Raw genomic sequence first — 120,718 nt, forward strand, 5'->3', positions numbered from 1 at the left:
AGAACATGACCACATATTAGCCGCACCGCTGTATAAGCCGCAGGGTTCATAGTTTGAGAAAAAAGTAGAGATCCAATATTGTTACTATCCTCGTTATCAATACTATTGATATTTGGAGCGATCCCCCCACCCCTGATATTCACTAGAGATAAGCGACATGCAGTGAGGTTCATGACTTTTATTTATATTCATGCAGGTTGCTCATTCAGAGGAGAACCAGAAAAAGAAGAGAATAATTCACTTTGGTTAAAAATGTCTTCAGATTGTTTTCAAATACATCTTTGTCCCATTTATTTATTTTTTTATTAACTGAAAAACATTTATGTTGTTACCTTTTATCTGAAGTACATGCGGCCCTTCCTTCTCCAGAACAAGTTCTGGGCTGTATTCACAAAGCATGCTCAGGCTAAAAATATCTCTTAGTGACGTCACTCTTAGAAAAATCTCAGAAAATCCACCTGATGAAACAAAAACTGCAACAGTCCCTAGCTGACTGTTGGAAGTGTGGAGTCCTTCTGGTCTGGATATACTTCAGCATTTAGGTATGTTGTCTCGTTTCACTCCAACGTTTTTTTTCCTCATTGATTGTATGGTTACATTGTAGATTCCTGTTTATTTTTACTTTATGCTGGGGCCTCTTCTGGGGCCAGGTCATCATTGTAAATGAGAAACTGTTGTCAATTGATCTTACTTGGGAAAATAAATGTGAAAGATTTTTTTTTTAACGAATTCCTTGGACTGTAAGATTTTTCTTAGAATTTTTACTTGCTAATGTAAAAGTTTGTTGATGTAAAAGCGCCTTAGGCCTTAACAGAGCTCCTAACACAGCAAAATGTTAGGAGTGGGGAGGAGGACGTTTAAGAAGCCTAAGAGTCAGCAGTCACAGGAATGGCTGACAGCTGAGTCTGCATCCACCATTAATATCAAATACATTAAGTAGTAAATTTACCATCATGGACATTAAACATAACAATAAGCATATTAATATAATGGCCATGTGAATGAGGGAGGTTGAAACATTTTGAAGCTGAATCATAATTAATTTAATTTTGCTGACTTTCATCATCATGACATAACATTTATTTCACGATTAGACATTTGTTAATACAGTCCAGTTTATATGATCAGTTGTTTTACTCTCCAATCATTACGACGAGTGCGGAGCGCATTTTTTATTTACTTTTTTGGTCTTTCCTTTTTGTAACAACCAATCACAGCTCTTAGAATATGCAGCATACCTAGCAACGGTTTCAACCGCACCTCCTCACTAAAAAGTTTCTGTCGCCTCTTTGCTCAGTGTTGCTCTCAGGAACTTAAGCTGCGATTCCTTGCTAGGAATTTTTAGGCTAAAGTCAAATTCATTCATCAGAGCATAAAAATATTTTGAATTTGACATTCTGCTCCCTAGCTGTAGAAAAAAAAACCACTGGCTTTTCTTGTCTATGGAAGGAAGGCAATGACAAGCACCTTCCAGCTCATGCACACTCCCACCCCTCAGGATGAAGTGAGGATGAAGAAAGTCATGGTGTATAATAAATCTAATCTGCAACATTAGAGTATTGGCAACATGCAGCACGGTGGCCTAGTGGTTTGCATGTTGGCCACACAGTCAGGAGATCGGGAAGATCTGGGTTCCAGTCTCATTTTTGGCATCTCTGTGTGGAGTTTGCATGTCCTGGCCGCGTGTGTGGCTTTTGTCCTCCCACATTCCAAAAACATGCATGTTAGGTTAATTGGAGACTCTAAATTGTCCATAGGTATGAATGTGAGTGTGAATGGTTGTTTGTCTATATGTGCCCTGCCATTGGCTGGCGACCAGTCCAGGGTGTACCCCGCCTCTTGCCCAAAGCTAGCTGGGATAAGCTCCAGCATCCCCTTGTGACCCTAATGAGGACAAGCGGCACAGAAAAACATATCTGACAAACAGAAACTGGGCGCCATGATCCAACTGGGTGCACTCACCAAGTGCACTCAAATGGCAGGCGAGAAGAGACACTCAGGGCAACCTCATCTTAGGTTTCTGCCCTGTATTTGATCAGGAAATGTGCAGATTCAGCGTTTTTTACTTAAGAAAACATTCCAAAAATGATTAGAATCATGCATTTATAATGCAGTTCTATAGACAAATATAAATATTTGATGTTATCATTATTCGCTCTGCCTGAGTGTCACTGCAGGCGCTGCATTTAAATACATTTATACATTTGAAATACATTTAAAAGTGAACACCAAACAATCTGTCCCATCATACTGTATTTTACTGTGTTATTTGTAGTCATCATTTCCTAATGTGGCATCTGTTATTGGCTGATTTAGGCCAATATGTTGTCATTCATGCATGCCATAGCAACTGACGCCCACCTACTTAAATACTTGTATAATATTCAATGATGGGAGTCCTTCCAAGGGCGGGTCCTGCATGTGCCATGACATCAACAATGTCCAAAGATTTCGTCTAGTACTCCTTCCTCGGCTTAGTCAAACCACTAGCATATTTCAGAGGTGAGGCTAGATGACAGAAAATTGAATATTCAAACGGCCCGTCTTGCTTGGCCGCTCACAGGCTTATTATAACCAAACGTGTGCCAACCTCCCTGGCTGTAATATGATCGGCCGTAATTGGACGAGAGTTTCTTTGAGAAGCTGAGTAACCCTGTGTGTGGTGGTGCTTTTTGCCTGGTCTTTGTTTAACCCCGTGACCTGGCCTTCAAGTGTATCTACTCTTAACCTGACCTCCCAGAAGGTTGTGTCCATGCCTCCACTTTATGGATGTTGTTGAGGCTGTTGTCTTGTGTTCTATGAATATATATAATTTGCTCTCAGTGGAAAACATGAAAGCAAAAGTGGTCCAAGGCTGCAGATGTGACGAGTTTGTCTGAAACCCTCCAGCATATGGTCGCAATCAAAGCCAAACATCTCTAACACACCCAATTTTTGTTTCATTTGTCATTTCCATCCTCCCATTCTTTGTCAAATTCAAGAGATATTGTACACTGCCTCACATTTATTTTTAAGGGTGTAGTGCGTGGCGTCTTGCCAACACGTGCTGGTTGTGAGCTTATTCCCTCTCTTGACAGTGTGGCCAGGTCCCACACCGCATGAGAACATTGTGTTTGAGTGACGAGATGAGGACCTCCCTCTTATTGCAACCAAAAGACGTAGAGAACCTCCTATGGAATCCCAAAAGCCTATTTGAACATGTGTATGTCTGTCGCACTGAATCAATATATTTGATCCCAGCACTCCACTGTAGTACCAGAGCCCATCTGCTAGCAGTTACGAGTGTGAGATGAGAGACCACCATCTGAACTTTCTCTGCCTGCCTGTTTGAACTCTCCCTGTGACCTCCAAAATGTGACCTGACCTTCCCTCAGGCCATCGCCTGCTGTCGTCAGCAGAGTGGATGCACGGCCTCCCCCTACTTAGGAAACATAGATCATTTCAGTGACTGCACGTCAGTAAAGCACTCGAGCCAAGTATGCGTCTTAGTGGATGACCCTCAGCTGATCTTCCAAACAAGTGGAATATCCCACTGGACCATGTTATGCATGTGTCCGTCTGTCGTAGAAAACCCCTTGACACTGTGTGTGTATGTGTTGTCCTTGGATGAATGAAAGTTAAGCACTAAATTATTTGTAGGTTGGCTTTTTTCACATGAGCATCACTGCTAACTCAAATGTACTCCTGTACTTTGTACACTCTACAGTCACGGAATGCTGGTAGAGACCTGACTTGTTCTAATTTTTAACCTAAACAGTTGAAGTGTCACAGCAAAAAACTGTTACGATAATAAATAAATCAATTAATCATGCAGTAATGAAAATTTTACCTGCCTCCATATATTGCCATGTGTACACGTGTTTGTTTTCCTTGTCTCTACCCTCCAAACAGGCAGGAAGAGAGTTCACTCTGTGCATTGGTTCAGCACCTACACACTTCATAGACCAACGGCGAACAGAGTGAGGCCTCTTTTCGGTCAGACAGTGTCTTTGTGATGGGGCGTGTCAGAGCTGCTAGCATGCACACACACAGCAAAAGAGTGGAGCTTTGTGAGGAGCAATGCAAGGTAACGTAGTAGAAGTTAGGAGGGAAAAAGATGTTTGCAAAGCCAAATGCCACAGCGTGTGGAAATATTAATAATATATCAAGGTGAGCCCCGCAACACGAACGAGCCAGTATGCCAAATTTATTTGAAAGTGGCAGCAACATAAAAGGCAACAAAACAAACTTTCCCACCTCAAACATATCCACCCAACCCAGTTTTCGCATCTGGGAAAAAAACTACTCATCGAGATGCAGAGCCTTCATCCCGACAGTCAACATTCACTGAGACGTTTGGTCGGCAAAGTAAACGCAAACGGAACAGCACAGAATGGTGTGTGCTCAAAGAAGTTCACCACATAAGAAAGGCTGCTCTTTAATACAGTTGAAAAACCAGCATTTCAAGAAATGCTGCAAATGTTTGTATGAAGTGCCTGGAAAAAAATACATTCTCACTAACGGCAATTCCACAGCTTTACCGAGTGAAAGATGACATATTAAAAGAACACATTATTATGATATATTAATATTATTTATTATTTATATTATTATTAAAGTGTTTATTTTGGACTCAAAAAATGTTGACAAGATAATCGTTTATCGTCAATTTGTGGGACAATAAAGATTTCAAAATGCACATGCATTGTTTTGTGATGTGGTTAAATAAAAAGGTTTTTCCAGTCATATTTTTTATTGTATTTTTCTTAATGTTAAAATCTCATCTCGTCCCCCTTCTCTTGTGGGCCCAATCTCGTGCAATGTCTCGTCTCGTGACACACCTACCAAACAGCAATGGAAATTGGTGCGCTCTGCATGACAGGTTGGATGCTTGCTTTGTTTTTTCTCTGGTCTGCCAGTATTTTTACTACTATTACTACTATTACTTTTACTCTTGTCAGTAGGACCTGGGAGTGTTTCTGATGTTGTAATTAGAGTGCTATTTAGTTCAGCTGGGGCTTCTGCATGGTTTTTGCTTGTAGTCGATGCACCTCGTTTTTGCTTTACTTTTCTGGGTCTCCCTGGTATTACTCTACTGCTTGGGCGCATTCCTGTTTCCACCTCCCATGGTGAGTTTATCTTAGCCCTAGCTGTGCCTCCTAGCCTACTTTGCTAGGCGCAACAAAATCCAAACACTTTGGTTTTTGCTCCCATTTTTCATGAGCTGAATTCATGAAAGATGTCAAACCTTTTCAGCGTATTTCTCTCAAATATCTGCGTTAGTGAGCATTCATGATTCATAATCTATCCACCGCACAGGTGTGACATATCAAGATGTTGATGAGACAGCATGACTATTGCACAGGTGTGCTTTAGGTTGGCCACAATAAAAGGCCACTCCAAAATGTGCAGTTTAACTGTACTGGTGGTGGTCCGGGGGGTCCGAAAAGCAGTCAGCTGCTGTGACCACCATTTGCCTCATCCAGAGCATCCCAAAATGCCATCAATAAAATGCACCTGTGTTTGCTGTCCATAACATAATGCACCCGCCCATACCATAACCCCACTTCCACCGTGGACAGAAATACTGTGACGACAGCCTGAGACCCATTGTTGTGTCATTCATCCACAAGCATCACTTCATGTTGCAGCCTGATAATGCACGGCCCCACGTTGCAAGGACCCGAACACAACTCCATGGGAGCTGGAAACATCCCAGTACTTGCATACCCACCCGACACGTCACCCATTGAGCATGTTTGTTTTGTTGAGTGTAACAAAGTAGGCTAGGAGGCACAGCTCGGGCTAAGATAAACTCACCATGGGAGGTGGAAACAGGTCATTCAGCAAAAACGACAGTATTTTCGTTGAGTGTATTTTGGTACTTTGCTCATTTTGTGTGCCGTTTCGCTCTGCGTGAGTTGATCCTATGTGAATAAAAGACTTTATTGATTACACCACGCAAACTTAGAAGAACATGACAAGAAATAGTCGGATCCAGGGTGAACCCATAAACCTTTATTAAGTGGACAGGCATTTTATCCATCCATCCATCCATTTTCTATACCACTTCTCCTCTTTAGGGTCACGGGGGCATGCTGGAGCCTATCCCAGCTGACTTCGGACGACAGGCGGGGTACACCCCACCAATTAACCTAACATGCATGTTTTTGGAATGTGGGAGGAAACCGGAGTACCTGGAGAAAACCCACACACGCACGGGGAGAACATGCAAACTCCACACAGAAATGCCCAAGGGAGAATCAAACCCAGGTCTTCCCGATCTCCAGGCTGTTACTGTGTTGGCCAACATGCCACGAGACCACCACTAGACCACCACTAGACCCTGGCATTTTATTAAAAGTACAAATATGACTGTCATACAAGTGTAAATGCAAGTTAACTTCTGTAAAACATTACAACAAGAAAAAGCTGCTTTAACATGTTACAATGGATATAGTGCAACTGGAGTCTTTTTGCTTTTTCTGTTTTCTTGTTCTCCTACATTTTTTTTTAACCAGCCCTTGCTGAGGTTGGGTCTTTTTCTGTGCTACGACACACTTGTGAAGTCTCGGGCAATGAGCTGACATCGTGTATCTGGTTTGAACTCTTTGATTCATGTGACTGAGGAATAAATGATATTATTTCCATAACATTCAGAAACATTTTCAAGGCACTCCCAAAAATGATTTGGTGCATTTTGTATAAAATGCGACTATAGTTCTTAACAAGAGGCTGAATAAGGACAATTTGGACGAGGACATTAAAACAAGACCTTTCACTAATTTAAAGGTGCTCTCTGCTTTGTTAGGTACTACATAGGGGGCGCTAACTTTCAAATGTGCTTTTTGCATTATTAACCCTCTCTCTTCCTGCTCTGCCATTGCCCATGTAACACACACGTGCAATCGTTATGTTTGTTGTCAGCTCACGATAGTGATTTGTCAAAGTTTAGCAACTAATGTTAGCTGTCATTGAATGTATAGTCAATGACAAGCCCGTGCAAAAATGGAAAAATCTGCAGTAATTTTAAAGTCAATAAAGCCAGTTACTAAGAGAAAAAAAGTTGTATTCTAACATGAAAAAGTTACTTTTACTAGAATTGTAAGTTAAATTTAATTTAATTTTACAAGAATAACATAATATTGGAAAAATATGTGGAAAAATTTCAGTCATTTTAGTAGCATGAAGTACAAATAATTAAGAAAAAAGAAAAAACATAATATTATGAGAAACAAACAAAAAAAACAACGAAAAAAGTTGTCGTTGTTTTTTTGTTTTTTTGTTGTTTTTCTTTAATTAGGTTGCGGAAAAAATTAAAATGAACAAAGGCAAACTATTATGGCAATAAAGTCACAATTACAAGAAGAAATTTACAAGAAGAAAGTTGAAATATTTGGGCAGAAAAAACAGCAAAAATGGACAAAACGGAGAATAAAGTCAAAATATTAAGAGAAAAAAGTCTAAAATATTGTAACGATTTTTTAAAACCAGAATAAACTCGTAATATGAGAAAAAAATAATGTCATTTTAGTAGCACAGAGTTGAAATATTCAAGAAAATTATGTTATATTTTTTTTAATTCATAATATTATAAGAAACAAACAAAACAAAATAAAGTTCCCATTTTTGAAAAATTTTGTTGGTGAAAAAGTTCTAATGTTATAGAAATAAAGTCAAAATATTACAAAAAGGAGATTTTGAAGATTTTTTTTTTTTTAAAAACGGCAAAACAACAAAGACGGAAGTTCATCCAAATAATATGCTTTTTCTGCTGTATCACAAAGACGTTTTTCTGTAAAAACGTCTTAGCATATCTATTTTACAAAACATCAAAGCGGCAAAGTTGCATCTTTTCATTTTTCACTATGTGACCCTTGCTGGAAAAAGTTTGGACACCCCTGACCTATCATAACCACACAATGACTGCAATTGTCACTCCGGATATGTATGTTTATGAAGCCATAAACGCGAGTCATGTTATTTGGCTGTGGCGGCAGCTTCGGAAGCATGAATGGCCCACGTACTGACTGCTTTTTGCCAGATGGCAAAGGGTGATCCCTTTCTAAGATTTGGTTTTAAGTGAGTCTCGGAACATAAAGTTGGAAACAAAGCCTGCTAGCAGGGGAGGACGGCAAGATTACATGTAGACAAAATGTCAATACAAGTCTAAAAAATCCATTAAGTGTGCTGTCCTTTGAGTGTTAGCTGAACTGAACATTGCTTCCGCCCACTGGTGTCATTAAGGAGACACTCAAAGTAACCATCCTTAAGATTACACACATTCCAAAGATGTACTTTTTGTTTCCACGCATGCAGCAAGCGTTAAAAGGTTGGTTCCAATCGTTTGTTTTCCGTAATCATTTTTGTGCTCCCCTTCCTAGCTTTCCAAAATGTCCAAAATGGGATGTTATTTTATTTGATCCACATCTTGTACAATGGTGAGCAGCATTTAAAATGTTGTGTAAGACAACATAATAATCGTAGGTGCGTGAGGGGGTTGGAATTGGCTGTTCTATCAGTTGCTGTCTGCAAATGCACACACAGATTTTGTTCTAGTGGCACCTTTAGTGTTTCACCACATTTCTGCTCAACCTGGCAGAAGATAATCATCAGGTAATCATGATTACAGGAGAGCGCGCCGTGATCTATTTTGTGTCCATATGGTGCGTGAGAGTCGAGTGGAACAAGCACTGCCCCCGAGATGGAAAGTGCCAGACTGAAATTGCGAATTAAACGATTGCACAATTATGCAACCAGCAGTGCCCATGCCAATGATGGAGGGAACAGAAGGCAGAGACAAGAACAACGGAACAAAGATGGACAATAAGATTGATGGCACAAAGAGAAAACCATTATATAAAGGCATTATTTAATGGCTAGTAAGTTACTTGGAAACTCTGGGATTCAATTTGCAAGTGAGGATGTTCTCTGTGCTATACTTAGAAAGGGTCAAGCAATGTGTGTTTGCATTTGGAGAATGCTAAAGTATCCATGACATACATTCATGCACTTTGCCCCCTGCACCTGTAACCTTAGCAAGTGTATGTGTGTGTGTGTTCATGTGTGTGGCCTCGTGCACTATTAACGCGTTTAGCAGTGAGGTTTTAATGTCTTGGCTCTTCCATGTGTTGATCCTTTGGGGCTATCCATAGAAACTGTTAGTATAGCTTACATGTTCTTACATGTTTGTGGGTTGTTACCCTGATGCAGTCGCTGATGAATTAATTTTGCAATACGACATGGCCCGGTAACGTCCACGCACCTTGCACTGTTGGGATTTGCTTTAGCCATGGAGGCAACTTCTGAGGTCAGGTGTTGATTTATTTTGCGACGACGTCTGGAGTCCAGTTTGTGTTCCACCTCATTCCAAAGGATCCTTGGCAAGGTGGAGGTCAGGGATCCTGGTCAAATGCTTCCATGCCAAACTGGGAGGCAACATTTCTGGCCTTGTGCATAAGGCCCTTATCGTGTTTAGACACATCCCAAAATTTATACAAACTCTGCAGCATTTGCTTAGCGGCTTGGTCAGCGTCATTAATTTGTTGCAGAATGTCCGATTCGAACCAAAATGAATACATTTTTCCCATCCATAAGAAATACTGTAATGTAAATCCAATTAACGCGTTCCCGAAAGCCCAATAATGTTAACACACAACACATTTTTATAATTTTACAATTACAGTCGTCCCTTTTTTATAGCGGTTGATTGGTTCCAAGCCCAACCGCGATAAATGAATTTCTGCGACATAGGATTTTCAATGTTAATGGAATGGAATTTTCCTAGTTAAAGCATAGAAAACCTGTTTAGGACTTTCTAAATACGGTTTTAAACATTGTTAGAGCCCTGTAGACATGAAATAACACACCTATAGTCACCTTTACATGCCTATTATTCATTGTTTACATCACATTGCGCAACTCTCATGCTGCAGGGACTCCAGCTAGCTAGCAAGCTAGAAAGCGAGAGGGCTAACAAGCTAACAAGCTAGCGAGCTAACCCGTGAGCCTCAAATATATTTCTTCTAAACTTAAGAAACCAAAAACTTCCATGCGGATTGGGAAGAGAACTTTTTTTCACTCTCTCATGTCGGACATGCCATAATGTACTGTCTCAGTGTTTTGTGGCATTACTGCCGCCTAGTGACCAGATTATTTATTCATTTAATAATTCATTACTATGAAAAGTCATGATGTAGCGAGGGAGGGATAATGGAACCACAATATTGCGAGGGACGACTGTATGGTTTTACATGCGGTTAATTCCAAATGCATATAACTACTTGGGATGTAAATCTCTTTGCGATAGACAATTCGGTTTGAATCTAGATGCACGGCTTACGATATGATTCAAAAACGATATATTTTTAAAAATTAACGATTCGATACGATTCGATGCAGTGTACAAACGATACCATTTGATTCAATTTGACGTTACTGTTTGTTGATGTAGACATTAATCTTACATTATAAAATACAGATGCCAAATATATGGTGCAAAGCCGTCAAATAATGACACATTTCTTCCAAGCACAGATAAGTTAATACAAGTATTTGTCACATGAGTGCAATAAAAATGCTGTTTTAGCTTGGGAAAGTAAACAATCCCATGGTCAAAATGTCATAACGATGGTAATCGTACAACATTTCAGACGGAGCATAGTGCTGTCAACACATTGCCAAATAATCAAGTTACTCACCTGTGTTGGTCTGGCTGGTCAAGTTTTGCACCCTTATTGAAATTAAACTTCCAAACTTCGACGTTCAAACACCAGCTAACTAGCCAAGGCTAACGAACTAGCCGGCACGTTAGCATTCTCGTCTTTAGTCACGGCAAGTTACGGAGCACGCGCGACAGTCCTTTCGCCGGCATGTTGTTTATGAGATACTGTCAACCGATTGCTTCTCTCGCGGGACCCGGAGCATATTTGAACACAAAACATGTTTTCTAGTTTTGCAATTATAGTTTGACATCCAGAAAACAATTGGAAATGCATAGAATTACATATACATGATGAATGAAAGGGTTAAATTAACATTTAATGTTCAGACTCTTGATGTGATGGTCCCCAAAGACACGATGTGGCAGCAGTGGGTATGCTGGAGCCTATCCGTCGCTCCTATCCTTGGTTAAAATGGATGAACACAAACGCTTCCTGACGCTTCTTCTTCGTCTGTGTTTACTGGCTTCTTCTTCAATGGTCCTATGCGGCCATTTTTTCCCGTCGGCGGGCTTGTCGATCACCGAAAGTAGGAACGAAAATGAACGATGCTAGTCGATGCTCGATGCCCAAACCTACTCATTATTGGGACGTCCTCCTCCCAATAAGTCTGTCTCTCCCTCCCTTGCAACGCCCCTTTCCAGTGCGAAGGACAACCACAGGGATAAAAGTAAGGAGTTGTTGGTCGCAGTAAGGAGTTCTGCTTCTTTTCTTATACGGCCTTCATGTGTTCTATGTACAGTGAGGGACTTGTGCTAAAACTCGCATTACATCACAGTCCTAGGAACTGAAGTCACACGTAGACTGAGGACCTCCTGCATGATATTATTGTTCAAATTTGTCTCTCTTGCAGTCAGTCGATTCGACTAAGACTGTCCTGTGACTTCGGCATCTATGTGACGGCGATTCTCCACAGGGCTCTGTTCTCAGCTGCTGATTTTGATTGATTGAGATGCATTTTTGGTCTCATTTGGTTTTCTAATGAACGTGTCACCGCGCGGGAGCTATTTTGACACGCTTTGTTAGAAAATGCAAAACATATGACTCACAAATCTACAGCAGTTGTGTTTCATGCCAGAGTCGGGGCTTCACAGACAGACGGTATATCCCAGGCAACATATGCGCACATACAGTAGCCATATCCACACGCATGAACAGCCCACGCACACTCGTGTAGGCATGCTAGCATTCCGCCCCCATCGAGTTCATGTCAGTCCATCTGGTATCATTAGCACTATGATAATGAATATAGGGCTGAGGCCAGGAGCGGAGGGAACAAGAATGAGACAAAGAGGACAAGGGAAAAGAAGGATGGGGGAGCATAATGGATTTTCCCCTGACAAGTGCACTGCCTCAGGTAGCTAGAAGAAGAAAGAAACGATGGCATAGGAAAGAACAAAAAAAAACGACCAGTGAGAGATGTACTTGGTATGTTGTGTCCGCTGAGCGAACAGATGAACAGGGAAGGAAGGAACGACAGCAGAGACAACAGATGAGCCGAGAGAACAGGCAGGAGGGCAGACGAGGAAATACAGTCAAACAAATGATGGGGCTGAGCGGCGCGGTTAAATATTTCACCGGGATTGTGTTTGTGCTTTTGTGCGCTTGAAGTGTGTGTGCGTGTGTGTGTGTGTGTGTGTGCGTGTGTGTGTGTGTGTGTGTGTATGCATGAGCATGAGTCCCCAGGAGACAGAAAGGAGGACAGGAGGGAGCAAACGAGCGAAGTGTGTCTGTTGACTATCCGAGTTAATGATTCTTTTGGTCTGAATAGTAAGACAGTGTTGGCCCATGTGGAAGGGGTGGGCTCATTTACCCACCCGGCGGCACACACACGCAACATTTTTCAACTTTTATCTATATGTGACTCAATGTGTTGCACATTTGGAAACATCTTGCCCCCCGCCCTCGAAGGCTAAATGGGGACACTGTTATTATGGCGCTATTAAGCAGAAGTGTGCCGCCCTGCGCGTGAATGGAGGACCACCTGTATGCAAATGAATGGGGGACGGGGTGGGGGGACAGAAGATGTGCCTTTGTGGTACAAGAAAGGCAGCAGCTTGTCAGAGTGTGCCGCTATGAGCCAGAGGGGATAAGGCCTGCAGGGGGTGTAAGGGATAAAGGGGCAGAGGGCAGCGGGGTGACAAGCTGTCCATGTGTGGTGAAACAATGCCATGTGTTAACAAGCCCAAGCTGGCTGTAATGGTGGAGATTGGCTGGACAAAAGGCCACTATTTGAAATGCAATCTGTGATCCACAAGAGTCAATAGGAGTGTATCACAGCTTCTTTCATCCCCCGTTCATTGTGTCATAATGTTCATCATCTGTATGACCTTTCACCCCCCTCTAAAGGTTATTGACAGGTGATGTTGGGGAGGAGAGGCAGACATCAGCAGCTGGAAGGCAACAAGTGCACCGATGTGAGAAAACAAGTGGCAGACACGTCATCGACAGGTTAGCATGTCATCTTGTGTAAAAGCTGAGAACACTCCCTTCATTTAACCTTGCAAGCATGAGCCTGCGTGTGCCGAAACGACTACAAAACATGTTTCTCTGCTCTGCTTGCTTTGTCTCCGAAGCTTCAGGGTAGCTGACACTCAGCGTTTCCACATGTATTTTTAGCACCAACACCCTTTGGCCGCTCTTGGTGTTTTTAACCTTTTACCGCACCTCAGTTTCATTTGACGCCATGCCCTCTTGCGTCATACTTTGTTTTTTTTCTTTTTATATCTCATCGCTGTGGCTACCTCCTTCATTGCAACTCAACAAGACTTCGAAGAGCTATGTCCCCATGTAAATAGGTATTTTTCTTGGTGTTTTTAGGTGTTTACAACAATCTCAGTGTCAATAAAACACATTTTGCCTGTCAAGTGCATGCCAAAGCAACAGGTGGCAGATGTCACCGCTATCTGTGAGGCCTTCTTAGACAATGAGTATCATCAAGGCAACATAAGAACAATAGCGACTTGAATAAACTGAGAGTCAAACTTGTTGAGTGACGCAAAAAAAAATAAACATTTCTAAAAAAATAAGAAAAAAATGCTTATACACTCCTGATCAAAATTTTAAGACCAGTTGAAAAATTGCAAACATTTGCATTTTGCACTGTTGGATCTTAAGGAGGTTCTAAGTAGAGCTTCAAAATGCAAAAAGAAGAAATGGGAGTGAGACAAAAATATTTTTGAGTAAGCATCAGTGATCTTCCAGTGTTTCTAATCTACAGTGAACATTATAATAAAAGACAGGTGGTGGCTAAAAAGACTTTTTTCAAAGACTGCGCACAGAGGATAGCGTCAGCGCTTTAAGGAAAGATCTAGAAGAACAAAGATGGGAGAGGGTCTACAGTGCAACAGATGTGGATGAAGCATATGACAGCTTCCTTGGTACTTATATGGAGCTCTACGATAAGTACTGTCCCTTAAGAACAAAAATAACATGAGAGCAACTTGGGGCATCTTAAATAGTATTATAAAGAACAACTTTAAGAAAGCAGACTACCCGAACTATTTCATGGTTGGAAACACTAATAAGGATGATATGAATGACGTAGTTGAAATGTTCAACAATTATTTTGTAAATATTGGACCAAAACTGGAAGAAGAAATTCCAAAACTCCAGACAATGGACAAATGGAATGATACCATAGATAGGAATCTCAATTCCATGTTTCTCACTGTAGTAACTAAAAAGGAAATCACTGACATTTTTTAAGGCAAAAACATCAACTGATTGTAATGGAATCGAAATGGAAACAATTAAAAGGGTCATCAATGAGATTGTACAATCGCTAACATAGATTAGTAACTTATCATTTCAGACTGGAACATTACACTGATTATTATATGGAATAATATTACATGGAAAGCAGGAAGTGAATAACATGTACTGTACTAGATGTAGAATGGAAGGGGGGTAGGATTAAATAAGCTTTGCTTCTTCCTACTCCTTTTGGACATGTGGAACTGTGAAATGATTCATGAGATGTATTCCATTGGAACCTGCATGCATGTTCAAATACAATTAAACCAAACCAAACCAGACCAATTTATCGCAAACAAGCATTAAGGGAAATAGGCTGTTCATCAGCTGACCAAAAGTTTAAAAACCAGAGCCTTTGAAAGGCAAAATCTTGTCAAAAATGTGTATTGAATGTCATTTTCTCTCAGGTATTCACACTGTCACGCTCTCTTGATGGCAAAGGCAAAAAAGCTTTCTCTCTTTGAACACGGTGGGATTGTTGAGCTGCATAAGCGAGGCCTTTCGCAACGCGCCATTGCTGCTGAGGTTGGACGCAGTAAGACAGTCATTTGAAACTTCCTAATATTGCCTATTTGGCAGGGGCCCTTGGAATTGTCTAATGGAGGCCCTGGCCAATCACACTCATCATAAATAAATTTTAAAATGTACAGTTAATTCATGTGATTGGTATTGGCCGATCTCACTCATTGCCAATTGGTATCGGAACTGGCAGCATAAAACCCTGATCGGATCATCCCTACTTGTTCTATATGATGATATGATGAGGTACTGTAGGTGCGTTATTAAGTTATCCCTGGTTTACTTGTTAAGCCACTGCTAAATCTCCTGAACGGCCAGGTACGAAACAAAATCTTTTCCTAAAAATGGAAGGCAGAAAGTTTTTTTGGATGTACTGTATAAATTGTGGATCTAAAGAGTTTATCTAAAGGCCTACCTCATGGTCACTGCTCCTTTACGGGCAACTGTTTCCTGAACAAAGCACAGTTCAACACCGGATTCGGCAATATTCATCCGATTATGTCCAATATCCAGTTCTTTGCTGTTTACTAACACCCATTATCACATAACGTAAGCTCGAGCTGACCCGCAACCCCTGGCTCACCACAATAGAGTTGTCGCGGTTGGGGAGGAGCCTTCAGAATCCAAGAATGTCGGCCAACAGGAGAAGACTGCAGATTTACCTTGTACACAAGTTTAGATATATGGAGAATTTTATTAAAATAAACTTACTATAGTGCCTCACTGGGATCCAATATCATTTAAAATCCTCGAAATTAAAAAGAGTTGCAACACACACTAAAATGAGCTATTTTGTTAGCTTTATTCAATCATCAACCAGAAGTGTATTTAAATAAATATTTACGATATTACCGAATTGTGATGACGACTTTCAAGCACCTGTAAAATTGTGCTGGAACAGACTGTAAGTACACGTTGGTTATGTTTGTACAACTACTTCCTAATAAGGAATAAGTTATGCTAACCGTCACAGCTGAGAGAACTTTGCTGAGAAAGGGGCCTTGCCGAACTGACACAACACGATCAGGTGACTCACCGTCAGAGTGCTTGCATGATAGAGAACCAGGTATTCAGTGTGCAGGTCAGCAGCTATCAGCTTCATCGCTCAGCACAACCCGGAGGTGCAGGTTTGACGAGTCGTGTGGAGAAGAATGTGAAATATTGACGTAGTAGAAAAAAGGGTTCAAGTGCTCATGACACCAAAACACGTTAATCTTGTTATTTTTGCTGTGAAAAATAACATTAAAAGGCTTATTTCCTGTATTAGATGTGTGCTCGAATGTTGAAATATTTATTTATTTATTTTTTTTACAGTTTTTGTCACTGAAAGCAGTCTTCAGAAGAATACTGGAGAAAAAGAGGAAGTGACATCACTTTGAGAACTTTCCCACCTGGAAGTTCTCATTGACTATAATGGTTTCTGCATTGTTGTGGTGCAGTTTTGGATGAATTTCTGTTGTTTGTTCAATTTTTTTATATTATGTCCGCTGGTTGTGTGGAAGGCTTTTGCTGGAACAGTCAAGCAGACTGAGGGGCTATCCGCATGTAAACGTTTTCATGTCAAAATGGCAAAGTATTGTATCATTTCAGCCTCTCATCCACACAGAATCGGCGTTCTGGGTTACCAGAAAAGGTATTTTTTTAAACGGCTTCCAGAGTGGGAAAATCTGAAAACGGCAGGTTGTTGTTGTCGTGTAGACGGGCAACAGGAGAACAATGACTGAATGTGTATTTACCAGAGAATTCCTACCACCGGCTGTCCCGATGATCTTTCCCTGACTGAGACCGTGGAAAACACAAGCACTGAAAAAGATGGAAATAAAAAATTCAAAAACTCAGAAGGTGTTCGACCGTAGAAAAGCATGGCAAAGTGGCAATTAGTCAATCCACATTTTTTCTAATAATATTAAAATCTTTTAATATTAAATTCAATTCATCAAATTAAATAATTATATGGGTTTTCATGCGAAATTGCTAGCTTGTGTTCATAGTGTTCACAATGTTTTTATCGAGTTATTGTTGTGAATATGTCACTTTTTTTGCTTTGCTGTGCGTTCATGAAAGTGTTCTCGACGTGAATTGCTAACCATGCTAACCATGGATCGCCGTCACGCGGTTCTTGCAGTCGATTTGTCTGTTTCAGTAAGTAAATCGATATTTTAGATCTAAAAGTAGCTCTATTCTACGAACCTTACAATAAGTTTCATGCCAGGGCTGGATAAGCAGTGATCACTGCTTACTGGTCTAGTAGTTTGTATTTTTTGTGCGTTATACGGTACTTATCACAACACAATATCAGTGAACGTTATTGGTGTCAATATGTCAATTGCTTCGCTTTGCAGTACGTTCATGGCTTTGTTTGGTTGAATCTGGTTCCCAGAAATCAGCGACGTCACAGTCAAGATGGTGTCAGTTTACAAAACTCGCTGGCAAAATCACAACTTCATTTACCTCGTAATTTTACTCGTAGTTTACTGGAGGATGACAGCACTAAGACAAAAATGTTTTATAAAGTGGGTACTTTCATTTTGTTTGTTTTTTTTAAACTTTTTTTGGTGTCATGAGCGCTTTTAAAACAGCTGAGTGATGCTGGGACTTACAAATACCCTTGTGATAAAAAAAACACTTATTCTATCTCAGCTCTTAGCGTGAATTACCCACAGGCAGAAAGCTACACGGAAAAGCAGCGTGCACTTTGTTTTCATTTTGTGTAATGACATGTTATGTAATTACGGAATTCCCATAGCATGTTCGACAACACCTGCCGCAGACTCCACCGCCTGGAGACAAATCCCCGGGAAATAAACAAGACAGTTTTCCGGAAAGTTTTGCACATTTAAGGCGGTCAAGTCTTCCCTCAAATTCCTGGAATCTGGCAGACTTTTTGTCATCTCAAACACTTTTTTTTCTGCATGTTTTTTTAGTATTGTAGTTACTCAGCAACCTTTTGGCTTTGGACCCACAGACAAATTGCTCATCTTTGTGTGTGTGTGTGTGTGTGTGTGTGTGTGCGTATGAAGGGAGTCCCCATTGTCAGATGCTTGGCGGCCTCAGCAGAGACGAGGCGTATTGGTGGGTTGTAAATGTGTATATGACTCTGCTATGATCAGGAAGAGGTTTTCCAGTCACTGTAGTGTTATGTGTGTGTGTGTGTGTGTGTATCGTGACGGAGGACTGGGAGATCCTGTTGCTGGTAGTCTGAACCCTGTGAGTCACTGGCTGGGTTCTGGAGCTTTTGGAACTCGATGTGCATATCATACAGAAGATTCTCTAGGAAATCAAGATGCAGTGCCTTGTTGGTTTGCAGCAGCTTGTAGATGATTCTCCTAGTTTTCATAACTAATGCCATCCATCACAAGACTTGTATGAAAACTCTTCCATTATAAAGATAATAATACCCACTTTTGATTGGCAATGACAGAGTGGTATTGCCGAAATGGAACAGTGTGACGATGAACATAAAACTGAAAAGTCAGCTGTGTTTAGTGTGAATGTGACGAGGCTTACTTCCCAGGCGCACGCAGTAAATCTCCCTGTGCACATTCGATACCGTGTGTCCTCCAGACGCCATCCCAGCTCTGGTGAGTACAGTTTGTCACTTTTGAGCATACCTGTCAACATTTGGATTTGAAATTGAGGGACATTTTGTGTGAAATAAGGGAAAATGAGGGAAAATATAGGAAATTCTGTTTTCACCAAACCCATCAAAGGACACAACATCTTCCATGAAGAAGTGTGCGGGGTACGACTGGAATATCCGGAGAGAGACCAGAATTTCCTTTACTTTCCCTCATTTTCCCTTATTTTCCAGAAGAAAAAAAATTACATTTGAAATGCAGATGTTGAAAGGTAAAGCAGGGGTCTTTAATTAAAATTGAGTAAGGTCTGTTTACGCATTTTTTTTCACAGCCTTTTTTGCCTTACATTGCATCAGACTAGCTTATATGAATATGGAATGTAATGAAACCCTGCACATCACCCTATTGTTCTAATACAACACAATTATCTTGGCACCTAAATTAGATGTAAAAGAAAACGGGACCAAATTTGACATGAATGATAAAAGGTTTGACTGTACAAACAATGAATGAACACAAGAGGCTTATTTTTAAGTTAAATAAAATTGCACCGCTTTCTCTGAAAAAGTAATGTTAAATCATAAAAATTGAATAAGCCTCTTTTAAACAGAAAAGCTGCAACAGTACATCCTCTTGAAGTTTCACATTTTCTTGTTTTTGTAGCTGACATTGGGGATTGCCTGAATTTGTCACACAATTCGTCTTTTTGTGTACCTTTGAGCAAGGTCTCTGCAGCAGAAGCACTCCTTCACAACTCTCCCATTTTTCACATTGGGCTCTAAGCTACGTTATTTTCCGCGCTCACACACCAGACTTCGGTGGAAACTTCCCCTGGAATGATATGTGTTTTGTCAGGTAATGTCGTGTCACATTTTCACTTTTGACCAGCGCTACATGCTTTCAGAGCATTGGAGACACAGTGGTTTGGCACTGGATTCAGGAAGAATGAACATACAGACCTGATCGAAATCTTAAGACCAGTTGAAAAATTGCTAGAATTTGCATTTTGCATTTTTGGATCTTAATGAGGTTTTAAGTAGAGCTACAATATGCAAAAACAAGAAGGGGGAGTGAGACAAAAAGCATTTTGAAAAAGTCATTTATTGAAAACAACAATGAAACTGAAATAGGCTGTTTATCAGCTGATCAAAAGTTTAAGACCATCGCTCAAAAATAACAAACAACTCCAAACCAGAACAAAATATGTTCTCAGTAGGACTCAGTAATGAGTAGCTCCACCGTTCTTGTTAATCACTTCAAAAATGGGTTTGTGCATGCTTGATGCGAGTGTTTCCAGGAGGCTAGTGGGAACATTGCTCCAAGTGGTGAAGATGGCTTCACCAAGGGCATCAACTGTCTGGAACTGATGGCCATTTTTATAAACTTCCCTTGCCATCCATCCCCAAATGTTCTCTATGGGATTTAAATGAGGGGAACATGCAGGATGGTCCAAAAGAGTGATGTTATTCTCCCTGAAGAAGTCCTTGGTCAAGAGAGCATTGTGAACTGCAGCGTTGTCCTGTTGAAAAACCAGCTGTTACCACACAGACGAGGGCCCTCAGTCATGAGGGATGCCCGCTGCAACATCTGCACGTAAGCATCTGCCGTTTGACGACCCTGCACCACCTGCAGCTCCAGTGTTCCACTGAATGAAAAAGCACCCCAGATCATGATGGACCCCCCCTCCAATGTGTCGGGTAGAAAACATCTCAGGTGGGATCTCCTTGTCATGCCAGTAACGTTGGAAGCCATCTGGACCGTCAAGGTTACATTTTTTCTCATCAGAGAATAAAACATTTTTCCACCTTTCAATGTCCCATGTTTGATGCTCCCTGGCAAAGTCTAAACAGGCAGTTTGGTGGCGTTGAAGGAGACGAGGTCTTTGAATTAGTTTTTTGTTATTCAAACCCTTTTCCCGCAGATGCCGTGTGATGGAAGACCGCCCTGTGTCTTGATGGACAGCCAATCAGATCCTCCGGCTCTGCGCAGGTGTAATTTTTTTGGGTCTACCACTTGACTGTTTTGTTCCATAATGCTCAGGATCTTTCAAAAAATGTAGAATGACTGTCTTACTGCTCCCAACCTCAGCAGCAATGGCACGCTGCGAGAGGCCTTGCTTATGCAGCTCCACAATCCGACCACGTTCAAAAAGAGAAAGCTTCTTAGCTTTAGCCATCAGGAGGGCATGACAGTGTGAATGCCTGACAGAAAATGAACATTTTGAGCAGATTTTGGCTTTTATATCCTGTGGTCTTAAACTTTTGTTCAGCTGATAAACAACCTATTATCCTATTCCTATTTTTTTTGTTTAAATTACAAGTTCCAAATGTTTTTTGTCTCACCCCCCCTTCTTGCTTTTGCATATTGTAGCTCTCCTTAAAACCTCATTAAGATCCAAATGTGCAAAATGCTCATTTTTAGCAATTTTTCAACTGGTTTTAAGATTTTGATCAGGAGTGCATATTGGTCCTCCTATTCACTTTTAAATGTTTGGTTTTCTATTTCAACTTTTCTTAATTTTGAGCAAGCCAAGGTTCTCGTTCGCTCGGCAAGTAAGCAAACTATTTCACTGGCTCATTTTGAGTGACGTCACCGTGTTTGCTGTCACGTAACCGTAATAACAAGAAATGACGCCGGCAAACTGCTGCTGCGATCGGCCCATGAGCATGATTAGAAATTATTATAATATTTCCCATTTTCTGTAATGCGATGGCTGCTTTAAACTTTTCAATGACAAGCGAGGCAAATGGCAGAGATTTTTCTACTCATATCTAATATTTCATTAAAAGACTGTGCAGTTTGAATTGAGGATATGCAAAATAACATTGTGTGCCAAGTTTAATTAACATTTTCATTGTTTTTTAATTCACAAACTCAAAATTATTTGAACAAAACGTGTCTGTAAAGGTTTTTAGTACATGGTATATCTGAGGCGTCCAGTTGCTCTTTAGGTAAACAAAAAGTGCAATTCAAAAAGATTTAAATACACAAATGAAACTATACTTTTGATTCACAGAACTGCAAATTGAATATAATAATAACATGATATGGGGTCTCTCCCTGGACACAACTGAAGTTAGAACCACCGCTGATATAAACACAGATATTGTAACCGTGGGTCCCGCATGTCCCCCAAGGTAACACGTTCGCTACTGGAGCTTAATAGCCGAGTTTGGGATGTCGACGTTAAGCTATGTTTCCGAGAGCACAAAAACACAACATTCTCTCACAGTCCGTTGATTGTCCGGGGAGCTAACATTGGCCAGGATGATCGATGGACGGGTTAGCCATTACCCTAGCCCGGATCCCTCTGCTTCCTCTCACATCGCCTGCGGCGCTTTATCTGCGGTCGCAGCGCAGTAGTGGAGGTCGAGACTGAGGTGGCCTAGATTCTGTAGTTCCTTGGCGTCACCATGGCTTGGTGAACGGAAAATATGTAAACACATAGGGTGAGAGAGGAGGCGCTGCGTCCAGTCGAGTGACCATATCACCACTTCAAAATAAAAGCGCAAGATTACTTCCGTATGATTTCTTTGGCAGAGACCCATCAGTTGAGAATCACTGCTCTAAAATGATAAACTGTGCACTCACCACAAATGTGATGGCCCAACCACCTATTACGGCACAACTATATTATTTTACTGACATGATTCATTTATTTTGAAGGCCTGACGAAATATGTGGAAAATACTGGAAACTATTGAAATGGGAGTTTCTCTGTGAAAGTGGGAGGGTTGACAGATATGCTTCTGAGTTTCAAATGCATGCCATACAGTACATCACACACAACCGCGTAACATGAAGGGACAGAAGGACACAAACGTTAGCAGCACTAGCATAGCTATGTGAGCTACAATGCTAACATTACACTCACATTTGAACAGCAACATCATGCTAGGTTAGCCTAGCTAAAGAAAAACAAAATGGTCAAACTTACAGCACTCACGACTTACAGTATAGCTGACTGACAAATACTGTAGTTGGCAGACCTCCACAATTTATTTAAAGATGTGTAGTGAAGCCTTTTTTTTCCACAATGCTGTCCTCGTTGAAGTCAGAGATGCTGTCATGTCCACGAGGAAGCGGGTTTTTGCTTTCATGACGTCATGAAAAGCCACAACTTCAAAAGCAAAAGTTTGATCGCCTTGTCTCTCAAAAGTGAAGCAAACAAGTTAGGGAGACGATGGATTTGTCTCATGCTTTGTGCTCATAAATACTGTAGGCTCTAGGGACACATATTACTGTTGGAATATCATTAAAAATGAACATTTGCAAAATAGGGCACCTTTATTACGGTTTGGTACTTGTAGACAAGCTATAGGAAGGTTTTATCAGTGGCAGGAGTTGCATTTCATACCTGAGCCTTCAGTGGGGACTTAAGCAACCCACTTCATCTCTTAATACCACCACTATCACGCCACAATAATATAAAGTATCAATAATATGCAAAAACCTAATATAAAACAACAAAAACACCTCTCTGAGCTACCACCTCATCGTGGTGGAGGAGTTTGCGTGTCCCGATGATCCAAGGAGCTACATTGTCAGAGGCTTTTATGCCCCTGGTAGGCTCACTGGAGACAAACAGCTCCTAGGTGAGGACCAGACCAAAGGTAGCTCAAATAGGCCTCTACGACCATCAACATATATGGACCAAGTTTTCCCTCGCCTGGATGTGGGTCACCGGTACCCCTCTCTGGAGCCAGGCCCGGTGGCCAGGCCTGCATCCATGGAGCCCGGCCGGGCACAGCCCGAAGAGGCAACATGGGTCCTTCCTCCAGTGAGTTCACCACTCATAGAAGGGACCAAAAGGGTCGGGTGCAGAGTGAGTTAGGTGGCAGCTGAAGGCAGACACCTTGGAGAGACTATGTCTTTCAATTGGCCTGGGAACGCCTCGGGATCCAACGAGAGAAGTTGGATAAAGTAGCCGGGGCGAGGCAAGTCCCTGCGAACCAACCTTGGATAAGCGGAAGAAGATTGATTGATGGATGATGGATGATGGACAGTATAACAATGTGGGCAGATTAAATTGACATGGCAACACATACAGGCCGAAATCTGATTGGACAAAAAAATCATAAATACAAACTGGAAGCCATGCAGTCAAGAGACACGCTACAAAATGAAGATACACTTTTTGGAATAAAGTAATAATATTTCATGGAACAAATACTAGCATTAACGTTGTAAATGTAGGATGGTGCTTCTGATAGTGTTTAGGCCAGCAGAGAGGACTTTGCTGGCCCTCACTGCGCACCGCTGGGTTTTATGATGGTGACAGTTTGACACTGGAACAGATTATTCCAGTTGTTTTCCACTGTACTGTATGTTTGCTGATGTGGTTGGAATGTTGTAAACACCTCCCACTATGGTGCAGTGGAATTGACCGCACAACAACCACATTGATAAACATATTGATAAACTACTACCGCTCTCATTTTGTGTCATTTTTCCCGTCACAAGAATGAAATATCTCCCTCGGCTACACATAATACCCCCTCACTGTGTGTGTGCGTGGGTGGGGGGACCCTGTGTCAGAATAGTAGAGCGTGTGTGTGCTTGCCCAGCCGAGCCTAAGGACAGTCAGACAACCCTTCTCGCATACACACACACACATACAGTATGCACACCAACACACTGCTCCATGTAAATACATGCACAGACAATGCCCCCTCCTGTTTCCCCCTGCAGCTTTGCAACTCTGAGCCAGCTGACCCAGGCTGGAGCACCATCCCTGCCCGAGGGAAGGCTTCTCCTGCTGGGGCCCACAATCCCACTCGACACGCCACGGTCTGGACTTTATCCACTCCATCTGTGACCATGTTTGCCATAGTCCTTCGTCTGGGGACGTGGCCGAGCTGAGACCACGAGATCAGACCGGCTGATAAGAGCGTAATAATTCTTTACTACCTGACAAAATGTAATCAGTGCACCAACGTGCCTCGACGGCTGCAGTCTGGAGGAAAATACACACTTCTCATGCAAATGGTTCCCACACTGCGTCTGTATGTTGTAGAGTGTTGTTTATAGATTATAGAGTAGTTTGTGCAGTGACACAATAGGAGAAACGCACACGCCAGCAATGTGGCAATATCACATGACACAACTAAATGTGTGGAAAGCAAATCCCATGAGTTACTCACGTGTGGAAATGAACAGATTTACATTCAGCTCTTGGTATTAGGCTATAGATAGTTGAATCCAAAGCAACATGACACAAAATCTCTCCAGTTTTGAGTCATTTTGAAGCTTTTTTTTGTAGGGTAACCAGAAACTTAGGAAGACATTTGATGCGGTGTAAAATTACCACCGTTACACTCTTGACTTTGAAGACTGGGAGATGATTCACTGAGTATTTACTTGCTTTTTGCTGCCCATGCCTGGCTATGTTTAACAGTGCAAAACATTTTTTTTCCATTGATTGTTATTTTCCAACATATTCCTCATAGAAAATCCTATATATCAGAGGTGTCAAAAGCCATTTGCAGCTCGCTGTTTGTTTTTTATTAGCCCGCGAAATAAAATTCAATAAAAAAATAAACAAACGAATCGAACAAAAAGGCCCAATATAGAGACAATTTGTTTTTAGCCTGGACAGCCCTGCTATTTGTAGTCATTTTTGCCTGTATTTCCATTGTATTTTTTAGACAATTGATTGAATTCGGAGGAGTCTGATTCAACTATCAATCTCGCAGTTCAATCATAAAAATGTCATGTGATCAAGACTGTACCTTTCTGACTACAAGGGGGTGCCCACGGTTGCTGCTGAGCATACATTTTTACATAGAATGTCTTTGTTTTTGTTATAAATCACCTATTTTTGTACAAAAACAGCCTAACTTGTGTTAATGAAGAATTGAAAATGACAGGTGTGTTTAACAGAAGACCTATACTTACTACACTTTAATAAAATGACCAGCGTCAGTGGCATAATCCCAAGGAGCTGAGGTGAGTTCTAGCTTTGGATGTTAGGAAGATCGTCAAAAATAATCCTGACTGTGGACGTATTTTGAAAATGTTAAAGATGACTCCAGTAAGTGAAGTGCAACTTGTGTCAGCAGCTTCTTACATATCACTCGACAACAACCAACATACCGCATGATTGCAAACGGGTCAGGCTGTTACGCCAACTTCATGTTATATCCCAAAAGTGAATTTTAGGGCAAGAAATGAGGCTGCTAACTGAGAGTTATGGCGAGTTGCTGTTTTTCAAGCCATGTTGTTCCTATTCTATGTGCACTTTTCTGATGTGTGCCGACAGCGACTGTGTTTCCTGTCTGTGTTGCTTTCTGTGTAAATAAATAAATGAAGGTACTGTTGCTGTTCACCTACACGCTCATTGTATGTTATCTGACTGTTTTAGCCTGTTTCTTTAAGGTGGAAAAAGTCACCAAATAAGCACACTTAACAACATAAGAACCCAAAGACTTGCACCAGGGGAGGGGGAAAGGGGGGTGGAGGAGTTCCAGCGCGGTCCGGCAGCCAGCCACAGATTTGTTTATTTGTCAGGATTGCCATTAGCTCTGCTCTTAAAAAAGCAAAAAAACAACATTTGACTATAAGTTAACAACAGACAAATCAGATTCGACTATGAAAATCCTTTGTTGAAGACAGCCCTAGTACTTTGAAGACTTGGCAAGGATTCACTCAGTATTTGCCTACTTTTTACTGGCTATGTCTTACAGTATAGTGGAGAAACCTTTTTGTTTTTACGTTGGTTGTTATTCTACAACTCTGAATAGAAAATCCTACACTTACCTACACCTACCTGTTTTTCTATTGTGTTTACTTTCCATTTGTACTTGGTCAACGTTGAAAGGGTTCACTGAGTATTTACTTACTTTTTGCTGGCTATGTTATTCCGTGCAGAGCCCTTTATTTTACATTGGTTGGTATTATACAACGTATTCCGAATAGAAAATCCTACATTTCGTCATTTTTCACTGTTTTTCTTTTGTGTTTAGTTTTCATTCGTACTTTAAAGACTACACTGTGAAGCCATGCCCTTAACTATTTTTAAACATTACGTCTCGTTGACTCTTTTAACCAGGCTTTAATTCTACAACTCCTCGTGGTTGTTTTTGTGTTTTTTCTCGACGTGTGAGCAGCTGGAGGGCGCGTCTACACTTGCTGCTGCTGTTGGGCGGGGCACTCCTGTCAACCTCATTCTCATTGGTCAGCCTCCTAGAAGGGGTGGAGTCGTGAGTGGACAAAATACAGCGTAGTGGCGCTCTCGCGAATCAGTGGAGTTTTGGCTACAGTCGTAGAAAGACTTCCAGACGTCGGAAGCCAGCAGGACTTTTAGTGTGCTTTAAAGCATTACTTGGCGAGACTTTCAAGCATGGATTTGGCGTGTGTGCTGTGTCTGGTGTTGAGCATCTGCGCTTGGTTCGCCTCGGCGGAGAGACACAGCGTCTTTTGGAACAGCTCCAATCCAAAGTAAGTGCGCGTCCACGATGTGTTCGTTTGTGTCCTTTAACCCAATATCTATTCATCTAAAAACGACTGTTTATGCATGGGACTTTTGAATGTAAGCAGCCCACAGTCCAGACAGGTTGAGAGCTATATTTAACCGCCGTGCACATCGACAGACATGCTGTAATAGTAATAAATATACTTTGCTTTGCACCTGCGAAGTGTTGCATCTTCTGCAGAATGCTGATTGCACTCTTCTGCTGTGTGTGAGAAATGCACCGGTAACTCTATATGTACACTCAGTGGGATCGATGCAACTTGACTGATTTATTGAGCTTTCACTGCAAGCAGTCCACAAGAAAGATTATTTGGATTTGCCTTAAGTAGGACTGTACTGTAAAACATTCTGTCTTCTGTCTTCTCCCCTGCCCTTGTTCGATTAACGGAGACTAAAAAAAAAAACACAAGGCCAAAGCCATTAAGGCCCTCTTGATTACATTAGTGGCTCTCATTGACCTTTAACATAACAAAGAGAGACAACTATTGATGAGGGGGAGGGCTGGTGGAAAGTTCTGCTGTTGTGAGTTCTGTTCCTGTCATGAGTGACTCAACAGACTTGACCCACCTGAGTCACTACACCTGCTCAGGTGAAGCAGAGTTGGGGGGGAAAAAGAAGCGCAAAGATGAGTGCAAATCTGGTATTTGTGTTGTATCAAATGGAAGTTGTGTAATCACTGGAAGTTTTCAATAAAATCATACACATAATCCCATTTGTGCATTGTCTATAAATAGAGCACACTTTTTTATGGTCCTAATCCTCTTCATCAGAAACCTGCACCGTCTGGACCGCCTGTGATCAATCGGTCACCTGTTGGAGGGATTGAGTAAATCCATCAGCAGCCCTTTGACTGCACCATGACTGTGGATAATGGATGCTACTAATTGATTCCCAGTCTGATTGTAAGCGATTTGTCTTGAGGATGAGGACAGTGAGCAGATGGCAGCAGTCTGCCCATTCATGGAGGAGACGGTGTGTGTGAAGCACGGCAGCAAGTGTGTGTTCTGTGCCTTTAGAGAAGTGTCCAGTAATGATTTAGTGTGTGTGCTTCATGACAGGTGGTGAGGCATGTTTTTCACAGTCTAGTCTAGTCTTGTTTTCACATTACGTGCCTCTGCTTGAGTGAGTGAGGTGTGTGTGTGTGTGTGTGTGTGTGTGTGTGTGTGTGTGTGTGTGCGCGCGCGTGCTGTGTAAAGTCAGAGTGAAATATGTCTATGACTTAATAGAACATTGGTTGTGCTTTGCAAGCTACAGTATAACAGGAACTTTTCTTGTGAACAAATGGGATTGTGCACGTCAGAGTAAAGCAGGGAGCGGCCATCACTTCTGGCCTCCTCACGTAGACATGATAAATGTGTGACTCACACTTACACACGCACACACACACACACCGCGGTGGTGGTGGTGGGTAGGTGAGAGGGAGAGCGGACTTTAAATGTTAATATTAGCACCGGGCCGGCATTCCAGCGCTGTGTTACTGCGCTCCACGCCGTCAGCTGTGTGTTTATGAACGTTTTTGTCTGCGTAACTTCCCCCCCCCCACACACACTCACATACACAGACACACAAAACCTACGTCTTTTACCGTTTTCCTGTCTTATTTGTGTAATCCAGGACTCCGTCTGCAGACAAGTTTCAGCGTGCACAAGTCAGCCCCGCAGCTTGACAACCCCCGCCACAATCTCCAACTCGCACATCTCCTCTTCTTGTACTCAGTCATCCACCCCTCCCCTTTGTCCTCATAACCAATGCCCCGTCTGCTTGCCGGGCCTATAATCCCACCAGAATGAGAACATACACTAACATAGATTACAGGCAGTTTGTAATCTGACCATCTGACCCATAGACGCAAAACTATCATCTCTCTGGCTTGGCTGTGTATTATTTTTATCCTCCCGTGCCATCCACTGATGTAACATTACCCTTGTTTCATTGTGTTATGTCCTCTAGCATCTATGAGCGTGTAGATCAAGATTATGCAATGATAATCTACAATATATGGTGCAGCCTCACAATAGACGTAGAGTGGTGCTTTGGTTCGACTTAACCCAAAATGAAACCAACATGGACTCTAACCAAAGCAAATTTTCCCATAGAAAATAATGTAAATCAAATTAATCCGTTCCAGACACAAAACACATTTTATAGACAATAATTATAGTTTTACATGCAGGAAATAATGCAAAAATAATTACAAATGAATGGACAACTGAACATTTAACATCACTTTTACCTAGTTTTGTTGGGAAAACCCCTCACAAAACCATCAATTAACAAAATAACACAAAATAAACACATTATTCTGCTGCAACCACAATTTGAAAAATTTAAAACAATATAAAAACCTTAAATATCAACGTTCCAGAACCAATAAAATATACCTTGCTGATTTAATATAAAAAAAACAATCGTTACAGAAGTGCACCGGTGAGGATGCCTTGTAAGGTGACGTGTTCTGTGTTTGACTGTGGATGCCGTGAACATGCTACGGTAAGTTTGAATGCTTATTTTTTGTTGTTGGAAGCAGAAATTAGTGTTGCGGATGTAAAATCAGACAGAAACACAGAGTGTCACTCTCGATGAGCCGCCGGGTTGATAGACTGTCAAATGTGTGCACCGCAGCCAATGACTGAGCCATTCCCGTCACATTTACATACCTCTGAAATGCCAACGGTCTTCTCTTTAAGCCCTAAAATTTGGAGGTCTTGCACCCTTGTCTCGGTACGGTCTCTTTTGTGTGGTCCATGTGTTTGTTACGTCGTGTATCTCTCTACAACTCTGATGTAAACAAACGCTGCTGTCATTAAAAGGTGCGAGATTGCGTGCAAGTATCGCAACATTTCGTCTTGGCCGCGTGATCAAAGGTGGCGGCGTTCACAAACCGGACGGTCTTTTGGCTGCTAAACAAGCCAAGGCAAAATTATAGCAAAAAGTTTGGATGTTAACCAAAAAATGCACCTTAACTGATGTACTTTACCTGATGGGGCGATAACCTCAGATATTTTTTCTTCACATCGAAATATTTCCCCCACTTTTCCCTGCAGAAGTGATCCAAATGTGACGGCATCTCTTGTGCGCAGTCCCACAGATTTTCAGAAGGATTTAGGTCTGGGTTCCAGCAAAATGAACTGAAAATCTTGAGCCAAAATGGACGGAACATAATTAAATCAGAATATGCTAGGGTGTTTACACTGATACAACCATTTTTTTTATATTTCCCCCTTGAAAAACGTGTTTATTTTTTTATATCCATCGTACTTTACCTTTTTGGCCTCGGGTAAAAGGCACAATCGGTTAGCTCAGAGTCCAATAATTAGCCCTGTGGGGTACATTAGTGTGGAGTGTGCACTAAGGATAGAAATGGACTCGTATGTCACCCTTGCTTCTGAGAGTACACATTAAAAAAAATCAATAACAAGCACTATACAATGCATCTCCGCTTAGTGTGTTCTCATTCCTCACTAAAGCCTTTTCACCTACAACACACTTGTCTGTGGATGTGCTTCAGGTTCCTGATTGTCCTCTCCCTCATTCTGCTCTTCCTCACGCTCTTCCTTATCTGTGTTCCAGACTTCCTCCTTCCCCCCTCTACCCGCTTTCTCTCCCCTCCACCTTTTCTCACAGACCCTCCTCTGTTTTGGCCCTGGTAGTTTTCCACTGGAGGTGGACAGGGCACCTCTCATCCCCCCCTGGCGCTGCTAGTGTTGGAGAGGCCTGACATTGTAGTATGAGTGGGCAAGCATGCGTATGTGTGTGTATGTGTACACTGCTCATTCATTGCATTTCAGACATACTTTTGCATTGATAGCGGCCCAAAGCCCATCGTCGCCCCCTAAAGGCCACTTTTAGCAACACTGGATTGTTTTGTTTCGCCTTCATGCAGTCACAACTTGGTGATTTTTAATGCAAAAGCACACAAAATATTCACCCGCCATGATACCATTTATCCTTTTGCTGTTCATCACTGACAAAATGAGAGGATGTGAATAAAATGGGTGTGGGTGAAAGGATTTAGGGGGCAACGAGGAGGAGTAGAGAGGTCTGAGCGCAGGGTTGAAAGAAGGGTGAACCGTGTGTTGAGACATCAGCTTGGATGAAAAGCTCTGGTTTATTAAGTCAGCATTAAGAGACAGGACAAGCCAGAGGTGAGGGGAGGGGGCCGAGGTTCATTTTGTAAGGAATAATGGAGGCAGACGGAGGGAGGAGAGAGTGGACAGTGATGGATGGAAGGGAGGGGAGACGTTTTGGGAGTTGAATGAATGTAAAAATGGCAGTGGCGACAATTTTAAACCCTCTCATTATGCAAGTGCCAAAGAGATTCACTGTTAACTTTTGTCATGCATGCACATAAAGGCACTCTGAAGCACAAACAGTGAATAGAATTGGGCTGGGTTAAGGAAATATCCTGGGGAAAGCAGTATGGAAGTGCACAAGAGATGGCTTTGATTACATTTCCTTGATTGACTATGGATGAACTATGAACTATTTGTTATCAATGAACCCGTACACACCTTGGAGATGTGCATTATATGTTGCTCAGTTTAAGGCTAAAACCTTTTAAGGATTTTTAAAAATTCCACAATTGGATATTTACATTTCACTGTTTTTTCCCCATTGACTCAAAGCTGTAATAACCTCATCCCAAGCCTGTGGATATTCTCATTTATCCAGGTCATTGTATTCTCAGGGCACTGAATCATATCACAACTGGACTGTTCAGGTTTGCCTCTCATCCGAGCAGGCTTCAGTCGTTCAAGCACAATGATAAGCTAGGACAGCTTTAGTCTTTGAGCATGAACTGGACAGCTCTAGACTCTCCTATCTATAGTCTTTGAGCATGAACTGATTATGAATGGTGAAAAGGCATACAAAAACTGATTAGAGGGACCAAAGGGTCAAAAGTGTCATCTGATTTTAAAGGGGCTTGTTTGTTGTTATTTTATATTATTTGTAAAAAGATGGGAGAATCATTTGCTGAGTGTTCTGAGCTCCTGTTTCCCCTCCAGCGTTGTAGAGCGGATATACAGTATCTTAGCTTCCCATAGCTGACGTCATGCTGTCCTTCTTTAAACAGCAGTATGAACAACACCAAATGGAATGCGTCTAATAAGGCGCGATTACTCAAAAATGAACTGAACACAGTTGTCAGAATCCGTCCATCATTGATTACGTCTACACACCATCCCCTAGGAAGCTAATAAGAGAAATGTACAGTTCAGTCCAATCAGATTTAATAGAGTTAGAGCCACTAGAACCACTGACAGCTCCTTGGCCGGTGCTAAAGGAGGCGTGAATCCGACACGCCACAGTGCATTAATAGGGTATTAAATGTGCACCTCCGAGTAAAGGGACGCAAGACTGGAAATTTGACGCGTCTGCCGCAGTAAACTGTCCAAACCGCAAACCTCCTCGTCGTAACATTCCAGTGCGTGCACACTTACTCCTGATCACCTGAGTAGCAAATGTTGGCGGGAGGGTGTCATAGTAGGTTCATCTGTTTAGTGTTTCAGTGTTGCTGACTGAAACAGATATGCGTGCCGCTGACTCGGGAGTGGTAGTCGTGTGTGTGTGTGTGTGTGTTTGAAGCATAGCAAGGGTGAACTCTCACCTCTTCACCCCAAGACGTTCCCCAGTGAAAGAGCGCGTCAGTTGTTTGACCCAAACCAACCAGCACTCCAGGGACAAATGGAGGCACTGCAGGACGGTCAGGGTGAAAGTTGAAGGGGGGGAAAGGGCGAGTGATGGCTTTGGGGAGGGGGTTGACATTAAAAAAAAGCCTCACCCAGCAGGGTCACGTCCTACATATTTGCTGTTGTATTCCCACCAAGACACTCAAACAATGCCTGATGGTCGTGCTCATTAGTACACAGTAGGTCTTAATAAACAGATGTGCTCGGGAGCCTACGGCATGAGTCGCCCTCAACAGCCGCTTTTCAACAAGACGATGCAGTTTGTCCCATTCTAAGTCGTACAGAAGTGACAATTCTCAGTCTTCCCAATCTGAGTCCAGCTGTACCACAATGCAGTACAGTTCACTACGGTACGCGTTTATCAATGTCACCTAAATATACAACTTTTTCTTTTCTGTGATTGATCAACACAGAATTGTTACTTTTGTGTCACAATGGGATGAACAAAATCGGTGATGGTTAATTTAACGATAATATCCGTCTCATTTGTGGGGCGGAGCTAAACACACTGCCGTCTGCCACCATTTTAACTAATTTATGCCATATGTCCCAAATACAAGGATAATGTCCACACGTTTATGTAATTTAATTTATGATAATAATGGATTCAATTTTACATATTGCTTTTCAAGGCACCCAAAGCGCTTCACATAATTCATTCACTTTTCGGTCACACACTTGTGGTGGTAAACTACATGTGTAGCCACAGCTGCCCCGGGGTAGACTACGGCCTCGCCGACCACCACCAAACATTCATTCACATTCATACCCGGTGTGGGCAGCACTGGAAGCAAGATGGGTGACGTGTTTTGCCCAGGGACACAACAGTGACTGGGTGGAGGGAGCCAGGATCGAACCGCCAACCTTTCGGTCACTGCCGCCACAGTTATTGGCCAGTCACTGGACGTCTTGGGCTATTTCACCCGACCAACGCAGCTATAAACATCCATCAAAAGCATGTTCTCGTGTGTAGGGCGGAGCTAAAGATGCTGCTGTTTGTTGAGTGGACAGCAGAGAACTGTCACTTCGGAGGAAAACAGGAAGAAAACCAAACACTCATTTAAAAAAAATATGTTTGCAAATGCAAACTTCGGACAATTGTTGCTTGTTTTTAAAAAGTGTTGACACCCAACACGTCTGCGTGTTGGGGCTTTATAAAAGAAAAACAAAACATTTGCTAACAACATGGTTATGCTGACAAAGGTTGGTCATCTTGTCCGATAAATTCAATTCTTTTTTGGGTTATTTGCTTCAGACTTCTGACTGTCACACACATAACGGGCGAGCGTTGTCCAGTGTTGCCTACGTTAGCTGCCGTTTGACTGAAACTCACCAAACTCCATCAAGTGTTTGTGCTTCCAATGCCGTATTAAATGAAAGCTTTTTAACCTGCTACCCCGGCGAGATATTTTCCAAGGCATGTTTTGCAGAGTGCTAAGTTTATTTCACTCTCACAAACGACAGGTAAGTCCCACACGGCAGTCGTGATTGTTTTGGGTTTGGCTCGCCTGCGCAGTGAGAAGGAAGGGAAAGTGGGCGGGAGAACGCTCGCTATAGAGCCACAGGTGATCGGCTTTTGTGCTTGCCGTTGAAAGGCATTTATTGGCATATTGCCGATCACGTGCTTTTTTTCACGGAAATTGGACGATTTTGATCGGTCGCCGATTGATCGGGGCATCCGTAATACCAACAGTCGGATTGGGTATGATTTACATGTTATTTGATACCGGTGCCAAATAAGTACTTTTGAAATGGTGCCGATGCTTAAATTGTGCCTAACCCGGTATTTTTTTGGCCATGTTGGGTTAATTGGAGACTCTAAATGTTAACATAGGTGTTAATGTGCAGAAGCTGATCACCGATATACAATTGGGGTGATGTTAGACGACCATTAAAACAGTATCTGCTCGTAAATCCCACATGCATGAGTGTATAGCGACCTGCTTGTGATAATGAGGAAGTGTTGTGTTGCTGGTGTGAACAGCGACAGAGAAGTGTGTGAGCGAGTTAGCATACAAATGAATAGTATCTAATAGAATAGCACCAAAATGAGCCACAGTTTTTTTGGTCCAGTTACGACTGTTTACATCGGCATCAATGAGTTGCTGAAAAATAGCGTTTTGGTCATCTTGTGCAAACTTGTTTGTACCGTGCTGTAGTGTACTGCGCACTATAAACGAGGCTAATCACGGTCTCGTGTGTGCACTTTCCCATGAGAACCTGTGAGCAAATTAGGTTTTGCAACACTGTGACCACACACACACACCTGGCCTCACATAGGACGCCGCTTCGGTATCACATTAACGCGACTCACACCCTCGCGAGAAATGTCAGTCAGCAGCCACGAGAGACGCAGGAGCTTTGATGGGCCAGATGTAAAGATGGAATCTACACAACAACAACACCAATGCAACTCCTAATGGAAACAAGTCAGGTTTGATTGTGAGAAACGGCGCAAATACACCGAATGAGCTCATAAGTTCCACACATCCGCTCCAATCAGGCTAAAGTGAAGGCTCCACAGGGGGTAAGGTACAGAGGTTGGAGGGGCGCTGCAGCCTTCAGGCGTTCTGTCTGTGGGGAGGGGAAGGGTATAATTACACCCTATTCATTTCTTTTCCAGCAAACACATTGGCCCCCCGCCTCGTAACAGCTTTTAATTAGCCCGGCCAATGGAGGCGCAGAAGAGGAGGTGAATAGATGACTTTTTAGACTGTTTTTTTTTTATTTATTCACAGTAACCATTTTGTCTGCTTTTATTATAACCCACAGTCGGGGGTGGTGCAGCGGCCTGAGAAAAATAAAGTAAAGCAACTAGTTTTTTAGTTCCCACTGTACACGGTCTTGGTTGAGCAGAACAAAATATGCTCCAGAAAATCCATTTTTGGGGGTGTAGGGTAGGTCCCAAGCGTATTATGTTGTCTGACGGGTGCCACGCTGTGAAAACCCCTCAAATGCAGCAGAGAAAACTACTTTTTTTTAGCCTATTAGGTTTCCCAATCATGCAAAAAGGTGTGCACCGGGGCATCGCGAAGGGGAGGGAGGAGCTGATCAGCTTATTAGGCCCATGTAACAAGTTTAGAACCGGGCTCCACTAACAAAGCCATGTTTTGACTGGTGAGTTAGTGCTAACCGGCACATACAGAGGCAGGAAGGAGGGGTTAAAGGCCCATGATTGGAGCCACTGTGTCTGTGCTTTGGCCAGGGGGTCCTTGCAGGAGCCACAACAACAGGAGGAGGTATTGAGGGGCGGTGGAGCGTGGGGGGGTCATGGGCACCACGTCCTGCACTTTGATTCTGACACAAACAACAGCACACTGGAGCTGTTGTCGCTTTCACTCTGCAAAACACAAGGATGGACTCAGCTGAGGAAGAAGTTGCATTTTTAGCATGAAGGCAAAAGCACAGGAAAAAATGTTCCAAACAGGGCTTAAAAGTGCCCAAGGCATACCACATCAAGTTAGCCGCCGTGAGGACAACAGCAAGCAGAGGAAGTGAGCAAAGTGGAGACGAGGAGGCTTTGAAAAGGAGCCGTAAAACTAAATGAAGGATAAAGATGAAAAGAGCGCAGGAGGGCGTCAGCCTGCCTGACTCCGCCCCCTTTGTCTACGTCTTTGATGGAAGCGTAGTGAAACTCTCGGAGAAACATATTGAGACTGTAAAAAGAAAAAAACAGGCTGGAGTGGCGAGGTGAGGTGTGACAGCGAAGAGAGTGGATGGAAACCAGGAAGGGTTTTGTGAGCGGAATGGCGCCAAGACTGTGGGCGTCAACCCGTCCGGCTGATGGGTCTCTTTTGAACCGTGTCACATTAATTAGCGCTTTACACTGCAAGCAGAGGGGCAGGCAGGTGTGACTTGTGTTGCAACCCATCCAATTAGGCGTCAGTATTAGGCCCTGTCCTGATGGGGGTTTTTTTTACTTTTTTTTTTTTGGCGTCCAGATTGTTCCAGATTAGTAAATAGTTGCATAAATAAATAAAGATCTAAGAAGATCTACAATAAACCAAAGAAAAATGATATATAGATAATAATAATTCCATGAATAAAAAACCTTTTAGTTTTTCTTTGGTCATGACCAAAAGGAGCCACGCTGCGGGCTGCCTACCCTTAGTCCGCTTAGTCCATCAACTCATCTTTCCCGTCTTTGCTCCTGCAGCTTCCTGTGGGACGACTACACGGTGGAAGTCAGCATCAACGACTACCTGGACATCATCTGCCCCCACTACGCCCACGGCGAGGTGCCGCCCCACAGCGCCGAGCGCTACGTGCTCTACATGGTGGAGAAAGAGGACTACGAGGTGTGCAAGCCGCACTCCTTCGACCAGCTCCGTTGGGAGTGCTCGCGGCCTTTTGCTCCTCACGCTCCTGAGAAGTTCTCGGAGAAGTTCCAGCGCTTCACCCCCTTCACCCTGGGCAAGGAGTTCAGGCAGGGAGAGAGCTATTATTACATCTGTAAGTATCTCAGCAGAACCTCTCAGGTTGAACACAATCCATTCATGCTGGTGGAATAATGAAAATAGATATAGTCAGTTCCAGGGTCAAACTGTCACCATCATATAAAACCTTTATTAACTCTATTCTCCTCAACATTACATTTTAACATTCTTGGCAAGCGTAAAATGACGTTAACCACTGACACAAGTGCAAAAAGAAGTTAACCCTGGTTAAAGCTAAAACGTAGGATGACTGAATTCTCACAAACTAATATTAAAACCTGTCTTTAATAACAAATGAAAAGGCATAATGCGATTTAGCATTTCACTTTTTAACCTTTTTTATTGTAAGTGTAAAAAGAAGATGTGTAAAAAAAACTAGAAACTGTAATGATATAACAGTATGTGTGTGTGTATATATATATATATATATATATATATATATATATATATATATATATATATACGTGTGTATGTGTGTATATATATATATATAATATATATATATATATACAGTGTATATATATTATTCTTATTATACTGTTATTACACAATATACAAACAATAATATAATAATAAGGCTGTCAAATGATTATAACATTTAATCATATTAATCACAGTTTTTAAATTAATTAATCATGATTAATCACTATTAGCAACTATGTTTGAAATGTGCCCATTTTTACTGTATGTAATGAACACAAAGATAAATGACAGGGCAGGATTATATATATATATATATATATATATATATATATATATATATATATATATATATATCTGTATGTGTATATATATATCTGTATGTATTAACAGCTCCAAATGAACTGAATATGTCAACCAAGCTAAAAGATACCAAACAAGTCTAAAAATCTAGTCTTTTTTAATAGTAGCACAACATTTGAATCACACTTTAAGCAATGAGGGGTTGCGTTCAAAGACATCACGTAATTTTGCGTCTCATTTTTTAAACATTATTTGTTGTCACGCAAGTGTAAAAAGAAGTTTGTAAAAAACACACATAATTTATCCTATTTTGTAAAAAAAAAAAATATATAAATATATATATATATATATATATATATATATATATATATATATATATATATATATATATATATTAAACAACACCTAAGCAATAATAAACATAGAAATCATAAAACTGAAAGATGTTGATTTAGCATCTAATTTTCTTGCCAACATCCTTCATTGTCAAACAAGTATAAAAATAAGTTACCACGGTATTTAGTACAACCAAAAAAACATAAAGGTCTTAGTTTTGAGTGAGAGTTTACCCAACAATAAAATGTCTTTACCGACAGATGACATGACGTGATTGGAAGAAACCCTTTGTTCACTCACAGCTGAGGTCTTTTTTATTTTTCCAGGAAGCTGTGATAAAATTCCAAATTGTGTGACCTCAGCATTTGTCTTTAGATGTGTTTTGTCATGATTATGTGTTGTTTTATTTTTTTAAACAGTAATAATAATACTAAATGTTCCCTCCGTCTTCCTCTTACCAGCCAAGCCGATGCATCACCACGGCCAGGACTGTCTGCGTCTCAGAGTGGACGTAGCCGGCCCGAAAGGCTCTGAAAAATCTCGCTTGGACAAATCCAAGACCGTCGTGGAGAAAGGCTTGGACGCATCCAAAGCCAAGTTTGTGTCTACGGGAGGAGTGCACAACCTCTCCAATCGTCTCCCGGCAGGTGAGGAACGCAAACAGCTGGGCCTGTTTAACATTTCCGAGGCATGAAATCACACGCCGACTTATCTTTTTCTCCTCCTAGATGACCCCACTGCGATGGAGCCAAACGTTCAGAGGAGTATCGGAAATACCGGAACGCGGACAATCTCCTTATCGCTATTCTTTATCACGCTCCTTCCAGTTTTGTTAGCAGTGATGCTTCACTGACTGGGATGACAAAAACATTGCAAAAAACACTCAAAACGCACCAGTGCTGGTCACTGGAGTCACAGACAAGACAGAGTTTTTATACAAAGACAAACTGTGAGCGTGCGTGCGTGTGTGTGTGTGTGTGTGTGTGTGTGTGTGTGTGTGTGTGTGTGTTTTGGTGTGAATGTGGGGCGCGGAGCGCTCCAAAGAAGAGGACCTCAATTTTGTTTTTTTTTTGTTTTTTTATACCTGACGATAATAAGGATGAAGAGCATCATTTTCCACTATGAGCAGTGCAGTCACATACGGACACTTAATGTTATCATACCACTCAATAGGTACAATTCCTCCGTGTCGCTTTGTTCTCCTGTGTGTAGAATGAGGATGAATTGTGTTGATATAGGAAAAATAGTCAGCTACTTGCACAATGCCGTTCAATATGGAGGATTTTAGTTTTTATCATTATTGTTTATGTAGCACTCAACCCTTGTTGCATCTCTGCACACTTCTGACAGCTTCACACTGACACAACTATACATTCTTATTCAGGTACATTATGGAGACAATACTAATACATAACAGAGAGCATTCCCTCCCTTTAGAGGGCTTTAAATTGTGAATATATTTAATTGAATTCAAATTAATTACACTTATAAATCTATTAATAGAATTATTATTACAAAAAAACAACCTTAATAAACATTAAATTAAGAAAACAACAAAGAGAGGCGGGATGGAGGAAGTATTTTTCCATTAAAAATAAAACAAGGCAGCAAATTGGTTTACTCTATTGACCTGAATATAAGACGACCCCTCTTTTTCAAGACCTAAAACAAGTGTTTTTTTAATTATGTTTTCAATGCCATTGAAATGACAACAACAAAAAATATCGAGGCCACAGATTTTTTTAAAAAATCATGTTTTCAATGTAGGTAAAATAGTAGCAAAAAAAAATCTTTAGACCACAAATATAACATGACGCCTCTTTCAGTACCTGTTTTTGGTCATTTTTTAAATCATGTTTTTAATCTCAGCGAAGTAAGAACAACAACAAAAATCTCTCAACCTCGAATATAAGATGACTTATCTTTTTCAAGACCTGTTTTCGGAAAATACTTTTTTTAAATCATGTTCTCAATGTCAATAAAATGACAACCACCAAAATAACATCTCTAGACCGCAGATATAAGACGACTAGTCTGTTTCAAGACCTGTTTTTGGAAAGACAACTTTTTTTTAAATCATGTTTTCAATTTCCGTGAAGTAACGAAGACAAAAAAAATCTCTCAACCTCGAATATAAGATGACTAGTCTGTTTCAAGACCTGTTTTTGGAATTACATTGTGAATGTAAGACGGTGTCTCTTTTTCAAAACCTGTTTTTGGAAAGACAGCTTTTTTTTTTAATGATGTTTTCGATCTCAGAAAAGTAACAGCCACAAAAAAGTCTCAACCTCGAATATTAGACGACTTGTCTTTTTGAAGACCTGTTTTTGGGCTTTTTTTTTATCACGTGTTTAATGAGTGAAATAACAACAACAGCAGAAATCTGTAAACTATGACCGTATAAGACATCTAGTCTTTTTCAAGACATGTTCTTGTAAATCCTGTTCTCAATCCCCAAAAAACAACAACATTTCTCGACCCAAAATGTAAGACAAGTAGTTTTTTTCAATACCAGTGTTTGAAACACGTTTTTTTTTTTTTTTTTAAATCATGTTTTTGAAAACAACAAAATCTCCAGACCCCGAATGTAAGACGGCTAGTCTTGGGAAGAAAAACGTGTCTTTCTTGTATTCAGGTCAATATGATATACAGTACATTCACTAAGCATTCAGTAGATGTTTTCAGGCTATTTGCTTTTTAAACATCATGCCGCCCCGGATGAAATGCTCCCGAATGTACCTGTATATGGCCTAGATGCCGCAGATTGCCCACCCCTGATTTGTCCAGTTTCTGACACACTCCTGGTACACGTTTGCAGACCCCGAGCTTGTCGAACCTCACCTAACTGAAGGGGCTTTTGGAAATACACACACTGTACAGTCGGTTTTATGTTATTTGTGTTGTTTTCTACTTGTTTATATGTAAATGCTGTACATAGGTAAATATATGAGAAATTGTTTTAAGATGTGAAAAACTTAGTGGAATAAAAGAAGTGTTGTAATATATTCCTGATCTCACATTATTTTGCCAGAGCTGTTCCTCTCCACCCACAGGTCTTTCCCAACTTCTCTGCCCTCAACTTTCCACCACTTTCATCCCTTGTGCCGCAGTTTGCTCTGGCTTGCATTTCACAGACTGAAAAGCAAACACCAGGATCTGGATTGGGTGGGGGGGGGGTATGATGAAGGAGCGTGATAGCAGGGCAAGAGACCCGCAAGCACACTAGCGAACGGGTGTGAAGGTGTCACTCTCGCCTCCCCACTTGCACCCGTTCTTCTGTTTCTGCTTTTTTCCGCTTTTTTTTTTTTTTACGGCTCTATACATCCTCTTTTGGAGGCCAAGATGAGAATCTGCCCACATGTTGGAATGAAAGGAGACACGGCAAACAAGCCGTCAGAAACCTCAGAAATGACTGAAAACTGTCAAAAGTGGCTATCCTCTGTAAAACCAACCAACGTATACATTCCCAACCAGAACATAAGGATGACTTGTTTGGCTTTCCACTATCACGTCATGCATTCAACTCACTGCAGCATGATCTCAGTCTCTGGGATCTCATGCAATGTAACACCCGTGTAGATGGAATGTGTGTTAAAGCTACGGTGATGTCATCAAGCAGTGTGAGATGTGCAAAAAGTTTTAAACATAACACAAGAACATACAGTATGTGTACTGTCGTCTCTTGTCTCTTTGCGCTTCAAATTTCATCGCTTCAAAAATATTTGAATTAATATATGAATAAATCATGCTGTTTTGTAGTTTAATACTAAGCTAGAGTGTTAGGGCTTTGCTGAAAAAAATGTTGAGATTTGGAGAATAAAGTCGTAAATTTACGAGAATAAAGTCGTAAATTTACGAGAAAAAAAAGTCGTAAATTTGTGTATTAGGGCTTAAAAAAATGATCTGAGATTACTTTATTCTCGTAATATTATGACTTTTTTTTCTCGTAAATATACTACTTTTTATCTAAAAAATGTACAAGTATTTGTGTATTAGGGCCACAAAAAAAATTGTAGATTTTGAAAGTAAAGTCATACATTTACAACTTTATTTCAGTTTTTTTTGTGTGGCCCTAACAGACAAATATTCATAAATTTACGAGGATAAAGTTCTAAATTTATGAGAAAAAAAGTCATAAAATTGTGTATTAGGGCCACAAAAAATATGATCTGAGATTACTTTATTCTCGTAATATTACGACTTTTTTTTCTCGTAAATTTACGTAAATAAGGTCGTACATTAGAAATATTTGTGTATTAGGGCCAATATAAAAAAACACACAGTAACGTGGTTGCCTACATTTGCAGTAACAATGAAAGAACATGCAAAAAACAATGCAAAACTGTACACATGAGGAAAACTTTCCAATAGGAAGATAACACAAATAAACAAGTGTAAAATGTCACATTAAATGTCAAAACAAATCTGAAATGTGAAGCAAGGAAATTATGTGTGAGACTGCTGTTGAAGGTCAGATTTAAGACGTGTTTTTGTTGTTTTTTTTCCCCAAAAGTGTTGCTAAAGAGACGAGGTTGTTGCTTTTTTGTTTTGTTTTTTTGTTTGTTTTTTGTTCTGACTCATCTAAACTCTAAAACACTCCATCCTGACAGCTGGTGCACACTGGCGACAGAAGATATTTTATTGTATTATTAAATGAAAACGGTATTTTTATGAATACAATTAACTGCAAACTACAACCGCAATAGCACAAATATTGTTAAATGACAATGTCAATCAAAAATGCAGCCTGTAATATATTCTATTATTTGTAAAATAATCATTGTTGAAATGGCTCTTGTATATTGGATCATGTTAGGTAGGTGTACCTAATGAATAGGTCAAGTTAAGAGGCGTTTGAGGTATTTAACGTTTTTATTCCACATTGTACTATGTCAATTAAAACTTGGAACCTTGCTTGTAACTATATATTAGTGATGTGTCAGTCGTGATCGAATCGGCTGTAAGAGCCGGCTCTTTGAAGTGAACGACAGGGGCCTGCTGGGAGCCAACTGGGAGCCGATTAGTTTTTTCTTCGCCTTTTTTTCAGTTAAAGGCGAATCTCATGGGTCAAGATGTGTGGCGGCGTCTGTGTCCACACTGGGCAGGGGGAGGGGCGGGTTAAACACACGCTGTGGTGCTCTTAGAGCCGATTCATTCATGAGAAATTTGCATGAAGAGATTTGACCTATTTTGACTTAATTTGTATATTGAGGTGGGTCTTTGTTTTTGTATATTATTTACAATATAACATTATAATATATTTTTGTAGCTGCTCATTGTGGTTTAAATAAATCCATCTAAATAATACACATTTAATATCTTGTATTTTTTACATGAGTAATTCATTTTACACAATACACATAATTTGGTAACCCTTAATAACCTAATAAGGCAACAAAAAACTCTGGGGAGCCACTTGGGAGCCGAAACAGATGACTCTTATTAGTGAGTCGAGCCAAAAGAAACGGCTCTCTAAAAAGAAATGTAAACACGAGGAATTCAAACGTTATTCAGTTATTTGTGTCTTGTGGCTTCCCTCCATCAAATCAATGGCAAAGCCTCCTTGGTTAGTGGAGTCACATGCATCCGATTCAGCACCGCATTGGCCCGAATCCTCACACGTGGTTCGGCCGGCAGCCAATCAGAGCTAAGATCTCCGAGCGACTGACTGCAAACACGGAAGTACAGCTGCAGACGGAGCCTGTCGTGGGGCGTATACCCACGTCAACGTTTTACCCCTGGAAGGATCTTTACGAAGTATTTTGGCTGTCATTATAAGCATACGTTGACGCACTAAATACCAAATCTATTTATTTTTTATCCCGTTTATGGAGTTACTGCAGCTACTATCATGGGCCTGCATCGTGTTTACAATCGGCATGTTCTCGACTGGATTGTAAGTGCAATCATTTCTAAAAGTTCCTTGTGACGTGGCGTGGTCTTTTTTATGACTTTAGGCAAATGTTTCAAGTCTGCGAGATGATTTATTTGACAGATTTAACATGTCGTAAACTTGCTGCACTGGTTTGAGTGCTCGTCAGTTGCAGTGATATTAGGGAATCAGTGCCAATTGACTGTTGAGTGGACGGAAGAGGAGGAAATGACGTTATCGCCGGATGTGTTCACGTTGTCTTATGTGTGTTTGTCAAGGGTCGACCTGAAGAAGATGCAATACTCCAAGAGCACTGACAATGTCCAGTTTCTGCCTTTCCTCACCACATGTGTAAAGTGAGTTTGCTTGCTTATCTGCCACACTTTCTATATCTTTTTTTTTAACTTTACAAGCTACATCACTCGTGAGCACATGAACAAATCGTCCCACAGAATCACAATCTCAATTCCAAGTGTTTTGTAAGGCACCCACACGCACATCTATCGCAGCACGAAACGAAAACTCGAAAAGCTCAGTTTTATCCACACATAAACACAGAATTTTGCGTCATCATCTAGCACCCCTGACACTCCCCAACCCACTGCCACAGATAAATTGCAGACCTGTGGGAAACACCAATTCTTCAATCAGTAGCAAGATGTTTTGTCCTCATATAAGGACGCAATGAAGAAAAACATCAATACATGTCATGTGACAGCACGTTGTCTAGGTACACACTCACCTTAAAGTTGATGATATGATTTGATTTGTTTGTTCATTGCTCTGACTGCTTGTTGTTTCTGTAGCAGCCTGGGATGGCTATACTACGGCATACTGAAGAGGGACGGAACACTAATTGTGGTCAACCTCATTGGCGTTTTGCTGCAGCTCCTCTACATCGTGTCATACTTAATGTACACAAAACAGAAGGTCAGCAATGCTGAAGCTATCATATTCTAATTGGTGTGTGTGCGTATGCATGTCTCTCATGGCTGGTTCCTATTTTATGTTTTTCATAGAGGCAGGTGGCATATCAAATTGTTGGAGGAGCAGCGGTGGCGACCTGCGCTTGGTTCTACTTCTCTAAGGTTCTTCCACCTGGAGACATGCAGCTCAACCAGCTCGGCCTCATTTGCAGCGTGGCCACCGTCAGCGTTTACCTGTCACCGCTCACCAACCTGGTGAGAAACATTGACTCACCATCAGGGGTTTTCAAAGTGTTAGGCGGCTTGAGAATTTTAGATTTTTTTTTACATTTAGCGCTGTCTAGACGTATATTATAACAGGAGTCAGAGTGGCTTTGTTACAACTGTGTACAGTAAATGACATCGTAAGTCTGCATACTCAACTTGCTGAGTGAAGGTGCTCTTCAACTTACAAGTGATACCCAACAACCAGCTTGACGAGAGACAGTCATCAAACAAACCGACAGTTTTACTCAGGATGCGACCAAAAAATAAACAGCACGACACGTAACAGGTAAGTTAACACGCAACAACAATGAACCGCCATTCTACGTGGGTAAAGTGCGAACAACAAACACATAACTTTTAACTGTTATTTATAAAGTGCCCACAAGGCATGCTGGGTACTCCAGCGACAACTCCCTTGGACGCTACAATATACTGTCGTCCATCGCCGCATCGCTGTTCAGATTTTGCTTCACTGTTATCACGTTTTTCAAAAATACATTAATTACTAAATCATGCTGTTTTGTGGTTGAATATGGCCAATTATTAGTAACAAAAAACGCATATTTAAGCACATTTAATGTACTTTTTGCCCAAATTAAGCATTTTTAAGCATATAAATGGCTAAGTGAACAAAATTACAAATATAAGGCACTCATAAGATGCATTGAAAGATGTTTAGCATTATACAATGGTCACTACGTATCAGTAATGTTACTGTAATGTTTGGTGAGGCACACAAGACTTCATAGTTGGGACAACAGGCTTTTATTGCAGGTTTGAATTATCTCACAAAAGTTACCATAACAATCCTAATAATAAGACAGGCTACTGTTGCGGCTGTAATCCACAGCAAGCTTCAATCAATCAAATTATGGAACGGGTTGAGTGAAGAATTCAAACAATGCACTAAAATGACCCATTTCAAGAAACAGTACAAACAGTCGATGTTTACAAAGTATAAGGAAGAAGAATACTGAGCCACAGAGGAATACTATGCTAAGTCCATGCAACCATATAACGGCACGTTATGCAGTTTGTCCATATAGATTTGCAAACCTCAACCTCATTGTAATATTGTATTACTGCTTTATCATTTCTGGTGTTATTCAGACCTGGCAGAGGGAACATGTTCAATAGGAAAGGAACAAATGTATCAGCAGTTGATGTGAGATGTATTAGCAATTGGCAAATGTGAAACAAAGAGGATAAGCGCTGCTTCCTCCTGCTCCTTTTGAACATGTGGAACTGTGAATTTTGATATGTGATGTAAACTGAAGTGAAAAGAATGTTCAAATAAATCACACCATAACCAAACCAAGCTAAAACTCAACTCTGAGCGCCCGGCGTCACTTTCTGTCCTCCACATGTCCAGAACACATTTATTGCAACACACACGGGCACGAGTCTTATTTATGTCTTATTTTCTGTTATTATGTCTACTATTTTGGGTAAAATATTCAATTTATAAATAAGGAATTCCACTTACACGGTGGGGTTTGGAACCAATTAACCCAGGACACATCATGAATGTTTTTTTAATGCTTATAGGACGCTATAGTTTCACTGGATCGGTTGCAATAATAAGCCTATTGTCAAGTGCAGTAAGTGTTCCAAAGTGTGTGTTTATTTAGCAGAGAGCAGTCAGGTGTATAGCACGGCCCACATTAAAGACACATCGTCTTTCCTGTTGTCTTTGTCTGTGATCCTGTTTGTCTCCTTCTCTCCATCTGTCTCACAGCTCCGAAGCAAGCGAGTGGCTTTCCTGCCATTCTTCTCCTCATCTGTGTCTTCCTGTTATTCTCTCCCTCTGCTTGGAGACGGGTGCCTTTACTTGCTGCTTAATGATGTGTTGGCACCCCTCAAAGCGTTATGTTTGTTTTTGAGGCCATGCAACAGTGTGTTGATTGTATTTGTGTCCCTTTTCAGGTGGCCATCGTGCGTAGTGGGAACATCCAGTGCCTGTCCTTCCCTCTGACAGTGGCCACTTTCTTGACTTCCACTTCCTGGTTCCTCTACGGCCTCCAGATGAACGACTACTACATTTTGGTATGACACACTTTTACCTTGTAACTTAGTAGTACAGTGGAACCCGCTAAAGTTGGTCTCGCTGATGTCGACAACCTGTCCCATGTGAAGTCAACTTTGACACACGTGTTCAACCACTTTTGTTGACATAAAATCTGAGACATTTCTATGCCAAATGGTGCCGTTTATGTATTGTAGTATTGTTAACATCATCATTATCGCTTAGCAGTGTGAAAGGACAACAGCAACACACAGTATACACTACAAGTATACTGTCTAGTTACACAGCATAAAAACAGTGACTTCCTGCTCGATATAAAGTACACGCTTGAAAATAAAAGCTTGGCAGTATGGTTATGTCGGCAAACACTTGCGCCGTCATCAGTCCGAAGCGCGTCGACATGAATGGGTTTCACTGTATCTGTATCCATGAGCACAGCCGTTGTTAGGATTGTCATGATTATTAATGTGTGGGCGTGCATTTCAGGTGCCAAACCTGCCTGGAATCTTCACCAGCACCATCAGATTTTATTTGTTTTGGAAATTTGTGCCCGTCAGCGGGTCAGCTCCCTATAAGTCCATGCAGATTTGATGAGTTTCTCATAGAGAAGTTACACAAAGAGTCATTGCCGGTGTGTGACGAGTGTCTACATTCCACAAGGGTACATGAGAAAGCATTTAGTTTACAAGGATGTATTCAAGCATACATGAAATAACTTTTTGTTCCTGCAGGATTTGGTAAAAACCTGTCCCTTTAAAGTGCCTTCTATTGCGTACAAAGGAGTGTGCGGGCCACAGTGGAAAAAAACCCTCAAATTACATAGAAAAAACGGCGTAAAGTTACAAAAACAAACTTGTAATGTTAGAAAACGTCTAGTGAGAACTTTTTTTTATTTATTTATTTTTAATTCGAATGAAGTCATTGTATTATGTCAATATACATATATTTTCTTGATTAAACTACTACATTTAGGAGAATAAAGTTGTCATTTTTAGAGAAAAAGGGACACACTTTGTCCCGTATTGCCGCGAGAATCAACACTAGTCTGTAAAACCTCAATGGCTTCAGTTTGCCAGCTTGCCACAGGCTACGCCAATCCATGCCAGCGTGTTTGACCACTCCCTTATCAAACCTATTGCCGCTTGACTTGTCCTGCATCTTTCTTTACACGCTTCGCCTGTCACTGACGGCAGCTAGCGCCAGAATTATCTGCCTAGCCTAGTCTTCGGACTCCAAGTGTGACTTTTTACCACAGTGACATTTTGTTTTTAAAACAAAAAAGCAGTGCGGTTAGTTCGGAGCTCGTTTCTGTCCCACGAGGAAGTGGCTATTACATCCGTCGGGTACATACTAACTGTGTCAAGTGTCTATTGTAGTCATGATACTACATGTCTTGTCCTCCATGAACATAAAGCCTTATGATGGTGATAGTATCACGGGGGTCTCCTAGCGTGTCAGCTGATTTTGAGTAGCTCACCAAAGGGTCAAAGAATATTTGCTTCAACTCTTAGTAGTTTTTTATCATAAGTGTTGAATTCAGACGTTATGCCTTTTTATATAATAACAAATGAGCACAAAATAGCACGAAGACGATGGCCACACTGTTTTTGTGGCGATCTGCTTGGTAAGTAAAGTAGCGTACCATTTAAATGTTGCCAGTCATAAATTAAAAGACACATAAGTAAACTGTAGGGATCTTATGAGAATAAAGACATTTGTTTTTGAAAAAAAAAATATTGTAATAAAAAAAAAAAAGTCCCAGGAAATTGTGGGGGGTGCCCACAGTCCACAGAAGTGCACTTTATAAAATACAGACAAATAAGAAGGACATTAGGGTTAGGTAATTATCCATCCATATTCTATGCAGCTTGGGGTCGTGGGTATTCTGGAGCCTATCCCAGCTGACTGTGGGCAAGAGGCGGGGTTCATCCTGCACTGGTCGCCAGCCAACCACAGGGCACATACAGACAACCAGCCATTCACACTCACATTCATACCTATGGTGTGACTCTCCATTGAACCTAACATGTATATTTGTGGAGGAAGCTGGAGTCCTCGGAGAACACCCACACTAGGATCTCCTAGCTGTGAGGCCAACGTGCTCACCACTAGGCCACCGTGCGGCCGGTTGGCTAATTAAAATACTTTTAAAAATAAGCAAATACATTTAAGTAAAAGACATAACGAGACTGTGTACAAATAAAGTCCTGATATTACAGTAGGAACATGTTTTTGTGGAATGTTCTCGTATTACATGAATAAAGTTGTAATATTATGAGAATAACGTCTTTTTTGAGAAAAAGGTTGTAATATTAGAACATAATTGTAATTTTGATAAATGTATTGATGCTCATGTGTAAATGTGACAAGAGCCTCAACAGTCCCCATCTTATACATTCATGATCAGAATATTCTCGTAATTATAATTATTCATTAATATTACGGCTTTACTCCTGTTCAATTATGAGCTTATCAGAGCACAACTTTATTCCTGAAAGAATATGACTTTTTGTGAAGTTTTTTTTTTTCAATTTTATTAAAGAAACAATTTTTTTCTGATAAAATTTCAACTTTATTCTCACAATACACTCCTGATCAAAATCTTAAGAGCAGTTGAAAAATTGCTAGAATTTGTATTTTGCACATTTGGATCTCAATGAGGTTTGAAGTAGAGCTACGATATGCAAAACAAGAAGGGGGAGTGAGACAAAAAGCGTTCTGAAAAGGTAATTTATTGAAAACAACAATGAAACTGAAATAGGCTGTTTATCAGCTGATCAAAAGTTTAAGACCACAGGATATAAAACCAAAATGCAAATAGATTTTGTTCAGGAGTGTGTGTGTGTGTGTGTGTGTGTGTGTAGATATATATATATATATATATATATATATATATATATTTTTTGGTGGTGGTTTTTTTGTCCACTGTGGCACAAATACTCCTTTAGCGGCGTTGTTTTTGTCATTACAAGTGGCATTTTGTTACTATCTCATCCTAATCCATTAAATTGGACGGAATTATTGTATACAATCCAAAGATTACTTAGCGTTTACGAGCTGCTATTTTGAATACTTGGGTATTGAAGTGGTACAAGTGTGGAGTGTGCAGTATATTCCCGATTGTTTTTTTCTATGGCAAAAATGATTTTATATGATATTATACCTCTTGTGCCTCTCTTTCTTGGATACCAATGCATATCAGTGGCAGTTAGGAGATACAGAATGTTTGCGTGAGACCTGTCCTTTTTCATACGTGTCATGTGTTTCTTTTGCAGACTGTTTACATGCGCTAAATTCTTTTTTTGCAAACGGACCTAAGAATGAATGGTTTGTCAATAAAAGGTGAAAAAGAACAATGTTGTATTTTTTTATGTACCCAAACCATCACTATTGGCAACCAAGATATTAGAAACAGCTCTCAACTACATTAATTCTCATTTTGCAAAATCAACACCCCCTCCGTACCAGCATGCCATGCACTATCGTGACAATGTACTTGCGTAATACTGTACTGCAACTGGTCTTGTGTTTTCTCCTTTTGCATGTGACGCTATCATATCATCATCAAAATCCTGATAATCTGTCCTGGTTTTATCATTTCAAACAGCCTATCATGCGCTTTATCACGGTTCCATCATAATACTGCAAATGGTCGTTTCTGTGTTTTTGTTTTGCTTTTATTAGCTTTGTAGTTGCCTTTCACTGAGCATGTGACGCCAGAATAGCACCTCTTATTGTACAGATTAATAGGCAATTTGCATCAAAATGAATCCAGATAGTAAATCCTAATTTTAGGATTTCAAGCATGCCATGCCCTATCGTTGCTATTTCACAAATACACACTTTCTTCCCCTTTTATTGCCTTTGGAGCCACCTTTAATTTCAAGCATGTGACATAAATTGTGTTAATACTTGTCTAAACTCAATAATCTACCATGATTTCATCATTTCAAGCTGCACTGTCATCAATGTTGCAGCAAGTATATCAAAAAAATCCTTCCAATTTTGATTGTTAATATCCTTCTGCTTGTTTAATCCCAATAATCGAACCTGATTGCATAATTTCAGGCAGCATATCATGCACTCTCATGACTATTCCATCACAATACTAACACATGATACACTTGCTTCCTCTTTTGCGGTCTTTGTAGCTGTCACTTTGAGCATGTGACCCCAGCATTGTGTTCAAAATTGTCTGGTAATCCTGGTAATCTACCTTGATTTGATCACTTCAAGCAGCATATCATGCACTGTCATTAATATTTTAGCAAGTATAAAGCACATTTATTTTTACTTTTGTTGTTTTAGTTAGCATCCTTCTGCTTGTCTAATCCTTATACAGTATATATCACACTTGAATAATTTCAGGCAGCATATCATGCCCTGCCATGACTATCCCATCATAATACTAACACATAATACACTTGGTGTCCTTGTAGCTGTCACTTTGAGCATGTGACACCAGCATTGTGTTACATCTTGTCTAATCCCGGTAATCTGTCTTGATTTGATCATTTCAAGCAGCATATCATGCACTCTCATGACAGCTCCATCACAATACTGCGAATGGTTTTGTTTTGTTTTGTAGAAACTGAGCAAGTAACACCAGAAAAGCCCTTGTTTGTTCGCAGATAAACGGCAATTTTGCATCAAAATGAATTCTGATAATCTATCCTGATTTTAGGATGTCATGCACTATCCAGACTATTTCAACAAATACACACCTTCTTCCCCTTTTGTTGTCCAGTATGTCGTTGAGCATGTGACGCATGCTCCTATTTGTCTAATCTCAGTACTGTATCCTGATGTCATAACTTCAAGCAGCATATCATGCATTATGGCAGCTATTCCATCAACTACGGCTTCTCCTGCTTTTGCTTGTCTTTGCAGCCGTCTGTCACTTTGAGCACGTGATGCTGGGATTGTGGTATGACTACTGCATATCATGCACTTTCGTGACTGTTCCATAAGAATGCACAGTTGTTCCTAATATTTTGACTGGTATGCAACTTTTTTATTTTTTTTGACTGTGTGTGAGCGTCTGGACCAGACAAAAGCTTGTTTCATGGTGCAGCGGTGCGAATGAGCTTGTTTGTGTGTGTGAGTGTGTTGATTCAGAGAGGCCAGTGGTGGGAAAGGCCATGCCAGAGGTTCTCATCCCATGTGTGTGTCCGTGTGTGTGTGTGTGTGTGTGTGCGTGCGTGCGTGTGTGTGTGTTCCATGAGTGCCTTCCTGAGCTCAAACAGCCAACCAGCCCTGACACAACACACACACAGACACAACACGGCATTGTGCTGCTAAGTGAGTGTTGTGGAGCGGGCGACGACTGTAGGTGGGAAACAAACGTGGTTAAAAGGGTCGGCTCGACATGTGAGCGGAAGACGGAGGAGGGATGGCGGGGGCGGGAGGCTGGTGGGTGTTCAATGAATCATAAGCAGACATTTAAATGGTGTTTTTGTTGTTTTTGTTTCATTTCATGATGAATTTCAACAAACAATCCGCAGATTGAACAGCAGTTATTGTGTTTACACTATTAAGTGTTTGCATTGTTTTTTTTTATATAATCAAGTGGGAATAAAACAAAAATGTGAAAGGTAGTATGAGAATAAAGTGACTTTTTACAAGAATACGATCGTAATTTAGTTGATTAGTACGAGTTTCACAAAATGAAAGTGTAATACATGCTCATCTTAACACAGGTGAATGTTTATTCTTACCACGATGATGATAACACATCACATTTATGCAGCTCATTTCCACAAACACGAGAATGCTGGTTATGCTATGCTACGCTGTGTATGCTAGCAATGTTCTGACTTTATTCTCATAAAATTCCATCATTTGAATCTTATAATAGTACAATTTTATTCTCAGAAAATTACATAATTTTTACTTTTAATATTATGACATCATTCCTGTTAAATTACCATTTTTTTTGGCCATAATATGACTTTGTTCTTGTAAAATTACATGGTCTTCTCTCATAATATTACAGCTCCGTTCTTACATCATTTCCCGCCAATTTTACAACTTTATTTTCATACAATTACGTCATTTTCTCTCATAATATTACAACGCAATTTCTGTAAAATTACGACTTTATCATGATAGTACGGTTAAATTGCTGTAAAATTACTTTGTTTTTGTAAAATTACATAATTACGACTTTATTCTCGTAACATTACGTATTTTTTTCCTCATATTGCGACTCTCTTTTTGTAAAATTACATCTTTTTTCTCATATTACTGCTTCATTCCTGTGTAATTACGACTTTACTCTAAAAATTGGATATTTTTGTCATATTACAACATTATTCTCGTAAAATTACATTTTTTTGTCATAGTTACAACTTTATTCTCATAAAATTATTATTTTGCCATAATATTACAACTTTATTGTCATAATTGTTTTCTCATATTACCACTCTATTTTTGGAAAATTACATATTTTTCTCATATTACAGCTTCATTCCTGTATAATTATTTCTTAGAATTAGATGATTTTTTTTTGGGGGCCATAATATGACCACTTATTCTCGGAAAATTATGTAATTTTTTGTCACACTATTACCATTTTATTCTGGTAAAATTACATCAATTTCCTAATAATATTACGACTTTATTCTCATGAGATTAAAAAATGTTCTCTTATAACATAACAGCTAAATTTCTGTCAAATTACAACTTTATTCTTGTAAAAGTACGTATTTTTTTTGTTGTAATTGCAACTTTATTAGTATTACAATTTTATTCTCCTAACATTACATCATTTTTCAAAATAATATTCTGACAATTTTTGTGAAACTACACCTTTCTTCATATTACAGCTTCATTCCTTTATAATTACAAATTCTTAAAATTAGATGTTTTTTTGGTCATAATATTACAACTTTATTCTTATAAATTTGCATCATTTGTTTCAAAATATAGCCGCTAAATTTCTGTAAAATGACAACTTCATTCTCGTAAAGTGATATTATATTAGAGCTACATTTCTGTAAAATTACAATTTAATTCTGGTAAAATGTGATATATATTTTTTCTCATAATATTAGGACTACATTTCTGTAAAATTACAACTTTATTCTTGTAAAATTGCCTCATTTTTTGTCATAATAGTCCAACTTAATTCTCGTAAAGTGATATCATTTTTTCTCATTATATTAGAACTACATTTCTGTAAAATTACGACTTTAGTCTTGTAAAATTGCCAAATTTTTTGTCATAATATTACAACTAATTGTCGTAAAGTGATATCATTTTTTCTCAGAATATTAGAACTACATTTCTGTAAAATTACACTTTATTCTTGTAAAATTGCCTCATTTTTTGTCATAATATCCTGACTTTATTCTTGTAAAATTACATCATTCTTTGTCATAATTACAACTTTATTCTCACAAATTTACATGATTTTTTTTTTCTCATTATTACAATTTAGTTCTGGAAAAATTACAATTTTTTTTCCTCAAAACGATACGACTTTTTCCTTTTTAAAACTCCTGTAAAAGTAAATGATTTATTTATAAATATTCACTGGAGCTCTGATACACAGAAGCGACAATTATTAGTTTAATAATATAAAATGAAACATGAACATATACTATAGCTACAGTCAAGTAAAATTGTTCCAATAAATCTAGTAGATAGTAGTCGTACTTAGTGTGTATTTTGTCTTTTCTTGCCAATAAATCCAATTACAGATCATGAAAATACTAACTAAAGTCTTCTTTTAAGTGTAGAGGGCACACACGCTTTTTTTTTTTAGGGTATCACCTGAGTAATAAGCCCTAAAGCTACAATGATGTACATTTCCCTGAGTGGTTTTTTGTGTAATGCTTTTGTAACACAGGAAACACAAGGCTTGTTTGTGGCGTGTGTGCTCGTGGAGTCAGGGTGAAAGGTGGTGGGGGTGGGGGTCAATCAGATGAACAATAAGTTCAACTTCCAAACAGGATCCCCGTGTGTTTCCTGCCTCCTCAGCCTCCACACACACACACACACACACACGAGCTGACTCTTGTACTTTTCAGGCCCTCATCCGAGCCCCTCGTGCAGGTTTTTCCACAATGCGATGACACGCCAGTGAGCTGGCTCAGCACGCCGTGCAGCCATGCAGGGAGGTATCGTACGTATCCTCTGCAGCGCCGAGTAAAAGCACACCTGTCCCGGTGGCTGTTTGGAGGAGGAAGGAATGTGCTGCTCTCACCTCTCACTCTCCTCTGTGGTCTTCCTCATTGCTAATCTATGAAATAGCCACTCCCACTGTCAGGGGGGGTACCGGTCCACAAAAAAAAGCCCTAAAAACGCAGATTTTTGATACGCTCAACCCTATCATATGTGTCTTGCGGTTATTAAATGTGTTTTACGCACTAAGGAGCACTGAAAGGCACACAGTACCCTGTGCGTCATTAAACGTACATGTCCACAACATTACAACTTGTCAAAGCATCTTCCTGCAGGAAAATGACTTGTGAGGCCTTGTTAGTGCCGTCAAGCCTTTTCTACTTTTTGAGACTCGTTGTCATGCGATTGAATTGGATGTTGTCTCCAAACTTTTGACTGGTAGTGTATGCTAGCATCTCTTGTTAATCGCATGGATCATATTGCACTGAGCAGCCAGGCCTTTTCAATAGCTGTGGCTGTAGGCAACCTACTCATGTGATGCTTCCGAAACGCCAGCGCTATCTACCTCTGCATGCGCTTTCAAATGTCTCATGCGCTGGTACAATTGCTGTACTGTTAGTCAGTCCGATTAATGCTCCGTACCGCTATTACAACATTGGTTCTGTCGATGCTGTGTCGTGGAATATACCTATTGAATAACTTTCTCATGCTCTCCAGATTATTATTGAAGTTAAAAAATGAACTAGATGTTTCATATTTTGCAAATCGCAGCCTGCTTCCAATGAACTAGAGGAATAAAATGAATGCAGCTTGAATTTTGTAATCTTTCACTTCCAATTTCGAGTTTTGCAGCTTCATTCTATCACAAACTATATTAATGAATAAATCATGCTGTTTTGTGGTTGAATACGGCCTATTATTAGTTTTAAAAATGAGTATTTGATGTATTCTGTGCCTGAATTAATCATTTTCAAGCATAAAAATGGGTAAACGAGCCAAAATCCAAATAAGCATTCAGAAGACGCATTCAATGATGATATGTAGGATTCTACACTGGTCACTAGGTGTCAGTAATGTTGCTGTAATGTTTGGTGAGACACACAAGCACCAGACATGATCGCCAGGACAACAGGCTTTTATTGCAGGTTTGAATGATCTCCTAACAGGCACAATAATCCCTCTTAAAACATGGGACACCCACCCTAAGCTAAAACTCAACTCTGAACCCCCAATATCCCTTCCTGTTCGCCCAAGTCTTATTTTCTGTTTTTATGTGTACTACATGTGGGAATATGTGTGCAAAGGTGACTGTAGGGGTGTTACTTCATGTCTAGAGGGCTCTAATGTTGTTAAAAACTGGAACTATACGTTTGTGAGAACAAGGAGGGATTTCTGTACTGAGTGGATTTAAACATACCTGCTGTGGTGTGTGATGAGGGAGGGCGTGGCCTAAGAGGATTTATCAAGGTGTGCCAAAATATGACGCAGCCTTTTTTCCCTCCCTCAGGCAAAATGGGCCAAAAAAGACGTTTATGTGACTTATCAGTACATACAGCAGTCTGGTTTTTAAGGATGCATCCGCACTTGTTTTTCGCAGGTGTTGTTTATTTCCCGCATGCAGCAGCTCCTCCACCTTGTTTTGCTCCTATCATCAGCACTTTCCTTCTGCAGACCTTGCACAGCTGAGCACACACACACACAACATACACACACAACACACACACACGCTGCAAACACGCACTTCACCTTCCAAAAATGTGACTCTTCAGCTCCTTCCAGCCGGCATTTGGCACCTTTGCTCTCCAAAGATATAAACAGGCTTCACTCCCTCCTTCCTGTCGTCTCCTCGGGGTTTTCGAGCTGCGGTGCCTCGTGTTCCACGTTGTTTTACCTCCCTTCCGCCTCCTCGTCCTCTCCTACTACTACTTCCACTCCCGCCCTTCCCAAGTGCAGGCGGTGGAGTGGCGTGGTGGACAGGCGTTCATTAAGCTGTCAGAGCAGGACGGGCCTCACGGGCTGCTGTAAATTGAAATCATGGTGTCAGGCACTGCTCGGCGTTAGAGGCAAGGCAACGCCAGCGCTTGACAACAACTCAATAAAGAAGCTGTCACTTTAAGCAGTTGCAGTGCAGTGTTTGCTTGTGCGCTTTATGGAGAGTTCATGTTTTACCTCCTCCTGCATGCCTCAACATGCTACACAGCCCTGTGGCATACGTGTGTGTGTGTGTGTGCAGTCACAGACAAAAACATTTCGATTGTCTTACTTTGTACTTTGTCTAATTGATATTTTATTGCGTATAACCACAGTGGATCCATACATCATCATCGTCACAAGGCATGCTGGGAAGCACAACAGCAGGAGGCTGCCTAGCATACCTTGTGGGTTATAAATGAGTTGAAAATAGTATTGTTTTGCATGTAGATTAGTGTGCAAGCATTTAGTTCAATAGTCCGTGTGGTGCAGTCACATTGTGTGTTCCACATGTGTTATTTTTGGTTGCACCGTGAGCAAGGGAGGCATTTGTTTGTTTTAGGGTCAAAATAGACCTTTTTATGGGCATCTCACTGACTTGCCAGGTGGTTTGAGAGTGCAACATATATATGTATATTATGTATATGTATATATACATATGTATATTTCTATATATATGTATATGTATATGTTGTGTACGTATGCATGTATATGTATATACTGTATATGTGTGTAAATATATATATATGTATACACTAAGTCCCCAACTTACGAACATCCGACATGCGAACTTTCGGAGATACGAACACAAGCCGACTGGTCTATTTTTTCATGTATTTTGCATTGTAGTACGGTACTGTAACTCCATTATTTATACTGTACATGCTTGACCAGTAGAGGGCACTGTGACACTGCTAATGGGACCAACAGACGCTGGGGAGAGAAAGCTAAATGGAAAGCTACATTGTAGCTTCATGATGCAACCTGGACAGAGCGTGTGATTAAAGTTTATGAAGAGTTAATAGGCCTGCTTAATTCTACACCACCCACAGAACACTACCTCTTTTAGAAGAGTCTATTAACGACGACCATTTGTCCTTTTTTTCAATAACTCCTCCTCCTCCTCCACCACAACGACGTATGCTCGACCACTCCTCTTCAAAGGTAAATAACATTTATCATTACGTATTATTATATCACTTTTGTTATTCTTTTTTTCATTAATTATCCTGGTTTAATATTACTACTGCATCCAAACTCATATTTACATACATACGCATATACTGTATATGTATACACGTACATGTAGTACCTATATCATTGGTAATACTACCTTTTCTCCGACTTAAGAACAATTCGACATAAGAATGGTCGTCTGGAACCAATTGTGTTCGTTGGTGGGGACTTAGTGTATGCGTATATACTGTATATGTATATGTGTATATACAGTATATACACATATATTTATCATGGTTAATTCTTTCCAGACCTGACTGTGATAAGTGAATTTCTGTGTAGGATTCAATATTAATAAATGGAATATTTTCATACTTATGCCATAGAAAACCTGTTTGTGATCTTCTAACTATGGTTTTTAACATGATTAGAGCCCTCTAGCCATGAAATAACACCCCCGGTCACCTTTACATTTGTATTACCCAATATAGTAGATGTAATCAGAGAATCAATGACAATGCCGGCGTACTTCCTGCTATTGTCTCATGAATGTACAGTACTGTAATGGTGGCTTTAAATGACTTTACACTCGTATTAGCCAATATAGTAGACATAATAAGAGTAAATAAGCCATTTAAGATGTAAATAAAACTCCTCCTCGAATGTGTCACAGTAAATGTGTTCCCTAGTATCACGTCTGGCCCTTACTGAATACAGTCCTACATTCACAATTAGAATGCTTCTTCTGCCTTGAATTTGCATTAGAGTTCATTTACTTAGCTAATTTAGCCATTTTTATGCCTGGAAATGCTTTATTTAGGCCAAGAATAAGTACCATTTGCTTAAATATACTGCTAGTACTGCTAATATACTGCTAATGTGTGTGTGTGTGTGTGTGTGTGTGTGTGTGTGTGTGTCCGTGTCCGTCCACGACGTTATTGCAAAAGCCCAGAAAAAACATGACGGACGTGTCTGTGCTTGCAGCAGAGTGCACATAATATTGTGTGCAAATTATTCTTAAAGGTTGTTTTTTTTAATGACTTTGTAACTACATCAAACACAACAAAAACATATTTGGTGTATTTGACTCAATAAAACAATAAATACAATTATTCATAACTAGGCTTGTATTTGTTACTGTGACACAAATGAACACCGTTTAGGCAAGCAGAAAGACGTTCAATCACAGACAGTGTCGCCCCCTAGTGGTCTGAGTGTATCACTGCACGCTCAGTCATTAGTGTTTATTTTCTTCAAGCAGAAACATTGTGACCTTGTTACACCGAACATAACAGATTGTTAAAGAGTTGACTGCAATTCTATCATAAAAATAAACAAGGAAGCTTAAAATGTATTTCAGACATCATAATAAAACGTAATTGTACTTAGAGATACCGTGTTGTGTACAGATAAGTGCAAGACATCATATTGTGATGCAGCAGGGTGCAAAGATACCACAGAGGTCAATTTCCAAATGGTTTCATTAGGTCTGGGCTTGTAAAATGACACTTTTTTCCATTTTTTTTCATCTTTTTTACCAGGAGATCTAGTGGTTAGCATGTTGGCCTCAGTCAGGAGATCGGGAAGATCTGGGTTCTCTCTGTGGAGTTTGCATGTTCTCCCCGTGCGTGCTATGATTTTTCTCCGGGTACTCCGGCTTCCTCCCACATTCCCAAAAACATGCATGTTAGGTTCATTGGAGACTAAATTGTCCATAGGTATGAATGTGAGTGTGAATGGTTGTTTGTCTATATGTGCCCTGCCATTGGCTGGCGACCGAAGTCAGCTGGGCCCCTAGTGAGGATAAGTGGCATAGAAGATGGATGGATGGATCCTGCAAAGCTTCCAAACCCTCACCAGGGGTTCTGCAAATGGCCGAAAAAACCCGACTTGTTAGAGGGGACCATTTTGCCTGTTTGGTAAGAGCCCTGTCGCAAAATTCTTTTTTTTCTCCCTAAGGTTGCTGCCCTACAACCTTTTTAGACGAGGAGGTTGGAGAAAGCTTCCAAACCTTGATCAGGAATCCCACCAGATCCAAAAAGGGATGGAGCTACGTTAGGGCCAAACGCTTTGTACTTGGAAAAAATACAGTTTGAAAGTGAAAATTCAAGTTTTGATGTTGAATTTTGAAAAGACATCAGCGCATTCAAAATGAAAATAAGTGCATTAAAGAAACATTTTCAGGTTGCATGAAGTTGCGATTCACTCTGGTATTTCTTTTGAATAAAGGCTGTATTTTCACTTTCATACATTACATGATATTTATGATATTTCAGATTCTCGCTTTTTGTTTTCCCAGATTAACATTTTTTCAGGTTCTAATCTTTTCTTTTCACTTGCTGACTTCTGGCCCGGAATTCGCGTGAGAGGCGTGTCAACATCGGAGAGGGGTGTGGAATCATGACAAGCGCCTTAACGAAACGGCAAATAAATCATTTATTCAGAAGAATTACCGTATTGAATGATAATTGTATTTTACTTGTGCATCTACTTGGGTGTATGTTTCAAAATTCAACATCAAAACTTGAATTTTTAGTACGAAACCTCCAAGCCTAATACAGCCCCATTAAAAGCAGGCCAAAAAGCTACTTTTCAGACGAGAGGGTTTTGGACTGTTTTGTGAGAGCCCTGACACAGAATTGTGTTTTTCCCCCCCCCCCCCCATGTGGTTGCCATTGCATCTTTTGGGGCCAGGAGGTGTAAATGTTATGGGCGGACAAGCACCGGACCTCGGATGCAGAGGCAAGAGGCAGGTGAGCAGGTAAGTCTTTTAATAAGGTCTGTGTGACGTTCTGCAGGACGGGAACGAGTGTTCCCTGTCCTGCGCTCTTATTTTGGCGGGCTGTGCCTTCTCCGGGGAGGAAGAGGCAGCCGCTTCTCACCCGGTGGCCGCGCACCTGCGGCCAATTAACATTAATGGCAGATAAAAGGCCAGTGCGTTCGAATGTGCGGCGCTGGTTCATTATTATTGTCTTTGCTATCCATGCTTCTCGTCTCCAAGTCAGTGCGGTAACTTAAACAATTTACTTACCTGTACTTGCACTTTTGTCACAGAGCCTTTCCTCTGTCGCCTTTTGTTTCTCCTGCTTATGTAATTAAAGTACCCTTACCTTTTGCACTCCGTGGCTTCGTCTCTGCATATTGGGGTCCAAACCACACCGAGAACGTGACAGTCTGTAGAGAATCAATCCAACAAAGGGTGATGGTGCGGAGAGGGCAGAAACTAAAAGCACCATGAACAAAGGTAGACAACTCGGGGTAGCCAAGCTGGAGTACCAGATGTACCTTCTTGGTGTACCAGATGTACCTTCCTGGTGTACCAGATGTACCTTCTGGGAGACGCCACAGTTGACTTTCCTCAAGGGGAGAGATGATGTTAAACATACGGGAGAACAGCCAACAATAACAACCAAAGAAGTCCATCCATGCGTGTAGCAAACAGTGCAGAATAATCCAGCATCTCGCAGGTGCAGGTGCATCTGCTTAAATGTGGTCGGACAACCAGGAGAAGGCAGGGCAAAAATGGAGGAGCAAAAAGCGGAAAATGACACTAAATCTTCATAAGGGGTCCGAGATGCTGCTTTTCAGCTATTTAGATTTCAAACCCAAATGGCCTAAAACTCCATGTGGAGTGTTGATTTTCGGCTGGTATCTGCCACAGTCCTTTTTTTAGGAAATGAGGTCCGGAAAGCCCTCCAAACCATTGGCTCACAGGACCCAAAAACAAAAAACCTACAGTTTCCAGAGGGGTCGATTTTTGGTCTTTTCGCCTTTCTCAAAAATGGTATAAAACGCCACCCTCCCATGGAGTCCATTTCGGGCCGGTTGCTGCCATGGACATTTTTTGGGCAGGAGGTCCGGGAAACACAACCAACTTTTATCTAGAAACTATTTGTGTGTGTGCGCAGATAAAAACAACAGGGTGCCTGTTGTTCCAAGTGAAAGGTCTTGTGAGGATGTTGGATAAGCACAAACATGTTGCTGCACTTATTCAAAACAGAGTGGAAAATATTCCATTCCTAACACAACCGCTAAAAATGGCCTACAATGCCACTTTTGGCATCACTTATTTTTGCCTAGCCCTGTCACAAATTTGTGTGGGGTGGGGGGGTTCCCTGGTTGCCACGAGAGGTGATTTTAGAGTCTGTTGGGTTCACAGGGGACCCGCTCATCAGCATTATGCATAGCGCTACTGATGTAGAAGTTCAAAATTTGTCAGCCCTTGGGGGTCCCCAAATAGCCTGCAGTTCCCCCGGCTGCCACAGCCCATTTTTGTACCAGGAGGCCTGTGAAACCTTCCAAATCTCATTCTGGGGTTCCAAATTGCCTAAAATGCCAATCCTCTATATTCTTCTATTACAAGAAAAATACTTCTGTAGAAATTGTTCTGTTACAATTTCATTATTATTTGATTATACGTTTTTTTTCCTCACTCCCAAATATGTATTGTATAAAACTAGGAGATGACGAGATCATCTCACCATTTTGATCAAACAAATAGTTTGCACCAATTTATAGATAGAATTACAACAATGAAGTCAAAATCTGAAATATGTACAGTAGCCTACCAGTCAAAAGTTTGGAGACACCTTCTCATTCAATAGCATGGGGAAATGTGTCGAAATTTTTGACTTTTCCATAAAAAAAATGCAAAAATTTAATTTTGCAAGAATATAGTATTAATTTTACAAGAATATAGTCGTCCTACAATTAAAATAATTTTGTAGAAAAAAATGTATTGTTAAAATTACAACATTATTTTTATATTTTGACACCTTGTCATTCACTAGCATGACAAAGTGTTTCTAAACTTTTGACTTTCTTATGTAACATCCTCTTTTTAGAATCCCTTCTTGTCTTGCACAGTGGTGTGAAAAAGTGTTTGCCCCTTCCTCATTTCTTATTTTTTTTGCATGTTTGGTCACACTTAATTGATCAGATCATCAAACAAATGTAAATATTAGTCAATGACAACACAACTGAACACAAAATGCAGTTTTTACATGAAATATTTTATTATTAAGGGAGAAAAAACTCCAAACCTACATGGTCCTGTGTGAAAAAGTGGTTGCCCCCTAAACCTAATAAGTGGTTGGGCCACCCTTAGCAGCAACAACTGCAATCAAGCGTTTGTGATAACTTGCAATGAGTCTCTTACAGCGCTGTGGAGGAATTTTGGCCCACTCATCTTTGCAGAATTGTTGTCATTCAGCCACATTGGAGGGTTTTCCAGCATGAAGCGCCTTTCAAGGTCATGCCACAGCATCTCAATAGGATTCAGGTCAGGACTTTGACTAGGCCACTCCAAAGTCTTCATTTTGTTTTCAGCCATTCAGAGGTGGACTTGCTGGTGTGTTTTGGATCATTGTCCTGCTGCAGAACCCAAGTTGGTTTCAGCTTGAGGTCACCAACAGATGGCCAGACATTCTCCTCCAGGATTTTTTGGTAGACAGCAGAATTCATGGTTCCATTTATCACAGCAAGTCTTCCAGGTCCTGAAGCAGCAAAACAGCCCCAGACCATCACACTACCACCACCATATTTTACTGTTGGTATGATGTTCTTGTTCTGAAATGAAGCATTACTTTTACGCCAGATGTAATTGGACACATACCTTCCGAAAAGTTCAACTTTTGTCTCGTCAGACCACAGAGTATTTTCCCAAAGGTCTTGGGGATCATCAATGTTAATGTTCTTTTTGTTCAGCAGTGGTTTTGGTCTTGGAACCGTTTTTGCCCAGTGCCTTTCTTATGGTGGAGTCATGAACGCTGACCTTAACTGATGCAAGTGAGGCCTGCAATTCTTTGGGGGGTCTTTTGTGACCTCTTGGATGAGTGGTTGCTGCGCTCTTGGGGTCATTTTGGTCAGCCGGCCACTCCTGGGAAGGTTCACCACAGTTCCATGTTTTCACCATTGGTGGATAATGGCTCTCACTGTGGTTTGCTGGAGTCCCAAAACTTTAGAAATGGCTTTATAACTTGAGAAATTGAACTCAGGTGCGATAAACCACAGTTTGTTTGGGCAATGACTTTTTCACACAGGCCCATGTAGGTTTGGATTTGTTCTTCACCATTAATACTAAAAAGTTTCATTTAAAAACTGAAATTTTGTGTTTAGTTGTGTTGTCATTGACAAATATTTGCATTTGTTTGATGATGTGAAACATTTAAGTGTGATAAAAAAAGAAATCAGGAAGGGGGCAAACACTTTTTCACACCCCTGTAAGTTAACAGTCAAGTTGACAACCCTGATAAGTTCACAAGCGCCAGCTGCTTCTCAGCAAAACATTCATTTAAGCATCGCTTTAGGGCACAAACATATCAGGTAACAACGAAAAAAGCTGTTCAGCGGTGTTCCCCCCACCCCACACACACCATTACAACATGTCGCAAATTATCATTAATTATTTTATTTCTTTAAGACGTGACGTAAAAAAAAAAAAAAAAAAAAAAAAGAAGCAAAGTCTATTAGGATATTTGCTACAGTTGTAGTCATTCCACTGCTGCTGTCATGTAAATAAAAACTTCTACTTCACACACATTCACTAGAAAATACTTCAATACAATCATTTTAATATTACAATATAGACAATCTCCTGTCAGACGCTCCAGTAGGCACCCCTGCACCATGGATACAAGCAATAAAAACCAAAAAAGAACAATAATAATGCTGATGTTTGATTGATGTGTCGGAGATGTTATGTAATATAATGATTGTTGTTGTGGTTTGCAGGGATCTCAAACCGCACTCCATCATGCTGACAGGTGTGTTTTGGAGCTATAAGGTCATGCCTGTCGGGATGATGCCACGGCATTTAACAGCCCTTACACACCATTTCCCACACGCACACAAAACATTCAAGTGGATGTGCAGTAATAACAATAACGCCTTTTTAGTTTTACAATCAAAACACTGACGCAAAATAGAAACCTAAAATAAGTGACGGGGGGGAAACGTGACGGCAATCACTTTTCTTACATGTGATTACTTCTCTTCCTGGTTACATTAGGAATAAAATGAGCTGTAAACTAAGAGAAACCATACACGTGTGCTGCTTTTATATGCCAACAGTCATTATTGTTATTATTATTATTATTATTATTACTACAGTAGGAATCTGCATCTAGCAAACCTTGTCTGCATGCAATGTTTGTTCAACGCTGCTGCTGCATAGTAACACATTTCATTCAGACACAATGTTCACAGAGGAGATGACCGTAAATGCTCCAATTAATGCCTCCTATAGTCGCCGGGTGCCTGGTCTGCAAATACGAATAACCACCAGGGTCTGTGATTAGTGGCGAGTCAAAAAACATCAACAGCTGTGGCTGCAGGCAACCTTTTGAAGTAGCTTTTAAATTAACGCGGCATTTGAAGTATGACGAGCAGCTTGATTTACTCTGCATGCACTTTAAAATGTTGCTACCCAGCCTCGTGCGTGTTACACTCACCGTCCTGTTGTTTATAGTGAAAGTTACCGCCATTACACCACTGGTTCTGTTGCTGCTGTCTTGTGCAATACACTGGTTGTCAAAGAAAGTTTCTTTTGCACTTTCTCATGCACTCGATATTATTAACGTTTAAAAATGTTCAAGCAAATGGCAACATGCGGCAAATAATGGCTACAACAATGAAAACCTCTAAAATGCCTATTTTAGATACATTAAACATTATTAGTAAATTAAGTAAATAAAATAAATACAATTAAATACTTCAAGTAAATAAAATATACAAATAATAATAATAAAATATTTTGAGAAGAAATCTGCAAGAAAGCGAATAAGAGTGACACCCCGTCCTCGAAACACTTGAGCTATAATTAGAACATTTACGGTATGAATGTTTTGTTAGGAGATAAATAAAATTCAATATTTGTATTTATGATGGAAAGTATTCCGAAATAAGCGTCCAAATGCTTGCGGATGAGTGTGTAGTTTATTTACTTATCTTAGCTCTGACGTTTACCCTCCGCGGCGGCTCCTCCTCCTCGACGCTCCGACTGGCTACCAGATCCTGCAACTGGAGGGCGCCGCCGCCGATGAAGCAGAAAGCGGGACACACAGGAGCCGAGCAATCCACGTGGCCCTCCCACAGCACACGTAAGGAGTGGGCGTCGTAGAAAGCCACGCGGCCCTCGTCGCAGTCCAAACACACGCCCAGTCTGGGCGGCAGCGGCGCGGTGTAAGGGTGTGTCGGCTTGGTGTGGGCGCCGCTGTGGGAATGTAGGCTTCCCACGCTCTTGCTGTCTCCCAGGCTGTGCGGGTGTCCTCGGGGGAGAAGGATCTTCCCCATGCCGATGGTGAGGAAGCAGAAGGGAGGCGAGTCCTGGCCGTCCTCTGCCTCGCTGTCATGGCCGCTGTCGGGGTCGTACCTAAACAAGACAACATTTGCTTATCCTGGTCAGGCTTGAAGCTGGAGCCTATCCCAGCTGACTTCTGGCAAGAGACGGTGTCGACCCTGGACTGGTCTCCTGTCAATCATCAAGTATAAAAGGAGATCGTACCGTGGGCTGGTCATGTCCTGCGGCTGATGGAACCACTCTTGCAGCTTCACCTCCTGACCTACTCCAACCTGAGTCAGGAAAGAAGCAAAACATCACCTGTTAAATAGAGGATCTTTGACTAGCGTTTTTGCAGTATCCATCCATTTTCTATGCCGCTTTTTCCTCACTAGGGTCGCGGGGGTATGCTGGAGCCTATCCCAGCTGACTTCGGGCGAGAGGCGGGGTACACCCTGGACTGGTCGCCAGCCAATCGCAGGGCACGTTTTTGCAGGAGATGCATAAAAACAGCAAAGAGCTCTTATCAGAGAGCAGGGGTGTCCAAACTTTTTATACTGAGGGCCACATACTGAAAAAGGGTTGAATTTTTTTTTTCAATTTTCCAAATATTTCAACTTTATTCTTAAATAATCTCCATACATTTTCTTTTCAGATTTCAATATGAGGACATTTCCCATATTATAACTTTTCCCCAAGCTAATTTTCCAATTACAACTTTATTTTGTTTTGTTTGTTTATTACGACTTTAAAAAAAAGTTAATAAGTTTATTCTCGTAAAATTGCAATCTTTTTTCTTGTCAGAAGACACATTTTTTCCTCTTAATATTTTGACTTTATTCTTGTAAAATTATGCATGCAGTTATTTATTTCAATTTTCCAACTGTTTCAACTTTCTTCTTGTAAATTTTTTCTCATAATTATGACTTTATTGCCATAATATTTTGACGTTGGGCATGTGTGGGTTTTCTCCGGGTACTCCGGTTTCCTCCCACATTCCAAAAACATGCATGTTAGGTTAATTGGAGACTCTAAATTGTCCATAGGTATGAATGTGAGTGTGAACGATTGTTTGTCTATATGTGCCCTGCCATTGGCCACTGCAGTCCAGGGTGTACCCCGCCTGTTGCCCGAAGTCAGCTGGGTTAGGCTCCACCATACCCCCGCGATCCTAATGAGGATAAGCAGCATAGAAAATGGATGGATGTAGAATAGTTACGTATCATTTTGGATATAATTTATTACATGTTTCTATGTACCCCCTGCAATTTGCTTGCGTACCACTAGGAGTACACTAGGGGTATATTTACTCCTGGTTGGAAATCACTGATTTAGAGGGTCTCTGGCATTTTTGTAGAAAATTCTTAAAAATATATCAATGATCTTTGAGACATTTTTTGCAGAGATCCTTAAAACAGCAGAGTATGCTGTCATATAGAACAGTGATCCCCAACCTTTTTTGAAAAATAATTTCCATTATTTCATTTTTTTAAAGTTTTATTTTGAAAAGTGGCCGGATTCTCTCTGTTACATCCGTCTCACTTGACGCATGTCCGTTGTGCGTGTGCTAACTTTATCTCATGCCGCACAGATAGACTACTACTGTATTTTTACCATTTTTCTTTCACCTCATAATTGGTGTCAAATGCTGATACTGTGTGGGAATGCATAAAGGTAAGTTTTGATGACTTATTGAGCGCTAATGTGCACATTTGTCTCAAGTTAATTTATGCTAGCACACTGCCTTTTACCACACACGTCAAAAAGTGATGTAATAATCTCTCTGGAAAACCTTGGCTGGAACTTGAACTGGTGGATGGTGGGTCGACATTCACTTTGTGCTTTTAATTTGATGTTATTCATGTCTTAGTTTTACACAATACATCATAAATAAGATACATTAGATCGCTATAATGTACAACCCCCCCCCCCCCGGGAGATTTGTGGGAACACAAGCTGGTCCGTGGGTCAAAAAAGGTTGGGGACCACTGATATAGGGGATATTTCACACACTTTTTTGCAGTAGATCCTGAAAAACAGCCGAGCGCTCCGTCACATAGAGGATCTTTGACTGGTGTTTTTGCATTTAGTCACATGCGGCGTTCTCTCACATCACCTTGACCAGGAAGGAGCCAGGCTCCACCGAGCACGCCCAGTAGTGTCTGCCTTGAGAGACGGCCAGGTCGGCCACCAGGAGGTCAGAGGTCAAGTGACAAGACGTGAGCGTGCGGTCGGCCACCTTCAGCAGGGAGAGGCCCGGCACGCTGCGGGCGTACGTTTGACCTTTACCCAGCGCCAGCCTGTCAGAGTGCAAACCCCAGCGAGAGTCCAGCGAGAAAGACAAGACTGGCAGAGGAAGGACACAGGGAAACAACAGGAAGACAGGAAGAGGACAGGATTGGAGGACGCAGGGTTAGATTGTGACGCTGGGCCGAGGAGGAACAACACGGTGGTGGAGGAATGTGGAAAATGTACAAGTGAGTTTCAAACAAATCATAAACTACTACTTCTACCACGCACACACAATAATGGCAGAACCAATAATAATACCACTAAAAATACCACTACTTCTAATCAGAATAAAGGATTGTATCTTTATTAGCTGCTGGTGGGATCAGAATAGGTTAAATGTCATGAATCTGTCTACATAAAAATGTGTAAAAAATATATCTAATAAAATTAAGATTTATATGGAAACAATCTGACCTTCTTTTACTATTTTTTTAAATTAGAAAAATTAAGCAATGATTACATGAATATTCATTCTTAATAATACATATTTTTTAATGATTTATTATCAATAAGATGTTCAAATGTGTACAAAATAAAATGAAGTATTATATAATATGATATAATAATATATGAAGTTTAATATATTGTTTCAAGTGTGTACATTTTTTTAAAATAAAAATAAAGATTTATTTAGAAACAATTTGACTTTCTAATTACAAAAATACAAATTAATTCATAACTAAATTAATATTAATAGTTCATTCACGTTACAGTTGAGCAATGTGATGTAAGCAAAGAATAATAGGAGTGTAAAAGTGATTATAGGGGTGTTATTTTATGTGTATCGGGCTCTAATAATGTTAAAACCGTATTTAGGAAGTCATAAACAGGTTTTCTATGCTCTAACTACAAAAATTTCCATTTATTAATACTGAATTCTACTTCGTGGAAATTCTCTTACCTCAAACTATTTATTTTATTTTTATTTATTTTGTTTTACTTTTTTAGAGTTGAACTTAAGAGCTGATATGTAGCAACTTCCATGGTTTTCATGATAATAACCAAAATCACTTAAGTTCTTACATGAATAGCTGTAGCATTGTACTGCCAAAAAATGGAACTCTTGTGAGCTATTTTTGTTGTCGTTGTTATATTTGTCCAAACAAAGGTACCTTTAGTTGTATCAGGCATTAAAATGAACAAGAAACTGAAGAAACAAGGGTGGTCTAATCATCATATGCTGTATATACAGTATAAATTTGCATTAAATAAGAGCATGTCAATGGAATCTTACTAGGAGCTGGAGGTGTGTGGAGATAAACCTCCTCGCTGTAGTCCCCAAATCCAGCCTTGTTGCAGCCCCTCACCCTCAGCACGTAAACACTGTCTATCTGCAGCTGGTCCACCACGGCGCTGGTCCCTCGCACTTCGTCCAGACGTCTCCACGCCGTGGAAGCATTGGGGGATCGAGTGCCGCCCCACGTGGCTCCGGCCGCTCCCGTGCGCCTTTGGAACTCCACGGAGAAGTGCCAAGCCGGAGCCGAGTCCTGAGGGAGGCGCCAGCACAGGAAGAGCTGGTCGTAGGCCAGCGTCTTCTGCGTGTCAATCACTGGAGCCAAGGGAGCTGCAAGACATGATGGAGATGATCATCTCTCACAATAAAGTGTTCCTCAAGTGACCTACCACGAATGAATTCCAAGCCGCTAATAAGCCTGGTCTCTTTTGTTGCATCCAAGTGAAAGTGTCTGAATGAAGGATCGGCAGACAAGGAGAAACACTGCAGGTTTGCGATGGCCTTCACCAACCTGCTCGAGGGAAACGTCCATTTAGAGACAAAAAAGATCAGAAATGTTGTCAACAAGTAACCAAAGCCACCTGTTGTGAGTCACCCTAGCAGCCTGGACAAAGCACGGCTGGTCGTTCTCCTTGAGGAGCTCGTGGGTGTAGGACATCAGACCGGCTTGCTCCAGCATGTCTCGCCTCCCCGACACCTGAGCAGACAGGGCCTCCTCCCTCCTGCTGCGGGACCCCTCCAGGGCCACGGTCAAGGACCCCTGACGCTCGGCAATGGACGCACCCAATTCCTGCATGCAGCGAGTCAGCTGCTGGAGAGCTACAGCGCTGTTAGCCTGCACACACACACACACACACACACACACACACACACACACAGACACACACACAAAGAGGGCAGCGGTAAGAATGCATCTAAAATTATCTACACATTTATTTCGCTTTTTTCTTTTTTTTTTCTTTTTTTTGTATTATATTTAATTGTATTTAATTATTTTTCAGAAATTTAATTTCTATTTATTATATTGCAATTAATCTGCTGTATTTATTTCGCCTATTACTTATTACATTTTTATGTAAATTAATAATAATAATAAATTAATCATACATAATTCAAAAAAATTATAATACTAACCATAATAATTAGGGATGCTCCAATCAGGTTTTTATGCTGCCGATACCAATCATCAATGAGCGAAATCGGCCAATACCGATCACATAGATTAAGTGTACATTTTTAAATGTACTATTGGTTATATATATTATTATAAGATATTATATGTTATATAATATCAGGGGCCACCAAGGTTTTTTTTTGTGACATCTACTTTTACAAAATGAAAATGGCCGAGAACATTGCAACATTTATTTTCATAGCTTATTTCAACCCATTCATCCATCCATCCATCCATTTTCTATACCGCTTCTCCTCATTAGGGTCGCGGGGGCATGCTGGAGCCTATCCCAGCTGACTTCGGGCGACAGGCGGGGTACACCCTGGACTGGTCGCCAGCCAATGGCAGGGCACATATAGACAAACAAGCATTCACACTCACATTCATACCTATGGACAATTTAGAGTCTCCAATTAACCTAACATGCATGTTTTTGGAATGTGTGAGGAAACCGGAGTACCCGGAGAAAACCCACGCACGCACGGGGAGAACATGCAAACTCAAAGTCTTCCCGATCTCCAGACTGTGACTGTGTGGCCAACATGCTAACCACTAGACCGCCGTGCGGCCCTATTTCAACCCAAACAAAGCAGAACATGAACAAAATGCTGGTATCCACAACTCACATTTTGTATTTAAGAAGGCATTTCTTTCTAGTGTTCTCACATTATTCACTGAAAACCTGAATGAAAAGCCGGCTTGCCGCATTTGTGACCCCTGGGATATGATATGAAAGGGGATCCATAATATTTAGACAAAAACATATTTGACTTATGTATACAAAATCACAGAAGCCTTCTTTAAGGAGAATTTGGATGCAAGAGCAGCCTGACGGCGCTCCAGCAGGACCCCCAGGCAAATCCAGTTTCCTCCAGTCTGACGAATCCAACCACTTTTCGGGCTAGCCGCCTTAGACCTCCGAGTGCCACGCGCACATACGGGCAAGTGTCCAGCATTTTGGCTACATTAGCCACCGCCCGACCGGTGTTCACATGGCAAGCCTCGAAAACTCACTTTGCCTAGCACCTGCCCCCCAAGTGCCGCACCAAACTAAAGCTTTTTAACACGCCACCCCAGCCAGACATTTTTGTGGCATGTTTTGCAGGGTGCAAAAATTATATCACATCATGCTTGTTTTGGCTTTGTGAAGGGAAAGTGGCCAGGAAAAGGTCGCTACAGTACTGTATAGGCTGGACGCTGCAATGGGGGCGGAGGTGATCGGCGGATGTGATTGGCGTTATAAAGCAAGTATCGGCACATACTGGTACCGTGCTTTTTGGCCCATCGATCGGAGCACACCTAATAATAATAATAATCCATTTTTACAAGAATTTTTAAAGTAAAAGAACCAATCATAAATTGAATTAATGAAACACACTAAAAAGTAAAGCTACCAGGTCCATATAGGCTATTAGGTTCATAACATTTATTTGATAAAAAAATGCATTCAATTAAACATAATGTATAAACTTGAAAAAGCAAGAAGCAAAGAAACATTAATATGCTTAAAATAAGACTGTAAAATTAAATCAAATAATTTTAGCAAAGTACAAAGTAACAAGTAAAAAATAATAATAATTATTATTATTATTACACAAAAAAATAATTGCAATTTGTTAACCTGCTGTATATATTTATTCTCTTACTCGTTGCATTTATACAGATGAAACAATAAACACACTAAAAAGTAATATTGTATATTAGGTAGGCAAAATAATGCATTAAATTAATCACAAAGCAAAGTATCAACAATATAAATAAAATAGGACTGTAAAATTAAATCAAATAATTTTAGCCAAGCCCAAAATAACAAGGAAATCAATATAAGTAAATAATTATTATTATTTACCAAATAATTGAAAGCAAAACAACAAGAACATTTATTAAACACACTAAAAAGTAACATCACAGGACTGTATATAATGTTCTTTCTTCTTCAGAGATAAAATACTGAGGTGAAAGTTTCACACAAAAAGCTAAGCAGCACAGCCAGTTATAAATAATAAATACCGAGGCCTGTCACGATAACAAATTTTGTTGGTTGATAATTGTACTACAAATTATCGTCAATAATCAATATTATCGGCATTTTTTTTAGACCATATTTTCATTAATTATATGACCAATTATAGGGCCATTGACTCTTTGCTGGTGTATGATCGTCAGGAATTACTTAAAATCCAGGACATTGTGGTTGCCTGTGCGAAACAAGAGTACGGGGACCCAAACAAACCGTGGCCCTCTTACCTGGCTGACGTGCCACAGTTCCTGCTGCGTTGGAGCTGTTGCTTCCCAGGAAAACTTGTGACGCTCAAAGCCTGGCTGGCACTTTCTCCTGAGGTGGTGCGCTTCCCACATAATGTTCCGCGAGACAACAAGGATTTTTTTGGTGCTTCGTGGCACAAGTTGGCTGTGTTCCCCCTTTTCCTCGTCACTACTTTCAAACAAATGCGATATATCGGTTCGTCTGTGTTCATACGCTCACCTTGTTCATTGTTTAAAACCGAAATATTCCCACAGTGGAGATGTGGCATTCGCCTTAAAAATCCTTAATTCGCCTTAATTCATGGTAGCGTATGCCGGCTCACCAGGCTAACTGCTAACTCTCTGTGCTCTGTATCCACTCACTTAGCCCCGCCTCCAAATAGGGGCTGAATGAGAGGACAAGAGGGTTCACTATCTCCGTTCATTCCACTATAGAGCCAATGTGCACAGACAGATATAGAGTGAACCCTCTTGTCATCCAGCCTGTGTGGTACAAAGAAACAAGCAGATGGAACACATACGCATACATGCATAATTATCATAATGTATAACATAATTATTGACCGTTTTTTTTTATTGCTCGATTAATGGATTTATCAATTATCTATAAATAGCACAATAAATACAATAAAATCAATTAAATGGGTTCTATTGTCCCTAAAAAAAAGGAAAGGAAATCTGACCTCCATCTGTTTAATGGCGGCCTCCAGCTGCGTGATCTGATTCTGTATGTTCTCCTGATTGGCCAGGATGTAGTTGACTTCCTTGGTCAGCTGATCCTGTGAGAGAACAACAAAGAAGCAGGTTTTTATTGCGTGGCTGCGACTGTAAAAAAAAAAAAACACTGAAGGGATTCAAGGCACCTTGAGGGCCTGGTAGGCTTGTGTTACTGGCAGCACTTTGTGGCCCTGGTGGATGCGGCGCAGCTTACAAAGCGAGCACAGCAACCTCTGGCAACTGCAGCAGTACCACTGCAATCTCTCTTGCTCATGCTCTGTGCACGTTAGCACCTTCAGGGGGCACAGAAGAGGACCGGATGAAAAGGAAACTGCGGTGAGAGAGAAAGAAACAGAAAGAGACGAACCTTTGGGCGAAAGTTGTTGGTGGGGAGAATGTGCTCGTGCTGGGCTCGGGGGGTCCCCCAAGGGTGGTAGAGTTTGAAACATTCATTGCAGAAGTTGGCTTTGCAGTCAGCACAGCCCTTAGTGGCCTCCAGACACTGTGGAGGCTTACAGAAAGCACACATGATGGCGACGCTGCCGAGACTCAAAGTGTGTCTGTACCTGCGTGAAGGTGAAGGGGAGGGGGCAAGGTAAAGGTCAGAGACAAAGGACTTCCAACTGTTGTAATGTTACCTTTCTACAATACGCTCCAGAGTGAGGTTGCGGGGGCAGTCTGTCAGGCCCCTCTCGCCGAGCTCCACATCCTTCTGACAGAAAGGACACGGGAACAGCATGGGGGCAGGGGCTGCGTCCTTACGTCTTCGCCCCGGATAAGTGCTGCAAGCTTGAGAGAGAGGAGATGAAGGGAAAATTCAGGGAGGCGTCCGGGAGGCAACCTGGCCAGATACCCGAGCCACCTCATCTGGCTCCTCTCCATGCGTAGGAGCAGTAACATTATGGTACTGTAATGGTACACAAGCACCAGGCTTTTATTGCAGGTTTGAATGATCTCACAACAGGCACAATAATAATAACATAATAATGGGCTACTGTTGTGGCCATAATCCAGCTAAAAGGCAGCTCTGAACCCCCTCCGGAACATATTAATGCAACACACATGAGCACAAGTCTTATTTATGCCTTAAACATCTTATTTTCTGCTAGTATGTCTACCATATTGGCTACTAGGAGTGTAAAGGTGACTATAGGGGTGTTAGGTCATGTCTAGAGGGCTCTGATAATGTTAAAACCCGTACTTAGAAGGTCATAAACAGGTTTTCTATGCTCCAACTATGAAAATATTCCATTTATAAATAAGGAATCCTACTTCACGGTCAGGTGTGAAACCACTTAACAGTAACCTTTAGACACATGAACTAAGGTGGCATCCATTCTTAATCCCTTGGATTTAATATGGCATTGGCCCATCCTTTGCAGCTTCAACTCATCTTAGAAGTCTTTCCACAAGGCTTTGGAGTATGTTTATGGGAATTTCTGACCATTCTTCCAAAAACTCATTTCAGAAATAATCAGGCACTGATGCTGGACGAGAAGGCCTGGCTTGCAGTCTCCGCTTTTCCATACCAAACTTTATGGGCTTAGTGTACTGGTGCACAATCATGTTGGTACAGGAAGAGGCCTTCCCCAAACAGATCCAACAAGGCTGATCACATGAGATTGTTCGAAATCTCTTGGTTCCTTTCACTGCGACCAAGCTCCTGAAAAACAAGCCGACACCATAAACCCCCTCCACCAAACTTCACACTTGGCACAGTGCCGTCGGGACAAGTACCGTTCTCCTGGCATCAGGTTGCCAGATGGAGAAGTGTGATTCGTCATTCCAGAATAACGCGTCTCCACTGCTCTACAGTTCAGTCTTGGCATGCTTTACACCACCGCATCCGACGTTTTGAGTTGCACTTGGTGATATATGGCTTGGATGCAGCTGCTCAGCCATTGGAAACCCATCCATCCATCCATCCATCCATCCATCCATCTTCTACCACTTATCGGAGGTCGGGTTGCCCAGACTTCCCTCTCCCCGGCCACTTCGTTCAGCTCCTCCCGGCGGATTCCAAGGCATTCCCATGCCAGTTGAGAAACATAGTCTCTACAACGTGTCCTGGGTCTTCCCAAGGCCTCCTACCGGTCGGACGTGCCCTGAAGAGGCGTCTGAAGGCCTAATCATAAAGATCGGAGGTCTGTAGCAATTAACTCTGCAGAAAGTTGGTGACCTCCATCATGTTCTGACTCCGCTCTGTCATTTTACTTGGCCTCCCACTTTGTGGCTGAATTGCTGCCATTCCCATTTGCTTCCACTTTGTTATAATACCATATGGAATATCTAGTTACGAGGTGGCACGCGTGAATTCACTGAGCTCCGGAGAGCGTCCCATTCTTCCACAATTATTTGTAGAAGCATTCTGCATGCCAAGGTGCTTGTTTTTATACACCTGTGGCCATGGACGTCATTGGAAGTATTTGGATGGCTCAGCAAATACTTTCAGCAATGCAGTAACCCCTCGTTTACCTCAGGTAATTAGTTCCAGAACCGACCGTGATACGGGAATCTCCACAAATTAGGATTCCTTATTTATAAATGGAATATTTTCATAGTTAAGAGCAGAGAAAACCTGTTTAAGACCTTCTAAATACCTTCTAAATACGGTTTTAACATTATTAGAACCCTCTAGACATGAAATAACACCTCTATAGTCACCTTTACACTCCGATTACCCAACGTAGTAGACATTATAAGAGAAAATAAGCCATTTAAGACATAAATAAGACCCGTGCTTGTATGTGTTGCTGTAAATGTGTTATGGTGTTAGGGGAATTGAGTGGCAGGCGGACAGGAAGTGACGTCAGGGGTCCAGAATTGAGTTTTAGCTCGGTGTGGAGTGATGTGCGGATCGATACTGAAAAAGGGCTACTTCCGATACCACATCTTTATGCTTTAAAATCGCGTCTTGAATCGAAATATCGATACTTTTGATTCTTAAGTCAGAGTCAGAGGTAATGTACTGCATATCGTTAACAGGAACACAGTGGAAAGTAACACAATTATTGAGATCTTGACTAAATGATACGCGGTTGGTGGGAACTACTTTTTCTTCCACTTGAGAAAGTGCATAATGCGTAAGCACAGTGGAACACTGCTCAGTCAGTCAGTCTGTTGAAACAATGGCCGATCATAAACGGAGTCATGTGTGAACTGTTAGTTTTCATTCTTGAAGTAGTTCTTCATAAATAATCATTGGATTTATTTATGGTTTTATTATTTGACTTACTTTCCTTTTGTTTCGTTTAAAATAACATTTTCACATATTTTAAATGATTTTGTACTCTGTTTTTATCCATCCATCCATCCATTTTCTATACCGCTTCTCCTCATTAGGGTCGCAGGGGCATGCTGGAGCCTATCCCAGCTGACTTCGGGCGACAGGCGGGGTACACCCTGGACTGTTTTTAGCTTGGCAAAATTAAATAAATAAATAAATTACTTTGATGTCTTGTATTATTTATGCTATAAGCAATGTTATGATTTCAAATACACTACTTTTTAGAATTTACCAGACACGTTAGGTGTATTTGTACAAAGTATCGGTATTGGATCGTTAGCACCAATACCAGCCTGAATTTTCGCAAAGGAAATCAGTGGTATTGCACCTCACTATTGCCGTGGGTTATGGCCACAACAGTAACGTAGCCTGTGTTTTTATGAGGGATTATTCTGCCTGTTGTGAGATAATTCGAACGTGCACTAAAAGCCTGTCAAGTCTGGTGCATGTATGTCCCACCGAACATTAGAGTAAGATTACTGACACCTCGTGATCAATGTAGAATACTACATATCATCAATGTCTTTGAATGCCTTATATCGGTATTTTTGTTCATTTAGCCATTTTTATGCTTGAAAATGCTTAATTTAGGCCAAAAATACGTAACATTGGCTTAAATATGTATGCATATTTTCTACGAAGAGTAGGCCGCATTCTACCACAAAGCAGCATGATATTTTTGAAAAAAGGAGTTACTGTACAGTAGTTTTATTAATAAAAATTGTAATGTGCTATTAATGTACACTCACGAACACACGCTCTTCCTCCCTACCGGTTCTAAGCAGGCGGTCCAAGTGGTCCGGTGTCCTGGGCGCAGGTCTGCGCGGCTGTCGCGGGGAGCGACTGTTGGGTGTAGAGGCGGGCGATTGTGGCTCCGGGGGCAGGTCAGGAGGAGGATAGCCTCTTTGTACCAAGACGTCGGCCGCACACAGCAAACACACACTGTGCTGGCACGGCAGCAGGATGGGCTGCTTGACCGTGTCGTCACACACGGGGCACCGCAGCTCCTGCTCCATACTCTTCATGTTGGACTGGAAGCAGAACGTCACAACACCGTCACAAAAAAACATGGCCCATTGTCTCTTTGGAGATCTTAAGATGTTCTTTCATCTTAACGCAGCATCCCGTTTCTATGACAACGTCCATCATCTCTGCATGCCGGTAAAAGCACGGAAAAGCCACTTTTATCCAGCCTGGTTAACATTTAAACAATTTTGAACGCCATTTCATCTAGTAAAACCTTCTAGTTAGCGAACAGCCATGCTGTGGAATGCCATAATATAGCGATAAACGTGCGTTTCCGGCAAAAAATGGCAAGTATGAATGTTATACTCACGCTAATACGAAGTAACGCGTCCATGATGGATGTGAAGGTTTTTAATTCAGTGTCTCCCATGCCTAAACGAAGCAACACCGGCACCAGACCCTTTTACTCCGACTTATATCTACGTAGGCCTTCACACAGCCTACCGACGTGCTACAGTTAGCATTCACACATAGGATGTATGCTGGAGAGAAAGGGAAGATGGGAAATAAATGGGGCGGTGGCATGATGTTTTTTTTAAAAATCGTGATTACCAAAATGCTACAAAAAATAATTCTTCTTGGTGTTCCTTTTTTTGTTGGTGGTGTTGTTTTTACAATTTATATAAATAAAACACAAATATTCCGTGGCCTAGTTTCACGTTTCGCCACAAGATGGCAGCATAGTAGTATGCATGACAACAAATCCCCCTCGAATGTTGTCCGGTCGGAACTTCTAAACGTTGTTGGAGGGTTTCGCTCGGATGTCAATCAAGAACGTACCGGCTACATTGTTGTTGTAGCAACCAAAGACTCTGTCGCAAATATAGCAGCTTCCGGTGCGATAAGTAGGTTTCATTTTCTCTACATTAGTCGATTTACTGTATTTGTGATGTGTGTTGTTTATCAAGGTGAATTTAATCAAAAATGTTGACTTTGCAAATTAGTTGTAATCGTGTGTTTTCAATTGCTTCGGTGCTATTGATAATTGGCTACGAAAACCTCTCTTTGCAGCTTAGTCCCATTTTGTGGGGGAAACAGTTTTATTGTCGTTTTAATTTTCAAATAGCTGCAAATTAGCATGTCGGCGATTAGCAGCCTCGTTCCTGCACGGTTCCTGACCATCATTGCTCACCTTGTTATTGTCATCACTATCTTTTGGACGAGGGTGAGTAAAATATGCGTCATTTCTTATGAACTCACAGGCCCCACCATTAGGTACACTTGCATAGGCTGATAACATCCAATCCAACATCTGTATCACGTGTGTTCCTGTTTGTTTCATAGGAGAATAACGTAAAGGCCTGCCTACCTTTGGAGTTCACACAAGAGCAATACGACAGTGAAGATTTCAAGTAAAGAACAACTAGAATGCATGCACGAGTGTCATTTCACGTACAAATTATGTGTATTTTTGTGTGTGTGTGTCTTTCAGGTTGGTCGTGGCACTGTCAGTCACACTTGGATTGTTTGCCATTGAGTTAGCTGGGTTCTTCTCAGGAGTGTCCATGTTCAGTGGCAGCCAAGGCCTTCTGTGTATCCTTTATGCTGGTCTTTCAGCTATGATCTGTATATTGCTATGTATTTAGCTATGTAATGTATAGTGGACATAAGAAGTGAACACACCCATGTTAAAATGTATGCTACTGCAAATGCAATGTAATTATAGTTATGTAAACCGCAAAGAGGACGGGGCATTAATTGAAAACTGACAATAATTGGAGAGAGGTTGGTATAATATATAACAACTTAAATGTTAAACTTCAATAATAATTTGGAGTGCATGAGAAAGTAGGAAGGGAAAAATGTAGCTGTGGTTGACCACATGGTCGTTTATTAACAAGTACATGACACAACACTGCAGTTTTCACACCAACAGCTGAGTAGTGTAACCAACATTTTAAACCGCATACAGAGGTAGACGAAGCTGCTGGATGTGGACAACTTAGGATACTTCAAATGCAGCTACTGCCATCTTGTGGCATTAATACAAACTACATCAAGAAGTTGTCTACAGCAACAGACCATGCAACTATAATAGACTCTGCGGTTAATTGAATAGTGGCAATAAATCCAGCTATAATTCCATGACTGCTATAATAGCAACAGGAGCCCATGCCAGCGGTGCAGTGGCTCTGCTATTCTTTCTATTTGAACGGTGGGAGTGCGCCATCTACTGGTGGATTCTTGCCTTCTGCAGGTTAGTTTTCAAAAAGTTGTTTTGTTGTTTTTGTTTAAATTTTTCCCTGACACGTGTCACCCAGCACTGGCTGTCCACTGCAGCGCATCTGTCTCTTTGTCTCATTTTGTCTTTGAGAAGTGGGAATGCTGGACTTACTGGGTTATTTTTGCCTCCTGCAGGTTTGTGCATTTGTGTATAAATGAAATATTAATATGGGGTCTCCAAACCTTTTCAGTGAGGACTGCATACAAATACATTGAAAGATGCGGGGGCCACTTTTGATACATTTTGTATATTAAATATTCTACAAATCAATTTAGGTCAATGTAGAATAAAATAGACAAAAATATCGACATTTTATCTCTTGTAACTTAGTTACTTGTGTCATAGTTAGCTAAGCAAACTAGCGCAATATCTAATAAAATATATCTCATTAATAATTAAGTGCATTTTTTAAAATTAATTGCATCAAAATTTTCCTGCAACTTTATCATCATCTCTTGTCTCTTCTAGTGTGCTACCTGCCTTAATGGAGATTGTACTGTTGATCTCCGTTTTTGGACTGAAGAAGAAGCCGTTGTGAGAAACTGCACTGCATAGTACAGCACTATAATGGAGAAAAGGCATTTATTGTATTAGGATGATCATGTTTAAATGTAATAAGAGTAAAAAGAGGGGTGAGAAAATGTCATTATGTTGCTGTGAATAATGTAAAATAAATTTTTTACATGTTTTTTACATGAAACCCCTGAAAAGTTGTCTTCTTTTTTTATTGTTTCAGCATTGCTACAAGGAAGATTGGATTTATTACTGTAGTTGTCTATGTAGTATCTTTAATACCAAAAACTTATCTATATTATACCATACACTACTTTATATAATACTGAATAATTTTTATAGATGTGTATAGTTTATTTTTTATTCGGTTTAAAAAATGTTTTAAACCTATTTATTCGCATTTCTGTTGTTATTTTCAGCATTATACTGTACACGTTTCACTCGTGACCACGCCCACTGGTCCCCCTTCTAATTTATTCCGGGTGAATTTCTCATAGGTTCCTAGCCCCAACTGTTCCCCATTCGTCTCGTTCGGCGAGATTAAATTGAACTTTTTAACATTTAATTTAATCACAATTGAAATTGGAACCATGGGTATGTATTCCACTCTCTATAACTGTGTACAATTGTCACGGGTTTATTAATTAAGTGTACCGTTTGGTATAAGCCCCTGTTGCTCAAGAGCTAGCTCGGGGAGAACGCCGGCTAGCTAGCTGCTATTTATTTTACATGGGGTTGATTATTATTAATTATTATTAACACCAAATTGTTGGTCAGTAGTAGTAACGTTCAGGTCAGATTCAGCATAAAGTTATATACTGGCAGCTTAACGGCATTGACTTGTATCTGGCATTAGCTTAGCATCGGTAGGGCTTCCTCTTGAGCACTGACGTGTCATTACGGTACTGTATTAGCTTGTGTGTTAACTTTAAACAACCCGCCAATAAAACAGATTTTACAATTAAATGGATGCAGTAATATTCATAACACTAGTTGTCTTAGAACTGTAAAATGACCTAAAAAGTTTTAATACTGAATGTTGTGTGTTTTGCAGCTGTAAACACAGGCACGTCCCTTGTGCTGTCCAGCCTGCTGTCAGTGTTGGTGTTTGCAGGAATGCAGATGTTCAGTAAACAGCTGGCCTCCACTGAGTGGTTCACCATCCTGGGAGGCTTCCTGGGCTCGGTCCTCTTCATCTGCTCCCTCACCGTATCCTTGTTACCCATCACTGGACCCTTTATTGTGCAGATAATGAATGTTAATCAACTACTTAACTCCCTTTCCTCAGGCGTTTAGTAATCTGGAAAATGTGGTTTTTGGGAAGGGATTTCAAGCCAAGATTTTCCCAGAAAGTAAGTGACTTTGTTGGCATTTTTTTGCATGCATTTAACCCACTTTAACCCGATTTTATAGGCGTCTGTATGCCATCAATTGTGATGAAGTTTGTGTTTTTGTTTATGTGGCGCATTATTTCAGTAATAGTCAAATACAGAGAGTACCAGGTAGTCATTGTGTTTATGTAAGTAATATTTACAATGAACTTATACTTTATAAAGTTCATTTACCAAAGCACTGTTTAGATTTTTTTTAGAAACCTATTTCTGTATTGTGTATTTAGGCCGAAACAAAACATAACAAAATTTGCTAGTCGATAATTGTGCTACAAAACTATCGTCGACAACCCATAATTTTGACCTTTTTTTTAAAGCCATATTATCATTAAGATTAGAGCATTGTGTCATGTCACATGTGAGCCACCTAGATGGAACTCAAACATATGTAGTGTATTGTTAAACTACTGTGGGGGGGGGGGTCATATTGGAGCTGTGTAAAACCATGGATATGACAGACGTGAGTTTAGATGGTAGCCATCTTTTTACGTCATAACGTGCTTGAACACAACACTAGGCAAATTCACGGCACAAGCTATGGCAGCTCAGGAGGGACACTAAAGACATCACCGCTTCTTACGCACACAATACATTACAAGCTGGACCACAGCTGAGTAGGATAAAATGCAATGTTGCTGATATGTTCTTCAACACGTATTCTTTGTGTCACTTATATTTTGGTTTGTGACTTGTGCATGTACATTCTCCCAGGCATTTCCCCAAATGTTGGCTTTTCAACCATATTGAAAGGTTACATTTCTTTGGCAATGCAGCTAGCGACAGGGTGAACGCGCACCATTTTGCACTGTTTTGTTTAATGTTTACTCGTAAGTGTTGATTGTCAGGAGGAAGGCTCTGATGCACATCCACACTGGAACTGTGACATTCGGCTTAGAAACTATCGCTTTTGTGCCTTCATTCACATTCACGTCTGCTTGCTAACTGCTAGCACTCGTGTACGTAGCCCCGCCTCCACTACTGGCACAAAGAGGTTTAATAGCTGAGAAGGTGCTCACTTTCTTCTGTGTTCATTTCATATACACTAAGTCCCCAACTAACGAACACAATTGGTTCCAGACGACCGTTCTTATGTCGAATTGTTCTTAAGTAGGGGAAAAGGTAATATTACCAATGATATACTGTAGGTACTACATGTACGTGTATACATATACAGTATATGTGTATGTATGTAAATATGAGTTTGGATGCAGTAGTAATATTAAACGAGGATAATTAATGAAAAAAACCAATAATAATAAAAATGATATAATACGTTATTTACCTTTGAAGAGGAGTGGTCGAGCATACGTCGTGGTGGTGGAGGAGGAGGAGTTATTGAAAAAAAAGGACAAATTGTCGTCGTCGTTAGACTCTTCTAAAAGAGGTAGTGTTCTGTGGGTGGTGTAGAATTAAGCAGGCCTATTAACTCTTCATAAACTTTAATCACACGCTCTGTCCGGGTTGTATCATACAACTACAATGTAGCTTTCTCTCTCCTCCCCTCCTCACTTCCTCCTCCTCTTGTTCTACGCTGTTGGTCCCATTAGCAGTGTCACAGTGCCCTCTGCTGGTCAAGCATGTAGCAGTTTAAATATGGACTTTATAAGGCAAAACATATGAAAATATAGACTAGTCGGCTTGTGTTCGTATCTCCGAAAGTGCGCACGTCGGATGTTCGTTAGTAGGGGACTTAGTGTAGAGCCAATGAACACAGACACATGCAGAGTGAACCCTCTTGTCATCCAGGCTGTGTACCACGGAGAGACTAACAGGTGGCGCAGACGCGCATATACGTACATGTCGGCTTATCGAGGGCTCATAATTATCGACCTGTTTTTTTTGTTTGTTTTTTTTGTCGTTGGATAAATCGATGTATCCATTATCGTGACAGGCCTATGTGTGTTCAATTTATAAGACCAGAATAGGGAAAAACACTATTGCACCAAACTGTTTTTACAAGAGAACCTGTCATTCAGGTATATTCTATGTCTTATATTCTACTAGCATACTGGTATATTCAAGGTCCCTTGTTGTGCAAAATAGACTCTGATGTTCTAACAGTAATGCAGTGCATCCAGAAAGTATTCACAGTCGCTTCACTTTTTCCACATTTTTTTATGTCACAGCCTTATTCCAAAACGGATTCAATTCATTTTTTCCTCAAAAATTGTACACACAACACCCCATAATGACAATGTGAAAAAAGTTTTTTGAAATTGTTTCAATTTTAATTTAAAAATTAAGAACTGAAAAATCACGTGTACATGAGTATTCACAGCCTTTTCTGTGAAGCTCAAAATTGAGTTCAAGTGCATTCTGTTCCCGCTGATCATCCTTGAGATGTTTCAGCAGCTTAATTCCAGTCCACCTGTGGTAAATTCAGTTGATTGGACATGATTTGGGACGGCACACACCTGTCTATGTAAGGGCCCAGGGTTGACAGTGCATGTCAAAGCGCAAACCAAGCATGAAGACGAAGGTATTGTCTGTAGACCTCTGAGACAGGATTGTCTTGAGGCAGGGGGCTGGGGAAGGTTACAGAAAAATGGCTGCTGCTTTGAAGGTTCCAATGAGCACAGCGGCCTCCATCATCCATTCGTAAGTGGAAGAAATGTGGAAGCACCAGGACTCTTCCTAGAGCTGGCTGGCCATTTAAGCTGAGTGATCGGAGGAGAAGGGCCTTAGTCAGGGAGATGACCAATAACCCCATGGTCACGCTGTCAGAGCTCCAGCATTTTTCTGTGGAGACAGGAGAAACTTCAGTAGGACAACCATCTCTGCAGCAATCCACCAATCAGGCCTGTACGGTAGAGTGGCCAGACGGAACCCACTCCTTAGTAAAAGCCACATGGCAGCCCGCTTGGAGTTTTCTCAAAGGCACTTGAAGGAATCGCAGATCATGAAAAAAAATCCTCTGGTCTGATGAGACAAAAATTGAACTCTTTGGAGTGAATGGCAGGCGTTACGTTTGGAGGAAACCAGGCGCTGCTCATCACCAGGCCAATGCCATCCCTACAGTGAAGCATGGTGGGGGCAGCATCATGCTGTGGGGATGTTTTTCAGTAGCAGGAACTGTAAGACTAGTCAGGATAGAGGGAGAGATGACTGCAGCGATGTACAGAGACATCCTGGATGAAAACCTGCTCCGGAGCGCTCTTGACCTCCGACTGGGGCGACGGTTCATCTTTGAGCGGGGTAATGATCCCAAGCACACAGCCAAGATATCAAAGGAGTGGCTTCAGAACAACTTGGTGAATGTCCTTGAACATCTCTGGAGATATTTCCCATCCAACCTGATAGCGCTTGAGAGGAACTGCGAAGATGTATGAGCGAAACTGCCCAAAGATAGTTGTGCCAAGCTTGCGGCATTATTCAAAACGACTTGAGGCTGTATTTGCTGCCAAAGGCTGTGAATGCTTATGTACATGTGACTTTTCAGGTTTTTTGTTTTTAATAAATTTGCAACAATTTCAAAAAACTTTTTTCACATTGTCGTTATGAGGTTTTGTGTGTAGAATTTTTTAGGGAAAAAAAAAAGAATTTAATCCATTTTGGAATAAGGCTGTGACATAAAAAAAAAAAAATGTGGAAAAAGTGAAGCGCTGTTCCGAATGCACTGTATGTGTCCCGAGAGTAATGGTGTCCAAAGTGCGGCCGGGAGGCCATTTGCAGCCCACGGCTGTTTTTTTTTTTTTGTTGTTTTTTTTTTTTTTTTTTTCATCCACAAGGGAAAAAAAAACAACAGCAGCAAAAATTGAGACATCTGCAGTAATTTTTCAAGAATAAAGTCAAAACATAGGGAGATAAAAGTTGTAATTTTACAAGGATCATGCAATATTATAAGCAAAAATAACGTCATTTTAGTAGCATAAAGTTAAAATTTTAGAGAAAGTCGTCATGCTTGGAAAATTAATTTGAGCAAAAAGGTATAACGTTATCAGAAAAAGTCTAAATATTAGTGGAATAAAGTTAGAATTATGAGAACAAAATTTACAAGAAGAGAGTTGAAAGAGTTGGAAACTAAAAAACGGGGAAAAAAGTTGTATTCTAAAGAGGAACATTGGAAAATTTGAAAAAACAACATCAAAAATGGGGGAAGAGCAAAGTTGATACTAATAATACCCTTTTTCACATATGACAAAGCTGAGATGCATTTTTTTCCTTTCTTGAAATACAGTACTTGTGTATATATGCATAAGTTGTTAGCATATATACACGCGTTGCATTACAAAATATCAAAGTGGCCCTTGCATCCTTTCATTTTTCACTATGTGCCTCTCGCTGGAAAAAGTTTGGACACAGCCTGTTTATGAACACCAAATCAACTTCCCTCTCTTTCTTGTTCCACTTTTGAGAGAAAAGGCGCTGAAACGCTCACTTTTGTAGTTCTGGTTTAAAAAAATAAAATAAATAAATCAACAGGCTTCACTACACATCTTAAAGTAAAATTCAAAGCTCTGCTAACTATCCGTGAAGTCGGCTACAAACATGGGAGCTGTTGATCATTTTGTGTTTTTTGGGAGGGTTTTTTTTGGTCAGCAAATATGCAAACCTAGTGTGATGTTGCCGTTAAAATGTGAGTGTAATGTTAGCACTGTAGCTCACATGCTACGCTAGTGTTGCTTCCGGTAGGGAGTACTAAAAGCACTTTTGAACTGGCTAAATTGCTCATTTGTTCCTCCATTGCTCATGAACTCTTAAGGACACGTAGTACTGTTTAAACATCATTAAAAAAGTATGCTTTGCAAAGTAATTATCACATGACGTGACAAATGTGCTTTAATAATGTTGCTAATATGGCTTGCTTTCAGTTCTGCTGTGCCTGTGTCTGTCCCTGTTTGCATCTGGACTGGTTCATCGTGTGTGTGTCACCACATGGTCAGTAAACCTCTGCTTGACACCTCACTCCATGTCCTTGACTTGTCTTTGAAATCACTTTGCTTACTCATTCTCTCCACGCAGCCTCATCTTCTCCCTCTTCGCCCTCTACTACATCAACAAGTTATCAGCCGCCCTCTACCAAGCAGCTGTGCCCGCCGTAGCGCCGGCCAAGGTGGCCACCAAGGGCAAGAGGAAGAACTAACGGATGGGGGGGACATGTTCCACTCGCATGCACATTTGGACAAAAGCTTTCATTGGATTATGTGAGGCCACAAACAATAGAGAAATCCACATTCCATTGTCCAGATTACTGCACCCCATCCTGTTATTTGTGTCCACACAAGTCGGTTTTGTAATTAAACTACATGAAAACTACTGAACGTGTCTGTGCTACTATCATAAAAACTCCGTTGCATAGACAAAAGCTCTGACACACACACACACACACACACACCTCTTAATCCCTCAATGTCATCCCATTCAGTTTTTGCTGATACTGCCTCTCAGGGATCAAGGCTGATTTAGGGTGAAAGATGGCCCGTCAATCGCATCTTCAGCGCATTGTCAGCTGTGTGAATCACTACATGACCAATTGGGAGTCTTGGGTGTAAAGCAAGGGTCATGAAGGCATGTTGGAGGAGTTTGGTGTGGAAGAACCGTCTCAAATAACATTGGGATGAAGTAGAATACACGTGTCCAACATCGGTCACTGCTGTCCAATGACATGTTTATGTGCCTCATATTTCCAAAAAAAAAAAAAATGTAATGCCACATGCTTTTCACAACATACACTGAATTTTTTTTAAGTATTCAAATATTACATTTATCCTAAAATGATTTTATAAATCAATTTCATGTTTTTGTTAATTATTTAACATTTTATTTTCATGTCCAAAGTCTTCCTTAAATAGGTTTTATAACTGCCAAGCAGTAATACTGTATCACCATATTTTACTCCTTTTCCACTTCCTGTAGGACAAGTGTCACCATACTTATTTCAGTTAGTGCAGGGTGTCCACCGTGCGGCCCGCGGGCCATTTGCAGCCTGCAGCTGTTTTTTAATTGGCCTGTGGCACATTCTAAAAATGTAATTTAACAACAGCTAAAAAAGCAGTAATTTTACAAGAACAAATTCGAAATATTAAGAGAAAAAAGTTGTAATTTTGTGAGAATAACGTAATACTAAGAATTATGAGGAAAAATAACGTCATTTTAGTAGCATAACGTTTAAATATTTAAGTCATCATGTTTTTTAAAGTCGTAATATGAAAAACTAAGTAAGGTTGTAATTTAAAAAAAATTAAGTTGTGGAGAAAGTTACGAGAATAAAGGCAAAATATGGGAGTAAAGTCAAGAAAAAAATTATTGTCAATTTATTAGCATAGAGTTGAAATATGAAATAAATATGAAATGGCCAAAGTGCTCTACAGCAGTCAAAAAAAAACACAACTACACAAAACATACCCAATCATAAAAACGTACAATTAAAAACAATACAATACAAAAAATAATGACACTAATAAGACAGTGCCAACAATGCCCAGGTTAACCTGGATTAAAGCTGGTCCATAAAAAGATTAGACATAGCCATAATACGATTTCAGTAAAGATATGAAATGCTACAATGTTTGAGCAGAGCCAATGTTCAGGGGGAGGTTATTAAAAATAGGGTGGGGAAAAAGTCGATACTAAAAGTAGACAAAGCTGAGATGCAGTATTTTCTAGAAATATATATATACAACTTCTTAGCATATTTCACGATGTACCCTCGCTGGAAAAGTGTTTGGACACTCCTGCTTTACTGTCATTTGATTTGTGACTCTAAAATGCAGATTTTTTTTTTACCTCACATGCTTTTTGAAACGCACACATGACTGAGGACTCCTAATGATGACAATATTAAGGATTTTCAAAGCCCCCGTTTTGTTTAATAAGCATCTTTTTGTTTCTTAAACTGGCTAAAAGCAATCCAGATTAGGTCAAGAAATGCTTTTTTAAAATTTGTATTTCAAGGAATTATTTGTTAATTATTTATTTGTTTTAAATAATTGGTAATAATTGAATTAATTTATATATATTTTTGCTGTTCAGTGCGACCTTGAGTGTGGCTTATTCATAATTTGGATGTAGTGTTAAATTTGATTTAATAACAAGCTGTGCCCCGTAAAATAAAAAAAGAGATTTAGGCCACAAATGCCGTATTTTGGACACCACCGGATTATAGTATTGTGTTCAAGTACTAGTATAGTACTATATGATGACGTTACTGACGAGTTCCATTTGGAAAAATAGTACTTGAAAGATCTTGTTGATGAAATAGCAGTCCAGGGTTTGGAGTCTTGTACAGTAGAAGTGGCCAACGGCGCTGATGACACAGTAAAAGTGTGCTAAGACTTGAATGGAAAAAGTCCGTCATTGCGCGCATGTTGGAATAAAAGCATAGTAGTAATCTTATGTTGAAGTGTATGGGTGGACACGTACAGTAAAGCAGGGAGGGATCATGTTTAAACTTTTTTTTAGCTTGAACTCCCTCCCACCAGTTTCTTTCCTCATCCCCTTCCATCTTCTTGAACTTTCTGGGCGTTGCCTCGCCGAGTATAAAAAGTAGAATAAACTGCCAGTGAACTCCTGCTTCTCCACTGAATTCCGTCCTGCACGCTTCGTATCCTGGTGAGTTCCTTCTTTGCTTGACGCTTTTTTCTTTTTTTTAAACTGAATTGAGGTCGAGATTGAATCTTGCGTGCTGCTGCCACGTTTCAAGTAGTTTAAAGTACAGAAGAAACGCTTAAACATCAGGTTTGCTTGGATGATTGTACGTTTATTCGGACGTATTTGTGCATTTTAGCCAACGGGCGTGTGCCGCTGTGCGTCATTGGGTGGTCTTCTGCGGTTTTGGCACGTACCGCCTCTTTCGTATGACAAGTAGCGGCTGGCCCTCGTCCTCCTATCCCTTTGTTAAAGTCACTGCATTGTTTTTTAAAGACATTTTCACACCCCCATCCAGCAAGAAAAGGCGGATGTGGGGCAAAAGGGCAGCAGCCTTGTGATAAGGATGTCCGTTTGGGCCAGAACATTTTGTCTAATATCAAAAGAATTTGCTCCGAGTGCCAGTGAAAGCAACACCCGTATCCTCCCTTAGGGAGCGTTTATTTGTTTTAGCTGCAGATGAAATCACCAGCTGTAAATCTCTAGATGACCGACACAAATATGAACGTTTAACAGTAACTATTACCCCGATTGATTGATTGTTTATCACTACATATCCACGGTACTGTATGTACTGTATTGCATCAAATGCAGTACACACCCTTGCATTTTAGCCACCATTTTTACTACACTACATCTTCTCAATTTGGATTGTGTCTCGGTGGTGGCAGTGTGCCACAGTCTGGGGCTGCACGAGTGCTGTCGGCACCGGGGAGCTGCGGTGGAAACACGAATTCCGACATGTACTGTGCCATTGCGATGCAGAAACTGGGGCTACGTGGCAGTTTTTATCACAGTATATCATGTCATGGGACAATACGATGTATATAAAGTTAACTTGAATATACTTTAGAGTAGTCACTGTACAGCTTGAATAGCCATATATATTTACTATCCACTGAAAATGAGTCATGGCACAGCCAGTATTGTCTAAATAGCGGGAAACAGGAGCGAGTAGCAAAACAATGTTATCTTGGTGGTGGTTGCACCACAGTTCAGGGCTGCACGAGTGCTGCCGGCAATGAGGAGCTGCGGTTCATTGAGTGGAAACATGAATTCCAACATGTACGCTGACATTGTGAAGCAGAAAGTGGGCCACATGGCAGTTTTTATCACAGTATATCATGTCATGGGACAATACTATGTATATAAAGTCAACTTGAATATACTTTAGAGTAGTCACCGTATAGCTTGAATAGCCATATACAGTATATTTACTATCCACTGAGAATGAGTCATCGCACAGCCAGTATTGTCTAAAAAGCTGGCAACATGAGCGAGTAGGTGTTTGCGTCACAGTTCGGGGCTGCACGAGTGCTGCCGGCACTGGGGAGCTGCGGTTCACTGAGTGGAATCATGAATTCCAGCATGTAGTGTGACATTGTGAAGCAGAAGCTGGGCCACATAAGTAGCCCAAGATGATCAGGTGCCCTGCTGAGGAGGTGGTCTGGGGCCTCACTTATAAAACTGTGCCTGGAAAGCTGACTAAAAGTCTGCGTATGCCAGAAACCCAAAATGTGCGTACCATTACCAGTACTCTCTGGTGTTTCCACAATAATGGCTGTGAGGACTTATTTTCAGTACATCTATGCTGCCATAAGCTGTACACTGACTACTCGAAAGCATGTCCACGTTTCCTTTATATACTGGTGTACTCATTTCCCCAGTTGCGTTCTCAAGTTTGTGTACAGCACTCTGAAATGTTCTTGGTTTTTACTCAGCACGTCCAAACCTGCAGCCATGACTGACTTGGAGAAATGCATGGAGTCCCTCATCGTCATCTTCCACCGCTACGCCAAAGACGACGGCGACGGCAAGACGCTGAGCAAAAAAGAACTGAAAAAGCTGATGGAGAACGAGTTACCCACCTTCCTCAAGGTTAGCACCGTCTCGCTGTACGGCTCGTCTCCAGAGCCGCTATAGTCGGATCACTCTCCAGGTCCGACCCTGCGGAATTCCACGAGGAAAAGTATTTTCTAGCGATATGTATTTCAAGAAAAAACTGCATCCCAGCTTTGTCATATAGTTGAAAAACCATATCAGCATCAACTTCACTCTTTGCTCTTTTTTGCCGTTGTTTTTTAAATTGAATGAATATTTCAAGTTTCTCTGGCAATTTTCTTGTAATATTATGATTTTATTCCCATAATAGTCTAACTTTTATCCCAACCTAATTTTCCAAAAATTGCAACTTTATTTTGTTTTGTTTGTTTTTCAAATAAATTTCCTTTAAAATTTCAACTCTATGCTACTAAAATGACATTATTTTTCCTCATAATATTCCAAGCTTATTCTCGTAAAATTGTGGAACTTTTCCTTGTTAGAATACAACTTTTTTCTTTTGGTATTTTCACTTCACCTTTCTTCACGTAAATTTTCTTCTCGTAATATTATGACTTTATTCCCATAATATTATAACTTTTTTTTTCCCCAACCTATTTTTTTAAATTAACAACTTTATATTTTCGTTTGTTTCTCAAAAATTACGACATTTAAAAAAAATAACGTATTTTTTCTTTAAAATTTCAACTCTATGCTACTAAAATGACATTATTTTTCCTCATAATATTATGGCTTTATTCTCGTAAAATTGTGACTTTTTTTTCTGTTTTCTGTTATATTTTTGATTTAATTCGCATAAAATTACAGCCGTTTTTTTTTTGCGACCTTTGTTTTGTTAGAATATGACTTATTTTAACTTTATTCTTGTAAAATTATAGCATTTTTTTTTAATTTCCAAATATTTCAACTTTCTTTTTTCTAATTTTTCTTCTTGTAATTATGACTTTATTCCTATAATATTGGGACATCAATCAATTTAAAGAATTGGAGCAACAACGTTCGTTTTTGACGGTATAGTTTCATGAAATAATTAAATCTGTTATACCTCGTTGCGACCACTAGATGGTGGTGTTTGGCGGCTTGTACATTTTTTTCCCTGTTCATAATAAAACAAGTGTTTTCAGGCAGTTGATTGATGCCTCGGAGTGTTTCTTCCTCCAGCAAATATTTGAATATAAGAAAACTAACAGGCTCAGTGCTGTGACATTTACATAATTAATTAATTCATGTTATTAATATTTTTATTTTGCTCGCGTGAGCAGATCTAGTGTATTCCCTCCGCTGAAAATCTATCTCGCTCATAGATGGATAATATCGTCAGGGAATGCTCTTTTTCTTCATTTTTTTCTTCCATGTTCCCTCGGGAACCTTGTAGGTTCTAAAGTAAATGGTGACGCCATCTCCGAATTAGTTAAACAGGGAAATTGCAGAATAATGTCCAAAAATCACAGCTTTACTTTGCTTTCTTTGTTTTTCAGAATATGACTTGGAAAAAAATGACGTCTTTCTTTAATATTTAAAATCTAACATTATTTTTTCCTCGTAATATTACGATTTTAAGTTGTGTTATTTATAAATTATATTTAAAAACAGTCACGACCCGCATACGGCCGCCAGACCGCACTTTGGTCACCCCTGTATTTAGGGGTAAAATACTTTTGAGGATTAACGCTGCGCATGTTTTGCTTTTTTACAGCACTCAAAGGAGCAAACTTAACAAGCCTGTTTTTAGAGAAACAAAGACAAGACAAAGCATTGAGCCGTGTTCAAGACACACTGCCACACACCGCAGAGAAAGGACAGGGTAGGACGGGTTGGAGCACATAAAAAGAGCATCATTCTTGTGTTTTCCTATCATATTTTATACTCTGATCTAACGGAGCTGTTGTGGTCACTTTTTTAAACAGCAATCGCTCGCCACTTTGAGCTTCGAATTTCGCGGCTTCGATCCATCACGGTTTTACAAAAAAAAAAAAATGCATATTTAAGCACATTTTACACACCGTTTGTCTAAACCAGGGGCGTCAAACTGGTTTTCACCGTGGGCCACATCGCAATTATGGTTATCCACATTTTATCATTCTATTTTACAATTTCATGAATTATTACATTAATTTTTCATTAATAACTAATAAAAATAGTCATTTTAAATTGGATTCAACAACAAAAAAATCTAAGGTTTTCTGTCAATATTGACAACAAATGCATTAGCAAGAAAGATTGGGATTTTGTTTAAAAAATATTTAAGTTGTTTTTGTTTTGTTTTTACTTTAATATATGATTTTATTATTTATTGTAAATGGAACGATACATGTTTATTAAATTATTGTAAAAATATGTTTTAAATACTACATCTTTTTATATTATTGTAAAAATATTTTTATATTAAAATTGTTACTTATTTAAATATATTTATATAAAGTAAAAAAAATAAATTACAGCATACAGCATACATATAAAAATACAATAATATAAATTTCATTTTACAATAGTATAAAAGTAAAATAATTAAAAATAAATCTTAAAAAAGTAAAGACAAAATTAATATTAATAACAAAATTACAATATATATATATATATATATATATATATATACAAATATGGCAAATAGGCTTTCGCGGGCCACATAAAAGGATATGGTGGGCCAAATCCGGCCCCCGGGCCTTGAGTTTGACACCTGTGGTCTAATGAAGCATTTTCTAGCATAAAAATGGCTAAATGAAATAAAATACAATTATAAGGCATTCAGAAGACGCATTTAAAGATGTTGTGATGATATGTAGTGTTGTACACTGGTCACTAGGTGTCAGTAATGTTACTGTAATGTTTGGTGAGACACACAAGCACCAGACTTGATCGCCGGAACAACGGGCTTTTATTGCAGTTTTAAATGATCTCACAACAGGAACAATAATTCGTAACACGGGCTGCTGTTGCGGCTGTAACCCACGCCAAGCTAAAACTCAACTCTAAACCCTCGACGTCACTTCCTGTCCACACCCCCACTCAGCTCCCTTACCACTGGAACACATTCACAGCAGCACACACGAGCACAATAACACGAACACAATAATGATGCCCTTGAGGGTCATTACGGTACATTGACGAGACAATAGCCCCCACAGGAAGTGTTGTACAGAACAGGAAGTATAAAAAAAACAAGAAACTCTCCCATTGCTAACATGTGTGAGTCTATATTACATCTTATTTTTTCTCTTATCTCTTTATTTTGTTCTTTTTTCTCTCCTATATTGGGTAATAGGAGTGTGAAGGTGACTATAGGGGTGTTATTTCATGTCTAGATGGCTCTAATAATGTTTCAAAATGTATTTAGAAGGCGGTAAACACGTTTTCTGTGCTCTAGCTAAAAAGATATTCCATGTATAGATAAGGAATCCAACTTTGCAGAAACGTAGTTATCACCAGGAGCGAATTAACAGTGATAAACGAGGGATCACTGTATGTCTTGACTACAATGGAAATAAAGTTTTTATACATGCGCAAATCTTTCTTCCGATGAATAGCAATCTAAAAAAAACAAAAACAAAAAGATAATGGGTGCATTTTGGTAGTTGCTGTGGTAGAATCCAGGCTAATACTGCCATGCTTTTATTTTGAAGCTTACTTGGCAGTGACAGGAAGTCATTGTATGGTGGACATTCTGATGGCAGATCAAAATTTTTTCTTCATTTCCTTATTTTATTGTGAAAATGTAGTGAAAAAGGTGTGAGTTTGACCCTGGAACAGATGATTTCTATTTTATGTGATTTAGAATCATTAAAAAAAATAATAATAATAATTTCCTATGAGAAAATGTCTCTGCATTCAACTTGTGGCTCAAGCAAATCATGGTTGGACGTGTCTCGTTTTGCAGACTCAGAAGAACCCCAAAACGGTGGACTGCATCTTGGAGGACCTGGACCACAACAAAGACGAGAAGTTGGACTTTGAAGAGTTTCTCCCCCTGGTTGCGGGTCTGTCTTTGGCCTGCGAGAAGTGCTACGTGCTGCACCAGAAGAAGGGCAAACAGTAGAGGAAGACCTCTCAGTCTGCTCCACGACTATAAAGAAACCTTTCAGTGAAGACGTCACCTTCTGTCTGCCTCGTTACTTCCGAGATTTTGTCTTTTTAGGTGGCATATTTCTTCAACACGTGTGCTATCATTTTAGTCCAGCCTGAGAAATAAATGACACCATGAGTCATCCTTGAAGGCTGGCCCTTTAAGATGAGAAACAAAGGAATGTGGCACCAAGCAGTAGGCTAGGAAACCCATAGTTTGACTAATATTTCTTTCTTCGACCTTAAGGGGTGTCCGAAGTGTGGCCCGTAGCTGTTTTCTTAGTGTCCCGTGGCATATTAAAATATAAACCTATGAAAAATGGAGACATTAGCAGCAATTTATCAAGAATAAAGTTAAAATATTAACAGAAGCCATAATTTTACAAGAATAATACTGTAATATTATGAGGAAAAATAATGTCATTTTAGTAGCATAAAGTTTAAATACTGTATTAGAGGAAGACAGCATTTTTTTTTTAAAGTCATAATTTTATATAAAACAGAGCAAAGTTGTCATTTTTGGAAAATTTGGTTGCGGAAATGGAGAATAAGGTCAAAATATTATGGAAATAAAGTCATAACTACGAGAACATGTACCAGAAGAACGTTGAAATTGCCGAAAATATTTTTAAAAAACAACACAGCAGAAATGAAAAAAATGTCAAATTTTATGAGATTCAAGTCAAAATATTGAGAGAAAAAAATATTTGAATGAGGAAAAAAAAATCACAATTTTATGAGAATAAACTCGTCGTATGATGAAAAATAACATAAAAAGAACATAAAATAATTTTAGTAGCACAAATTTGAATTTGAAAGAAAATTACATAATTTTTCAAAGTCCTAATATTACAAACAAAAATAGACAAACAAAACAAAATAAAGTTGTAAAATTAGGTTGGGGAAAAGTTCTAATATTACGGGAGTCATATAATTAATATATAATTAAAAGTCGTATAATTAAAAGAAAAATATTTACAAAGAAAGTTGAAATGTTTGGAAAATTTAAAACCACTGAAAAAAAAGGGGCAAAAAAAGTGAAGCTGGTACTAATAAGTCTTTTTCATATCATATGACAAGAGTTGCAGATTTTTTCTTGAAATACACTCCTGATCAAAATCTTAATAGCAGCTGAAAAATTGCTAGAATTTGCATTTTGCACATTTGGATCTTAATGAGGTTTTAAGTAGAGCTACAATATGCAAAAACAAGAAGGGGGAGTGAGACAAAAAGCATTTTGAAAAAGTCATTTATTGAAAACAAAAATGAAACTGAAATAGGCTGTTTATCAGCTGGTCAAAAGTTTAAGACCATCACTCAAAAATAACAAAAACTCTCCAAACCAGAACAAAATATGTTCTCAGTAGGACTCAGTAATGAGTAGCTCCACCGTTCTTGTTAATCACTTCAAAAATGGGTTTGTGCATGCTTGATGCGAGTGTTTCCAGGAGGCTAGTGGGAACATTGCTCCAAGTGGTGAAGATGGCTTCACCAAGGGCATCAACTGTCTGGAACTGATGGCCATTTTTATAAACTTCCCTTGCCATCCATCCCCAAATGTTCTCTATGGGATTTAAATGAGGGGAACATGCAGGATGGTCCAAAAGAGTGATGTTATTCTCCCTGAAGAAGTCCTTGGTCAAGCGAGCATTGTGAACTGCAGCGTTGTCCTGTTGAAAAACCAGCTGTTACCACACAGACGAGGGCCCTCAGTCATGTGGGATGCCCGCTGCAACATCTGCATCCGTTTGACGACCCTGCACCACCTGAAGCTCCAGTGTTCCACTGAATGAAAAAGCACCCCAGACCATGATGGACCCCCCTCCACTGTGCCGGGTAGAAAACATCTCAGGTGGGATCTCCTTGTCATGCCAGTAACGTTGGAAGCCATCTGGACCGTCAAGGTTCCATTTTTTCTCATCAGAGAATAAAACTTTTTTCCACCTTTCAATGTCCCATGTTTGATGCTCCCTGGCAAAGTCTAAACGGGCAGTTTTGTGGCGTTGAAGGAGACGGGGTCTTTGAATTCCTTTTTTGTTTTTTAAACAATTTTCCCGCAGATGTCGTCTGATGGTTATTGAGCTACAGTCAGCACCAGTAAGGGCCTTAATTTGGGTCAAAGACCGCCCTGTGTCTTGATGGACAGCCAATAGGATCCTCCGGATCAGTGCAGGTGTGATTTTTTTGGGTCTACCACTTGACTTTTTTGTTTCCATAATGCTCAGGATCTTTCAAAAAATGTAGAATGACTGTCTTACTGCTCCCAACCTCAGCAGCAATGGCACGCTGCGAGAGGCCTTGCTTATGCAGCTCCACAATCCGACCACATTCAAAAAGAGAAAGCTTCTTAGCTTTAGCCATCAGGAGGGCATGACAGTGTGAATGCCTGACAGAAAATGAACATTTTGAGCAGATTTTGGCTTTTATAGCCTGTGGTCTTAAACCTTTGATCAGGTGATAAACAGCCTATTTCAGTTTATTTTGTTTTTTGTTTAAATTACAAGTTCCAAATGCTTTTTGTCTCAATCCCCATTCTTGCTTTTGCATATTGTAGCTCTCCTTAAAACCTCATTAAGATCCAAATGTGCAAAATGCAAATTCTCAGCTTGCAATTTTTCAACTTCAACTTTTGATCAGGAGTGTATATGAAACTTTAGCATATCTCCATGTTTTGCTCTGCAAAATATCAAAGTGGCAAAGTTGCATCCGTTCATTTTTCACTATGTGGCCCTCGCTGGAAGAATAGTTCGACCTGCTAGGCTGTGTTTCACACTTTTGGTACTCAGGTCGGGAACAGTAATCATACTTGGTGCGCACTTTGGTGCAGTCCGCTGAACATTGACGCCGCTAGTTTTGTCATGGGACCACAGACTGCAGTAAAGAACATATGCAGAAGTAAAGACTTGACGCATTACATCATATAACGCTAATATTCCAAGCCAAAATGGCGTCTGGTGAGTTGAATATTTAGGTTATTTTTATATTCTGCTACGTTTACCAGCTTTGATTTCATGAAAAGCGTTTAAAATATCCTTTGTCCCACACACAACAAGGAGGGCAGAGCAGAGAGACAGCAATGCAGGGGTGGGCGACACTGCAAGTTTGAGTATTGATCCGATACAAGTAGACATACAGTCCACTATTGCCGATACAGATACTTTTTACTTGACATCTTTTAATCTTATTGAATGATTTTGTGATTTTTTTTTTTAGGCAAACAAAAAAAAATAATTATTTACTTACTAATTTGTTAAAATCCTTTGGCTTTTTGCCCCCAAAGCCCTCCTGTGTCCAAGTACAACAATATAACAGTATTTACAATGTAACACACAAAAAATAAAAACCCACAAAGAAGAGAAGAGAACTGAAAAACATCCATCACATCACACTAGTATCAGTCTATACAGTATCACCCTTGGTATCTACTAGTTTTTTATTTGCGTACCGAGACACATCTCTCAAGCGACAGATAGGGTGATTACGTTCACGCCATGATGACTGGCATCGTCGGTGATTGGGTGGTGGAAAGAACAGAATTTTCCATATTTTCCTTCATTTTCCAACACAAATGCGAGACCTCGAGCCGCTCAGGACCAGAAGGGGTGGAAGCAAAAAGCAAACCCATAGAAAACAAAACAGGACCTCAACAAAATAAGAAGAAAGAAAACACACACTTGACCGGGCGAACCGTACCAGCAGAGCGAACGTCACTTTAAAGCCTTCCATACTGTGCAAGGAGCAGCAGCCTGCTCGTCTTGTGTTTCTACTCACGTCACATGCGGGGCCACATGTTGCCAGGCAGGGTTTGTATGAGTTCCAAATATGTGGAAAACACATTGGCTAGAGTAGACACACCCTGCCCCATACAGCAGAGAAAGGGCGGGGAGAGTTGGCAGGAGCACACACATAAGGGAAGTACACCAAAGGCAGATGTACAGTATGTTGCATGTTCGGATGTACAGTAATCCCTCGTCTGTTGCGGTTAATTGGTTCCAAGGGCGGGTCTTCCGCATTTATGAATGGAATATTTTATAATTAGAGTGCAGAAAACTTGTTTACAACCTTCTAAATATGATTTTTAACATTATTAGAGCCCTCTAGACATTAAATAACACCCCTATAGTCACCTTTACACTCCGATTACCCAATATGGTAGATAATGGAAAATAAGACATAAATAAGACATAATGGCGACTCACACATGTTGGCATTGGGAGAGTTCCTGGTTGTTGCTCCTTTTTTACTTCCAGTTTCTGGACAGTGGTGGCATTACTGACACCTGGTGACAAGTGTAAAATACTGCATACATGTCTTGTGAGTGCGTTTTAATTGTATTTTAGTTCATTTCGGCATTGAAAATGCTTAATGGAGGCAAAAATATGTACAATTTGGTTAAATGTGCAGATTTTGGACTAATAATAGCCCGTATTCAACCACAAAGCAGCGATGGTTTATTATTTAATACTGTATATTTTTGAAAAACCATGATAGGGTGTCCCGGGTCTTCCCCGAGGCCTCCTACTGGTCGGACATGCCCCGATGACCTCCACAAGGAGGCATCCTGATGGAGGCTCCTCTCAGTGCGGAGGATCGGTGGTTGTACTCCGAGTTTCTCCCGGATGAGAGTGCTTCTCACCTCATCTCTCAGACAGAGCCCAGCCACGCGTCCTTTCGGTCACTACCCAAAGCTCATGGCCACCGAGCGATGCCAATTTTTATGTAGTTGAATTCCTAATTGTGAAAAAAAGATTTTGTGCAATTTGTCCTTACCACTAGTGTTTTTTTGGTTAAAAAACCAAAAAAACAGCAACATTAACAAATGTAGCATGTCAGTATGTTGATAGGAATGACGCTTCCAAGTGAGAACACAAGTCTCTTATCATCTGATGCACGCCCTCAGAGCAATGCGTGCTTGTCTCTTAAGGAATTCAAAGCATGTGCTGCGTTGCCGTGGCAACGTTGTGCAAACACCGCATTTGTAACGCCTACGCCCTTGTGGGAGAACCCAATGCAAACCTGCTTCCTTGACTGATGATAGCAGGCTGTGTTGATAGAGATGTCACACATGGAGGTCAGACGTTTCCATACGCTACTCACAGTCTTCAGTGTCTTATTTGTTTTAGGCCCTTAGATTTGAACTCTTCCTTTTCCAGGATGGCCTTTTTATACAACATACGGCGTTAATTATTTTTCATTTTGACTTGCACAATTTTGAATAGATTTTGGATTTTGTCTGGTGTACACTTGGTCAGACTAATACATAAAGCAAGAGTGTCCACAGTGGGGCCCCAGGGCCGTTTGTGGCCCGCATGTGTTTTTTTATTGGCACATTCTAAGGATATAATTTAACAAGAACACTAAAACAAACAAACAAAAAAGTCCTTCTTGGAGAAAAACGTCCTTTAAGTAGCATCAAGTAAATAACAAAATTTTGACCCGGAATTACGATAAAATTAATTAACCAATTAATTAAGTTCAATATTTCAAGTTAATTAAGATAAAAAGGTTTATGTTTTTTAAGTGCGCAGGAGCAGGACACATGGCTTGACATGGCTTCAGGTCAAGTGTCGAAGGGGTACGCTACTGTGAAACGTTTGGGAACCACTGAAATACACCATTAAGGGCCCAAAATGGAAATGACATTCATCCCCATGATGAGTGCATATACAGTACAGGACATAGATGGCTTACACCACATGAACACTCACACAGGAACTATTAGTGTATTTGTACTTCAGCAGGTCACGGAGAAGAAAAGTAAACACTAGGTGGCAGCATTCATCTAAACTGAGATGGTGAGTCAAAGAAAGTTACTCCTGTCGGACTATGATTTTTTTGCTCGCTGCTTTGCTCCTTCTCGCACCACCAAGGCTCCCACAAGACCTCAAACCCCTGGTAATCAATAATGCCATCCTTGCTGAGTCTGACATTCATTTACTTCAAGTAATTGTTCACTAATCAACAACTAAAGACAGAAAAACTGCAGTTCTACACGTACTTTGCATTACAATAATCTTCTGCACACCACCAAGCCTGCTTGTCTGAATGGCAACAGGTTAATTATGTACCTTCTGCCATCTAGTGGATGCGCATTTAATTGTTCTTCCTGTCACTACACGCTGCTGCCAGAGATAAGATACAACATATTATTTGTCGTCAATATATAATAAATTTCCGACCATCCAGCCATCTTTTTCCGTTTTCCAAGGTCAGGTCTCGGTGGCGGCAGCAGCCTAAGCAGGAAAGCCCAGACTTGCCTCCTTCAGCTCCTTCATCCAGCTCCTCCCAGTTCAATCCAATCCACTTTATTTATATAGCACATTTTATAAACACTGTTTCCAAAGTGCTGCACAGACTAGCAAAACAATAAATAATAGGAAGCAAAAGCACAAATTACTACAATAAAAACTAGTAAATCAAATAAAAACAAAGATATTTCAACATTAACATATTTAAAACAAGAAGGACAACAATGAGAGCAATAAATAAAACAATTAGATAAAAGAAAAATAAAAACTAGGGTAAATATAAATCCAATTAAAACTAAAAAGAAAACAATAAGACACAGAGGACCACACAAAGCACGACGAGTTAAAAGCCAGAGAATAAAAGTGGGTTTTAAGAAGAGAGGGGGCTGTTTTGACAGAAGGGGGAGAGTGTTCCACAGCTTGGCGCCGACTACAGAAAAGGCCCGGTCTCCCCTGGTCTTAAATCTCGTCTCGGGCACCACTAGCTGGAGCTGGCCTTCACACCTCAAATGTGCACGCTGGAGTGTAAATATGGATGAGGTCCGAGATGTATTGAGGGGCCAGCCCATTCAACGCCTTCAAAACAAACAATAAAATCTTAAAATCAATTGTAAAACGAACAGGCAGCCAGTGCAGGGGGGCTAGAATTGGGGTGATGTGCTCCCTCTTTTTGGTTCCTGTTAAAAGCCGTGCTGCAAAGTTCTCGACTAAATGTGAGAGAGAACATTGTGGTTTATTCCAGAGTAAAGGGCAGTACAGTAGTCCAGACGTGACAAAATAAAAGCGTGCATGACTTGTTCGAAACGTTGCAAAGATAAAAAGGATTTCATTTTAGATAAAAGCCAAAGATGATAGATAAAAAATGGATTTTACAATGGCGTTGATTGCTTTATTAAGTTTAAGATCACTGTCTATTATGATGCCAAGGTTGGTGGATGTGGGACGTACGTGGTTGTTGAGGGGGCCCAGGTCCAAAAGGATACCAGCGTAATTGAGCAGGATAACTTCAGTCTTCCCCTTATTAAGCTTTAAGAAAGTCTGAGCGAACCAGACCTTGACGTTGCTTAAGCACTCGAGAAAGGTTTCAGGGGGGCATGGTCATTTTTTGCGAATGGTACATACATTTGGCAGTCATCTGCATAAAAATGATAGGATATGCCATGCTTTCTAAATATTGCACTAAGTGGGGCCAGGTATAGAGCAAACAAGATGGGCCCAAGAATTGATCCCTTGGGGACTCCACAGTCAAGGAGATCCCTTGGCCAGTTTAGAGACACAGCCTCTTCAACTTGTCCTTCGTCTTCCCTGAAGCCTCCTACCGGCCGGGCGTGCCCTGAACACCTCCCCAAGGACGCGTCTGGCTCTTGTCAATGCGGAGGACCAGCATTTCTACGCTGAGTTTCTTCCAGATGACAATGCTTCTCACCTTGGCTCTAAGGGAGAGTCCAGCCATCCTATTGAGAAAACTCATTTCAGCCCCTTATACTTGTACTTTCAGTCACTAGCCAAAGCTTATGACCATAGGTGAGGGTAGGAGTATAGCTCAACCGGTAAAGAGCTCTTCATCACAACGAACCGATGCAGACTCCGCATCACTGCAGACTAGGGTTGGGCAACGAGCATCGATGGGAACCAAGATGGCGCTGGTGTGTCTGGCTTGCTGTTTCCCGGTTTTATTGTTGTTTTTTCATTGGTCGTGAGGATCATCAACTCTCTGCTGGTGTATAACTGTCAGGAATTACTTAAAATCCAGGACATTGTGGCCCCTTGTGTGAAACAAGAGCAATGGGGGCCAAATAAACCGCATCCTTTGTACCTGTCTGACGTACCAGAGTTTCTGCTTCGGGCAGAGCCATTGCTTCCCAGGAAACGTAGACGAGGTGAAAAACTGGTGAAGCTCAAAGCCTTGCTGGCACTTTCTCCTGAGGTGGCAAGGTTCCCACATAATGGTCCGAGGGACTTTGAGGATTGTTTTCGCCGCTTCATCTCTCGGCGCTTTCTCACCTCTGTTGGGGTCTGGCTGGTGCCCATCTTTGGGCAACACAACTAGCGTTGTGCACTGCGCCCTCACCACCCTCCTGGGACTTCAGGCGGCTTCAACCTCACGTTCCATCCTTCACTCACTGGTGAACAAGACCGCAAGGTACTTAAATTCCTTCACCTGGATATGAAACGACACTCTTTTTCCGGTCGAGAACCATGGACTCAGACTTGGAGATGCTGACTCAGCCTCTTCACACTTTGCTGCAAATCAATCCAGTGAGAAGCAGCAGGTCCGCATCACCTGCAAAAGCAGAGACCCAATCCTGCAGCCACCAAACTTGATCCCCTCAACGCCCTGGCTGTGCCGAGAAATTATGTCCATCAAAGTAATTAACAGAATTGGTGACAAAGGGCAGCAGGGGCAGAGTACAACCCTCACTGGAAACGAGTCCGACTTATTGCCGGCAAAGCGGACCAAGCTCTGACACCAGTCATACAGGGAGCGAACCGCCTGCATTAGGTGGATACTCCCGATAGGACTTCTTGAGGAACACAGTCGAATGCCTTCCCCAAGTCCACAAAACACATGTGGACTGGTTGGGCAAACTCCCATGCACCCTGAAGGACCCCGCCAAAAGTGTAGAGTTGGTCATTTTGGACCAATTAAGTGAAATTGTATAATTTCCCACGCCTTTCCCATGGTTTTGACTCATTTGCTAAAGATTAAGTGCAGAAGCCCTGAAGGGTCAAAAAGGCTCAATAATGGGTTGTGTATGTGAATATACAGTACATAGAAAAATTGCGACATGAGGCAACAAGACATACTGACTAATTGTGAGTCAGTTTCATCATGCTAAAACAAGCTAACTACAGCGGCCCTAAAGGATCACAAAGCTTAATAGACAGTTTGATGCAACGTACTACGCCACTACACCCTTCTTGTTTTGTACATTGTGTTTGCAGTAATTAACACATCAGCTTCTGATGATGAATGAATTCCTGACATTTACGAGGTGTTCCAACGAGTTGCTCCACTGCAGTACAGGTTTTACTCTCGTTTGTCAAGGCACTGAGGGGACCACACGTGTACACTTATTTTTTTTATATTCAATATGTTGTTTTAAGGCTTGGATTTTTGAAATTATTTTTACAATTTCAATTTCTTAATCCCTCCATATTTGCATATTGCATATTCCAGATCCTTGGAATAAAATCCAAAAACAAAAATGCATCAAAATCAAGACATAGCAATCATTGACCCAGTCAAGGCTGTAATAACCTCATCCTAAATATTCCACTTTGCACCTAATTTCTGGAAAACATTGCACATTTTGTGTTTTTCCCATAAAAAATCAGGGGTTCTTCTGACAAAAAAGGCATAGTGTAAACATTTAAAAACAATATTTTTCTCTCCCACCCGATCAGTATCGCCTTCAAGCTTGGGTCCTGTACCAGAGGCCTGGGAGCTTGAGGGTTCTGCGCAGGATCTTAGCTGTCTACAGTATTGGCCTTCACACCCCACATTTTCTCTAGTTCTTCTTTCAGGCCTTGGCATTTCACCAGATTTGTGTGTTCTTTGGTGTTCTTTTTGTGTTATTCCGGATGTTGGTATCATTCGAGATTGCTACATCTATCCACCACCACTGTGTTGTGTTGGTTGGCCATCACCAATTTGTCGGTCTGGAGCTGGAGGTCCCACAGGATCTTGGTCTGGATGTTCTCACCACTTTTGGTGGTGTCTGCCATCTTTATTCTGGGACCTCCAGTCCATAATTGGTACAGATGTTCCGGTGCACTATTCCAGCTACCTGGTTGTGCCGCTCCATTTAGGCCCTTCCTGACAGCATCTTACACCCTGCTGTAATGCCTACTGCTCTTTCTCTTGGGCTTCTTTGCACAGCCTTACTGGGCTTCCGTTGTCTGAGGTCATCCTTGGGGGCCATCTTCATAATCTTCATGGAAAGCCAAGCTCCTGCATGGTATGTACCACCGACAAATTGAGGAAGTGGCTGACATTGGGAAAACATACCAGTGGCTGGAAAAGGCTGGAATGAAAGATAGCACAGAGGCACTAATCATGGCAGAACAAGAACAAGTCCTAAACACAAAATCAGGGGTCTACTATATCAGCCAGGACCCCACAGCCCTAGAGAGAGTGCAGTACATTACAGCAAAGTGTAAGGTGCGAGTAGGGAGGACATACATGAAGTGACACAACCAGGTAGCAGGAATAGTGTACCAGAACATCTGGAGGTCCCCGAATCAAGATGGCAGACACCACCAAATGTGGTTGAGAACAATCAGGCCAAGATCCTGTGGGACTCCTAGATCGAGACGTACTGGTGATGGCCAACCAGCCCGACATAGTGGTGGTCGATAAACATCAGAAGACAGCAGTGGTGATAGATGTAGCAAAATTGGATGATAGCAACATCCGGAAGAAGGAACACAAAAAGTTGGAGAAATACCAAGGGCTGAAGGAAAAGCTAGAGAAATGTGGGATGTGAAGGCAACAGTGGTACCAGTCGTGATCGGGACACTGGGGGAAGTCACTGCCAAGCTGGGTGCATTGCTGGATACCATCCATACATCTCTGTCCAGACGAGCGCAATACTCATCTCCCAGTTTAAACTCCAACATACAGGCCCTGAGCCAAGGGGCAACAAGAATTGCCACCTCTGTCCATAACCTCTCACTGCTGGCAACGCCAGAGTGAAATTGAGTCCAGCCCCTTTCAAGAGAACTGGTTCCAGAGTCCTTGAAGTGCGTCAAGGTGAGTCCGACTATATCTTGCCAGAACTTCTCCACCTCCCGTACCAGCTCAGGCTCCTTCCCCCACCTGAGGGTGACATTCCATGTACCGAGAGCTAGCTTCTGCAGCCGAGGATCGGACAGCCAAGGTCCCCGCTTTCAGCTGCCACCAAGCTCACTCTGCACCTAATTCCTGTGGCCCTTCTCATGAGTGGTGAGCTCATGAGAGGGGGGGCCCATTTTGCCTCTTCGGGCTGTGCCTGGCCAGGCCCCTTAGTTACGGGCCCGGTCACCAGACGCTCGCCATCGTGCCCCACCTCCAAGCCTGGCTTCAGTGAGCTGCGGCCGGGCAAGGGAAAACCAAGTCCATTTGACTTACTCGTCATCAGGGTCTATTTGAGCTACGCTTTGTCTGGCCCCTCACCTAGGAGCTGTTTGTCATGGGTGGCCCTACCAGGATCAGAAAAGCTCCCGACAACTGAACTCATAGGATCATCGGGAAGATCAAACCCCTCCACCACGATAATCACTTTGTATGTTATTGTAATTTGAGTTGGGGTCGGGTTAGCCGAATGCTAACCCAGGGGTGTCCAAACCTTTTCGGCCAAGGGCCGCAAACAGAAGAATCACAGGATGCGGGGGCCACTTTTACATTTTTTTAAACCAACCCATGTAGATTTGCTGAGACATATTTTATATTTAAAGAAAAAAAGAGCCTGCATTTCAGCTTTGTGTTATCAGTGACAAGGATTTTATTATTATGAATGAACTTTTTCTCCTTTTGTTATGCTTTTTTACCAGTTTTTCAATTTCTGCAGTTTTATTCTTATTATAATATTACTTTATTATAGTAATATTATAACTTTGACCCAACCTAAATTTCCTAAAATTGCAAGTTAATTCTTTGTTTTGTTTATTTCTAATAATATTCTCGCTGTTATAAAAAATACATTTTAGTTTTTAATATTTGCTGCAGTCTTTGCCCGGTGACCTAGTGGCCCGTTCGATATCTCTCTGTGTGCTGCCCGTACGTGCGTGGGTTTTCTCCGGGTACTCCGGTTTCCTCCCACATTCCAAAAACATGCACGTTAGGTTAACTGGAGACTCTAAAGTGTCCATAGGTATGAATGTGAGTGTGAATGCTTGTTTGTCTACACAGTGTGTGGCCTGCAATTGGTCCAGGGTGTTCCCCGCCTTTTAAAAAAAAAGTTTTGCATTTATTTCTTTATTTAAAAGAATATTCAACTTCATGCTATTTTTTCTTTGAATGTTATGACTTTATTCTCCTACAATTACTGCTCTGTTTCCCATTTTTGCTGTTGTTTTTTTTTTTCTCAGTTTTCTTGTTTAGTTGTATTTTTAGAATGTGCCGAGGGCCAATAAAAACAGCCACAGGCTGTAAATGGCCCCTGGGCCGCACTTTGGACACCCCTGCTTCAGGTCGTGGTCTTGTTGCATGATCCATCTTCGTCGCAGCTTCAACTCCCTGACCGAAGGCAAGGAGTTAATTCGTGGTTCCTTGGATAATATCAGTTGTCCGAACCATAAGCAAAAAAGCACAGACCTTCACATTTCCACTACCATGCTTCACTTTTGAGAGGAGGTTATTTTCTTCATATGGAGCGTTGGCTTTTCTCCAAACATGGTGGTTTTTATTGTGACCCAATCAATCTACTTTATACTCATCTGTCCTGAGAATGGACTTCCGGAAGGCATCTGGTTTGTCCAAGTGCTCTCCGGCAAAGTTAAAACCAGCAGCTGTTTTTTTTTTTTTTTTTAAAGGGGACACTCCTTAAATTGACATTTTTTCAAGGAGCACAGTATGTACACACTAAACTCAACCAAAACAATGCAGTAGTGTAGTGAGTCATGTTCATCGGGTGAACCCAAACCACACAAAGACACAACAGGACCGGTGAAACCTGTCAGGGTGGCGTGTGACATCTCATTTTCAGGACATGAACAAGTTTGTGTGTGTGTGTGTGTGCTAAAAAAAAAAGGTGTTGGCAGTATAACAGGAGGTTGTTCGTTCAGGCTGAGGTCTCACACTGCCGTTGTTGGAGAACCAGATAAGATCTCTTGTGCATTTACCGTGAGTATCTACAGTATCTACCCATCTCTGTACCTACAAACCTACAGTACCTACCTTCCTAATTGTAATCCTAAAACCTAACCCTAACCCTATCATTAACGGTAAAACTGGACCTTTAACCCCAAACTCTAATCCTAGCTCATTAATGGGTGCACATATTTCCACCACCGGAGCATTTTTCTAAGGGTTACTTGTATTTTTTCTGAAAAAAAAAAAGTCTCCTTTTCCGCCGCTCCAATTAACAGCAACAGGCGGTTGACCCTCCCCGAGTAGCCATGAGGAATATTGTGGAACTCTTGGACACATTGGAGGACCTCTTCGAGGAACACTGCGGCGATGACAACGACACTATGAGCAAGGATGAGTTCAAGGTCCTGGTGGACGAGGGAATCAAGGACACTGCTTTTGAAGTAAGTGAGAAAAGCCACAAGCACATCGCAGCTGCAGGTTGTTCCCTGCAATGGTGGTTGAAAGCTTTTGTGTTTCACAGGGGAAACTTGAGATAAGCGATGCCGACGAGGCCTTTGCCAAACTGGACGAGAACGCAGATGGTGAGCTCACCTTCGGCGAGTTCATCAAATGCATCGGTCTAGTGTGTTCAGCTCGCCGCAAAAGGAAAGGTCGGCGGGCCAGAGGGAGCAAAGGGGGCAGAAGGCGTAAGGGTGGTCGGGGGAGAAAGGATGAAGGATCTGATGAGGATGAAGGTGATGATGAATGAATGCCATCTGTTAGTGCCAAACCCTCATTTTAATTATTTTTATCATCGACATAGCCCTGAGGCTTTGTCTATACGTGGAATTTATTACAAGCAGCTATTGTTTCTTCTCTATGCAACATTGGCATAAGCAAATAAAAAAAACATGAAAATTGATCATAAGAGTAATTTTGTCTCTTTATTGAGTATTCATCAAATTTGAGATGTGACCGGGTTTGAATTTCTGCATTTGAATGACATACAATCAGCTTGTCAGCTCATTTCCTAATTATCATGCCAACTCATATTACAGTAAGTCATGTCATATCATATCATCTTACGTCATTACGTATCATATCAGGGGTGTCCGAACCTTTTCAGCGAGGGCCGCATTCCTTTTTTTTTTTTAATTTCCAACTATTCCAACTTTCTTTTTGTATTTTCTTCTCGTAAATATGACTTTACTCCCATAATATTTTTACTTCATTCTCGTAATATTTCAACTTTTTCACAACCTAAACAAATTGAGTTTGTTGTTTGTTTTTCATAATATTACAACTTTTTTTAAAAAAATTACATCTTTCTCTAATATTCCACATGTATGCTACTAAAATGACATTTTTTTTTCATCATATTACGACTTTATTCTCGTAAAATTAAAAGTTTTTCACTTATAGTTTGATTTTTATTATTGGAACATTACCACAAATTTTTCCGTTTTTGCTGTTTTTGTTTTTGTTTAGTTTTCTTGTTCAATTATATTTTGAGAATATGCCACGGGCCAATAGAAAAAACATCCTCGGGCTGCAAATGGCCCAAGGGCCTCACTGTGGACACCCCTGTATTATTATCATTTCATATTGAATAATTGTCTTATGATAATACAACATGTCATGTCGTATTATTTGATATCATATCAGGCAAGCCATGTCATAAAACATCATAGGATCTCATCTCATAAAAGGTCATGTTATATCATATCATCTAAGGTCACGTCCTAACATACCATCGGATCTCATCTCATATTACGTCATGCCATATCATTTAACTTATGTCATTACGTATTATATAATTTCATATTGTATTACAGTGTTCCCTCGTTTATCGCGGGGGATAGGTTCCCAAAATAACCCGCAATAAGTGAAATCGGTAAAGTAGCTAACTTTATTTGTTTACAATTATTAAATATATTTTAAGGCTGCAAAACCCCTCACAATACAATCTCTATACTTTTCTCAGACCGGCATGAACATTTTCTCACATTTCTCTCTAGTTTAAACACTCTCAAAGTTCAAATTTCGTTTGAATTTGGAATGATCAATCTACTAGTTTGGACACGAGAAATTATTAAGTGACTCACGTGTACCCACTCTTCTGACCGTGCCTCGTTCTGGCGCTGTTCGGCTATAGCGTTTTTGTATCCTTGTTAAAACATATTGCTCCTATGTTCTTCTACCTTGTCCTACTCTTTGAATCGGAGATTCATTTAGACGGTTACCTTCTTCTTCTTCTGTTATTTATTGGCAGTTAGCAAGCAACTCACACAGTTAGCTAGTTTGCTAGCGACCATTGACCACAACAGGAAAGGGCACAAAGGAGATTGATTGATGGTCTACAGACAATCAGGACGAAGAACACAATGGGCGGGTTCTCCCTTAGCCAATAAGGACTGTTGTGGCTCTATAGTTAGCCGGCTATTGTCTACTGTGGGTTCCTAATATGCTCGTACAGGCACGTAAACACATAATGATACGAGGTGGAGCTGCACACGCCTTCAACTCTCACATGATGATACAGCACCCTCTACTGGTAGCAGTAGTAAATACAGTAACAGACACATACAACAGAGCACTGATAGATCGCTCTAGTCGTATTATTTGATCTCATATCAAGTCATGTCATACCATATCATAGGACCTCATCTCATCTTACGTCATGTTATATCAGTAGTGTCCAAAGTGCAGCCCGAGTGCCATTTGCGGCCACGGTTGTTTTTTTAATGGCCCATGGCACATTCTAAAACTATAACCTAACAAGAACATTAAAGAAAAAAACAGCAAAAATCAGCGGTAGTTTTACAAGAATAAAGTCAAAATATTAAGGAAAAAAAGTTGTCATTTCACAAGAAAAAGTCATAATATTCGGAAAAATAACATAATTTTGGTAGCATAAAGTTGAAATATTAAAGAAAAAGACATTTTCAAAAAAATTTGTAATAGTATTATCAAATACAAACAAAAAAACTACTAAATTTGTCATTTTTGGAAAATTAGGTTGTGGAAAAGTTATAAAGTTATGAGAATAAAGTCAAAATCTTATGGGAATAAAGTCATAATTAACAGAAGAAAGTTGAATTAGTTGGAAAATTTTAAAAAACAACAGCAGAAATTGAAAAAGACAGCAGTAGTTTTACAAGACTAAAGTCGCACATAGACAAAGCACATATAGACAAACAAGCATTCACACTCACATTCATACCTATGGACAATTTAGAGTCTCCAATTAACCTAACATGTTTTTGGAATGTGGGAGGAAACCGGAGTACCCCGAGAAAACCCAACGCACACACGAGGAGAACATGCAGACTCCACACAGAGATGCCCAAGATTCGAACCCAGATCTTCCCGATCCACCACTAGGCCACCTAACGGCCCAACCTAAGTTCCAACTTACACTAAATCTCAACTTTCATTGCAGTCGTTAGAAAGGAATTCATTTTTGGACCGAGGACCACCTGTATGTTACATCATGTCATTTCCTGTTATATTATCGCATATCATCTTAGGTCATGTCATATTTCATCTCATCTTAGTTCATGCTGTATGTTGTCATCTCAGGTCATATCATATTCTAAAATAATGTTTATTATTTCTAGACGCAAAAAAAATTCCCAGGGAAACAACACAGTTTATTGTGATCATTAAAAAAGTTTGATTCCTTCATAGTTAGCTACCCTCATTACTGGTAGCAGTTTCATTGCTCGAGGCACAAAACAAACATGAAAACCAGTCTGAGTGGACTCGATATCCATGTGTCAATAATTGAATGGACCATGCAGGCGACTTTATAACAGGAGTCTCTCCCTGCAGGCATCTTGCTTCTCGTCTCATTTGTTTGAATTCATCATTCAAATAATTCCGGTTAATCCCACAATTACAGCACCAGACTTTTTCAAGTTTCAGTTTTTTAACTTCCTCAAGGAGAGCAAGAAAGAGTGGAGTAGAGTAAAAAAAGTGAAAAATTCAGAACTCCTGTGTTACATATCCAAACTGGTTCTGAGCGGAGTTGTTTTCTGTATGCTGGCTTTCAAGATTTGTCACTGGGGAAGGACTCATAAAGGCAAATGGTGCTGATTGAAAAACATCAGCATTAAAGCAACTGTATGCAGCGGATTCCTCGAGGGGGCCAACCTTTCAACATAAGAATAGCAATCTACTCTTTACTGTATAACTAGGACTGTGAAAAATTGTGCTTTAACTAATTTATTTCATTACCTCCTTCAATACCAAAGAAGTAGTTATACGCTTTTATAAACTCGAACGCCTGATCCCAACGACGTATCCTTTACATTTTTTTTGCGTGAGAGGAAAAAAGAGGTTGATGACACAACTCCACACTACACTTCTGATCAAAATCTTAAGACCAGTTGAAAAGTTGCTAGAATTTGCATTTTGCACATTTGGATCTTAATGAGGTTTTAAGTAGAGCTACAATATGCAAAAGCAAGAAGGGAGAGTGAGACAAAAACACTCTGAAAAAGTAATTTATTGAAAAGAACAATGAAACTGAAATAGGCTGTTTATCAGCTGATCAAAAGTTTAAGACCATCTCTCAAAAAATAACAAAAAACTCCAAACCAGAACAAAATATGTTGTCAGTAGGACTCAGTAATGAGTAGCTCCACCGTTCTTGTTAATCACTTCAAAAATGGGTTTGTGCATGCTTGATGCGAGTGTTTCCAGGAGGCTAGTGGGAACATTGCTCCAAGTGGTGAAGATGGCTTCACCAAGGGCATCAACTGTCTGGAACTGATGGCCATTTTTATAAACTTCCCTTGCCATCCATCCCCAAATGTTCTCTATGGGATTTAAATGAGGGGAACATGCAGGATGGTCCAAAAGAGTGATGTTATTCTCCCTGAAGAAGTCCTTGGTCAAGCGAGCATTGTGAACTGCAGCGTTGTCCTGTTGAAAAACCAGCTGTTACCACACAGACGAGGGCCCTCAGTCATGAGGGATGCCCGCTGCAACATCTGCACGTAAGCAGCCGCCGTTTGACGACCCTGCACCACCTGAAGCTCCAGTGTTCCACTGAATGAAAAAGCACCCCAGATCATGATGGACCCCCGCCCTCCACTGTGCCGGGTAGAAAACATCTCAGGTGGGATCTCCTTGTCATGCCAGTAACGTTGGAAGCCATCTGGACCGTCAAGGTTCCATTTTTTCTCATCAGAGAATAAAACTTTTTTCCACCTTTCAATGTCCCATGTTTGATGCTCCCTGGCAAAGTCTAAACGGGCAGTTTGGTGGCGTTGAAGGAGACGAGGTCTTTGAATTCCTTTTTTGTTTTTTTACACCCTTTTCCACAGATGCTATCTGATTATTGCGCTGCAGTCGGCACCAGTAAGGGCCTTAATTTGGGTCAAAGACCGCCCTGTGTCTCGATGGACAGCCAATCGGATCCTCCGGCTCAGTGCAGGTGTGATTTTTTTGGGTCTACCACTTGACTTTTTTGCTAAGCTCTCTGCTAAAGTCGTAGACCTCGAGGGCCGAAGTAGAAGACAAAATATTCGAATCTTTGGCTTACAGAGTCTGTGGAAGGTGGTCGACCTACAGCTTTTTTCGCTGACTTGCTGGCCGAGGTCTTTGGAGAGGAGACTCTACCGTCTTCGCCGGAGATCGACAGAGCCCACCGGTCGCTAATGGCTAAGCCAGCTCAGGGGCAGAGGCCTCGACCAGTGATTATTCGTCTACACCGCTACCAAACCAAGGACCTTTTGGTCCGTGAGGCTCGACGCAGAGGGAAGCTCGAGTACCGTGGCCAGCAAATTCGAGTGGTGGAGGATTACTGTCCTGAAGTTCTGGGCCAACGAGCCGAGTACAGGGATGTCATGGCGGAGCTCTACAACAGAGGCCTCAGACCATCGCTTTTTTATCCTGCACGGCTCCGTATTACACTTCCCGGTGGAACAAAAAGTGGTTACCTTCGGTTAACAAGGCGCAGAAATACCTTGATGGACTTCCTAAGTCATCTTAAAATGTACTCTTCTCGTGGACGGTGTATGCCCTACGTGTGATTGGTAGCGATGTAACCGTTACCGGGCTGCTCACAGGACATTTTTTCCCTTACCTCTTGCTACACTTGATGTCACTGATATGCAGTGTTGGGAGTAACGGCGTTAAAACATAACGGAGTTACTAACGCCGTTACTTAATAACTAACAGAATAATCTAACTAGTTACTGTTGTCATTTTTGCAACGGCGTTCTAGTTACTTGGAAGGAAATGCGGTGCGTTACTTTGATTCAAGCTTGGCATCGGGGGAGGTCATTTCTCTCTCTCTGAGATGAGACAGCGGCGGGTCACACGCGTGTTGACTGGCTGAGGAGTCAAGTGGGAGGAGTCAAGTGGATCCCTGCTGTGATAAGTGTAAGAGGGAGGATGCCACACTTATCCACATGTTCTGGTCTTGTCCTAGTCTGGAGAAGTATTGGAGGGAAGTCTTTCAGACACTTTCTGTAATTGTCAATTTACCCTTGCAACCCAACCCTTTAATAGCACTGTTTGGCACCACAGGTGAACCTGACTTTGTGTTTGACCCCCACACGACAACGAAGTTTGTCCTTTGCCTCCCTCTTGGCCAGACGGGCAATTCTGTTAAGGTGGAAGGATGCTGCATGCGGTCTCAACCAAAACAAGAGGGAGCGATGGCGAGTGAAGCAGGGCCAGGGACAGGTACAAAATCGGCATTTACAGGCTGGAAGTATCGACACTATTTTAATCTGACTGAGATAAAAGAGAAAAATGTACATGTTAGATGCACGTTGTGTCCCGGTACAAAGACACTATGTACGTCTGTGACGAGCAATTCAAACCTCATGAAGCACCTTCAGTCATGTCACGGTACAACTCCGCTCATTGCTCGCCCGCCTGCTGCAGCTAGCGTGTGCCCCAGTGACGGAGACGAAGCTCCAACACCACACAAACAAGCCAAACTCGATTTTACCGTCCAACAGCGTGTAACTCGCACAGAGCTCAATGCACTTTTCACTGTGTTTAAATGCTGCCACTCCCTCCAGTGCTCCTGTTGAGAGACTCTTTAGCCTCGGAAAGCTAGTCTTTTCTCCCAAGAGCCTGTTCCTAAATAGAGCTAGTCTTTTCTCTTGGGAGAAAAGACTAGGTCTATTTAGGCATCAGTGTACGCATCATTTCCGTTTAAGATTGTGGAAAATATATTTACTTATTTGGGCATTACAGTAACAAAAAAAGCATAAGAGTCTTTTCAAAGAAAATTTTTTGAGCCTATTAAACCACACGAGGCAGTGTCTGACGCAGTGGTCGCCACTTTCCACTACTTTGGCCGGGCGAATCAATTCCGTTAAAATGACCATTCTTCCCAAATTTTTGTATTTCTTTCAATCCATCCCAATCTTTATCCCAAAGGCTTTTTTTGACACTTTGGACTCGGCCATATCTTCCTATATTTGGAACGGCAAGTGTCCTAGGTTGAATAAAATCCATCTTCAAAAACCTAAGCAAGAGGGTGGGATGGCGCTGCCTAATTTTCGCTGTTATTATTGGGCAGCCAATATTCGATGGGTCATATTCTGGTCATACTATCAGTACCGTCCAGACCGGCCTATATGGGTGGAGATGGAGTTGAATATTGCTAAAAACGTCTCTTTTCCAGCGTTACTTGGATCTGCACTCCCTTTTCCGTCAAGCAAACGTATTGATAACCCAGTGGTCTGGCATACGTTGAGGGTGTGGGCCCAGTTTAGGAGACATTTTGGTTTTGTAGATTTCTGCCTTTTTAGCCCCATTTCAGACAATCACCTTTTTCCAACCTTCCTTGCTAGATCTGGGGTTCCGGGAGTGGCGTAGACGAGGCATATTGGGTTTCCGGAACCTGTTTATCGATAATACGTTCATGTCATTTCAGCAATTATAACGGAACAACATAATCTTCCAAGGTCCCATCTTTTTTGGTACTTCCAGGTTAGGCATTTTGTTTACAGTCAATTACCAAATTTGCCTGAGACTCCTGGTACGAACATTGTTGATGCACTTGTTGATTTGCAACCATCACGTAAGGGGTTAATTTCTACGATTTATGTCAAACTGTTGGGACCTCTCTTACTAACATCAAAACAGCATGGGAGCAAGACCTGAATATGTCTTTGACAGGTGACATGTGGCATACAATCTTTAAAATGATCAATTTAACCTCTATTTGTGCCCGCCATAGCTTGCTACAATTTAAAGTTGTACACAGGACTCATATGTCAAAATCCAAACTAGCCCGTATATATCCAGAGGTGGATCCCTGTTGTGATAAGTGTAAGAGGGAGGATGCCACACTTATCCACATGTTCTGGTCTTGTCCTAGTCTGGAGAAGTATTGGAGGGAAGTCTTTCAGACACTTTCTGTAATTGTCAATTTACCCTTGCAACCCAACCCTTTAATAGCACTGTTTGGCACCACAGGTGAACCCGACCCCCACACGACAATGAAGTTTGTCCTTTGCCTCCCTCTTGGCCAGACGGGTAATTCTGTTAAGGTGGAAGGATGCTGCTCCCCTGAGCTCCCCAATAGCTTTCCCTCTCTGGCCTATTTACTGTCATTTGTTGCCTAATTCACTCGTGCATTTGCTTTGGTTGTTTTGCATTTGGTTGTCTTACCAAACTCGGACCTCTGTCTCTTCGGGCTGTGTGTGGCTTACTTTGTGGGTGTTTTTTGTGTTGAGGTTTTTTGTTTGTTATGTTGCTGTTTTTTTTTTTTCTCTCTCTCTCTCTCGTTCTCTGTCTAAACTACCAGCAAACATTGTGTGCATTTGTTTTTTACTTTGTCAAAATTCAATAAAAATATTTCTGATAAAAAAAACAGCCTATTTCAGTGTAATTGTTCTTTTCAATAAATTACTTTTTCAAAGTGCTTTTTGTCTCACTCCCCCTTCTTGTTTTTCCATATTGTAGCTCTACTTAAAACCTCATTAAGATCCAAATGTGCAAAATGCAAATTCTAGCAATTTTTCAACCGGTCTTAAGATTTTGATCAGGAGTGTATTGTATTGCACTTCAGAGCAATATTACGCCATAAAAACGGCCACAAGGTGGCAGAAGTGCATTTGATAAGAGCTCGCCAGGGATCATGTGGAAGGAAAAAAACACACATGGCAGGAAGGAGGGGGCATCACGGTGGCTTAGTGGTTAGCAGTCAGGAGATCGGGAAGACCTGGGTTCGAATCTCCGTTGGGCATCTCTGTGTGGAGTTTGCATGTTCTCCCCGTGTGTGTGTGGGTTTTCTTCGGGTACTCCGGTTTCCTCCCACATTCCAAAAACATGCATGTTAGGTTAATTGGAGACTCTAAATTGTCCATAGGTATGAATGTGAGTGTGAATGGTTGTCAACTGGGATAGGCCCCAGCATACCGGCGACCCTAGTGACGATCAGCGTCATAGAAAATGGATGGATGGGACAGGAAGGAGGAAGTGAGAGTGTGTGGTGGAGTGTAGCGTGCAGAAGGTTACACATTGTAGGGAAATTTGAATGCATGCACCCGCACACATGCACACACATAGCTGAGTTCCAAATGTGTATATTATTAGATTTATATTTGTTATATTTGTAAATAAATTATTATTTTTATGTAAAAGAAATTGTGTTGTTTGTTGTGATATAGTTATTTAGGTATTTCAGTTGTCACAAAAGCAAAAAATACTTGTGTCAAAGTGAAAGGTATGCTTGAAATGTATCTTTTCATATAAAGCTGTTTTTCTGAACTAAACTGATATTTTCCTGAAACGTACCTATGTTCTACTGCTGACTACTAAAGAACGTAAAAGGGTAGAAGCAAACTTTTTTTTCTGATGAAAGACGGGAGTCTAATCTTTCTTTTGGTAGGTTCTATGGGCCTCATTCACGAAACGTTCTTACGCACAAATGTGTTGTTAAAGCCTTCTTACGAAGATTTTTGGCATTCATGAAACGTGTTCTTAACTCACAGTTCTTAGATCTAAGAACAAATTCTACGAACGCTCAGGAGGACTCTTACGCACAAGCAAAGCTTGCACTTTCAATGCGCAATCGCCCTCATGATGGATTTTGCAACCTGATCCCAAAAAATGTAGTGCAAATAAAATATCCCAACAATTATTTATCATCAAAACAACTAAAATATACTCCATGGATAAATATATATTCAAATCCCAATTCATCAAAAAAAAAGGCTGGCTGGACGTGCGCTGCGCAGAGAGAGAATGTAAAGGGACCATTAGATTTATTTGCTGAAAGCCACCAATATTTGATGTCCCGCTTCAGGCTCCAGGCTTCCCTCTCTGTTCTTGCAGGTGTGCAGGATCATCAGAATAACATCGCAATGAAACGTGGTGTGTCTATTGCGCACGGAGCACCCCCAGATAACGACATGCGCCCCCAGCCACGTCTTGAGCCAGAGCACGGGGCTGCTGTATTAATTAGGCAGCGTCTAATCAAATGTACCCACAGAAAAAATACATTGTCACACACAAACTATGTATTTTGACTTTATTTTTCCATTTTTCCATGATTGTGTAAATACGACCAGTCCAGCGTGTACCCCGCCTGTCGCCCGAAGTCAGCTGGGATAGGCTCCAGCATGCCCCCGCGACCCTAATGAGGATGAAGCGGTATAGAAAATGGATGGATGGATGGATGGATTGTGTAAATATTTTCTAGAGTTTCCGAAATGGTTTGGTGTCTGATTGATGGCCCACCTCCCGTTTCCTCCAGATCCCTCCGGTGCAGTCCAATCTTTTTTTTAGTCTATTTTAAGTCAAAACAGTTCTTTTTAACCTCTGCGGTGGTGCGTTTCTCCGTGGAAACGGCATTTATGTTTCCTGCAATGGTGCTCCATGCCGACTCTTTTTGGATGGCCTGATGACTGGTGGATACACGTGAAAATAAGGTGGTCTTGTGTTCGCTCACTCCTTGTAAAAGCACCTCTATTTCTGTAGAACTGAAGTTTTTCTTTCGTTTGTTGTCCAGCTGCTCCTCAGTCTTGCCCTTGCACGTTGCCATCTCCGCCTCCAGCTGCCTGTTGCGCACGGCACATTTTTACCTTATATAGGAAATAATAGGCGGTGACCTATGCAAATTAGGGCTCACATGCACGGGCATCGCAGTTGGCATTCATCAACCTAAGAACACCGGTGCGAACGATTATCCCTACTTAAGAACGTGTCGTGAATGTGGCGCAGTTACCAACCCACGCCTTCTTAAGTACACT

General features: G+C 40.7%; 6 protein-coding genes and 1 long non-coding RNA gene across 12 annotated transcripts; 6 read left to right on the forward strand and 1 right to left on the reverse strand.

Moving 5' to 3' along the window:
- The first annotated feature begins 478 nt into the window (after positions 1-478).
- On the forward strand, positions 479-25,794 carry LOC129185331 (uncharacterized). The gene is made up of 3 exons (XR_008572056.1): positions 479-542; positions 13,050-13,151; positions 24,245-25,794. It is a non-coding gene; the product is annotated as an uncharacterized LOC129185331 (long non-coding RNA).
- Positions 25,795-26,802: 1,008 nt separating this feature from the next.
- efna1b (ephrin-A1b) lies at positions 26,803-41,217 on the forward strand. The gene is made up of 4 exons (XM_054782130.1): positions 26,803-26,992; positions 36,873-37,168; positions 38,673-38,858; positions 38,940-41,217. Exons 1-4 carry the CDS (start codon positions 26,895-26,897, stop codon positions 39,062-39,064), a joined length of 705 nt encoding a protein of 234 aa, XP_054638105.1. The 5' UTR covers positions 26,803-26,894; the 3' UTR covers positions 39,065-41,217.
- Positions 41,218-43,910: 2,693 nt separating this feature from the next.
- slc50a1 (solute carrier family 50 member 1) lies at positions 43,911-50,291 on the forward strand. 2 transcript variants are annotated; one of them, XM_054782131.1, is made up of 6 exons: positions 43,911-44,107; positions 44,362-44,439; positions 44,890-45,013; positions 45,103-45,264; positions 47,203-47,322; positions 47,789-50,291. In XM_054782131.1, the coding sequence occupies exons 1-6, from the start codon at positions 44,040-44,042 to the stop codon at positions 47,891-47,893; spliced, it is 657 nt and encodes a 218-aa protein (XP_054638106.1). In that variant the 5' UTR covers positions 43,911-44,039; the 3' UTR covers positions 47,894-50,291. The 2 variants fall into 2 exon arrangements, with proteins under 2 accessions (XP_054638106.1, XP_054638107.1); XM_054782132.1 differs by having other exon boundaries at positions 44,893-45,013.
- A 6,269-nt stretch (positions 50,292-56,560) lies between these two features.
- Positions 56,561-79,305, reverse strand: trim46a (tripartite motif containing 46a). Of its 3 annotated transcripts, XR_008572081.1 has the most exons (14): positions 79,159-79,305; positions 78,595-78,853; positions 75,175-75,325; positions 74,904-75,102; positions 74,683-74,829; positions 74,503-74,598; positions 70,962-71,215; positions 70,770-70,891; positions 70,381-70,710; positions 68,971-69,200; positions 67,080-67,147; positions 61,862-66,947; positions 61,687-61,750; positions 56,561-57,448 (listed from the first exon to the last, which is right to left on the reverse strand). XR_008572081.1 is itself a non-coding variant. In XM_054782660.1 (12 exons), exons 1-12 carry the CDS (start codon positions 79,216-79,218, stop codon positions 66,512-66,514), a joined length of 2,352 nt encoding a protein of 783 aa, XP_054638635.1. In that variant the 5' UTR covers positions 79,219-79,305; the 3' UTR covers positions 61,261-66,511. The 3 variants fall into 3 exon arrangements, 1 of the variants encoding a protein (XP_054638635.1); XR_008572080.1 differs by lacking the exon at positions 56,561-57,448 and having other exon boundaries at positions 61,261-61,750; XM_054782660.1 differs by lacking the exon at positions 56,561-57,448 and having other exon boundaries at positions 61,261-66,947.
- A 322-nt stretch (positions 79,306-79,627) lies between these two features.
- On the forward strand, positions 79,628-81,770 carry tmem107l (transmembrane protein 107 like). 3 transcript variants are annotated; one of them, XM_054782017.1, is made up of 6 exons: positions 79,628-79,693; positions 79,915-80,013; positions 80,133-80,200; positions 80,281-80,381; positions 80,949-81,045; positions 81,541-81,770. In XM_054782017.1, the coding sequence occupies exons 2-6, from the start codon at positions 79,927-79,929 to the stop codon at positions 81,608-81,610; spliced, it is 423 nt and encodes a 140-aa protein (XP_054637992.1). In that variant the 5' UTR covers positions 79,628-79,693; positions 79,915-79,926; the 3' UTR covers positions 81,611-81,770. The 3 variants fall into 3 exon arrangements, with proteins under 3 accessions (XP_054637992.1, XP_054637990.1, XP_054637991.1); XM_054782015.1 differs by having other exon boundaries at positions 79,641-80,013; XM_054782016.1 differs by lacking the exon at positions 80,949-81,045 and adding an exon at positions 81,110-81,206 and having other exon boundaries at positions 79,641-80,013.
- A 296-nt stretch (positions 81,771-82,066) lies between these two features.
- Positions 82,067-88,249, forward strand: krtcap2 (keratinocyte associated protein 2). The gene is made up of 5 exons (XM_054781782.1): positions 82,067-82,179; positions 82,640-82,794; positions 82,874-82,937; positions 87,788-87,854; positions 87,939-88,249. The coding sequence occupies exons 1-5, from the start codon at positions 82,176-82,178 to the stop codon at positions 88,057-88,059; spliced, it is 411 nt and encodes a 136-aa protein (XP_054637757.1). The 5' UTR covers positions 82,067-82,175; the 3' UTR covers positions 88,060-88,249.
- Positions 88,250-90,361: 2,112 nt separating this feature from the next.
- s100a10b (S100 calcium binding protein A10b) lies at positions 90,362-96,615 on the forward strand. Its single transcript, XM_054781634.1, has 3 exons — positions 90,362-90,527; positions 92,285-92,441; positions 96,280-96,615. The coding sequence occupies exons 2-3, from the start codon at positions 92,304-92,306 to the stop codon at positions 96,436-96,438; spliced, it is 297 nt and encodes a 98-aa protein (XP_054637609.1). The 5' UTR covers positions 90,362-90,527; positions 92,285-92,303; the 3' UTR covers positions 96,439-96,615.
- The last annotated feature ends 24,103 nt before the right edge of the window (positions 96,616-120,718 follow it).

Source organism: Dunckerocampus dactyliophorus, chromosome 7, assembly GCF_027744805.1.
Source record: "Dunckerocampus dactyliophorus isolate RoL2022-P2 chromosome 7, RoL_Ddac_1.1, whole genome shotgun sequence".
In the NCBI taxonomy this organism is placed as follows: Eukaryota; Metazoa; Chordata; class Actinopteri; order Syngnathiformes; family Syngnathidae; genus Dunckerocampus; species Dunckerocampus dactyliophorus.

Coding starts and splice junctions, on each gene's coding strand:
- efna1b (XM_054782130.1), top strand. CDS start 26,895: ATGGATTTGGCGTGTGTGCTGTGTCTGGTGTTGAGCATCTGCGCTTGG. Junction 37,169..38,672: donor AGAGAGCTATTATTACATCT/GTAAGTATCTCA, acceptor TCCTCTTACCAG/CCAAGCCGATGCATCACCAC. Junction 38,859..38,939: donor CTCCAATCGTCTCCCGGCAG/GTGAGGAACGCA, acceptor TTCTCCTCCTAG/ATGACCCCACTGCGATGGAG.
- slc50a1 (XM_054782131.1), top strand. CDS start 44,040: ATGGAGTTACTGCAGCTACTATCATGGGCCTGCATCGTGTTTACAATC. Junction 44,440..44,889: donor TTCCTCACCACATGTGTAAA/GTGAGTTTGCTT, acceptor TTGTTTCTGTAG/CAGCCTGGGATGGCTATACT. Junction 47,323..47,788: donor TGAACGACTACTACATTTTG/GTATGACACACT, acceptor CGTGCATTTCAG/GTGCCAAACCTGCCTGGAAT.
- trim46a (XM_054782660.1), bottom strand. CDS start 79,218: ATGGGAGACACTGAATTAAAAACCTTCACATCCATCATGGACGCGTTA. Junction 70,892..70,961: donor GCTAGGGTGACTCACAACAG/GTGGCTTTGGTT, acceptor TCCCTCGAGCAG/GTTGGTGAAGGCCATCGCAA. Junction 66,948..67,079: donor CAGGACATGACCAGCCCACG/GTACGATCTCCT, acceptor TGTCTTGTTTAG/GTACGACCCCGACAGCGGCC.
- tmem107l (XM_054782017.1), top strand. CDS start 79,927: ATGTCGGCGATTAGCAGCCTCGTTCCTGCACGGTTCCTGACCATCATT. Junction 80,014..80,132: donor TCACTATCTTTTGGACGAGG/GTGAGTAAAATA, acceptor TTTGTTTCATAG/GAGAATAACGTAAAGGCCTG. Junction 80,201..80,280: donor TACGACAGTGAAGATTTCAA/GTAAAGAACAAC, acceptor TGTGTCTTTCAG/GTTGGTCGTGGCACTGTCAG.
- krtcap2 (XM_054781782.1), top strand. Junction 82,795..82,873: donor TCTTCATCTGCTCCCTCACC/GTATCCTTGTTA, acceptor CCCTTTCCTCAG/GCGTTTAGTAATCTGGAAAA. Junction 82,938..87,787: donor AGCCAAGATTTTCCCAGAAA/GTAAGTGACTTT, acceptor GCTTGCTTTCAG/TTCTGCTGTGCCTGTGTCTG.
- s100a10b (XM_054781634.1), top strand. CDS start 92,304: ATGACTGACTTGGAGAAATGCATGGAGTCCCTCATCGTCATCTTCCAC. Junction 92,442..96,279: donor AGTTACCCACCTTCCTCAAG/GTTAGCACCGTC, acceptor CTCGTTTTGCAG/ACTCAGAAGAACCCCAAAAC.